The 144179-nt window shown below is 42.3% G+C and overlaps 6 protein-coding genes across 8 annotated transcripts; 3 read left to right on the top strand and 3 right to left on the bottom strand.

Moving 5' to 3' along the window:
• Positions 1–25204: 25204 nt before the first annotated feature.
• On the bottom strand, positions 25205–77199 carry tbcd (tubulin folding cofactor D). Its single transcript, XM_080723635.1, has 40 exons — positions 77142–77199; positions 76669–76898; positions 75702–75752; positions 74981–75078; positions 74752–74853; positions 73318–73464; positions 71965–72020; positions 69304–69436; positions 68355–68400; positions 67711–67843; positions 66650–66792; positions 66500–66560; positions 66211–66285; positions 65745–65839; positions 60267–60423; positions 52536–52593; positions 52412–52441; positions 51922–52007; positions 49842–49922; positions 49650–49723; positions 49399–49516; positions 48767–48827; positions 48620–48642; positions 48474–48505; positions 48268–48330; positions 47704–47780; positions 47528–47609; positions 47053–47171; positions 46407–46498; positions 44966–45106; positions 43074–43157; positions 42269–42427; positions 40410–40548; positions 32602–32723; positions 30978–31055; positions 30533–30619; positions 29791–29878; positions 27906–28015; positions 26412–26496; positions 25205–25420 (listed from the first exon to the last, which is right to left on the bottom strand). The coding sequence occupies exons 2-40, from the start codon at positions 76853–76855 to the stop codon at positions 25406–25408; spliced, it is 3588 nt and encodes a 1195-aa protein (XP_080579761.1). The 5' UTR covers positions 76856–76898; positions 77142–77199; the 3' UTR covers positions 25205–25405.
• On the top strand, positions 63319–65293 carry znf750 (zinc finger protein 750; the record flags this gene model as incomplete). The annotated part of the gene is made up of 2 exons (XM_080724651.1): positions 63319–64589; positions 64705–65293. 2 exons carry the CDS (start codon positions 63319–63321, stop codon positions 65291–65293), a joined length of 1860 nt encoding a protein of 619 aa, XP_080580777.1.
• A 5987-nt stretch (positions 77200–83186) lies between the features above and the next one.
• Positions 83187–86460, bottom strand: fn3krp (fructosamine 3 kinase related protein). Its single transcript, XM_080724011.1, has 6 exons — positions 86283–86460; positions 85806–85957; positions 85420–85511; positions 84979–85070; positions 84693–84815; positions 83187–84067 (listed from the first exon to the last, which is right to left on the bottom strand). The coding sequence occupies exons 1-6, from the start codon at positions 86421–86423 to the stop codon at positions 83729–83731; spliced, it is 939 nt and encodes a 312-aa protein (XP_080580137.1). The 5' UTR covers positions 86424–86460; the 3' UTR covers positions 83187–83728.
• Positions 86461–86952: 492 nt separating this feature from the next.
• On the top strand, positions 86953–89749 carry arl16 (ADP-ribosylation factor-like 16; the record flags this gene model as incomplete). Its single annotated transcript, XM_080723710.1, has 5 exons — positions 86953–87022; positions 87501–87547; positions 88398–88514; positions 89040–89155; positions 89584–89749. 5 exons carry the CDS (start codon positions 86953–86955, stop codon positions 89747–89749), a joined length of 516 nt encoding a protein of 171 aa, XP_080579836.1.
• Positions 89750–93507: 3758 nt separating this feature from the next.
• On the bottom strand, positions 93508–119232 carry epn3a (epsin 3a). Of its 3 annotated transcripts, none has more exons than XM_080725031.1 (10): positions 118975–119232; positions 114720–115472; positions 108760–108878; positions 108017–108103; positions 106967–107047; positions 105857–105943; positions 105607–105754; positions 102728–102823; positions 95104–95343; positions 93508–94617 (listed from the first exon to the last, which is right to left on the bottom strand). In XM_080725031.1, exons 2-10 carry the CDS (start codon positions 115303–115305, stop codon positions 94313–94315), a joined length of 1749 nt encoding a protein of 582 aa, XP_080581157.1. In that variant the 5' UTR covers positions 115306–115472; positions 118975–119232; the 3' UTR covers positions 93508–94312. The 3 variants fall into 3 exon arrangements, with proteins under 3 accessions (XP_080581157.1, XP_080581158.1, XP_080581159.1); XM_080725032.1 differs by having other exon boundaries at positions 108760–108854; XM_080725033.1 differs by lacking the exon at positions 108017–108103.
• Positions 119233–131958: 12726 nt separating this feature from the next.
• rasd2a (RASD family member 2a) lies at positions 131959–133314 on the top strand (the record flags this gene model as incomplete). The annotated part of the gene is made up of 2 exons (XM_080723341.1): positions 131959–132442; positions 132788–133314. 2 exons carry the CDS (start codon positions 131959–131961, stop codon positions 133312–133314), a joined length of 1011 nt encoding a protein of 336 aa, XP_080579467.1.
• Between the last annotated feature and the right edge of the window lie 10865 nt (positions 133315–144179).

Genomic DNA, 144179 nt, shown 5'->3' with positions numbered 1-144179 from the left:
GGCCCGCAAGGCTCAGAATATGCCTTGCAGTATGTGGCAGCTGCTTTCTATAGCTTTTCCAAGCCACACAGCTCTGGCCTAGCCCCAGCTTGTACCCCAGAGCGCCACGCATCCCCACACAAGCCCCTCAAAGGACCCTTCCCGACCTCCCAACTCCAAACAGCCATGGTACAGCCACCCCGAGACACCTTACTCCGACTGTTGGACTTGGCTCAGCACCATCACACCTCTCCCAGCCCCCCCCCACCAGAGAGCCCGGGGGGCCCCAGAACGCTCTTCTAGAACACCGTCTTCTTCTTCTTCTCTCCGCCCCCACCCTCGCAACGTTTGGCTCCCCTCCGCCCCCGGTTCCAGGGAACAGCCGTTAATCTGAGCGCGAACGCCGTCGAGCGTCTCCTTTTAATTATCAGAAGAACTCTGACTGACTGGCTTTCATAATGGATTCCAAATGCTTGAGCCGGGGTGGGAGTGGGTACAGGGGTGGAGGAGGTGGCTACGGAGGGAGCAGAGAAGACGGGAGGAGGAGGAGGAGGAGGGAGGAAAGAGATATGGCTCCATCTCAGGTTCTGACCCTTGGCTGCCCTCGTACACGTGTGCCTGCCACAGATTGAGTCCAGATTGACTGGCTCGGCTTTTAGAAGATGACTGAGTGACAGAGTTATCTGACAAACAAAATCGCAACGGAGCCCAGAGGAGTTATCTTTCCCACACAGGGCCTGTCTCTCGGGGCTGCTGATACCTTATATGCTCCACAGAGAGATCTTTAACTCTTTGCTCGTATTATTGATAGAGCAGCAGCGGCACCGCTCGCTCCCCTTTAGAGTGGGAATGCGCCATGGGACCAGTGGGCGGTGGGGGGGGGGGGCATTGAGTTGAATTTCACTGTCCCCAGCTAACACAAACACAAGCGTCCACTGACAGGGGCGTCACAAGGGGGGGGAAAAGTGGGACTGAGTTACTAGGGCCCAAGTTGGAGGGGCCTTAAATGTTATACTTTCGCTATTGAAAAATAGCATATACCTGTATAACGGTACAAGCTCACAGCGCGGCATCGAGTGAAGGGGTCCTTCACAAGAAAAGGTTTGAGCACCACTGACATAGAAAGGATTTAGGATTTGAAATATTCAAAGAGTTGCCCAAATTTCACGATTTAAAAAAAATCAAACCTCGGTTCGAAGTGGAGCGGTGAATCTGAGCAGCTATACCGTGTGTGTGTGTGTGTGTGTGTGTGTGTGTGTGTGTGTGTCTAGTCTGCACAATAGTGCCATAGAAGCTGTGTGTGTGTGTGCCTGCACAACAGCGCCCCTCCTTTAACTTGTGTGTTGTGTGTGGCCACTCAAGGTATTGCCAGGCTACAGACATAGCCAGCCACCCACATAGCCACCCACCCACAGACATACCTGTCTATTGGGAGCGCTTTCACCGCTCCAAAAATTGCAGACCTACAAGCTTGCAGCTGTGAGCTTGTATATCTGCAATGTTTCAATAGTTAAAGTACCCAGGGCCCAGAATTTGGTGTGACACCCCTGTCCACTGACCATACCCCAGCACAAGAACCCCCCCCCTCCCCATTTATCTTTATAGAAATAGTTGGTATGAGTTAGAACTGTAATCCTTCATGTTCTGTCCTCCTCTGTACTCCCAGGACGTACCAGAGGTCCTTGGACAGAGATAGAGATCTCATACAGCAAAAGGATTTAGGAGCCTGGCGAAAAATAATACAATCACACAAAACAAAACAACGGCTAATCATTATGAACTCCAAACAGATCCCCACTCGCACACACACACACACACAAGGACTATACACAGTACACACCAGGACCACCCCTGAGAGCTGACCCGGCCCTGCCCCCTAACACTCCGCGCTGGCACGCGTCCAGAGCAAACCCGGGCCTCCTCGCAAGGGAACAGCAGAAGGGCTGCGGCTCCGCGCTGCTCCTGGAGGCGCCGCGGGGGCGGCAGGCTGCCAGTGGTCAAGCCACAGCTAGTGGCCACTGGGGCCGGGTTGCCGGGAGGAAGGGTGTCGCGTTGACCCTGTCCTCACGCTGGCCAACGCCCGGGTTCAGGGCCTGGGGACCGGAGGTCGAGTGTAAACCCCCCCCCCCCCCCCCCCCCCGCGCAGCCGCGAGTGCACGAGCAGCTGGCTGAGTTATCGCGGATGAGCTCATTTTGGCCAGGATCCAGACAAGAGGAGGCCGAGCCAGAATCCTGAAGTCTGAGCTGTCCCCATGAAGTCATTCTCGGAGCCGCGGGACACCACAGAGAGCAGGCCCGGCAGCCACAACAGCAGCACAGCACAGACTCCTCTAAGAGACAGACATAGAGACGCACAAAGCCCGTCTTTTAGATTACAGGCCCAGACAAGAGAGGGCTCAGAGAGGCTGAGGTCCACCACCGGGCCACGGAGAGGGTAGGAAGAGCAAAGAGGAGAGTAAAGCAGTTAACTATGTTAAAGCATTAAGGTGAGGTCATTATACCCTGAACTCAACTGGCACTGTGTGACGCTGGCTGCCTACTTCAAGAATTCCTATTACTCGTGTCTCGTGCAACCGGATACCTTTAAGTCCAGGGAAGTACGTTGGCTTGTTCGTTTCATGTCTGAGAGGTACTCTACAGCAGTGGCGCCCAAACGTCTCAGGTCGAGGCCCAAAAGAGAAATTAGACGTTTCCCCGGGACCCAAACTAGTGAAAACAGAAGACCTACAAGCTCACAACGCGTTGCTTCGTGCCGCGTTGTGAGCCTTTAGATCTGCGATTTTCACTACTTCTTAAACATGTTTTTTCTAAATTATGGAATTTCTTTGATTTTATTTATCATCTATTCATGAAATGACTTACAAAATACCTAATAATAACAGCAAAAGTATTTTGTAATCATGAAAAATGAAATGATAATTAACAACAAAATGTAGGAAACATAAAAATTGGTCCACGACCCACAAGTGGGTCCCGACCCAATGTTTGGGAACCAGTACTCTACAGGGCTTCTTCTTCTTTCGTGTATCATCGTCCTTGATCATTGGTTGGCGACACTTTATTTCACAAGATTTATTGTTACTTAGGGGAGGCCATGGGGTGGCTGTCGTCTTCTCCCCCTTGCCGACGTCATCTAAAAACTACGGTTTCTGGGGCTGAACTGGAAGAACAAGCTTCTCGATTATGTATTGATCAAAGAAAGTAATCAATAGAATGATAGCAAAGAACCAAGAAGATAATCAATAGTTGGAGCCCCTAGAGCAGGGGTGGGCAAATTTGATGATGGCGAGGGCCACTATATTTCCACCTTCACTCCAGAGGGCCACATTGCATATTACTACTCCTACTTTGCCATTCACAAATAGCACAAATAGCAGATCTACAAGCGCAAAACCTTTGAGCTTGTAGATCTGCTATTTGTGCTTCTTTTGAATTGGAATCTTTTTCATTTTTCATAATTTTTTTAATTGGAATCCTGAAATGTAACATTTTGATTTAATTTCAAATGCATTTAGTTATTAACTTCATGAACTTAAATACAAATATGTTGGACATACAAAATACTAACATTTTAGTACTACTATACTAGTCATTAAGCTACTAATATAGACTAAAGTGGGTCATGTTTGCATGTTTTGAATTGTAACAGCTGAAATCAATAATATATCAGTATTCTGATATTAACCTGCGGGCCGCATTAAGTGAAGGTGGGGGCCCCCGGGCCACCTGTTGCACATGTATGCCCTAGAGCAGTGTTTCTCAAACTTTCACAGCATTTCAAGGTCTCCCCTTAACTCTGATCGTGTACAAAATGGAACAAAATCTGTCAGAGTCCCACAGAATCGCTGGAAATCCACTGAGAAACACTGACCTAGAGGAAAAGAGATTATAAGGACTAGGAGGGCGCTATGGGGGAACCAACCGGCAGCAGCAGATCCCCACGACTAATTTTAGTCTTATCGCGGCATTAATGACCACCAGACTACTATAAAAAAGAATACATCTTGCTGCAAGACCTTGACAACTCCGAGTGACGCTAAGTGGTGTGTTATTCTAAATAGGCCTCTCCTGCACTTTCATCAGGCAGATACCACGGGTGACGTTTCCCAGACGCCCCTCCAGGACTTCTCAGCAGGCCTCATGATATCGTTTTAACACAAACAGACCAGCTGGCCAACAACCCTCCCCCCCATCCCTCCTGGTCTAAGGCCTAATTTATGCTTCGTTGTACGACCGTGTCACAAAATAACTACGACTATAAATAATTTTCTACCTTAGAGTCCTTTGGTTGAATTGTGTTGAAAATCAGTTATTGCCGGCGAGCTGTCGTGTGACGACGAAAGCATAAATTAGGTTTAGCGCCGCGATAAGACAAGCATCTGTCTATCTGTCAACACGCTATAAGGCACATGCGTGCATCGGCTGCATCGCGCACGCACGGCTGGGCAGTGGTGGAAAAAGTACTCAATTTCTTTACTCTAGTAAAAGTAGCCTACTGTATCAATACTGCAATGTAGAAATGCTCAAGTAAAAGTCTGGAAAGTACAAAAAGTATTGTTATTAAAAGTACTGCAATTTCACAACTTTTCAAATGTAAAATGTATAATTTTTGGGGGGAAATAGAAGATCTACAAGCTGCTTGTAGATCGGCTATTTTCAAAACCTAAATGGCCAAAATGCTTGTAGATCGGCTATTTTCAAATGGCCATGGTATAAAATAGGGCTAAAGTGTTTATGGTGTGTTTTATAATATTATAATTTATATCTGCAAAGTAACAAGTAACTTCATTTTAAGATTTCAAATAATTGTAGTGGAGTAAAAGTACAATATTTGGATCCGAGAGGTAGTGGGGTAGAAGTAAAAGTATTGGAACAAACACCTCAGAATCGTACTCAAGTACAGTACTTAAGTCAATGTACTTACGTTCTTTCGCAAAGTAAAGCCCTGCTTCATCATACAAGGCCGTCGCACATAAGTAGTGAAAACAGCAGATCTACAAGCACACAACGCCTCGCGGTGTGCTTGTAGATCGGCTGTTTTCACTAGTTTAAATCATTTTTTAAATGATAAATGCAAAACGAACGGTTTTGGACATACAAAGGTTTTCACCCGGCAACGACGATTGTAGCGTTCCAGCCAGACACAGAGCAAGCTCAACTGATGAGTTCATATCCTTTATTTTCTCAACGTGAAAACTATAAAAACACCATAGAAAAAGGTCAATTAGAAAACATCACATTAATACATTTGTGTTCAGATCCTTTGCTAATTCATTATATTTCAGTGCATTTCAACAATTCATCATGAATCCAATAATTAAAATCATGTAAATCACCATGAAGTTAGAGCCATATAACCAAAAAGAGCCAACACCAGCATCAAGAAAACAAACAAAACAAAAGAAGAAACAATTGTATCAAAACATTTAGCGCTCTGCAAAATAAAACAAACAAATACCTTGTGGCCCTTTCCAGCTGGCGCTATTTCATTTGGTCCGTGCAGTGTGACACAAGCGATGCTGTCGGGGAACAGTATATTTGGTCATTAGACTTGCATTCATTTGTAGGCTATTATGCCCGGTTATTGGTGACAGATTAAGGACTCACTCTTGCTCCAGGTCAGTATCCTCATTCTCCTTCCTTCATTTGCAAACGCATTCGAGAATGCCGATGAGGTTAGTTTGTTTGATGTGGGACAGAGTTGCGGGCTGAAATGATGAGAGTTATACCCATTTAGAGACTTGTTCAAGTGCGTGTGTTTAAGAAAGGCGATTGTCGGCAACGTCAAAAGACTCACTTGTCCTCCAGGTTAAAGAAGTTCCCGTCCTCACATAGTATGACGTTATTTTATTTAAGTTGCAAGTTCGCCCCAAACATTTCCATTGTTTGGCCGAACCCCCGCAGCGTGGCTCGTCGTCGTGACTGTCAAACAATTCTCCTGCTGAAGCGCGCGTCCGTTTAGTGCTCGTTCCCAAGGGAGGAAACGCCACCGCTGAGCGAGAGAACCAGAACCCTTCAGACACAAGAGTTAGGTCAACCCCGGGGCAGTTACACTCCCACCTAAAATCACAGTGGTTTAAGGTAGGCACAGGTGATTTTAAAGGTATTAACGCTCCAGGGAGTGAGAGTCGTGACCTACAAGGCAGGTTCGCCGGCCTCCAACAAAAGGACCAGCTTCTGTACGGACCGTTCCAGTACTGATGGCTTGCATAGTCGCTCGCCCTTCTTGCCAAGCTTCCGGTCACCAAGATTGATTTTCACTCGCCGAACAAGTCCGTCACGGTCCGTAGTGGTGTCCACGACTCTGCCCAGCCGCCATTCGTTTCTGGGCAGGCCATCATCTTGCACCATCACCACATCTCCAACATGGAGATTTCTCCGTGGGGCGTGCCACCGCTGTCTGGTTGCGATATTGGCCATATATTCTTTGCGCCATCGACTCCAGAACTGTTCGGCAAGGTATTGAACATGCCGCCATCTTTTCCGGGCATACATGTCCTCTCGTACAAATGTACCAGGTGGAGGTAAGGCTTTGACGGACTTCATAGTCAGGAGATGATTAGGAGTAAGTGGTTCAAGGCTGTTTGGATCGTTTAGATTGTCGATGGTGAGAGGACGATTATTTATTATGTTCATAGCTTCATACAGGAAGGCTCGTAAAGAAGCATCATCCAATCTGCCTGAGGAGAGCTCGATAGTTGCCTGTAGGATGCTTCTCACAGTACGTATCTGACGTTCCCAGACTCCGCCAGCGTGACTTGTGTAAGGAGCGTTCATACTGAAGTCACATTGCTTCTCAGAAAGAAACACGGCCAGTCGCTCTTCATTGACTTCTTTGAGAGCTTCTTTGAGCTCATTTTTCGCACCGATGAAATTGCTCCCTTGATCAGACTTGATCTGACGAACCGCACCTCGTATGGCAATGAAACAGCGAAGACCACTGATAAAAGCGTCTGTTGTCATATCGTCAAGCATTTCTACATGAATTGCTCGGGAAGAGAAGCAAGTAAAGAGGAAACCATAACGCTTATTGACCTTCCGTCCTTGCTTCACAAGGAATGGACCAAAACAATCCATGCCACAGTAGGTAAAGGGCGGTGATGGGTTCACCCGTTCGGGAGGCAAGTCGGCCATTTTCTGCTCCTCCGTCGGCCTTCTGTGTCGTCTGCAGGAGACACACCGTTGGATGTATGATGTCACAGCTTTATTTATCCCCTGCATCCAAAAGCCCTGCGACCTCATCTCGTTTAGGGTGAAGCCCCTTCCCTGATGCTTGACTTCTTTATGACAATATGCAATTATCATCCTGGATAGCGGGTGGTTTCTTGGAATTATTGCGGGATGTTTCAGTGAATCTGAAATTGATGAGTTGCGCAATCTTCCTCCCACCTTGAGTATGCCATCTACATCAAGGAAGGCATTAAGATGATACAGTTTGTTGTGACATGGCAACAATGATCCCTTGCGTATGATCCTTAACTCCTCTTCATACGTCTCCTCCTGCAGCGCCCGGATGATGACCTGCTTCGCCTTCTCCCTTTCTGCTACCGTGGTGAGATCGGTGGATTTGTTCTTACTGCCGTATCTGATGATGCGAGCAATGGCTCTAGTAGCCTGTGACCAGGTGGATAATTTGCACAGGCGATCTATGATGCTTCGTTGCTTAGTTGCTTCAGTGTTTAACACCAGGGAGCTTCTCACTTCCGGATCGCCGGTGACCAGGTCAGGAGCATGATCTTCAGCTGCTCTAATCTCTCTCTCCCACAGAAAGAGTGGCCCTGTAAACCATCTGGAAGATGAGAGCTCGCCAGCAGTCAGACCTCTAGAGGCGAGGTCGGCAGGGTTTTCAGCAGTGGGGACATATTTCCATTGCCGCGGAGATGTGCTGAGATGGATCTGCTTATTATCTGGTAGGCAGGGTCTCTCCTTAAATGGGAGGGGCATTTCATAATGGCCATGATCGGTTTCATGTATGCCTTTGCTTATCACCTCAAGGAAAGCAATGTCATCTTGAGATACTCTCTTGTCATCCGCATCGCTGTCTTTAAAGTCATTCTCCAACATGCGGATGGCGTCAGCAGGGGTGACTGGGGGTAGCTCCCTAGCGGTGAGTCGATGACATAGACCCATGGGGTTTGAAGGATCGAGGGATGGGGAGGAGCACCCTACAATGGACCACCCCAGATCTGTCTTCACCGCATAAGGCTCATTAGGTTTTCCCAAAAGGACCCGCTTGGGAGCCATCGCTGCAGAGCAGTTGTAGCCTATTAGAAGGCCTGCTTCGCAGTCTAGAAGCGATGGCATTTCATTTGCTATCTCTGAGAGGTGACTCCAGTTCCTAGCCGTCTCGCAGGTTGGAATGTGAGATCGATTGGCAGGTATCCAGTCCTTTGTATAAGTCGGCGGGAGGTCTACATAAGTAGCAGAGTCATATGCCCGGACTCGAAGCCCCGAAATTCTCTCACTATTTACGAGTGTACTACTGCCGTTCATAGTGGTTAGTTTCAACTTTACAGGGTGCGTTTCTGCTTTTAGGGCCTGACTCACCCCCTTCTCGATAAATGTTGTGTCGCTCTGGGTATCCAGTAGTGCATAAATGAGCTTTTCTGTGTTTGGCTTGTTCTTTGTTGACACCCACACTGGTACTGCCATTGAAGTATTGAGTGATTGTTCTCCAGACACACTAAGTGATGTTGCTGCTGGTAGATGGTCAGTGTTGTCTTGCACTTGAGGGGCTTGTGACTCTGTGCCATAATTGAAATTATGAAGGCAGGTGGGGTGTTTCGCCTGACAAACGTCACAAGTATGGCGATAGCGACAACTCTTGGCGTAATGGCCAGCTTTCAGGCATGCATAGCATAGCCTATTCTCTTTGATGTAGTTCCGCCTTTCCCTTAGTGCCATTGCGATGAACTCTTGACAGCTCTGAAGCTGGTGGGTGCTGTCCTGGCAAAGCAAACAAGAGGCTCTTGTGCGAAGTTGCTGGCCACTACTCGTGGCTGTCTGAGTGCTGAGAACATGAGCGTTGTTTCCTCGGTTCTCTCTGGCGCCTTGCCTCTCACCACTTGGCTCAGAGGAACGGAGAGCATGAAATGATGTTATGGGGTTGCATGCAATGTCTGCTTCCTGTGCTATGAAGTCTGTAAAGACTTTGAGACTAGGGAATTCTTGGTCCCGATTCAAACTCTGAGTTACTTGTCGGTTCCACATTGCGGCCGTCCAGTCAGGTAACTTCTTTACAAGCCTCTGGTTCTCTTCACAGTCGTTTAGGATTTCCAGACCTTTGACGTGTGGGATTGCGTCGTGACAGGCATTTAGGAAGTCAGAGAATTCTCTGAGCCCTGCTGCGTCTCTGGGATGGATTTTGGGCCAATTTGCTAGTCTCTCCCTGAAAGCTCTCTGGATAACGAAGGGTTGACCATATCGCATATTGAGTCTATTCCATGCCTCCTGATATGCTTCTCCATCGCTCCTGTAGAAGGTGCCCTCAAGGACCCTGCGGGCTGGTCCGCCTACGTATCTCTTGAGATAAAATAACTTTTCTGCCGGGGATATTGCTCTGTGGCCGATCAGGGATGTGAAAGAGGCCTTCCATTCAATAAATGTAATGGGGTCCCCAGTGAAAATGAATGGCTCCGGCAGAGGGAGCCTATTCAAGGCCATGCTGTCTCGAAAGGCCTGTGTGAGGGCAGATACATCTGCCTCCTCACCACTGACTGACAACACATCCTCTCCCCTTTTTGCCTGATCGTAGGCCTTTGCCTTGGCACGGGCTATTTTGACATCCCTTTCAACTTGAAGCCGCTCCAGGTCCCTCTGATGTTTCCTTTGTTGTTCCTCCAGGTCCTGTATGCTTTCTTTTTTCCTCTGTTCCTCCATGTTTGCCTCAAACTCAGCTTCCTTTCCCGCTAGTTCCGCTGCTGCCTCTGCACGGCCAGCTGGCTCAGATGGTGCCTTAGAGCGGCGGCTGCTGCACTCTGACGATGCTTGAGATGGAGGACCAAATATTGAGTGAGTATTATCACACTTAAGCAGTTTACGAATATGCTGGTTTTCTTCTAGAGCATCCGTTTCCTCGTGTATCATCCTGTCGAAGGCTATTGTGAGTATGCCATTTGAAACAGATTCGCATGCATCTACTTTCCTTCTTATCTCGAGGTCTGGGGTAGTATATTTCCGTATATCGTTGTAAATGCGAAGAATGTCCTCCTTCATTTTGACCAAGGAGTTGGTCAAAGTTTCCAGTTCACTTTCGATCATACTGGTCTTTAGCTGGGTTTTTGCATTGCGTACAATTGGCTTCCATTTTTCATATGCATTGAGGAACGCCTGTGTCTTTTTCTCTGCCATTTCCTTTTGAAGTGCTAGCATTTTAGGTGTGGGTGCTGACTTGCGAGCAGACCGCCGAAGGGGTGAAGATTGAACATTTTCCTCCAGTGTATTGTCCTCCTGTGTATTTTGAAGGTCCTGTAAATCATTTTCCTTTGTTTTTAGTACTTTCTCCAGCTCTTGTTTTTTAGAGGGGTCCATTTCGGTCTGGAGGGTCTCTTTCAAGTCTTTTATTTCCTTTTCAAGTTCCGAACAAATGTTACCAACGTACCAAATGTTACCAGCGCTTACTTCTGGCATTGTCATTTTGATTTGAGATATTTAATCGCAACGAAGTGCAAGGTCCCACGCACAAATCAACCAATCGAATAACGGAACCTTAAATATTTGTGTTGAAAATAATCCCACATCGACTCATTTAGTCATGCAATAGAACCTTCAAACAGAGCAAAAGTACACATATCATTGACCTTTTAATCGTTTTTCCTAAACCCTTTGAAAGACACAGATTCACTCATGGCATTGGAATCATTCAATCATTTGAATAAACCTTTGAGGCGTAAATGTCCACATGCCGTTGGGCATAGAATGTTCAATTTGTGTTATTTGTGAATATGTTCATGTATTTGTGTGATTTGTATTCATGTGTGTGTGTGTGATCACCGGGTCTGTGCATCAGAGATAGTATGGCCCGGTTTAGTTGATGTCCCGGTCTTGTTGCAGAGCAGAGGGGAGGGCAGGTGCATCGGGAGGCGGGGTGAAGTTTTCACTGTAGCGTTCCAGCCAGACACAGAGCAAGCTCAACTGATGAGTTCATATCCTTTATTTTCTCAACGTGAAAACTATAAAAACACCATAGAAAAAGGTCAATTAGAAAACATCACATTAATACATTTGTGTTCAGATCCTTTGCTAATTCATTATATTTCAGTGCATTTCAACAATTCATCATGAATCCAATAATTAAAATCATGTAAATCACCATGAAGTTAGAGCCATATAACCAAAAAGAGCCAACACCAGCATCAAGAAAACAAACAAAACAAAAGAAGAAACAATTGTATCAAAACATTTAGCGCTCTGCAAAATAAAACAAACAAATACCTTGTGGCCCTTTCCAGCTGGCGCTATTTCATTTGGTCCGTGCAGTGTGACACAAGCGATGCTGTCGGGGAACAGTATATTTGGTCATTAGACTTGCATTCATTTGTAGGCTATTATGCCCGGTTATTGGTGACAGATTAAGGACTCACTCTTGCTCCAGGTCAGTATCCTCATTCTCCTTCCTTCATTTGCAAACGCATTCGAGAATGCCGATGAGGTTAGTTTGTTTGATGTGGGACAGAGTTGCGGGCTGAAATGATGAGAGTTATACCCATTTAGAGACTTGTTCAAGTGCGTGTGTTTAAGAAAGGCGATTGTCGGCAACGTCAAAAGACTCACTTGTCCTCCAGGTTAAAGAAGTTCCCGTCCTCACATAGTATGACGTTATTTTATTTAAGTTGCAAGTTCGCCCCAAACATTTCCATTGTTTGGCCGAACCCCCGCAGCGTGGCTCGTCGTCGTGACTGTCAAACAATTCTCCTGCTGAAGCGCGCGTCCGTTTAGTGCTCGTTCCCAAGGGAGGAAACGCCACCGCTGAGCGAGAGAACCAGAACCCTTCAGACACAAGAGTTAGGTCAACCCCGGGGCAGTTACAACGATATGTTACTTTACGCCACTGTTCATGACATGTAGGAGCAAAGCCAGCATCAGACAGATGCAGTTATCTGCCCCATGCAGCAAGCGCTCCTTATTACAGAGATAAGGGGCATAACCTTGATGCTTTTCCCTGAGTCCTTCCTCCTACAGTACCATGCACCACATTCCAGTGCTGTGAGGGATAAAGATACACAGTCTGTCCTTTTCTCTCTCTCACATGGCTACTACTACTACTTCCCCCCCTTGGGCCTTTCACATGGTAAACATGAGCATATACTGTATATACCCACACACACACACCGGCATGCATGAAACGATAAGCATTTTAATATGCTATTATACCACTGACTGTTTACCAAACAGTGGGTCGGACTTGGGACCGATATGTGGGTCTCGGATCCATTATTTTATGGGTGGCGGGTGAATACCCCTTTATTTTTTGGTTTCCGACATTTTGTTTTTATTTATTATTTCTAAATACCGGTAGGCCTATTTACAAATAAAAACAGTCAAAAGTTTATTTTTAATTTTTTATATCAATTAATTAGAGGGGAAAAAACACCTTTAGGAAGTGAAAATAGCAGATCTACAAGTTTTGTGTGAACTTCTAGATCGGCTATTTGGCTTATCAAATTTCACTTTTGGGGTTCGAGCGGAAAAAGTATGGGAACCACTGTGCTATACAAGTACAAGTAAATATTCTTCCAAAAACACAAACCCATAATCGTCAATGTCGGGCAGAAACCTCGTATATCCAAGTTTCAAAAGTGCAAGTCTTTCGTAAAGTAAAGCCCTGCTTCATCATAGAAGACTGTCTGCACTGCACTAGTGAAAATAGCCAATCTACAAGCACACAACGCCTCGCACAAAATGATAAATACAAAACGAAGGGTTTTCAGACATACAAGGTTTCCACCCGACAACGACGATATACAGTTGAGTATACCGTACAAATATATATATATACAGATACAGTATACGGACGTATACACAAATGTGAGGCCCTCTCTGTCATGTGAGTGGAGTCGGGGAGGTGCTGGGGCTGATAGTGGCGGTCAGACTCCTCCAGGACAGCAGTGATAAGGAGCAGAACCTAATTGGAGGCCATCTCCCCTTACAAGGCAAGCCACTACTCAAGGGAACACAAGCCACGGAAATCTTTTAATAGAAACAACTCCTTGAGAATCAATCAAAGTCTCTCCTCTTACAGCGGTGCGTCTTTGACCCTATAGGCCAGTGGTTCTCAAACATTTTCGAGTCAAGGAATGAATTGATGTGTATTTGGCCACGCACCCCCATTTGAATATATTTTGTGCCAGGAACTCCCACAAGAGATTTGTGCTAACCGCTCCTACCTGGCTTTGTCTGTTTGTACATATGTAGGTCCCATTGCTGGCCAAGCTTCAAGGGACGCTTAATGAAATTAACTCATAAAAAGCACCGCTCACTTCACACTGGGTGTGATCTTTCTTGCGCCAGCAGAGCGTGCAAGTAGGGTGATGAGGACTGTGTGTGGGTATGTAAATTATGTTGCTGGGCCCTTAGCCAATGAGGGAGCAGTGTTCTCTGTGACGTCACCACCAACCAACAAGTGCAACAGAGTGCCAACTTGCCCACATATGTACCCACATGCAGACAACCATCATCACCCTACTTGCGCGCTCTGCTGGTCGCACTTGTCGTTTTCTTCGGCCATATTTGGCTATGTGTGCACAAGGAGCACCCTGGAACACCCTCGCTCGGGCCCCCACTTTGAGAACGAACCGCTGTGCTTAGGTCACAAAACATGACATCATCGACATTACCAGGGGTCAGCACCAGAATCCGACCTCTTCAACTCAATTAGCCAAATAATCTATAAGCATCGCATCTCAGAGTGCCCCCGATATAAAAACACACTACCCATTAACCTGTGGTCTGTAAAAAAGCACACGACTTAGCAATTAACCCACATTCCCCGAGTCATCCAGCTGCCTCCATTCCCAAATGACTATAATTCCAAACAACAACGTGGTAATTTCCTCGGCAGAGAGCGCATGCCTCGTGCACGGCTGATTATGGCTTTGCTGGAAACTTATAAAGACTGTGGTTTCCTGGAGGGAGACCGCATCAGCTGTCATATTCATAATTATAGCATTTCTGCTATTTCTATCAATCGTGTAATTATTGTATCTCTGCTATTTCTATCAGTCATACAGTATAATTACCCTATTCAGTCCAGTTCTACCTAAACCTTTTCTTTTGCAATTTCGCCCTCTTTGTAGTAAAAAAGATAATCACAATTCTTAAGGCATACTGTATACCATTTGCTGTTTTTTTCTCCTTCAGAGCGTATTTTGAGCAGGACGCTTGCTTTGAGTGCTCAATGACATTGTTTACCCAGTGAGCAGACTGAAGCCCAAGTATACCTCGTCGAGTCGTCGTAGGACGGTGTCCTGTGTGGGAAATAGACGATCTATAGCGTCCGATGCAGATCAGCGATGATGATGATGATGATGATGTGACACCTTGGGAGCTAGTAGATCGGCTATTTTTGGTACGACACCGACGTACGTTAAGATACATACAGTTCATTCGTCAACTCCACAATCGTTATGTGGCTAATCAAGTTCACCCAAAAAAGTAATTATTTTATATCAATTACACAACTAAAAAAATCTCCATGAATTCAATGCTTCATGGGGTGTGTAATTTATAGAAAAGAAGTCAATGTTAGGCAAACTACTCCTTTAATGTGTTTGCATGGTGAAGGGTACCAGAGAGACCTAATAGTCAAGGCCAAGGTACTTTGGCTGCCCCGAGGACCTCCACTTCATAAATTGCGGTTAATTAGCGCCTAAGCTCCACTGTCAAATGTGTGCCTAATGAGCTGGAGGCAGGGGTGTCACAAGGGGTAGGAAAGACTGAGTTACTAGGGCCCAAGGTGGTGGAGGGGCCTTGATTATTTTATACTTTAGCTATTGAAAAATAGCAGATATACAAGCTCACAGCAAGCTTGTAGATCTGCTATTTTTGAAAAGTCGTGAAAATGTGTGCAAATCTTTGAATAAATGTATTTTTTGAGCGAACATTTGTAACTCAAATTTTGCTTCTGGGGGGTCCCTGGAACTCAATATTTTGAGATGGGGTTCCGTGGCCAAATACATACCATTTTGGGGGTCCTTCAAATGAAAAGGTTTGAGCTCCACTGACATAAAAACATAGGTTTTTCAAAAAGTATTCAAAGATTTTCATGATTTTTCAAAAATAGCAGATCTACAAGCTCGCAGCGCGGCACTCGGTGCCGCGCTGTGAGCTTGTATATCTGCTATTTTTCAATAGTTAAAGCACAGGGGCCCCGCGCAGTGAATCCTTGTACCCAGGGCCCAGAATTTGGTGCGACGCCTCTGGCTGGAGGTGCCACTTCTGCACCAGGTGTGGGAGGAGGCCTGTACACAGGATGTCGCAGCAGGGGAAACACCTGGGAATAATTAACTCTCTGGGCTGTCAGCGGCTAAGGTTCAGGGTGGTAAATGGTGCATTTATATAGTGCTTTATTCAAAACGCTTTACATAGATTGTACATTACTTTCACCCATTCACATACAGCGATGGCAGAGGAAACCGTGCAAAGCACCAACCTGCACACATGGGGAGCAATTAGGGGTTCAGTGTCTTGCTCAAACTTTGTTAGCGGACATTTTTTAACACATTTTCCCCCCGGTTTTTCAGACGGACAACAAACTTGAGCTGTTTGTGCCAGGACGTAGACCAGAAATTGAAGGCTGTGCTTCAATTTATTTAAGACATTTACATTTTTTAATGCGTTTTCCCATTGGGCTCTGACCGGACAAAGCCAGATGTAGGAGCTATAGCTCCTGTTCCAGGAGCACCGCTCAAAAAGACATGACGTGGCTTCCATGTGGATCTCTGCCGTCATGGTTGATGATGCCATATTGATGACATCACTCTTGCCCAAATATGGAGGGGCACACGTGTTGCTAAGCATGCATGGCAACCGATTGTGTTGTGAGTGAGGTCAGACCAAAGCTCTGCTCAGCATATATGAGGTGTGAAGACAATCCAGAGTCCAGACTTCCACTTCATTCCACAGAGACTAGAAGAACTTTGAGAGACAGAGAATACAGGGAGATAGAGAGGACAAATTGTCCGTCCCCATCACAGCAGCAGATTTAACCATGAACCGCAAGCCCTGGAAGGAGTGTGCTCCGGATCTTCCCAGACTGAGCTCTCCTGTTCCGAGCGTATCCACGATGACCTCAACTACAACACGCTGAATAATGGATGACTAATCTGCTCAGAGGCCAGTCAGCGAATAGTCAGCCCTGTAACCAGCCGGAAACAAGGACACACCGACCCACTGAAACCTCAAAGTCGTCAACGGTTTACGGAGATTTTAACTCAACCAACAGGATATGCGAAGAAACATCAGATGATTTACACAGGAACGAAAACTCACGTCTGCAAACAGTGTGACAAAAGTTTCAGAAGGCCAAGTCGTCTGAGGTCACACCAGCGTGTCCACACGGGAGAGAAACCTTTTCACTGTAAACACTGTGGCAAGAGTTTTGGTCAGTCAGAACATCTGAGGAGCCACCAGCGTATCCACACGGGAGAAAGACCTTTCCACTGTAAACTATGTGAAAAGAATTTCAATGACTCGCGTAATTTGAAGAGACATCTGTATTCCCACACTGGTGAAAAACCTGTCTACTGTCAACTGTGTGACAAGAGTTTCAGTAGGATAAGTAACCTGAAGGTACACCAGCGCATCCACACAGGAGAAAAACCATACTACTGTAAACTATGTGACAAGAGTTTCAATGAAGCAGGTAATTATAAGAGGCATCTGTTTTCCCACACAGGAGAAAAACCATACTACTGTAAACTATGTGACAAGAGTTTCAATGACGCAGGTAATTTTAGGAGGCATCTGTTTTCCCACACAGAACAAAACATACTACTGTAAACTATGTGACAAGAGTTTCAGTCAGTTAGGTAATCTGAGGAGACACCAGGCACGTGCACACATAGACATTCATTTTTTTATTTATTTTTTAAGATTTGTTTTGGGGCTATGCCTTTATTTGATAGGACAGTAGACTGACAGGAAATGGGGAGAGAGATGGGGAATGACATGCGGCAAAGGTCGTCCGGACGGGGAATCGAACCGGCGACACCAGCAGGCATCATAGCCTGGTATGTGCCTTGACCACTAGTGCCTCGTCAAAACTCTCCTGAACTTGAATACAGCATCTTATGTTGAAAGAATTGCCCTCTCTGTGTAGAAATACATGCCATTACGCCACATCTCCAGTATTGACGCGGCCAATGATGATGTCATCACCCGATTGAAAACTATGTTTTTTCAAGGGTTTTCCCATTCCCATTTATAGATAGAAGATAGATAGATATGCACGTGTCACAGGCTGAACAGATATTCAAGCCCACACCACTTATCGGTGCAAATGAAATGCATTGTGAGCTTGTAGAGAGCAGAGCTTGTAGATCTGCTATTTACCACCATACACTGACTGAATTATACATGGAGCTCAGTGGTACTGTTGGTGTGGCAGTCAATAACCATCAATCAATTTTTTTTAAATCTCCCCTCCAAATGAATGAAAAATCATTTCAATTTCATTCAAAATCAGTCTGCGGGCGACTGGTTGGGGCAGTGTAGTGGTCATACATTTATAAGGAGATGAAGTTAGCTGTAGAATCCGACCCCTGCTGACTTCACATGGGAGAAAAAGAAAGCGGTAGAAACAAAAACGAACACTCAGTCCATTCAGAGTGCAGTGCTCGCCAGACTAGAAGGTTTTTTTTTTAAAAAGTCGCGCATTTTCACCTCGCACTCGCTCAGAATATAATGATATGCAAAAATATTTGCTAATTGGATAGCCTGATCTAACTGTTTTGGGCGTGTCATTCCAACTTTAAAGAGAGGACAGAGGTCCCTCTGCGCCCCAGCTAAGGTGCCGGCTACACGGAGCTGGATATTTCTGAAGCTAGACATTTTTGTTGTGCTGTTGGGGCTTGCAGCCACACGAAGCTGGATATTTCGGCTGTGAAACTGGATATTTTTTAAACCGGATAAATAAGTGGAGAGATTGAAAAATATCCGATTCACTGGATCCGTGTAGACAGGGAACCCGGATATCTCTGAAGTCTTTACTGTGTGTGTGCTTGTTAGACCTAGATATCTTTGTCGTGTAGACCTAGATATTTTTCTATGTGGATATCTGAAAAACCGGGATATATGAAATATCCAGCTCTGTGTGTACCTAGATATTTTTCTATGTGGATATCTGAAAAACCGGGATATATGAAAAATCCAGCTCCGTGTAGCCATGGCCTAAGATCTGGTGCATTACTTCTGGCAATTGCGGTGGGTAGACATACTGACATTCCTGAGAAGCAGCGATTGTGTGGTGTTTGTGACATGGGAGTTGAGTTTCATTTTGTTTTTCACTGTCCATGGTACTATGATTTAAGAAAATGATTTATTTGAACCAGAAAAAAAAAAAAGTTTTGGATGCCTGAATGTTGAATGTCAGTCAAGTTGGCTGTTCACAAAGGAAACTTTCATTTTAGCTTAAGTGATATAAACCTCTTTATTGACCATTCTGTATAATGTAAATCAGGGGTCTTCAACAAGGGGTCTGGGACCCCTAGAGCAGTGATACTCAAACTCCGGCCCCTGGGCCACTTCCAGCCCGTAGGCCACTTCCGGCCCACGGCACAATTTTCACCCACCAGCTTAATTAATGTCCTCGAAGTCACGCATCCAACAAGCTTTAAACTGAGCAGATTTGACCTTCCATTCCAGAGATAATGGCCAAAACATCTTGAAAGTGGTCCGGGTTTTGCCGTTTTTTTTTTTTTTTTTTTACCAGTGGCTCTGCCTGACTAATTAGCATACCCAAAATGACATTGTAAGCCTAATGCAAATCAAATGAAAGAAATATGTACTATAGGCTTACTTAACAACTGCATCAGTAGCCATTTGGTAGTCTGGGTAATCTATTGTAAGTAGATTGATTTTATTTGATTTCCCTTAGCCATAACTTTCTATTTTCACAAGTTTATTCTCTGTAAAAAGCCATTTTTGTTGAATGTGGGCCAAGTCAAAAATAACATTGTGAATAAATAACAGATATCAACCCAGACAAATGTACAGTATTAGTTTGTTTTAGTGTTTGTGTGGAATATGCTAATTGCACAGACTTGATTTGATTACAAATTGTGTCATTGACAGAATATAAATGGAATTCCAAGCCATAAAATAATGCACATTGTACCTGTCTTAAGTTTATGTGGAAATAAAGCAAATAAAAGAGAGAAGTTGTCAAGTAATGTCATTTTATCAACTGGCCCGCGGCCCCTTGACATTTTTCTAATGTGGGCCACAGATTCAGTTTGATTATCCCTGCCCTAGAGGGTCCTCAGAGTTACTACAGGAGGTCCTCCAAATCTTCCAATCCTTTTTATATTAACAACTTGAACCCTAGTGTCCATATTCTGAGAACTGTAGAAAAAAATGGTATAGAGGGGGGAAATAGCAAACTAAGTACAGAGTGAAAGGTCAAGTTTATTAGGTAATGACTGTTCAAGTAGTTAAATATCTATAACACAAACTGACATGAATCCAGAATACACTGATGATTGTGCTGTCAAACAATGACACTATATGGAATCTATGCAAAGGTTGTGGGGGTCCCTGCTTCATCTCTCTCTCATCTAAGGGGTCCTTGGCCTGAAAATGTTGAAGACCTCTGTTTGACGTTTAAATGGACTGTTTTGCCACATTTCCCTGCAGGCTCCATACTTGAGACGACACATCATATAACCGTACTTTTACAGTCTAGGATCATAACCTAACAAAAAGGCTCACTCAAGTTTGTATGGGGCTTATTAAACAAATGTTTTCCTCCTTGTTTGTTTGCCACAGTCGAGCCATTGATTGTGAGGGCAGAAAATGACAATCCATGCCTCTGTTATCCCTGGAAATGATCTGTGGATCATGAGGCACACGAGAACCACAATCTGTCTCTTTCAGTAATAATGAGATGATGCAAGAGGAAAATAAGAATGAACTATAATCCAGACCACGAGCTTTGGAAGTACCCTGGAGCTGCTGCAGCGCGCGCAGTGAGTGTGTGCACTGTACTACAGCGTGGCTGTGTGTGTGTCCTTGTGTCAAAGTCACTAAAACATCTTCCTGACAGTAATTGGTAAATAAATTAGTCTTGTTCCATATTTCTTAAAAGGAGCACTTCATCCATTTTCAACTTTATCGTCATATAATCGGTCCTAACTAATGCTCATTATGAGATGGCACACGTCAATTTCCGTCAAACTCACTCTTGTGTCTCATTGGTGGGCTATGGTTCGACAGGACTGGCCAAACTGTCAAATATTAAGTAAGCAAGAGGCGAACATTGTGAAAATAGCCGATCTACATGCTCACAACGCCTCGTGTTGCGAGGCGTTGTGAGTATGTAGATCTGCTATTTTCACAATATTTATCTGTGGAACCGAGTCACATTAAATGTAATACCTACAATTCAAAGTGCTTGTCAGGGTGGGGGTCCCCAGTTCAAATATGTTTATTTTTGGGGTCACGGCCCAAAAAGGTTTGAGAACCCCTGGTATAGAGCATTAACAAATTCTTCCACCAGGGGCATAGACAACTCATTCTTATGACTTCCTATCTAGCCAAGCTTTATAAACTATATATTTTTGAAAGAGAAAACAATACAAATAAGCGAAAATTCGACTTTGGTGAACAACGTCGAATAGTGACTGATTCGAATATTTGGTGAATGCCCTAGAAGCCATTGTTCTTGGATAAAAACAATTACAATTAAAAGTTTCAACTTTGAAGTCTTGAAATGAACTACCATGTCAATAGTAGGCATGGCCCTCCTCTGAGACACAGAGCGAGTGGACAGAAAATGCTGCCATATTTTAATGAGCATGAGTGAGGACCAGTTATATGAAGAAATTGGGTGAAATTGTCGCCGGTTAAGTTCATTTCAGATATTCATTTTACAGGCCTACTTTCTATACAAGTGGTTCTCAGCCAGTCATCCAGGGACCACCAGTGGTCCTTGAGGAGGTTCCAGGTGGTCCCTGCAGCTAAACAATGGAAGAGTTGGTAACCATTTGATTCCATTATTTATTTATTTATTCATTCATTCATGAACATTACAACAGCGTTGAGTTCTTCACAAACACCATTACTCTGTCCGGCCTAATAATCATTAGGCTGAAATTGCTATTGGCATCACTTAATCCCATAATAACTATAAGAGTGGAAAGTGCACAAGGAGGTCTTTTCCTAATATTGCACCAATACTGAAGTTCATGAGCAGCAGCAGCCCCCCTCCCCTCCCCAGTCTTCTAAAAGGCCACCATTGTATGTGCGGCATTGCCATGGCTACTGCCGGCGAACTGTAAGCCTTTTAGAATTATTAGCATTCCTGGCTACGCTGTGTACTGTTGCAAAGCGGCTCGCTTTACCATCAATCCGCCTTGGGAGAAACACACCGTTTCTTTCAATAACAAAAACAGGAATTTCCATCTAGCTGGGAATTAATTAAAGTCGAATTACAGACTGCGGCCAGTATTGAAACAGCAGCACAGACCAAACTCAATAACTCCCGTGAGCGGCGACTGCCGAGGGGGCTGGTGAGATTCCACATCACTTCTCCCGAGGGTCGGCGGAGGCGCTAGCTCAGCAGTTACTAGGCAGGATAGGGACGTGACCGACGTTTTCACAATGGACAATGTGATCATTGACGTGTCCATTCATCTTGGTTTCAATGAATCCTTGCTTTCAAGGGTCTATCCCACATTATAAGCATCATCATAAAAACCTCCAGAGGTCATGGGCTAATGACATAGCCGAATGACATGAGTAGGCTGCAATTCTAAAACAAGTTAATAACAGAAATAGTTACAAAGTAAATTCTTTAATTTTTGCTTTATACCACAACAGCTATATTTCGTCCATGCCTTTACCCCTTATCCCTTAACTTCTTTGCCTTTTTAAAATACTTCAAATAGCAGATCTACATCGACACCGAGCTTGTAGAGCAGCTATTTGAACTATTCAAAAATGTTTTTCAAAATAGTAAAAAAAAAAAGGCAAATAAGTTTAGGGATAAGGCATGCCATGGACGCAAATAAGGCCCGGGGTCTCTTTGAGCATTTTGGTTCTGTATTTGTGACATGGGTACCTACACAGAGACCATTAATCAGTAGTATGCAGAGGATAAGCATGGCCACTATGCTGGTTTCACATTAAATGGCTACTAGTGCCTCAGGATGGCGCCACTGTTCTTTCTGCCGATATGCCAGGTAGGTACATTATTGCGACTGTCAGGTCGCAGTTACTGTCAAAACCTCCACCGTCTGTCTGTCTGTCAGTCAGTCAGTCAGTCAGTCTGTCCGTCACACGTCACTCTTTTGCCCTACTCATATCTCTGCCACCGTTGCCCCTATCCATGCCAAACTTTGCAGACACACTCCTTGGATGGCAAATCACAACATCCGCCCCTGATTTCTCACATGGCCCTCCTCAAGCGCCACCATCAGGACGATTTTTGCAAAACACATTTTTGGACACCGCTCCTACAGATTTTGCCCAAAAATCACGCAAAGTAGTACACAGTATCTCTAAAGTCGTGTCATCAACATGGATCTGTCCCATTTCCCACATTACCTCCTGATTGGCTACAATTGCCTTCTAAAGTTTGTGTATGCGACCTGACTCGCTTATCTCCCAATTAGGGAGTCTTACTGGTTACCATCACTCAATATGAATTCTTGCATGGCCAGCCCTCCGACCTCGACCCAGTCCACTCCGAACGGAGGTCTCTCATTTGAAACAGTGGACAGAATGTTAGAGCAGCTCACCCGCTGGGGGCGTGGCTGTACCGTGATTGTGAAATCGGCAAAATTGCAAAAGAAGTGCAGTGCACTATATAAACAAACTCTTCACAGTCAACAGCTTTTGTTGACGTAATATTATTTGCTGCAGTCACCATGTTTGTTTCACAGAGTGGTAGTTTAACGTGGACACTATGGATGTGCGCACCTGGGCGAGCCACTCCCCCGCTATGGGGAAGTGCCCCCTTCACTTCAACGTTCCCAAGGAGAACTCAAGCCTGGGATCCATGGTTAGCCTGTGAGACAGGGGTCTTCAACAGGGGGTCCGGGACCCCTAGGGGGTGGGGGGGTTAAGTGGTTAACTGTCTGCAAATACACGTTAACATGAATCCAACACAGCGCTACACAATGATAGTGTTGTCAAACAAGTCTGTGCAATCTATGAGAAAGTTTAATCTGCAACACAATTTTATACAATGTAGTGGGGGTAGTGGGGGTCCCTGCTTCATCTCTCTCTCTCAGCTTTTTTGCGGTAAATCAACAAATGTAGCAGTACCCCTGTTGCATTGCTCAGGGTAAATGCACAGGACAAATGCACAAATGTACTAATGTGATAAATACCCCAATAACAACTAAACCCTGATATGACATCATGGATTCTTTGCAGAATTTCAAACTGGAAAAAATAAACCATGTGGACATAGTGGCCAGATGATTATCAAAGCTTTGGCCGCACACAATTACATGATTTGATCAAATATACAAATGCAAAGCCCACAGGACAAAAATAACAGATTATTTTCCACGCCTTTTTTTTTGTTACATTTAAAGCAGAGTTTGGGAAGTTTACAACGGAAAGTCCCCTGAACTGAAAGTCCCCTAAATCTCATTTCCACAGGAAAAGCAAAAATCTCGTAGAATTAATCACATAAAAAAATGTAATGCAACAGAACAATGACTACTTGCCTCAGGGGTTTCTGCAATAATATGGTTAACCACCCAACCCCACCTTAAGGTCACAAACATGTAACAATTGGACCGTTGTTGGGAGTGAGAATCTGAGTCGGAACCGACTGAAATAATTTGGACCTCATTGGTATCTAATGAGAAGGTCTGGACCAATGGTGACACAATGGCCACTGTCCTCGATTCTACAGACTCCACTATCAGCCATGGGAATCCTCCAGCCTCTGGCACCTCCACTAACGCAAACAAAGTCGTTCTGCATGGGACCCAAGGGAAGCCAGGGCCCCAGGGACTGTGTTGTGCGGTTATGCCAAATCTCCTAAATGGCAACCACTTCCCTGGAGAACACTTTGGCTATAGTTTCTGGTTTCACCGATCTGTGTTGTTCTCGGTGCCAGTTACAGCCGAACCAAAAGGGTAGCAATCTCTGCAAATAATCTCTTCTTCCCCTGAGAGAAACATTTCATAAGACTTGCAAGCTGGCATTCATTTAAAAACTGCCTCACATACTGTAGTAAAATAAGGCAATTTAAGGCTTTAGAGTAGGAAGGAAGGATTTTGAGTCGCAATAATAAAACGGAGGGATTAACTTGAGGTTGTATGCATTTTAGGTCAGGTTGCAGTAGTAACATTGTACAGGTGTGATGAAAGATATCCAAATCTTGTAAAAGAAGACATTACTTTACAGGAAATAGAAAAAAGCGCCTGCGTTCCAATGGATCCAATGTAGTTACTGAATCACAAGTTCTCACTAATACTTTTCATTGGTTAAATATTTATAAAAACTACAGACTTGATGACTTTCAAACTGGTATCCCTATTTTGGGCACGTCAATGTAGGTGAACATGTAATTATAAATGTATTCTAAAAAATAGCCGATCTGCTGTACAAGCTCAGAACCTGTGAGCTTGTAGATCACCATCTTGCTACTATGGCGCGACACTGTCATATGATGAAGCATAAAATAGGGCATGCTTTTATGATAAATACGGAGTTACAATGTTTCTGCCCAACAGCAAGAATACCGGTATGGCATGTAATTCTGTATTGCATATAGTGTCACGTATACACAATGCATTCACGCATGTACAATACATGATATACAGTATACACCGTCTATCATGTACGTACGTACATACATGAATGCATTGTGTACAGTACAGTCTACTGTATGTAGGTCTTTAGTATTTTATGTGGGGTTGAGATAGTGTGTCCTTTGTATTGTGTTGAGGCAGAGAGAGCCTGAGAACAACAAGTACTGTATCCCATTGTGCTATAATACAGAATACAGATGACAATAAAGCTGAACTTAAATGATTTATTTGTCAGGACCATGAAAAAAATTATGTTAAATTGACAGATTGCAGTTTGATTCATCCCCAGTTTAATCGTGTTCCATGCTGTGTACAGTAATTAGGCAGACCAAGAGAGCCTCTGGGAAGGAAGGGCTGCAGTCACCTTCCAGTCCTGTGTTTCATCGTTGGTCCTCCTTCCGGATGAGACGACGCCGTGCTCATAACCAAAAGGTCCTCTAGCGGACAGCGCCCTGTTGATGAAAGAGAACTGATTAAAACCCATTTAGGCCTAGAATTATTGAATGCTTTAACCAGTGAAAAATAGCAGATATACAAGCTCACAGCGCGCGCTGCGAGCTTGTAGATCTGCTATTTTTGAAAAAGTCGTGAAAATGTGTGCAAATCTTTGAATAATATGTATTTACAAAGCGAACGTTTGTAACTCAAATTTTGCTTCTGGGTGGTCCCTGGAACTAGATATTTTGAGATGCGGGTCTGTGGCCAAATACATATCATTTTGGGGGTCCTCCAAATGAAAAGGTTTGAGAACCACTGACATAGTAGTCTCTCGAGAACAGACTAACTGAGCTCCAGGTAAGTGAAAAGGACCTTTTCTTTGATGATGGCTGGCCAGATTGCTGACATAGAAACATTCAAAAGACACTTATAGAAACGGGTTAAAATTCAAATTTTCACGATTTTTCAAAAATAGCAGATCTACAAGCTCGCAGCGCGGCACTTGGTGCCGCGCTGTGAGCTTGTATATCTGCTATTTTTCAATAGTTAAAGCATAAAATAATGATACACATTACACAATAATGTGTACCTGTTCTGTATGGGTTAAGGTTATCTGAATGTGGCAAGGAAATAAAGGTACATTGCTTTTTGCTATGTATAATTACAGGCAGAAATCCAATCAAACCCTTACTCTCCAAAATAGCTTGTTGAAAGAAACTCCTTTAGTTAACTTTCACTAACTTAACTCCCTCATTAAGCGCTAATTTTCTAGAAAAGTGAATCAGGGCTCAGAGTTCAGTAAGGGAGGCAAGCGCATGTGTCCAATAAGAAATATTGGACAAAACACAGAAGTTCACTTGTGTCCTTGTGCTGAACATAATTGGTACAATAGTTAGCTTAAGGTTCCGCAGAAATGCAATGCACTTTGTGTCATTAACAGTAAACAGTAAAAACAGAGGAAAATAAATAAATACAATAAAAATCGAATCGTTTAAACATTGTCACCTTGGCAATTACTTGGGGCCTGGTCACTCCCAGCCAATCACAGAGCTGATTCCGGTGTGTCCGTACCGTTGCAATGTCACTCTCCCTGCAGGAAACACCCAACATGACAACATAAGGCAGGGGTCTTCAAAAGGGGGTCCGGGAACCATAGGACAGGGGTTCCCAAACTTTTTTGTCTCAGGGCACCCCATAAATATTTGTTTTAATCCGAGGCACTATTATAATTTTCAGTCCCAGCACCTTATATTTATAGCATATCGTCATTGTCGGGTGGAAACCTTGTATGTCCAAAACCGTTCGTTTTGTATTTATCATCTATAAAATGTACTAAACTAGTGAAAACAGCAGATCTACAAGCACACAACGCCTCGCGATGCGAGGCGTTGTGTGCTTGTAGATCAGCTGTTTTCACTAGTTTTGTGCAACAGAGGTTTCTGCCTGACAGTAATGATATTTTAGTGATTATGTTGTGAGGAAAACGTTGAGATAACAGCCATTTTGGTTAGAACTGACTGAAAATAACTTTGTACTTCAGGTTTAAAATTATACTAAATATTTTTTCAAGTGTCCAAATAAATTCCAAATATTATCAAACGATCTCGCGGCACCCCTGGACTGCCGTCGCGGCACCCCAGGGTGCCCCATCACCCACTTTGAAAACCCCTGCCATAGGGGGTCCTCAGAGTTACTATAGGGGGTATTGCCAAATCTCTGTGTGATAAGAACTTTCTTTTTTCTCTTTTTACATTAAAGGAGTAGTTCACCCCCAAAATGCCTTTTTTTATATTGATTAGTCACGCCATGGAGACTAGAGTTAGAATTTTTTTTTGGTTTTTGTCACATTCCTAAGACAAAAATGTGATAACAATAAATTTACCCCCATTCATTACGGATGGTGACCCGTTTCGAAACGGGTCACCATCCGGAATCAATGGGGGTAAATTTACTCGAATCAAATTTTTGTCTTAGGAATGCGACAAAAAGCAAAAAATATTATTGAACTCTACTCTCCATGGCATGACTAATCAATAGAAAAAAAGTCATTTTGGGGGTGAACTACTCCTTTAAGCACTTGAACGCTGGCAACCCTACTCTGAGGGGAACATTAGCCGAAAATAGCAGATATAGGACGAGGCGTTGTGAACTTGTAGATCTGCTATTTTTCAGTGAAGAGGTTTGGTTTAGGGGGAAAAAAAGCAGGTCAAATACAAGTTCTGAAGGTTTAAGTGGTTCGAATGAAAACACAACACTACATGATAATGGTGCTGCCAAACACATCTATGAAATCTATGAACAAGTTTAATCTGCAACACATGTAGTGGGCGTCCCTGCATCAACTCTCTATCTCAGCTTCCTTGGCCTGAAAAGAATAGCGTTGAAGACCCTGACATAAGTGAAACGTCTTATTGTGTACAGTCCATACATAAATCTATATTTAATAATAGACAGCATTTAGTCAGGGAAGAAACGCTTTACAAAATTGTGACCACTGACCAATTAGTGTCACTCAGCAGTGTCATGGCATCATCCAACACCTCTGGGTCAATGACATCATCATAAGTGAGCATCATCTCGTACATCTGGCTGGCTGTGGTCTTCCTGATCTGCACACACAGAGAACACAGTCATTTAACTCCCAAGAGCAAGGGTCTTCAACACGGGCTCCTCAGAGTTCTGTAGTCTAGTCTAAATGTTCCTTTGTGACCCTAAATGATGATTAAAATAGAAGATATTCAATAGTTGCAGACCTATAGTCAAGTAAAAATAAAGCTGAGGTTGGAAAAAATTGTGTTATTTAGTTTTTCAACTGATTCTGACAGGAAATTAGGTCTACTAGCCAGGATAAAAAATCTACCATAATCTGCTCACTGCAAATACCCACAGTGGCCAAATCAAGTTGGGCTCCCATCGACTTTCTATACAGGAGGAAAATACCCAGAAAAAAAATCTGCTTTAAGTAGGATGTGAGTGGTCTAACTAGGGGTTTGTCATGATGCTGAATCCATTGCAAGCATTGGCCCCAGAAAACGCCCACAAAACTGATGAAAAGTGATGACTCATCACTTTTCATCACTAAACCATCATTTTCTGGGGCCATTTGTAGCCCAAGGAATGTTTTTTGTGCAAAACAAATGCTTGCAATGGATTCAGCATCATGACAAACCCCTAGTTAGACCCCTCACATCCTACTTAAAGCAGATTTTTTTTCTGGGTATTTTCCTCCTGTATAGAAAGTCGATGGGAGCCCAACTTGATTTGGCCACTGTGGGTATTTGCAGTGAGCAGATTATGGTAGATTTTTTTATCCTGGCTAGTAGACCTAATTTCCTGTCAGAATCAGTTGAGAAACTAAATAACACAATTTTTTCCAACCTGAGTGGATTTTTTTCCTAGAATTACTAGACTACTACTGTGAATTTTACTGTGACAGAAAAGAGACACATTATTGAAACAAGAGCACACTGAGATGTTCTGAGACAACATCATGGACCATTGCAGCATTTCTTTATTCTGGATAGCCTTTGATGTCTCCCCGTACTGCTAAACACCCCGACGGGCACATCTTTATGTAGAGAATCAACTATACAAAGCACTTTTCTTTTTGAAAAGGCAATTTTCTGTTTTGCATCAGAACAATAATTCCTCTGTTTCTTTATACAGACACCACAGAGCTGTCAAACAAGCCACGCATAAAAATCACCCGGCTAGATTCAGACAATCCACCTCGAAAATGTCAACACAAACGGTTTCAACTCGAGAGCTGTAGAGACGTATGGTACTGTGTGCAGGGGCGTCACAAGGGGTAGGAAAGTGGGACTGAGTTACTGGGGCCCAAGGTGGAGGGGCCCTTGTAACTTTATCTGTTGAGAAATAGCAGATATACAAGCTCACAGCGCGGCACCGAGTGCCGCGCTGCGAGCTTGTATATCTGCTATTTTTGAAAAGTTGTGAAAATGTGTGAAAATCTTTGAATATATGTATTTTTTAAGCAAACATTTCTAACTCAAATTTTGCTTCTGGGGGTCCCTGGAACTAAATATTTTGAGATCGGGGTCCGTGGCCAAATACATATCATCTTGGGGGTCCTTGACATAGGTTTCTTGCACACATTTTCATGCACACATTTTCACGATTTTTCAAAAATAGCAGATATACAAGCTCGCAGCGCGGCACTCGGTGCCGCGCTGTGAGCTTGTATATCTGCTATTTTTCAATAGTTAACATTCATGGGGGGCCCGCAGTGAATCCTTGTACCCAGGGCCCAGAAGTTGGTGTGACGCCCCTGACTGTGTGTGTGTGTGTGTGTGTGTGTGTGTGGAGCAGACTGTGGACCAGACTGTGTGGACAGATTGTTTCCAGCCCAGGATGGCAGACGTACCACAGGGAAAGGATGGCACAGCATCATCAGCAGCTGAAGCAGAACCTTCTTCCTCACCTCGCCCGGGAACTGGACCAGCCCGCAGAAACTGAGACACGAACGAGACAGCAGCAGAATCAATCAATGGCCGACCCCATATCCATCCACAGAACAGTGTTGCTCAAACTTTTACATTTCAAGGTCTCCCCTTAACTCTGAGAGTGTACACTGTTAAGAGTTACAGGCTTGTATGGGTCAATTTAGACCCCATAAAGGAACCCACAAAGTCCATAGAATCCATTTTGAGAACCACTGATCCAGCTCAGAAACAAAAAGAGAAATAATGGTGTTACCGTGTTAGGCCTGTCACGATCATTACATAATCGTCTGACCTAACTATTTGCATAATCGCATTTATTTTTGCATAATTGTTTCCATGTTGAAAAATGTTATCAGAAATAGCAGATCTACAAGCTTATTATTTCTGCTATTGTCTAGTATAAAACCATAAAAGAATTGCATAAAAAGTATAAAACTATTAAATATATGAGTAATTTCATTCTGCCCTGAGCAATTTTTGATTACGAAGCCTAAAAGGCAAAAATTACGTTTTTGTTGTGTTCTAATGCCAAAAATTAAATTGTTAATCACAATTATTTGTGTGATAATTAATGGTCAACTTAAATGTGTAATGGTGACAGCCCAATATGGTGTACAGAATACAGAGTACTGGTGTGTTTAAGATGATAGCAGAGACACTCACACGTCTATACAGGAGCGTAGCTTCTGAAAGTCCTTGGACTTCTTGAACTCCTTGCAGAGTGCCAGCAGCTCCACACAGAAGCGGTGACTTGGAGAAAACAAGAAGGCAAAGAGATGAGATTGCATGTGTGTATTCAGACATTATCACCCTATCAACGTTATGACATAGGCCAAAGTAATGCTTAAGTTATAATGTGTTGGTAAGATTACGTCACATGCCCAAAAATAGCCGATCTGGCGCACTGTAGGCATGTAGATCGTAGCCATCTTTGTGAAGCGACACACTGGCGTACGACAAACATCGTGTTCAAGTGTACAGAGAAGAGATATCTTTAGGAATTGGATTTGCCGGTGGTTCAGTTTCCATCCTGTGTACAGTTTTGAAACGATTTGATTCCAATCCGGATTGGACAAAATTCGGATTTGGGTCTGAACATAACACTCACTTCTCTTGGGTTGTGAAGATCTCAAAGCAGCTGTTAGCCAGCATCTGATCCAACATCTTCAGGACAGGAATGGACACCCTATGGAAGACGGGAGAAGGAAAAAAACACTACGTTGACTCACTTAGTTCATGGAGTAGACGTCTGCTCTGTTTATCTGTAGGCCTGTCACAATATTACATCATCGTCTAATCGCAATTATTTGACATAATCGCAACAATTTTGTCAAACATTTTCAAAAATAGTGTAAATAGCAGATCTACAAGCTCGCATTGCGATGATAAAGTTGTCAAATATTTAAGTCATGTCTTTGTATATTTAGGTTATGTGTCATATCTGCTATGTGCAACTTCAAAGCCTACAAGCCAAACAGAAATGTAATTGTCAACAACAAAAACAATTAAAGGTCCCCAAGGCAAAGAAAAAAACCTGGGGTGACAGGGCCTTCTCTGTAGCCGGCCCCACCCTCTGGAATGAACTCCCCAAGCGCATCAGAGATGCCCCCTCCCTCCCTGCCTTCAAAACTGCCTCTTTTGCACTATTTTCTTAATTATTTTTTCTAATAAAGTTGTTGCTTCCCCTCCCCCTAGCCCCCGTAGGCCCAAATGTAAAGCGTCTTTGAGTACTCAGAAAAGTGCTATATAAGTCCCAGATATTATTATTATTATTATTATTAAATTGTGATAGCCCTATTTATTTGCATGTTCACAAAGGCAACATGAGTACATATGACAGGAACCCCAGAAAACCGTCTGCAGAGACAGAATTCCAGAGGCCTTGTAAGGTCAGCATTGCTACCAGCCATTGTAAATGACATTCCATGACTAATTTTCGATATTGTGCGGTAGATATTCTATATGAAAACACGGTTCCCACTGGCACACACTGAAGTGGAAGTATAATGACCAGAACCCACTGCTATGCTTGGTTTTGGTAGGCAACAAAATGGTTTTGGTTAAAACTGTCAGTGAATCTTACTGCTAATCGCAGAGAACCTTGTTGTAAAAGCAATACGACACTCAAGGCCATGACATATTGTATTACTGTATCATGGTTGCGGGCGTTTAAAATTACCATACCAGTCTAATTTTGACTTCTTGCCATTAGTAGAGATAGCCCGTCCTGAACAAAATGTAGTGTGTGTGTGTGTGTGTGTGTGTGTGTGTTTTCTTTATGATCTTCTTTGGTATTGTGTTACTGTTTGTTTCAGGGATTGATATAATAGTTTGTCAGTCCCCTGTACGGTTGTTGGACGGTATTATTATTTATATATTTTTGTCCGACTAAGAATCTGACTGGCACCTCTGCAACTACCCCAGCAAACCACTACACCACACACACACACACACACACACACACACACACACACACACACACACACACACACACACACACACACACACACACACACACACACACACACACACACACACACACACACACACACACACACACACACACACACACACACACACACAGTAACTTATTTTACCACAGTGTATTGATTCCCCAAGCCCTAGTTCAACATTCAACGTTCCCACAGTCATGTTCTCCCCACAGTATTCAATAGAGTTTCACAGTTCCAAAGTGTCACTCAGGGTGATCAGCCAGTGTTGTGTGTGTGTACCTGTCAGTGCGGATGTTGTCTCTGAAGATGCTCAGCAGTGTGTCTCCAAACTGTCCCAGAGCAGCGGGGTCTTGCTGGATGCCTTTCAGATGGTCAAACAGAGACTGGGAGGAGAATCGCACCTAGGGATGGGACAATATGAAAATGTCATGTCACCATTATTGTGACCAAAGAAACAGCAATTTACGATATTATCACGCTAATCAAAATAACCCCAATCCATTATCCTGGGGCGGAACATTTTCCAAAAAATAGCAGATCTGCAAGCTCACAACGCGTCGCAATGTGTTGTGAGCTTGTAGATCGGCTATTTTTTGGCAGAAAGATTTGGTAGAGAGTGAAAATCCTTTTTTTTTGGAGCTGTGTGAAGCACAGGCTCCCTATACGTGGCTGTGTGGGTCTGTGTGTCTGTCTGTCTGTCTGTGTGTCTGTGTGTGTGTCTGTGTGTATGTAGCCTGAACTTCCTAAACTTCGGCACGCCACTAGTCCCACAGTTTTGCCACCACACACTCGCGCCATATGTCAAATCGACCGGCTTACTCGGGAATCGTGGGCTATTACTTTTCTAAGAGAAAGGTTCTATAGTTTAATTGATATTAATTTATTAGTGAATTAATTTTCCCCATTGACTTATAATGGGAATTGCAAAAACTCACATTCAATTATTTGTCTCTCGCAAACCATAGGGGCTAGAGTTTCAAGACTTGGAGAGGAGGTTCATAATGATTTCAAGGATTAAATAAAAAATAATTGTGTCATTTGGCCGCATGGTGGCGCCATAACACCCCACTTTACGTTTTGGCCTGTAACTCTTGAACCGTAGGTCGGAAAATTAAAAATATTTTTTCCCTGGATTCCTTGGGTCATGACGCATCTCCCCATATAGGCCACGCCCATTTGCGCCATGATAGATTTTCCGCCATCTTGAATTTTCTCCAAAACACACTTTTTGCTCCTTCTCCTCCATATTTTCTTCAAATGTCACAAAAATCGGTACACATGATCCACACACACACACACACACACACACACACACACACACACACACACACACACACACACACACACACACACACACACACACACACACACACACACACACACACACACACACACACACACACACAGCTCTTTTTCTTTTAAAGACTGTGTCAAGTACATTATTTTCAGGTCCGTTTGACCAATTAGAGGGTTTGAGTGATACCAGATATGCAGCTTGGCAAATAAAAGATAACGATTGTCGTCCCATCCCTAATCGCACCTGAAGATAATTGGGCCAGGAAAGCTTAACCACTTGAAAAAGCCGATCTACAAGCTCACAATCGTGCTGCGAAACGTTGTGAGCTCGTAGATCTGCCACTTCCAAAACAGTCGTGTGGTTAAAGGTTCAAAAGCAGCGGGCGCAACCTTAGAGGTTAGAGAAACAGATCTACGGACTGGAACACCTGTTGCTTTCATAATAAAGCACACTGGGACACACACACATTCATTGATAGTCAGTGGTGGAAAAAATACCCAGATTATTTTACTTAAAGGGATATTTCACTTTCAAAAAAACTTTTGGTCATAGTATCGTCTAATCAGGCTTTTATGAACATCCTGAACAGTTTTTAATTTGCTTGATTCAATATTTAGATATTTGATGTAAATGTTACCAGGCTCTCCAGGCCCAGAGCCTCTCCCCACACACACCCATTGTAACTTCAAACTTCATTTTAACCATGATAGATTCATTAAAAACACCCATCATTTTTTCTGGTGACTCATATTACCCTCCTAATACGTGAGCAGGCTGTGTTTTTTCAATAACCTTTTTCATTTATTTTTAATAATTAATTGTTGTATTATTATTTTTTTCATTTTCCCAAAGAATTATTAAAAATAAATGAAAAACGTTATCGAAAAAACACAGCCTGCTCACGTATTAGGAGGGCAGTATGAGTCAACAGAAAAAATAATGTGTGTTTTTAATGAATCTATCATGGTTAAAATGGAGTTTGAAGTTACAATGGGTGTGTATGTGGAGCGGCTCTGGATCAAGCCTCCTGATAACACTTACATCAAATATCTAAATATTGAATGAAGCATATTAAAAACTGTTCAGGGTGTTCATAAAAGCCTGATTAGATGATAACCATGACCAAAGGTTTTTTTGAAAGTGAAATATCCCTTTAAAGGACGACTTCAGCACTTTTCAACCCATCTTCATATAATTGGTCCTCACTAATGTTCATGATAAAATAGCTGGGTCTGTGTCACCTAGGAGGGCTGTGGGCAGTTCAGAAACCCCTCTGCCAGTGACATCATCGATGGGGAATCCAAGCTATTAGAAATTGTAGGTTTTCTCGGTATATGCACATACGCCATTTTGTTCTACTTCCGGGTGTCTTTCGACTTCCTTCACAGGTGTTACTGATGCACTAATGAAGGCTCTGTTCCATTCTGGTCAAACAGAGTCAGGGTGCTGCATGTTGGCTCACTGGAAACACTCTGCGACACCAGTGGGTCTCAAAGTGTTCCTGAGTGGGTTCCAAATGTCCCCATACAGGTGTGTAACTCTGAGAGTGTACAAATGGAAGCAAATGGACCCACAAGGGTCCATTTGATTCCATTTGTTGATTCAATTTCTACAGAGTTATGGGGGTCCTTGAAATTAAAGAACCACTGTACAATAAATCAAACAGAGCCTTAATTAGTATCATCAGCACGTGTGCTTCATTTTATGCTCTGTAAAGCACTTTGAGCTGCATTTCATGTCATGAAAGGTGCTATACAAATAAAGTTTTATTATTATTATTATTATTATTATTATTATCAGTAACACCTGTGAAGGAAGTCGAAAGACACCCGGAAGTAGAACAAAATGGCGTAAGTGCATATTGTAGTATATTGTAGTGGATTAAAAATGGCAATACTTGCCTCTGAGATGTAGTGGAGTAAAGTACTAAAAGTAAAGGTACTGAAATACTCGAATACATTTAAAAGTATCTAAAAATTGTACTGTCAGAACTTAAGTACAGTGATCTGTCACTGAAACTCAGATTATGTCATAACATGATGGGAAGAAGACAAAAACTGAGGATGTGGAACTGACATATTGGAGTTGTTGTGATTAAAGTTGAAGGTGGGAAGCAGGAATCAACACACAGCAAATTCACCAGTGATACTACTGTACATCTCTGATATCTCCCTTACGGCCATTTGATTCATTTACAAGTGAAGGAAAATTTTAGTATTTCAGCATGACTAGTGATGCATTTTGCATCATATGATGCAGCATGATGCATCATAGGGGTGCCACAATACTGAACCGAACCGAATGGCCCTGTAGCGAACAGCCCATACCGAATGAACCGAATTTCTTAATTTTTTGGGGTGTGGCCACATAAAACATAATTTTAACTCTTTCTGTACACTTTTTTGGAGAAAATCTTCCTCCTAGTAAAATCATATTAACTGATTATCATGTTTTAGGGGGGAAACAAATGATTGCACCCATCTTTAAAATTAACTGAACATTTTGGATTCTTTATTTTTTCATTTTCAATTTTACTGTACCGAAACCGTGAGCCAAAAACCGAGATACGAACCAAACCGTAGGCTGACTGAATCGTGGCACCCCTACATCATATGATGCAAAATGCATCACTAGTCATGCTGAAATACTAAAATATCTCAAAACACAGATTGAACACAAGAAATAACTCAGGATTGTGTTGATCGTGTCCCAAACAACAATAAAATAAGATCTGGTTGTCCCAGAGGTGAAGTGGGCCTTTAAGAAAAAGTATCAATACTGCAATATAGAAATACTCTCTTACAAGTAAAAGTCCGGAATTCAAAATGTACTTGAGTAAAAGTATGAAAAGTGTTGGCATCAAAATGTGCTTAAAGTACCAAAAGTAAAAGTACAAAATGTTTGAAAATAGCAGAAGTACAAGCTCACAATGGGTCGCGAGGCCCTTCCTTACAAACCGGAAAACGCAAAATCTCACAGAACACAATCAAGCAACGCTATTTTTATTTGGAATGAGGTTTATGTTTTACTACGACTAAAGGCATCAACCTGGTTGAATGATGAATTTGCGTAATACTCGCCAGCGATTTCTGTTAGCGTTTATTCTTTACACCGATGTGTAAAGAACTTAAGAATGGTCAATTCACCAGGGGTGGATACCGGTAGTTTCCTTTTCAAAGCCCTGTCCAAACCTATGAGTCTACTCTCGTCTCTGATGGTCTATCTGGGAAAGGCTAGGGGAGAATGAGAAAGAGGTGAAAACTAGAATAGAGCCAGATTTGACTCCTGGGGAATATATTTATAGGCTGTTGGCAGATGAGCTCAGCTTTGCAGATCTCACTGCAACCATTAAAGGCTTTAACCTTGTTTTTCTTTATTAGATCCACAAACACTAAAGTTTAAAAATAGTTAATCGGGCCACAAATCATCCTGCGTGGGCATGGACATGGGATATGCTTTCACAGGTTTGAGTCTCACTAAAGCAGTGGGTCGGGACCCCCCCAGGGGGGCGTCCCCAGATTATTAACTTAATGTGAAACATTATTTTCTCACTCAACAGTAAACAAACAACATAACGTTTTAAGTGTATAGAGGGTATCTGTTCATTTCTAAACTGACAATTTAAGGACTTCAGGGACGCGAGGCGTTGTGAGCATGTAGATCGTCTATTTTCACAATAGAATCACGTCATACAAAATGTAATGCCTCAACTCTTAGTGCTCGTCAGGGTGGGGGGGGGGGTCCCCAGTTAAAATATGATTATTTGGGGCCTGAAAAAGTTGAGAACCACTGCACTAAAGGAGGAGAGACCAGTGAGCGTCTCCCCGTTCGGGGCCTCCAGGCTGCGTGCTTGCAGAGTGATGGGATGGGAGCGCAGGGGTCAGGAGTGGGAAGCTGCTGACATGCTCTTTAGAAGTGCCCATTCATCAATGCAAGTCACCGTTTCAGATGGGAAACGCTGGCTTTCCCCCCCAATACCACCTCCAGATCCATTGGTTATGGATAAGCCCCCCGATCTTTGAAGTTTAACCCGCTGACGCCATACATTGTTTTTACAAAGTGGAGCGGAGATTAGGGTCAGAGTCACACAACCTGATGTTTGTGTGTGCTTTCAATAAATTCTGCGAAAGCAAAGCTGCTCTTGGACAGAGTTAAAGTATATTTATGTATGGAGCTTGGAATAGACTCTGGCTCCCCCTGTTGGTTCAAACCCCAAAACAACAACAGTAAGCCTGGATGGTTATCACTGTTTGTTGACCACTTGCACTTGTTCTAGTATCAAACGTTTTTGGTCACAGCAGAGGCAACGCAGAATGAACGAGTGGAAACAATGGGATTGATGGACCAGACATTTTTAGATGTCTTGCTTTGCCAGTGACCTCCTTGCGGGGCCGGATCTAGGCATAGGCAAGGGGGGGCAATGCCCCCCTAAATGCCCTGTCTGCCCCACCAAACATGATGGCATGCAAAAATCAAAAATCGGCCGGTATGATATCGTTTCTCTGTTGTTGGAAAAAAAAAAGTCAGTTCACTTTGCGTGGTGTCATGTGTGTCTGTCCACACGCTGGATTAATTAATGCATGTCCAGGTGAAGCCTGTTAAAGGTCGTTATAGTATCCTCCGATAGTTTCACAAAGTACATTAAGCAACAGAAATGTATTATGTAACATTTTAAGTCCCTTACAGAGGTGTTACAACCCAAAACAACAGGAACAGCCAGGGTCATGAGGTAATATTTTGCCCTTAAATATTTGAAAGGAAGGAATAGACTGAGTCAGACTACTGTGACACAAGGTAAATTTCTCACCTTGAAGACAATGAATGCAACCTTATTTATTTTAGCTTTTAAGACAATCGTTTTGCTTGTTAAAAAATATTTATTCAATAATATTATTATTAATAATATTTGAAATAAATGATCTCAATATGTATACCAATAATTTTAAAATAAAGGTTTTGCCTTAATCGTGCAGCTCTAACAGTGACACAGACAGAAGCAATGTGGCACAGCAATTATACAATATATACAGTAGTATGTATTTTTAACTTTAGGCCTTACAGTGAATGATCAGCTGGCATCAATATTATATCCATATCATATTAGACTGGATATTGACTGTGATTTTGGATATTGTACTTTTGTGATTGATTTGGCATTAGTGTTCTTCTAGCTTATTGGTACTCAAATTGAAGTATGTCTTGTAGGCCTACTTGGCCTGAAAAAAGGGTATTGGAGCAACCCTATTTTCTAGTTCATAGCTAAAGAAATCGGAAAATCGGTTTTGGCAGGTCAGACCTTCATAAAACCGGTGGATTGGTACCGGCCAAGAATTTTGCAATCAGTCCATCTCTACTAGAATATATAGAGACAGAGAGAGATAGGTGTAAGACCTGTTGTTTGTAATGCGTGTTATAGGTATAAGTGTGCCAAAATGCTTTGTTTTTTATGCATTTCGGGTGTTTTAGGGGGTTTGATCCCCCCATTTTTTTCCGCCCACGCCTCATGGCGTGGGCTGGAGGTGACCCCCCTATCATTTCTTGCTGCCCCACCTACTACTAGAGGCTAGATCCGGCCCTGCCTCCTTGCATACTGTTAACACATTACCTTTTCATAATATAATATTAAAGTTCACTATGCACCAAGTATTTCTATTCTTAAAGGAAATAAATTGTAATTATTATCTGTTTTTTTTCATCTGAGTGCGGTAAAAAAAATGCTATCCTTCGAGGCAATAAAATATGAACATCAATTAAACATAATTATAAATAAATCACTGCCGTATATGAAATCGGACCATTTCAGCCTCTTTTAAGATTGTATTTCAACTAAAACGAAAACATTTTTCAGGCCATAATTTATTGCTTTGAAACTCAAATAACAAAGACATTGATTCAATATCACAAGAGAAAGGAAAGCCAATTATATTATTATATTGCTTTGTACTGAGCCCCGCACTATCAGGCCCACCAGAGATCCTGTTTGGATTGGCATACCGCACTGTTCATTTCATTTCATTAACTAGGGTTCCCACACATTTCTACCAATGAATTTCCTAAACTTTTCCAGAATATTTAGCCCAACTTCCAGGACTATATAACAATAATTCAGTGCAATAACGAGTAGCTTACTCCTATGTGCATGCGGACCGTGCACGTGCCCACGTCAAAAGGTAAGAATATCGTGGCAGGGAACCCTCAAAGTCAATTTATGTTGGCAGTAAATGAGTACACAAAAAATAACCAAAAACAATGCATTGCTATTTTTTCCAGGACCTTCCAGGACCCTTGATCAATTCTAAAACCTTTCCAGTACTGGAAAATATTTTTCTAATTTCAAAATATTTCCAGGAATTTCATGACCGTGGAAACCCTGATTAACTAACACTGACGAAAAATATTTGTCGACTACCATTTTTCACTGATGAAAACTAAATAAAAACGAAGCTATGATGACTAAGACTAAATATATTGACAATTTCGCCAACGAATAAAAGCTAGACTAAGGACTAAAAGAAACGTCATTTTATGTTTGTTTGCCCTCTGAAAATAGCAGATCTACAAGCTCACAACGTGGCGTGTTATGAGCTTGTAGATCGGCTATTTTCATCACTGTGTAAAATCAGCCATTCCATGCCACCATGTAGACAGAATCATCTGTAGATTTAGTCGACTGAGATCTTACAATAATTAGTCGATCAAAGCTAGACTAAAACTTTTCAGATGACTAAAATAAATTTTATTCAAAATACTATGGCTAAAGCTAAATCAAACTAAACCCTGGCTGGCATACCGTGGACTCTGTGATCCCTCCCACGGACACGGTGAGGCCCAGCAGGGTGTGGTACTGGTACTGAGGCAGTCTCAGCAGCTGGGTGATGTGGGGGAAGGCTTGAGACGGAGCGTTCCAGTTCAGACTGACGGACGTCTCACTTGGAAAACAAAACAAAACAAACCCCATTTAATGACATTTCTATCACTGAGACGACAATTGCTATTGTCAAATCAACGTTAATTTAAAATCAGAGAGTGTACAAATAATGGTTCCATTTGTATCCACTCCTCTGATTTACATACCCATAAGGTTCCATTTGGTTCCTAACTATCATCTAGCTGACCCCCCTAACTAATAGGTTTCATGATGGATCACCTTCACCCCCTGCTGTTCAATTTCAAAAACATCTTGGGGACGTGTTTCAGCAGCATATTTACAACTTAAAGGAGTAGCTCACCCAAAGATTTACTTATTTTCTATCAATTACACACCCCATGAAGTCTTGAGTTGGAGTCTCCTACTGAGTACTGACCGATGACCCAGTCATCAAATTATTGGCTATGGAGTGCGACAAAAACTAAAGAATCTCCATGAATTCAAGGCTTCATGGTATGTGTAATTGATAAAAAATTGTATTTTTTGTGTGTATCTCCCTAGTTGTAAACTTGAATTAAATGAAACCTTCGGGTACTTATGTAGATATCCTGCAAATCTTGAGGGATTGGTTGTTGATGGTTGTTTTGTTTACACGACTTTGGTCCATTTATGTACCGAACCACACACTTTTTTTTTTAAGTTGATTGGTCAATATCTTCTTTTTTTTAAGATTTGTTTTTGGGTCTTTTTATGCCTTCATTTGATAGGATAGTAGACTGACAGGAAATGGGGAGAGAGAGACGGGGAGTGACACGCGGCAAAGGTCGTCCGGACCGGGAATCGAACCAGCGATGCCGCCAGGCTACACAAAGCCCATGTGGTATGCGCTCGGACCAGTAGGTGTAAAATAAGATAAAACAACGTTTATGTTGGTCTTGATAAGCTGGGTCTAATAATGATACACACACCCACACAAGTTGGTAGGGAGTTGTCAAAAATGTGTTTTCAAATAGCGAATTTAGTAGTTGAGGCAAATGTATGTCACATTCCTAAGCCAATCATTTAATGACCAGCAGTGGTTCCATATGGAGACACAAATAGTCTCCTCAAATTATTGTCTTTGGAATAAGACAAAAACTAAAAAATATCCATGAATTCAAGTTTCCATGCATGAGTAATCAATAGAAGAAAATGCCTTCAAATTATCGACCTTTAATTATAGCATTCCAAGACCGACTAGGGTCACAACCATCAATAATTGGTGAAATGTCTACCATTTACCATCTCAAGGAAAAGAGCTGCACAGAAATAGGGTTAAGAAACAAGGCACACAGTGAGCAGAATGACAGTCAACGTGGTTGTTTCAAGTTACCGAAAAAAATGAAAGCTTATTTGTGTTCCACCCGCAGGCCCCTTTTCACAGTCGCCTGCCAAAACTGATGACTTAAATGGCCGTTTTGAAAGGTACAACATTTAAAGCCAAACTTGGTTCAAAAACCTGACCAGTGAGCCAGGTGGCGCTGAGCCCACGGATGTATAAAGAAGGCTTAACCACTGACATGTGAATAATGGCAGACTGCCGATACCACACACCAAAGCCTCAGCTATACTTGCCAGTGCCAGTGTCGTGCTCAGTAAATAGCAGATCTACAAGCTCACAACGCATCACGAATGTGACTCGCCGTGAGCTTGTAGATCTGCCATTTACAGCTTGCAACGCCAGTGTGTGCAACTAAGTATGAATCAGACTTTCAAGGAGTGGCAGAGGGAGAGAGACTCACACAGGGAAAATGTTCATCAGCTCCTCTCGGTGGGGGATGTGAGGCACTGCAGGCTCTGTGCTGTGCAGGAGGCGCAGAAAGATTGTGCCAGCGTGGGCTCTGTAGCGGTCGATCTTTTCAGCCGCCTGCTGGGCCAGGCAGCACATCATACGCAGCACCCTGCAAACAGGATAGTATGGGATGAATGCATACATGGATTAAAGCAAAAAGACTTGATGGAAGATGCTTCAGAACATATTGCTAGTTTGACCACTTCAAAGGCTCTGATCTTAAAATAATGACAGAAAATAGCCTATCTACAACCTCTCAATGCAAATGGAATCCAAATGAGAACTTTAATCCATGTAAATATCATACATATCGTCGTTGTCGAGTGGAAACCTTGTATGTCCAAAACTCTTTGTCTTGCATTTATCATTTAAAAAATGATTTAAACTATTGAAAACAGACGATCTACAAGCACACAACGCCTCGCACCTTTGTGCGACAGCCTTGTATGATGTAGCAGGGCTTTACTTTGCGAATTTGAAACAAATTTGAAACTTGGAGATACAAGGTTTCTGCCCGACAGTGACGATATGAGTTAGAAGAAGTTACAAGGAGCGATAAGAGCCTAGTTGCTTGTATCTCGTTACCGTTAAATCAAGACTCCCTGAGGCAATGAACAAAGAACAAGTCAGAGATTGCTCAACGCTAGTATTATTGTGCACCACCAGTGGTGCTTTGATTGACGAGCTTAAAAAAAAAAGGCGTGACACTGGTTGAAAAAGTCACAGTTAGACTGAAATTCAGCCTCTTTACTCACAGGTCTGGAGAGAGCAGCTCTGGAGCAGTGTTGACCACCAACATGGTGACATCCAAGAGACTGGACATGGCTGCCTCTCTCACCCTGTGGGCACACAGAGACAAGAGAGAGTGAGTGAGTGAGGGGGCATCCTGGTGAGTCTGCACACTAAGACAGTGGTTCTCAAACTGTGATTTTGGGGGGTCCCCAGATGATTAACTTAATGTGCAAAAGTTTTTTCTCACTCAACACTAAACAAACCAACAAAGTTTAAATGTATAGAGGGTATCTGCAAATTTCTAAAGTGATAATTTAAGGACTTTTTTAATGCCTCTAAAATGTCAAATTAAACATTGGCCAAATTGTCAAACATTAGAGGCAGAAATTGTGAAAATAGCTGATCTACAAACGTTACCCCCAGAATAGAGATGGGGTTCAAGCAGTTAAAGGTCAGATCAGTTACGATCAATCTGTCCTAATGTGGAAACAGATATTCTCATTGTTACATATTTTTATCCTTACGTACCATAATAAAATGTAAGGTTAAAATAAAAATGTACAACGTCATTCTGGGGTGCCGTGGATGAAAACGTTAGTTACAGGAGTGCGATATGGTTTGCGATATTGCCATAGGCATCAACCATATTCGGTAAGTACAGTACCAACGTCCCTGGTTTGAGCACTCTGTACCCTAACGTCTCCATATCGTTCTCCCCTGACAACTCCTAAACATAAAGCAATAGATAACGCAGGGATTCAAATAGTCAAATGTGCTGCGTCGTGGCTGCAGGGCACAATTTGTTTATGTGAAATGCTAATCAGGGCATTCGTTCAAACACTGTTGAGCAACGCTCTCCAACTGAACAGGTGGAAACAGGTGCATGTGCTGCTACGATCAATGGAGCAGTGAGTTTATTGGCTTGGTGGAAGAACATGTTTTAAGGTGAACGGCAACAGAGAACGCCTAGGGGGACGTGAGCGGTATGTGCCCTTACAGCATGATGTGTGCATGGATCCAACCTGGGAAGCGAAGCCTGCTTTATACTTTGTCCTACACCGGTGTGTCGTACGCCAAAAATAACAGACGTGACACCTTGTGAGCTTGTAGATCTGCTATTTTTGGCATAGGAGAGAGAGAGAGAAGAAGAAGGGAGAGCCTGACGGACAGCGTAGACGAACAGGAAGCGAAGAAGTGATTATTAAAGACAGAAGGGAAAAGCAGCCCATCCCAGAATGGAGGCTGAGACGACAAGTGACAAGCCTGGTGACATTCCTATGAGCAGGTAAGCATGGCCCCGGGGCCACCCTAGAGACAGGTGTGACATGTGTCCCCATGACCCTGGGTGGAGGGACGGACAGACAAAGTGGATTCAGCCTGGCGGGACATACCTTTTCCTCAAAGCATTAAGACAAATGTTGGTGAGTGATTGTTTATTGGTGAGTGTGTGTGAGTGTGTGTGTGTGTGTGTGTGTGTGTGTGTGTGTGTGTGTGTGTGTGTGTGTGTGTGTGTGTGTGTGCGTGCGTGCGTGTGTTAGGGCAATAGTGATTTTTAGTATTCAAATTATTCGACCTCAAAGTATTCGAATAGTCGAATATTCGACAGGACTTGCCAAACTGTCAAATATTAAGTAAGCAAGAGGCGAACATTGTGAAAATAGCTGATCTACATGCTCACAACGCCTCGCGTTTTGTGAGCTATATATAAAACTATATATAAAAAAAAAAAAGAAAAAAAATAAAAAAAAATAAGAAAGAAGCGAATATTCGACTTCGGTGAACATCATCGAATAGTGACTTTGATATTCGAATATTCGAATATTTGGTGAATGCCCTAGTGTGTGTGTGTGTGTGTGTGTGTGTGTGTGTGTGTGTGTGTGTGTGTGTGTGTGTTTTATGGTCAGAGATGACTCACCAGGCCCCCACGTCCCCTCTACTGTCTATGGTGTAGTCGTCCATGCCGTCCAGCAGGGCTCCGTACACGCCTGCTACATTCTCCTCACAGACAACAGAGTCTGAGGGCCCACTGGCCTGCACACCTGCTGTCAAGCACACTCTGAGAGATAGAGAGAGAGAGAGAGAGAGAGAGAGAGAGAGAAACAGACATACAGACAGAGACAGAGAAAATAAGTATTTGGATAATATTCGATAAAATCACAACATGTCCGCAGTATTAAGGCTGGGCAATATATCGAAAATGTATCGATATCGAGGTATCGACATGCAACGTATACATATCGACGAAGACGGCTTGAAATGAGGTATTGGTGTATATATGTCATTAATTAACAGACACACTATGCATGCAAAAGAGCAGTCCACCAGGTGTGGTTATTTCAATAAAACCTACCTAACCCTTCTATGTGTACTGTGCAGTGTGCATGCATGGATATGCTATTCATTATCTGGGTTAGGCAGGCAGTGGGCCTAAAGCAGAAGAACATTAAAAACTATACAATGCAATTGTTTTTACTAATATCGTGAGTAATATCGATATTGAGGTATTCAACAACCTTATCGAATATCAAAGGTTTTCCTAATATCGCCCAGGCTTACGCGGTATCATTGTGTGCATTATAATATCACATAAAACTATATTTTAGGAATACACAACAGTCATTTTAACCCATTAAGACGCAAGGCAGATTCTACAAATACCTTCTAAAAATCAGTAGTTCTCACACTTTCAAGATTGTTCAAAAATGATCAAAAATAGCAGACGTACAAGCTCGCAGCATGCTGTGAGCTTGCACGTCTGCACGTCTTGCACGTCTTGCAAGATGCTTTCTTGGTTTTAATAGGGTTAAGCCAAGCCTTCTGAAAGAACGCTGAAAAAGGTGCGATGTCAGACGGCATGTGAGCCGAGGCAAAATGAGGATTTCTCGTTAAAGAAGCGGAGACAAAGAGAGTGACGGAAGCGTGGTGGACAGACGTGTCAGTCAGGTCCTGCAGGTATGGGCAGGTCGTGGCTGTTTATTTTAGCCTGACGAGCAGCACCTGAATTGAGCGTATAAGCCACCAGACACACAAGATGTGGGTGGGCAGAGGCATGGGAACTGCAGAGGACTGTGTGAGACAGACAGGCCAGAGCACAACACAGGGACTCTATAGAGCAGGGGTTTTCAAAGTGTGTGACGGGGCACCCTGGGGTGCCATGGTGACGGCAGTACAGGGGTGCCTCCGAATAATTTGATGATATTTGGAATTCAGCAATATCACTACATCGATGTCACTTCACAATGTGGAGACCTGATTTGCACTGTAGAGGAGTTATTTTTCCATCTACAGCCAACTCTTCACCAAAAATAGCAGATCTACAAGCTCACAAAACGACGCACACAAAACGTGACACTCACTGAGCCATGGCTCTGATGGCATCTCTCCTGGCCTCGGTGAAGCTCACTTCCTTCTGCCTAACTTTAGATGCCTGCTGAAGCCCCTCCAGGATCTAAAAAAAAACATGAACACACACACAGACACATAGGCCTTTCACAATTATTACATAATCATCTAATCGCAATTATTTGACATAATCGCGATTATTTTTCATAATCATCATAATCGTTTCCATGTTGAAAAATGTTCATACATATTCTTTTTAAGTAAAAAAATAATGGAATTAGCAGATCTTCAAGCTCACAACGCGTCGCATTGATGCATTGTGAGCTTGTAGATTGGCTATTTCCACTATGAATGTTCTTTTTTAAGTATAAAGTTGTCAAATATGTCAGTAATTTATTTGTATATTTAGGTTATGTGTCATATCTACCATGTGCAACTTCAAAGCCTAAAAGCCCAACAGAAATGTAATTGTCAATGACAAAAACACAATTAAATCGTTAATCACAATTATTTGAGTGACAATTAATCATCATGTAAAATGTCATAATCGTGACAGCCCTACAGACACACACCTACTGTATCGTATACCTACAGTATATACTGTACTGAGCAGTGAAGACGGGTATACTTGAATAGCTGGTACAGACACTGTAAACACACCTGCTGCAGTTTGCCAACGATCATGAATCTTGGCAAACAGCCCAGAGCCAGGGCCGAGCCGCAGCGAGTCAGCACCACTGGACTGCGCAGCCCCTCAATGTACTGGGACACCAGGACCTCTGCACAAAAACGCACACACACACACGCACAGACACACACACAGATTCCAGCAAAGATAATATTATGTAAAAACACAACTACATCCTCAGCGTTCATTCATCGATTTTTATCTCAAGAGTATTATGCAAACTCAAAGGAAATATTCACACATCCACTTTGTTCAGATGCAGGTGCATTGGATAGTGACAACTGAAGCAATCATGAAATAAGTATTTCATCAACAAAAGCAGCATCAATTTTCTTATTCAAATTGATGTTTCGCTCCCAGTCTGGACCTTCATCCAGAATGTCTTAACTCGGAGTATACAAATATGGACCCTTAAAAACCCTTAACGTTCTCAGAATTCGTACTCACCCTGCATTTTGGGGTCAGCTGGGCCAGCCTCTGTCTGATAGTACTGGTCACACAGCGCGGCCAGGGCCGCCACCGCTGCATCCTAACAAAAGACAGGAAGATAAAAGCGTTTATAAACAGAAAGATCACAGTGGACAGGGATGAAGTGTGGGGCAGATATGCTGTTATTCACATACCGTGATGGCATCCCTCGCTCCACTGGACACAAGGTGAAGGCTCTTCAGAGTGTCGTCAACCAGCCACTGCCAGCCGGCTGAAAGCCACAGTCAGTCAAGCATTACACGCCAGCACCAGCACCCATGCAATACAGTATACAGACCAGTCATTCTGATTCTCAAATACTTTCAAGTCAAGGACCCGTAAAAAGGTATGTGTATTAGGCTGCAGAACCTCCCCATCTGAAAGATTTTGTGCCAGGAAGTGCAGGAACCCCCACAAGAGATGATTTGTCAACATTTTTCAGTTTTCCAAAAATAGCGGATCTACAAGCTCACAACGTGTCACATCGCAATGCGTTCTTTGGCATGCCACATCGCAATACTTTGTGAGCATGTAGATAGGCTATTTTTAAAACAGCCAAAAGATGTAATGGGTTCATGTGTTTAAACTGTTCTTCGTTTTGCTGGGGATCCCCTGGAACCCCCTCAAGGAAACCCTAGGGGTTGCTGAGAGCCCACATTTGAGAACCAGTGCCACAAACATCTCTCAATTAAACAGGAAAGTAATAAAAGACAACTTACTGATGACAGGGTCGTCCTTGAAGGGCATTTTGGAGAGGGACATCTTTTCTATGAGAGTACATACTGTTGGGAGAAACAAAAGTCCATCTTAACTTAAGGCATTAGTAAAGACTGCAGCTGACATCAGGTCCTTAAAACCTTTCTTCTTTTAGAATTAGAACCCATTAACAGTGTCTATAGCTTGATCTGAAGATATAATTACGTACCTGCTGGCCTCATCAGCTCACCATACAATCCCCTAAAGCAGAGAAAAGGCATTTGAATTAAGATAATAAGTACAGTCAAAAGCCTCTATTGTGTATAGATTCTTTAACGCCTTAAGAAGATTAAAAAATATATGCATTTGGATTACCTGTATTGCTTGCGGTCAAAAACCTGTTGGGAGAGGAAATGAAAAGCGTTGTCAGAGATGAGAAGACATAACATTTTCAACATGAAAATCTCCTGTCTTCTGAAAATCTCAGTGAGATACAGTATGTTTTCTCAAAGGAACACTGACCTTCTGGTGAATGCTTTTTAAGCCATCCACACACTCTGAAGAGATGTAGTCCACCACGGATCTACAAAGAGACCACGTGATTAGTTACGTTTGGAGCCAACAGACATGCTCAGTTTTTGAGCGGTGCAAACCGCTCCTACGTTTCACTTTGTGCGTATTAGCGTGGGTAAGGACAGGTAAGGACTAGTACAGATAAAGTAACTGACGCCACGGACAGAACGGCTCATACAAGGAGATATGCACTTGTGTCGTGTTTGCACCACTCACTTCACACTGGTGAGATTTTTATGACATTTATGATGACATGCCCAGAATTGGGACACAAATATATCAATTAATTAACCAATATTTCACACTTAATTGTCCTTATTTTCATGCATGATGTAGACACGGTAGATAAAGCAGTAGATAACAATCTACAAGAGAAATCTGTCCAATCAGCCCATGTGACAAGATGCAACACCAGGATATGCTATGCTAAGATAAATGTCTCCACTTCTGTTCCTGGCTGCACTTTGAACCTACTAGTCTGTACAGCGTGTCGTAGTGTGCACCCTGTAGGAACATACGTCAAATCTATGACGCCCTAGGCTAGCTTTGCAACTTTACGACTCGTGGTGCTGAGAGGTTACCTGTTGTTCTGTGTTCCCAGCTTGTGCAAGGCGTGGGTGATCTCAGCACATGCCAAGATAGCTCCGTGGCGACTATGGAGGTCAATACCCATCGCCACGGGCAACAATTGGGGCAGAACTGAAGCAGAGAGAGAGAGAGAGAGACATACCTCAAATAATTACAGGTCTTAAGTCCAATGGTAAAATGTCTTCTTTCTTTTCCTTAGGCATTCTCTTATTGCCTGGGGAACAGGTACGGCGACATTGTTTACCTGTCGCTGCCATATAATCGGGCGCTTGAGGCGTCAGGTTGTGGAGAGCTTTGGTCGCAAGCTCTCTGATGACTCTGAAAACCAAATGAAAAACAATATTACCCCATCATAATCACCATACAGGGCAATGCTGTGACAATACTTCATTTTATTCGTTTTTTTGTTTGGACAGGGATAAAAAGGAGTCCTTACGGATCCCAATGGTTGATCTTCATGGCTACCAGGTGTTCTATCATTGGCTTGGTGTACTCTGGGAAACTGGCTACGTAGACACTGTCGCAATGGAACAAAGACATCTTTGGTTAAAAACCTTGTAATACTTACATAAGTTCTTTTAAAGAGTTGCTTGATTGTTAATAACACTAGTTGACAAGAGATAAACATGGACGTAAGCTGTTCCCTAATAACACAATTATACAATGTCGAGGCGTATACAGATTCGGATAGGATACAGATTCACAGCAAACAGGTGACAAAAATAATAATAAAAAAAACTTTATTTGTATAGCATCTTTCATGACCTGAATAAAGAGCAGAAATGAAGCACAAGTGCTTAACAGAAAAAGTGCACACCATTACAATAAAGCAAAAAAGAAGTAAAAACAAACCATTAAAAAAACATTTAAAACATCAGTAGGGACTCCTTAAAAACATTTTGCGGACATGAATAACAGCACAGGGATTTAAAAGTTCAGCTAAAAGCAAAAACGGAGGTTGCAAGTCTCATCCCGCCTCTCTAATTGTTCTCTTTTAACGATGAATCTGAAAGTATTAATGCATAGGTTAAGGAATATTATGTCTTGGTTTGAGTTTATTTGACAAAGTATAGCTCTATGACCACTCATGCCCAGGGGCTAGCATCTTCTTCCATTTTCAGCTGGGGAATGTTTGCTCAGATGGCAGCGGAGGTGACGATTCTAAAGCAGGGTGTGGGCTGTGTATTGTTGTATAGTGACATTTCGCTGCACACAGTTCATATCTTAAATGGCAGACATACATGCTGACAGGCATATGTCTCGAGTACAAAAGAAGGCTGTACCACATATTTTACATACAAACCACTTGTCGTCAGCCACTGCATACGTACATATAGACAGGTAAAAGGTGCATGTGTCAATGCTTTAGGGAAGAAGTGCTGGACATTTGTTTAGTACATTTTTGTCTCCAATATTGGTGCGGTAAAGATTACCCATTGATCATGTTCTTGCTTACAGTAGATGAACTATACACAAAATATACAGTACCTGTATGATGTCCATATCCCAGGAGGTATTAACTAGGGGTGTAACGATACATTTTAACAGCGATACGATACGCATCACGATACATGGTTAACGATACATCTACGATATTGGTTCATTCATGGCGATACGATACAATTCAATTCAATGATTTAAAATCGATATAGTAACTATTTAGCAAAGAAATTAAATCTGTGTCAAATGTGTAAAAAATCTATTATGGAAGTAAATGCTGTGATTATCTAGCAAATACATGGACATTATATTTCAACACATATGGACAAACCCACCTTGACGTGAACACAGAGATTACACACATTTATCGATAGACCAAGAGTAGCTATATGGAATGGAAAAGTAATTAGACCACTATTTTTCCTTTTCCCTCTTAAAATGTCCATACAATCAATTATTTGCATTGCAAAATGATTCGATAACGATTACCACATTTTAAAACGATACGATACGAAGCCAAAACGGTACGATACTTTGCTTTTGTAAACGATATAGTAGATCATTGCAAATTAAAATCGATTTTTCGATTAAGTTACTATATTGTTACACCCCTAGTATTAACATTTTGACTGCAAAATCCTATGTTATTTACCAGATTTTTGATGAAGGTTTTTCCTTTCACGCAGAGAAGAAAAAATACAGCTGCGATGATCTGTGTGTAAGCTATGGTCCATAGAAAACCGGTTGTTTGACCATACAAGCGATTTGGGAAAAAGAAGTGGAGATATATCCATGTTTCTGCAGCAAGGTTGTATACAAAGCAATAAAAAACGGATATCTGCGGAATACTATTTCTGCTAGGAATCATGGGTAATTGAGTTTTCCCGCTCACTCGTGGCAGGGTCGGTTACCATGGTCTGTGGACGGCACTCCATAAAATGCTTCTAGCTGCATTGTTGGCAGACCAAATTTTTAACAGTTTAATGGTTGACGTTAAAAGTGGTTAACAACACGTTTGTGACTGATATAACATGAAGGCTTTGATGGAAAGGCCTCCAAAAGGATTCGTCTCTTACCTGATGGTCAGGTAGCAGTTGTTAAGGTTTCCAACAGCATAGTAATCTGCAGCTGTTAAAATGTCAATACCATGAGGAAATGTGCCCTATGGGAGAAGAAGATGTTGAACCAAACAGACCAGTGGATATGACAGGAATTTACAGTGTGAGAACGGCCCTAATCATTAGTGGCGAGCAGAGGATGACATGATGGGGGAAATGAGTTATTTAGTTAACTTAAGATAGAGCTCAGATCAAAGGATTTACAAGGATTTACATTATGGCTCCACTTACGTAAATGTCTGCCAGTTTTAACCGTTTGACTAAGTGCCCTGTGGCCAAGAGCAGGTTGATCGGCCCACTTTGTAAGGCCGTCATTCTGCTTACAAGACTTTCACTGCACTAAAAACGAGTTCCGACAAGATCTGGATGTTTCATAGCCTGAAATCACAGTAATTCTGTGAGTTGTTTAAAAACGATAATTTAATACTTTGTCACTGTGGTCACAAACCTGTCTTCCGACATTCTCCTGGAAAGCAGCCTGGAACAGAAACAGACAAATAAAGTCAGGTTCTGTCGTATCTTTTGGCTGTTGCGGATTTTGGAAGGCGACGTCGACGCACGTAGGCACTTACCGAGGCGGCTCTCCTGCAGTTGACGTTTCGATCGAACACGGCAGTGATGAGCAGAGCACTGCAGAAAGAAACACAGAACAGGACACAACAGAATAAAATGATATAAATGGTGTTGCCCCTGAGATATATCAAATGAACTTTAACCCTCTAGTCTTAGTGAAACGGACACGAGTTGCTGCAGTTGGACCGCTTTATTAAGTCTAGATCTTTTTGCTAGCATTATAAGAATAGGGATGCTGGGGTTATTAAGTTCACGTCTCAGTCTGTGATCCATAATACACTTATAATGGAAATAATGCAAATTAATCTTCCACAAAGATGAAGGACTGTCAAAGTTTTATTTAAGCAGTGATGTCATTACATGCGCATCCCGCATCAAAAATTCATTCAAGTCGCCCAGGGACTCATTCATGTCATGGTCCTGGGGTCCCGGGGATGAGCCTCCATTGGAGTCCATGTTAAAATAATTTACCGGGTCGCGGTAAAAGAAAAACATTTTAAAATTCCACAGACACCACCATTGTTCATGGGTGAAAGCATCCTACTTTACCCTACGTTAACACAAATAAAATCCACGTAGAAAGTCTTAAACAGGCGATAGAAACGTCAATGTTTTGATTCCACCGACGTCCAACGCCATTTTGCGCGCCCAAATTCATTAGGGGCACATGTTTTAGTAGTTTTAGTAGTTCTAAGTTCAAACATTAGCCAAAATGTAAAATAAATATAAGAAATAGGCAAACATTTTGAAAATAGCCGATCTACAAGCTCACAGCGCTCGAAAACATTGTATTGAGGACTCATAAAACTTTTCTGGGACCCATTTGAATGACCACCTGTGGGTCCCGGGACCCATTACATTGAAAACCTAGTAACATCACTGTTTAAGAGAACATGATCAAGACAGAACAGACTTGCTTGCTAAACCAGTCCTCTCTCCATGCCCTCACAGGAGCCACAAGGCCCCTCTGGGCTCAAGCCTCCCTGGGTGTCAACACCTCTTTATACCTCGAGATGCTGTTCTATAGAAGGATATGTGACCGTACAATATATAGCAATGCTGGCTGGTTGAGTATGTATGTTGTATGAATACAAGTAGATGCATAAAGAAATGATTAAATATCTATTACACTGCTTTTTAAAAGCTGCCATTTTGGGCCGAATCCCAGAACAGGGATCCTGGGGTTCTGGTTAAGTGCACGTCTCAGTCTGTGATTCTTAGTACCCTGTCTGACTGTGACTGACTGTGATGGTGTTTATGGGTAGTCGACACAGTACACACTAAGCATGTATAATTAGCTCATATTTCAGGACTAAATCATTGTCTTGGAGGTTGGAACTGGCCTTGTGTGCCATGTGAAAGGTTCCCAGAACAGCATGTTAACTTGGTCCACTGCCAGTAATAAGCTGACACAGGTACTCGATGATTAAGTATGAATCCTCCGGCGGCACTGAAAGTGGGCAGGTGAGATTATGCCATGGCTCTAAAAGCCCTGTTTAATGTATTGCTTCTGAGTCTTTCATGGAGCGATCATGGGTCTGTGAACCTTAGTTGCTGAAGAAATACCCAGCAAACGATTTAAATATACTTATTTGCTGTCTGAGACAAACTGCCGCAAGATCTGTTTGCTCTCTCAGCTCTGTTCCCCGAAGTCCCTCGTCTGCTAACATTAAAACCTAGGCCTGGAGGTGGACACAGGAGCATCACTTAGTATCTGAGGCCTGGAGGTGTGAAAATAAATAAAATAAACATGATTATATTGTGGGACAACGCCCTGAGGACATCCTGAACCCAGTGTGGGGATCCTACAGCAAATAACAAAGTCGAACGTGCACCCGGACGCGTTGTAAATGTCTGTCACAAAAGTTGCACTTTATTTTAAAATGCCACATTAAAAATGGTAGTGTGGATGTCATCAACGCTGTGAGGGATACGCAGCAGGACTCAGCTTGTCTGAGCTTCACTGGCAAACGGCGACCGAAACCTACAGCAACAGGCGAAACCTGGCAGTGCTGTAGGCAAGGGAATGGGAGGGTGCGTTTTGGGACGGCTGATGATAATGATAATGTGAGTGGGGGGGGGGGGGGGGGGGTTCAAACCGACACTGCAAAGCTGGTCTGCACAGTCGGAGGCCGCAGGTCCACACATGCAGATGTGGGGGGGAAAAGGTAGCATTGAGGAGGTTAACCGTTGCTTTTAGTACAAAATAATAGTGCACGGTACCAGGTTCATGTTACCCCTATCTTATAGCCGCTCTACTCATTGACTGTCACTCTTTGAACTGATTTTAAGATTCTACTGATTACATTGAATGCTTGGCTACAATACATCTCCTACATCAGGGTTCCCCAATTAGTTTTCCCCAAGGGCCGAATTATGTCTAGGGTACCAAGCCGAGGGCCACAACATTGCAGGGGGGCGACGGTGGCGTTCCGGCTACTCCAGCGACAGTTTTCGTCGTTGTCGGGTGAAAATCTTGTATGTCCAAAACCGTTCGTTTTGAATTTATCATTTTAAAAATGATTTAAACTAGTGAAAACAGCCGATCTACAAGCACACAACGCCTCGCGGTGCGAGGCGTTGTGTGCTTGTAGATCTGCTGTTTTCACTACTTTTGTGCGACGGCTTTGTGTGATTTGCTAAAGAACGTACAAATTTGGAGATACGAGATTTCCACCCGACAATGACGATATACTAGTGTTGTTGCTGCTCTTATACCACCATTATTACTGGGGTTGGTGTGGGTCAGACAGTAGCACCCCGCGGGCCGCAAATGGCCCGCGGGCCGCCTATTGGGGAACCCTGTCCTACATCCTAGCTGCTAAACTCCAAGGCCCTGGACGTTTCCTCTTCAGGCCCCCGGAGGCCGTAACACACCCTGCCTGGGAAACATAGGCAGGCAGAATCACTATCATCTTTCAAATTGCATTTTTAAATATTTTAGACTAAATATCTCCAGCAGGGTTTTTCCAACGTGGACGCTGCAGAATACTTTGACTTTTGAAACGTACCAATATCACTTATACAATTAATTTATCAGCTTAGTTATCCTCAAATGTTTTTTGTATTTTTGCCATGCATTAGCCATACCATAAAGGCTTTTACATTTTTCCACAAGAGTGCCATTACATTTTGTCACCCATTTGTACCAAAGAGCACGTTGTTGGGAATTTTTACTTTGCCAAATAGATAAGCTCCTTTCTCTCTCTCTTTTACAAAGTTAATTTCAAACTTGTGTTCTAAACCAAAATGGATATTCTCTAAAACTTTCCAAGACATATCTCGGAGTGAAAAATCGACACATATATGTACCCCTCCCCCTAAGTATATACAGGTAATGATCTCTTCCTACCATCAGCTGTCAGCAGATGTCAGAATCTATAGATGAGAAGGAAATATATACTACAGGTTTCTTAAGAAAACAAATGACATAACACCCATTCAGCAACTGACATTGGAGGCAAAACAGTGAGGAACAGCAAAACAGACAAAAGTGAGGCTTATCAATTGAAGGTTGAACTGGAGTAGCGCCAGCTAACAACAAAGTACCGAAAACCAGTAATGGAGTCAAAGTATACCGTAGATACTCCTAGTCAAATATTACTCAACTACAAGTGAAAGCAGCAAAATAGCCCCACAGCATGTCTGAAGAATTACCCAAATAATCCTTTTATAGCATTCACAGAGCCATAATCGCTATCCATGAAAGACTGAGAAGCAATACATTAAACAGGGCTTTTAGAGCCATGGCATACTCTCACATGCCCACTAAACCCATATTTTGTTGACTGGGTCGCCCAGAGGTCTATATTGATCCCCCTCTCTCTACACTAAATCTCATTGCCAAATTAGCGGATCTACACACTCAGCGCATCACAACACAACATGTCAAGTTTGTATATCTGCTATTTTTGCCAAGTTTTGCCACCTATTGTGGCATTCCCAGAAAAAGGTATATGAAAGTTAGTGACTTTCATTTGCACCGTAACATTCTAGTTATCAAGTTATTACACAAAACCGCAAAACTATTTCTACCACGAGCAGCTATCCTAGTTAGTTGACAGGGTTTTGAGAAGAGCAAATGTGTACAATAGCTGTAGGGCACATAGGCAAGTTCTGCTTTTGACTAGGCAGCAGACCTAGAATTTCATCATTTTATGGGCAAGGCCACTTGGTCTTTTGTGTTACAAATCTTTTGAGGGCACGAAGGCCAAATGCTAGGGCAGCACGTCCACAGAAATAATACTTTTAGGGAGGATTTCATTTTTTAATGCATATTACTATTAGTATTAGTGAAATAAATAAACGATAAACCTGTTTATTATACAATATAAGTATTGCCATTTAAAAATCAAAAGTCCATAAATGCTCAACCCTGGACTAATCGGAGTCACTGGACTCATTTGAAGATGGGATAGGGAGTAATAAGAATTCAGCGAAAGACCTATTGACAGGAAAGAGGCAGAAGAGAAAACAGTGAAATCAACAGACACTGGGGCAAGATCTACTGTACTGTACAATATTGTAGATCTGCTATTTTGAAAATACCAGGTTTAAAGTGATTAAACCACAGAATGCACTCAGCAGCAGACATGATTTAGTGCCGACAGTTGAAAGGGTTCCAACATGGGTAAAGCAAGGACAAGTAGCACAGAAAAACTGGTTTCAGGCTGTACATGTAGATAACTGCTTACAGTACATGCAAGCTCTACAGCTTGTATGCAAATCAGCATCCACTCAGAGGACATAACTACCTATCTAGTCTAGCATTTCTTTAATACTCGGATAGCGGGCTTTGGACTTAAAGGGGTATATGGATAGTAGATTTTAGATTCCCTGAAAGCACACATTTCTGGTTCTGGTGGTGACTGATATTGTCCTTCTAATGTGTGAGGGGGCTGTGTTCTTTCCCCCAATTACTATTTTTGGAGCTGTGTGAAGCACAGGCTCCCTATACGTGGCTGTGTGGGTCTGTGTGTGTGTGTGTCTGTCTGTCTGTCTGTCTGTGTGTCTGTCTGTCTGTGTGTATGTAGCCTGAACTTCCTAAACTTCGGCACGCCACTAGTCCCACAGTTTTGCCACCACACACTCGCGCCATATGTCAAATCGACCGCCTTACTCGGGAATCGTGGGCTATTACTTTTCTAAGAGAAAGGTTCTATAGTTTAATTGATATTAATTTATTAGTGAATTAATTTTCCCCATTGACTTATAATGGGAATCGCAAAAACTCACATTCAATTATTTGTCTCTCGCAAACCATAGGGGCTAGAGTTTCAAGACTTGGAGAGGAGGTTCATAATGATTTCAAGGATTAAATAAAAAATAATTGTGTCATTTGGCCGCATGGTGGCGCCATAACACCCCACTTTACGTTTTGGCCTGTAACTCTTCAACCGTAGGTCGGAAAATTAAAAATATTTTTTCCCTGGATTCCTTGGGTCATGACGCATCTCCCCATATAGGCCACGCCCATTTGCGCCATGATAGATTTTCCGCCATCTTGAATTTTCTCCAAAACACACTTTTTGCTCCTTTTCCTACATATTTTCTTCAAATGTCACAAAAATCGGTACACATGATCCACACACACACACACACACACACACACACACACACACACACACACAGCTCCACTTCACACGGGTGTGATTTTTTTATTTTATTAACACATTGACCGCCATTTTAACATACCTCCGTACTCCCACCTGCCATTCGTCTCCATAGACTTCCATGTAATTGGGTGTGCACGGATCATGCACACCCATGCCTAGATAATGCACCACGTGTGTCCACATTGCTCACAGCTTTCAAACAAAAAAATCCGAATGGAAATCCGTTCAGGCATTCATGAGATAACAGCCACTATGTTTAACAAAGATGGCTGCCAAAATGGCTGCCATGCTTGAAAGATGGGGTTGCTATGGGGGTTAAACATGCAATTTCGCGATTGCTATCATGCCTACTCCATTTTTGGGGGTCAAAAAAAAAATTTTTTTTTTTTAATTCTCTGGACTATCGGGCCTGGCGGGGAAAGACATTGGAATAATCTCGGGACTATCGGGCCTGGCAGGGAATGAGTTAAACACTTTCATTTGGAAAAAAAAAAAAAAAAAAGCAATTGAAAAAACACAGCCCCTCATGTATTAGAAGGACAATATCAGTAACCAGAACCAAGGTTGGGTGTTTTCATGCCAGATAAAATGGATATAAAAAATAAATAAATATTGAAAGCAACTTAAAAGCTGTCTTGAGTGCACATGTTTTTTAAAGTGGAAATAGCCCTTTAAGGTCACTTCATGAGTTGCTTCTCAAGGTGAACATCATCTGATGTAAGATTTCAATAATTATAATATGACACTGCTAATCACAGTATTCTGATACTCTAGTGAGATTTTACGATGCACAAGGCAAGCTGTTAGTAACATTTGTCAAGACAGCAAGCAAGGCCTTGTATTCAGTCTCTTCTATTCTATTAGACCAGTGTTTGCCTACTCCGGTCCTCAGGACCCCTGATACTGCTAGAGTAGTATCCCCCCTTCCCCCACAAACACACACTTTGTATGGCAGGTACACCCATGCATTCACTCTGATACTCACATCATGAACTCTATGCGTCTCATGCACCCAACTGCACCACACTCATACTAAAAAGGACCACAATGGAAACAAGCTGTAAGCTTTTTTGCATTGTCCTGTTGATTATGGTGGGTCAGATGTTTGTTACAGATGTATGTACTATGTACACTGTACAGTATGTGACATTTATTTCATGATCAATAAAGACATCAATCAATCAAAACTAGGTCTAACTAGTCCTTGAGTAGACCGCTAGAATTAAAGGATGTCCAGTGATGTTACTAGGTTTTCAATGTAATGGGTCCCGGGACCCACAGGTGGTCATTCAAATGGGTCCCAGAAAAGTTTTATGAGTCCTCAATACAATGTTTTCGAGCGCTGTGAGCTTGTAGATCGTCTATTTTCAAAATGTTTGCCTATTTCTTATATTTATTTTACAATTTGGCTAATGTTTGAACTTAGAACTACTAAAACTACTAAAACATGTGCCCCTAACGAATTCGGGCACGCAAAATGGCGTCGGAAGTCGGTTGTTTGCCTATTTCTTAAATTTATTTTACAATTTGGCTAATGTTTGAACTTAGAACTACTAAAACTACTAAAACATGTGCCCCTAATGAATTTGGGCGCGCAAAATGGCGTCGGAAGTCGGTGGAATCAAAACATTGATGTTTCTATCGCCTGTTTAAGACTTTCTACGTGGATTTTATTTGTGTTAACGTAGGGTAAAGTAGGATGCTTTCACCCATGAACAATGGTGGTGTCTGTGGAATTTTAAAATGTTTTTCTTTTACCGCGACCCGGTAAATTATTTTAACATGGACTCCAATGGAGGCGCATCCCCGGGACCCCAGGACCATGACATGAATGAGTCCCTGGGCGACTTGAATGAGTTTTTGATGCGGGATGCGCACGTAATGACATCACTGGATGGCAGGTGCATGTAATTAATGTCCAGGTAGAATGGAAAAACAGAAATAGCAGCAGTGCCAACAAGGACCAGGGTTTGGGAGCCACTGTATTAGAATATCAACCGTGCCCTAAACCCTAAGGCAACATTTATCTGTGCTTTATCGGACCACTTAACTTTGTGGTCAATGTGGGAAATATTTGATGGTTTGATAGAGTGCAGGCAGTAATAGTGCCTTTACCTGGCAATCTGGTTGACAAAAGGCTTGAGCTCTGGAGGTTCATAGGCCCTGGCGAAGGCCCAGCACACGTAGCAGGCAGCATCACGCACATTGGAGCCGACACTACACGCACCCCTCTTCTCATCATAGGTCAGGGCCTTCAGTACCACTGGAACGACTGCAAACAAGAACAAGAAGAGAGGGATGAGCGGTTTAGTCTCAAGATACAGGATGTACTGTAGTCCGTCATGTCAACAACACAAGAAAGAGATAAATCGGAAGCCATAGTGTATATTGTCCGATGACAGCATAAATTTTACTACGGTGGTGAATATCGTTATCACAAGAGTTTAAGGAATGACCAAAAAGCTTTGTGGTACTGACAGTATCAGTGAAAAGAAAGCTGGAAATGAATAACATCAGCAAACAAGTACTGTCTTTACTTGGACTTTTTTTTCCCCCTCACCTACAAGCTCACAAGGCATCGCATTTGTAGATCAGCTATTTTTGGCTTATGTCCCTCTCAGAATATGCAAGTGCAAGGGTGCAAGTGGTTGACAAAAGTGCCAATTTAAGTGAGTTTTAAGAATATTTTGATTGTCGCGATGATATCATTAATCACAATGATTTCGGCCACAATAATCATAACATGAGACGACCTTTTCATATCATCTCATCCCTAGTTAATGTGCCATTATTATAACATTACATTAGACATTATTGTCCCACAGAGGGAAGTTATTTTCCACAGCTCTGAGCTTGTTCAACAGCTAAACATTCAACAGGGAAGGAAACACAAGGGAGGGTGTCAAAAGTGACACCATATTTGATTTCAAATCAACAGGTTATTTCCTGTAAAAAGCAAAAGGGAAATTAGCCCACCTCGATCCCACACAGTAAAAATCAGTTAATTTGTCAATCTGAGAGTGTCCAAATGAAACCAAATGGACCCTTAAGGGTGCATTTGGTTACATTTGTCCACTCTCCGAATTAAATGAACAATTTGTCATTTTAGAGGTATTAAAAAGTCCTTAAATTGTCACTTTAGAAATGTGCAGATACCCTCTATACACTTAAACTTTATGTTGGTTTGTTTACTGTTGAGTGAGAAAACAACATTGCACATGAAGTTAACCATCTGGGGACCCCCCCCCCCCCCCCCCGACCCACAGGTTGAGAACCACTGTCTTAAAATGCATGTGGGCATTTCCACGAAAGCAATGAGAGATGGAACATGAAGGGAAGGGGAAGGGAGCTCTTTGCCCATCATGTAAATCGTGGCTTGGGGCTTGACTAATATCAGGTACATCGATGTTGCCTGAGGGCTCTGCTGGTTAGGGCTGAGGCTCCGCCTCCCGGAGAGCCAACACCTCACAGAGAGAAACTCACCACACAACTAAACGTCAACCCGGCGGAGCCAGCACACACTCGGGACCCGTAGCGCTCCGCTTACAGAGCGTTTATATCTAGACGCCGCCGATCCTGGCGAGGAGTGAGGAGGTCTTTCGCAGAACGCTCGAGATTTTCACACGCAGAGCAGGTAAGATTTGTAATTTATTTATTTATAAACGGCCCTTTACTCTCGATCGTTAAGAGGAGTACATTTCAGAGAGCAATATTGGACTTTACAGAAACGGAGACTGGTTGCTTATTTCTTTGGTCTTCTGTCAGAGCTTTTTGCCTGGCTGTCACTGGTTCATGAGGGTTGCAGGTGTAGGCAGGGACCAAGCCATGCACCTGTTACCTGTGGGTTTTAATTATCTGCTTGGTGTGCTGTGTTTACAGACAAGACGCTTAAGCAGTGCTGAGCGCGCCTTCAAGCTGCAGATTCAAGAAATGTAATTTTTTTAATTTATTTTCTCTCCCTACACTATAGGAAAAAGGAAGGAAATTAGTGAATTAATGTTCAAATTTTGCCAAAAATGGGCCCTGCCAACAGTGCCATCTACCACATAAACACCTATCACTCAAAAAGGTCTAAACTGACATGATATTTTGCAGTAAGCAGACATTAAACAAAAGGCTTCCCCAAATTAATGTATTTTCTTAAGAAGGGTGTGGTCCTGCATGCTACTACACCTGGACAGAAACTTGAGTGGCAACTTCTTGCGACAGCGCTATCAACAAGCAGGTTCCTCCAGACAGCACCCAACAACGCCTAACTCGCAGCCTCAGGTTAGACGCTTCTTTTGAAAGAGGAACCCGAGGGGTTTCGCATGCCAACAGCATGTGAAACAGCGTTTTGTTTAAAAAAAAAAAAAAGGCTGGCATCTGTTGTCACTCGTCCTGGTCATTGCAACACGCATGGCTACCCTGCGCCATACTCTCCAACGTTGGTTGGTGAGCTCATCAGGTGATGAATGGGAGCTGAGTGCATCCCGCAGGTGTAGTCATGGGAAGCAGGTGGCTGTTGGTTCCCACGCTGAGAGCGCGGAGTTTAGTAGAGTACAGAGAGGGAGCGAGTTTCTACATGCCCTGCAGGGTGAATTCAGTTTATATCGCTGTAATCCATATTATATTGGTATTGGTATAGATGAGTGGAATATGATGATGACAGACTGTCTTGACCAACAGAAGAGCTGACAAGCAGAGGTGCTGATGGTAATGTAGGTCGTCACAAATTAACCTCGACGCAACACTATAGGACACAATGTCCATGCAAACATGTAGGTGTTTTGCATAGAGTTCATCAATTTTCATATTTGTATATTTCCCTATGTTTGCTGCCCGACACAGGTTGAAGTAACAGTTGGTAGAATAAGTTAGCCTGAGGGTGCAGTGTTTTATACGGCTAGGGATTTTTTTTCTGCCTGAGCAACTGAGGACACACACATGGAAAAAGGAAACTGCCTATACAAGTCACTCTCCATCTGAACCAGTCCAGCAACTCTATTAGGCCAAATCTACTGGGTGAGAAAGAAGAGTTAAGCACTCACAATGGGTTGCTTTGTTAGTCATAATCCAGCTGATAATTCTCCCAGTATGTGAAAAGAGTTGGGGAAAAACTATTCGCTACACTACATCTAATGCTATTTTCTTTGTGTCCTTACAGTGAAAGTGTGCACGGGGAGAGATGGACACCATTCAGGAACGCAAGCCCAAAAGGCCCCACTACATTCCCCGACCACCGGGCAAACCCTTCAAGTACCAGTGCTTCCAGTGTCCCTTCACCTGCAACGAGAAGTCCCATCTTTTCAACCACATGAAATACAACTTGTGTAAAAACTCCATCTCCCTGGTGTCACAGAAGGGAGGGCAAACAGCCAGACCGACCAAGCCATCGTCAAAGGCCGTCCCTTCACCTCCGGCAGTTCAGACAGTTAGTCCTGACAAAGCGGGGGTTGTGGGGGAGAGCGAAACTGACGAAGAGAAGCACGGGGACGACGAGACAGAGGAAGTAGATGTTGGTTGTGACAGCCCTGTCAGGAAGGACGGGCAGAGTGTGACTAAACCAAGTCCAGGTACAGAGAGAGAGAAAGGGGAGTCAATCAAAGAAACCAAGTCCTTGCCACGCCCATCCGCCTTCTCACCTGTCACACCCAACCGAGATGGCTCTGAGGTCCTCCAGTCACCTCCGCACCCATCCAACGATCCGCCAGCCATTGTTCCACCACTATTCAACAACCCCACCTTCCCATGGGGGCCACTGTCACCATCCATGCCCTTAAAACCTTTCCCCGCTCCCATGGTTCCGGAGTACTCTCCATATCTCCTGCCAGAGCGCAGCCTCCACCCTCTCTACGCGCCGTACTACCTCCCAGGAAATCACCATGTGAACGGGCCGACCCCTCCCTCCTTCCGGCCAGAGCTTGTAGAGCTTCAGAGGCCAGTAGTACCACAGCCCATCGGCCCAGCTCACACCTCCCTGTTCCCCCAGTATCCGTACAGATACTGTCCTTCCCTTCACCCCGGGCCCCCTCTGCATTACGGCCTGTATCGACCACCTGAGCTGCCCATCCCAGGATCCAGGTACCTTACTTTAGATTTCTATGGCCCGGCACTCGGCACAAAAGAATATGACTTATACACGCAGCACCTGCGTCCACACAATGACCCCCATAACAGACCTACTGAGCAGGAGAGCAACCAGGCTCAGACTGGAGACAAAGCCACTAGGCAGAGTCCTATGGCAGGTTGCTCGGCTTCAGGGTCTCCTGACAGACCAAGCCAGTCGAACATCATTCAGAGGGACACGGAGACACTGCACTACACCACCCTGGGGGAAACGCAAGCCATCGGCCAACCAGGAAACACAGCTACAGCCAGGGAAACCCCAGCTGACTTGAGCAGAGAGGACTCTGCACATGGCCTGCTGCAGTTAAGAACGCTACATGTAGACAGAGGGTAAGCACATTACATTATTGATTACTGATGAATGTTGATGATAAATTAATTAACAACTTAAATTAGTTAACAGCAAATTGACAATAGCTGACCATCCTCATTTCTACCTTCTCAGGTCAACAGAGAAGAGCAGCCAAGCGTCTAGTTCTGCTCGAGAAGAATGCCACGAGTCTTCGTCCGATCGAGACGACGGAGAGAACACGGAAGAACTGGCTCCGCTCAACCTCTCTACAAGGGACCAGGAGAAGGAAATCATTTCATCTGACACGGGGAAACATAACATGGAGGTGGAACTGCCTATGAACCTCAGCCTCAGAGACCAACACAGCAACCCGGACCAACACTCCACCCATGGCCCACCCGGAGCTCTTCAACAAAGGCTACACAGCCAGTCAGATGAGGAGCCATGTGACCACCAGAGACAGAGCGCAGCCCTGGCTCTGTGCCAGCTGGCCAGAGCCAGCTCTGCCAGTAGCCCCTCCTGCAGCCTCAACACAGTAGACAGTACTTCAGGCAACTCCACGGAGGCCGAGAGCCCAAGTCTGCTCCACAAAGAGAGAGCCAAGGCTGGGCAAAACACTAAAGCGACAGGGGTAAAAAGAGAGAGCGGTGGCCAGGCTTTGCCCGACTGCCAGAAACCAGCTAAGAGAGCGAAGGCGAAAGACTCAGGCCGGGTGCTGCGGAGGAGGCCTCGCTGTTCCTAAAACAACACTGACTATAAAAACTCTGAACTGTTTGAATAATCGGTTACGTGGACTCAACTACCTTTAACCTTCACTAATGTATGCCTCATTGTAAAAATATTAACTTATGGGACAGCAATGATCAAATGTTTTCTAAGCACTGAACAATTTCACTATTCTGTGGTATAGCCACAAGGTTACTCACAACCTAAATGCACTGACTGGTTGTAGCCATGTATGTAAATTCAATCTCTTGCTTGGTTAGATAAGGTGATAGGCATTGTATATAAATCTTAGCATAACTAATTTACATGGTTCATTTGATAATGTACAACGTTTTCTATGGGGGTTGTGGTGACATGTAACATTTCCACCATACTGAACTGAAGAAAAACATAAACAAACCACTCTTCAAGATGATATGTGCCTGTCTTATGATGGCTACTTCACTGCTAATTCTGTTGACACCTACCATCTCTGAGTCTGGAGGGCAGCAGCAGGCCTCTTCTACCCAGCTCTGCCAGTGCCAGGCAACCACCGTGCCAAGCATTGTCTGTTTCCTGGAAGCTGAGAACATACAGTATATGATGACATGTCTGAACACTTTTCTTCTGTTTTACAATCCGGTTTACAAATCAAATCTATAACAAACTAAGCCAAATTAGATTCCTAGAAGAAACAAAAAAAAACATGTATGAATGTGATGGCAATTGACAAGTGTGATGAGTAAACTATGATTTAAACCATATAGACCTGAGGCCGATTTTAAAAACGCCTTCAAATTAAATCCTAACCTAAGCTTTCAGAAAGCAAAAATATATATGTTTTGCTATATACATCTATAATGACACAGATGCTTACCCGGTTTTAAAAGTATTACAACGTATAGGCTTTGCCGGTCTTTAGTTTCACATACACGATTGAAATCATGGTCTTACCTGAAGCAGTCCAGTACTGACCCAACCACCTCATCTGCCAGCTCCTTGGGAAGCCGCCCAGTTACCCTGCCAACGCTGAGGATTGTAAGACACACAGAGACCGCACATGTAGTCTTTCAAAACTGGTGCTGTTGTTGAAAAAATATATAACAACTTAACTCTCTAAACATGTTCCACTGCAACGTGATGTCATGCCACCAAACGTTTCAAATTAAATCGTCATTCATTCATTGTAATATTTCTACAACTGAATGGTGTGGTGAGTGAGTGTACAGTGTACTGATGTTACCCCTTCGCTGCAGACCAGCGGACAATGGTTTCCTTGTCTTTAAGTCCCACCAGCAGTTGCTCTGTGAAAATAGCGTGCACACAAAATGTCAGCGTCTGACCACAGAGATGTGATGAAGCAAGCGGAGCAGAGGCAGAGAGAGAGACTGACCAATGACGTTCTCCACTTCCTCCGGAATGTCATAGTCCTCTTCCTGATCCCGCATCTCCACATCTGGAGTCACAGCTTCAGCGTTTGTAGTGGCTTCGGACACGGCCAGGTTGGCTGCAAGTGAGCGATTTCCTCTCTGGTACCTTAAAACACAACGTGCACACACAGCAAAGTTAGAAAGACGTTTTGGTTAATTTGCTAAATTTGTATCCTATATTAAAATGTGCTACTGGGAGGGCCGGGCGGCTGGCGGACCACGGCACTCTGACTCAGACATAACCATAAACAAACCCGATGCACCCATACTGTATATATGTCACTATGACTCAGACATAACCGTAAACAATCCAGATATGCCCATATAAAGTAGGCATCAAAAGGGACACAGGTAGACAGACAGATACAGAGATCTCCATATATGGGCACAAAAGGGAGAGAAACAGTCAGGTACTGCATAGCGGCCCAACTCCAGATGTGAGGGCCACGTAGCGGTGCAAACCTCTAGTCTAAATTTTGTTGACAATTTGGGTAAATAATGGGAAAGATGTAATTACTTTAAAAACACTGAGGGAGGCGCAATAACGTAGTAACATTAGTGTAGTTTCAGACTGGTTTCTGTAGCTGCTGATCAGAGAGACTCAAAGTTAATTGAGAGCGGCTTTATAATTAAGAAAAATATGTTGAATTTCACTCACCCAAACATACAGTACGTCAGTAATCCATCACTTGTCTACTTTCAACATGCTAGAACATGCTACAACTAAACTTTTGGCACAGTTCAAAACTTCCACTCACTTCTTTTTTTCAGAGACCATAAGATGAAACAGGACGTTTTCATTAAAAACTGGGATTTCTTTAACTCGATTTTGGATGGATTCATCGATTAAAGTTACTGAATGATTTTACCCAATCAGCTGATGTGATCTAACATCAGTGTTGGGTGAAATAATGGATGAATGAATAACCCAAATTCATATTTCCACATTATTTCAACCTAACCAGTTGCAAAACTCTCCATTATTCCCATCACTATGACATTATGGCCTACACAAGTGACTGACCTCCACTTGGCCAGGCGTGGCTTGAGGAAGGTGAGGCCCAGTCTCTGGATCAGTTTAACCCCCAGCTTCCTCAGCATGGCCTGGCTGCTCTCCGACAGACGCTTCTGTTCCAGACACTGTAGGACTGTAGGTGCTGCGGAACCAATACAAATACAACATTATGTACACTAAGACTCCCTAATCGGGAGATAACACCGTAACATCAACAACAGGTCCAAGCATGTGTAATGCCCAGGATTCGAACATGTACTCACAGGCTGCAACTGCGACAGTTCAACCCAGTCCAACTCATGTGGTCAGAAACATACACAATGTGAAAGAAAGTCTCATGCAGTCTACATAAACATAAATATCAGTCATTATGGAGAATCTGCTTTCTGCTAACCATTTCATTCTTTAAGAGCATACCAATCCATTTAAGAATGTGTAGTACATACTGTTGGTCTTGCTTTCAATACCTCAATAAATGTACAGTATGCTTCAATTTTGCAAAGGCGTTTATGGCATAAAGCAGGTTTACAGGAATTGTTGAAGTGAAATGGATTGATCTATTACTATTCTCTTACACCATTATCATAAGTATTATCATATGTTTATTCAGAAAGAAAAATGATGGATTATTTTACTGCATAAAGGATTTTTACCATACTGTAGGAAGTCATCCCGTTTTCCATGTTTGAAAAGCTGAGCCTAGGGAAAACAAACACACCAACCAGATCATTTCCCCATACTGGAGGACACCATGTACAACCCAAACACCCGAAAGCTACACTGCGTGTGGTGATTAAACAAGTGCTCACATAAGCAATTTATTGCTTTATCGTTCTGCAATTAAACATCACACTTCACATTAGGCCACAGTATAAGTATAGAACAATATTTTCTTATTCCTTTGAATCATTTTTGAAACTCCTGAGAACAGCGTTTGCAAGTATAACCCCTGCAGGCTTGCTGTGTGAACAAACAGATCCAGTTTTGAACGCCCCGAGCGCCAGTTTGACTCCACAGACGTGACGCACAAACGGACGGTTTCGAAACATGCATTGCCACTTTCAATGCCAATAATGCCTCCTAGTGCTTGCTTCAGGGATGAATTCAATTAAAATAATTGATGCAGTAAGTGATTTAACGTGGCTTCATTACTAGAATAACTTGCTATAAGTGTAGAAATAATGCCCTGGAAATAAAATAAAATTGGTTGGAAACGGGGATTACACAGGAACTAAACTCCTTTCTCATATGGATAAAGCTCAATTTATATTCCGGTGTACGATAGAGTCACTCACTGAGAACAGCTGATCTACAAGCTCTCAAAGCAAAGAATCACGCATTGTGAGCTTGCCATTTCATGTATACATTTAAATCAGGCCTAAGGAGCAGTAAGTCACTTGGTTTAAAATGCACGCAACAGGTGCATCATACACCTGCCAAAACCACCATTAGCTAATAACATACCATTCGTGTTAGTTCTTGTAAACTACCCTCTGCAAATTATAGCGTGCAGTACACACAGAAACCACCGACAAATCCACATTCACAGTCGCTATAAACTCTCCACCACACACAGTGGGAGTGAGCTCAGGAGGTGTTTACCAGAGACTTGAGGGCACCATCCAGCACCATGATGCCAGACACTGACTGGTCATCCGTCTGGGATATGGTGGTGAGACACCAGTCCAAGAAGTCTCCCAGGCGCTTCAGTTTGACATCGGGGCGTGTCACGAACCTGCACAGGCAAGCATTAACGATGACACATCAGTGGTGGTAAATGTGCTCACACGTCTTACTTAAATAAAAGTAGCAATACTGCGTTGTAGAAATACTCAGTTAAGTAAAAGTCCAGAATTCAAAGTTTACTTGAGTGCAAGTACGAAAGTATTGGATGTCAGAGAACAATGTTCACTCTGAGGTATTCTGGAATGTTGAGGCAAAAAGGCAAAATGCATATTTGTATTCTGTGTATCGTGACGCGTTGAGCTTGTACATTGGCTATTTTCAAATAGCCAAAGTTTACATAGGGCTGATGTGGCTAATGTATGTTTTGTAATAATAATCCAAATCTACAAATAACTATTAACTAAAGTTTTCCAATATTTGTAGTGGAGTAAAAAGTACAATATTTCCCTCTGAGATGTAGTTGAGTAAAAATAAAAGTACACAAAATTTGAAAGACTCCTGTAAAGTAAAAGTACCAAAGAATTGTACTTGAGTAAATGTTCTTAGTTACTTTCCACCACTGATGACATATCAGTGGTGGAAAAAGTAAGAAATGTGACATCAGGGGAGTCATCTTAAGACACGTGGTTGCCCTCCACTGGTTTGTAAATGAATTACAACGTATCATTTGTGGGGGTTCCTCCTATGAAGTATCATTAACCATTAAAACATACATTTTGTTGACCGGAGTCCTGCACGGGTCAATACAAACTTTAAACAACTTTAACCCTGTAGTGTGTACTGTATCCATGTGCTATTTTCAAGAAACTACTATACAGACAGATACAATATAAAGATTATAATTTTGAAAAGCTTCTGGGGGTCCCCACTCCCTGGCACAAAACCCTTCCAGGTCCTTGACATGAAAACATTTGAGAATCACTGGTTTAGTTAATTACTGTAGGTGAGGGTTGAGCAGCAACAAGCTTTGCGTGTTACTGAGGGACTTTGGATGTGAATGAAGTGTTCGATTGTCAAAGATAATAACAATACCAGAGTTAGATCATACAAAGGCTATTTGATAAATATTACACATTCAACACCAATGACAAAAAGCAGTAGTAGAGCATTGTTCCTCATTCATGGTTAAAAAACATTGAAAGACAAAAGGCTGAATTATACTTCTGTGTTGAGATATCTCATTATGCAGAGTGATTTATACTTCTGTGGCCACCTGCATCTGTTGACCGTCTTATCGCAAAACTAGATACAGTAGCAGGGTTGTGCATTAATTCTGGAAAACCTCTATATAATCATGTTTGCATTCTCTTTCTCTCACATAATTTTACAGTAGTGATACAAAGCAGTACGGTGGTGAAAAACTTGTCTGCAAAAAAAATAACTTTTCCAGATTCATTTGTCTACTATTATTTGTTTAGCATTACAGAGAAGATTACATCGAGACTTTGTACATGCCATGATCTGTTAAAGCACTGAAAGAGGTGGAATGTGCAGTGCTTGTTTGCCAAATGTGAATGATTGTTGATTATTTAATAATACATCACTTGCTTTGCTAATCTAAGTCCACTCACATTGCTGCCATCGTTCTCCCACACAGAGAGATTAGCAAAGCGACTCAAGCTGACCAATCACAGTTGACTCCCCACTGTGTCGACCACATTGCCCCTACGTCGAAGTATTGGACCTGTGCCAAAATTCAGCCTAAAATGTAATGTATAGTAATGCTGTAGTAGAACAGTGTCGCTTGAAAAAGAGAACTGGGCTGCCTGACGATTTCCCCCCCTCGTCGACCCTCCCCTCCCTCCCTCCTGGCCTTTGCACCAAACGATTGAGGTCATGTCACACCTATTCTATGTCAAAGATTTACCATTTGGCCGTCTCACACTTCACCACTAGTTACAAAACAAACAGTATACGATGGGTGCTACACTTCTTCATTGGAATTAAGACACTCACACAAGTTATTAAGACCTAAAAATTATTAAGAAAGTATAATATGCTGCATATAACTCTTGTTTGTTCTTGTCCTTTCTCATCATTTGTTTTCTACAGTATGAGTATATGTTTTCCTCTCTAAAGGAACATGTGTAAATAATAAATAAAGTGATGGGGAAAAACTAAGTGATGGGGAAAGGTCTGAGGAAGAGCTGAGGCTCAAAACGTTACCCACGTAAACTTACACTGTGGGAGCATAAAATTGGTGTGCGGACTCTTATTTACTTATACTGTTCATCAGTGCAGCACCTAGCCTATATGGCTTTAGATGTGTGTGCCTTTTTGAAAAAAGAGGATGTAACAAAAAAGATAAGGTGCTGCCTGAAGTCGAGTTAATGAGCTGACATTATGAACTTCCTTGCCTTGAAGATGGCGACGTGGATTCCCCCAAGGACAAGTGCTGAGTGCAAGTGTACAAGGGCTTATTCTTCAGGAATTGGAACACACCCAAGACAGCTAACGTGTTGCCATGCATGCCGTTGTACATAGATCAGCACTTTTTGACAAGCGACACCTTTGTGTGATAGAGTATAAATTCAGCCTTAAGTCTACTTTACTATCAGTGTGTGCCCATGTACTTACTTTGATACCAATACAGATGCAGCATCTCTGGATTTATCACTGACAGTTAGATAGGACTGTAAACCAACAAAATGCATGTTAATCCACCATCATAATGTAGTTGTATGTACATAAGAGCTGAGACATAATTATATGAGACTAGATATCATTGATATATAGTATTTTGGATATACAGTAATATCATGATAAGGCATAAGTGTTGTATTTTACTGGGTTTAACCACTTATGTCTAATTTCATACTTTCAATATTTTCACATCAACTTTCATATATTTTTGCAATATTATTATCTGGGTAAATAAAGAAGGCACTGGAACGACTCTTTGGATTGGAGCCTTTTTCTTATTGATAAAAGAAAAAGGCTTCAATCATCCGAGTTCCTCCAGTGTACTGTATGTATCTGGTCCTGAGATTCACCGGATCAGCCTGATCTAGGCTCGAAGATCAGCTCCCTTTATTCCATTATCATCGAGGTAGTTGGTTTAAAGTATTACAGGTCATTACGTGTAGTGGCTCTGGGCCACATCTAAATGATGCCATGAACAATGTACTTAGCCTATTGATCTTCTCGACTAAAGCGGGCAGCCCATCTAGCTTTAAAAACAACAGAAAGTTCTCCATAGACAACCATTTTATGAAATAGCGTTTTCACTTTGATCAATTAATGTTTTATTAGTTAACACCCCGCCTATTCATTATAGAATATGAATTTCTGACTAATCAATTACAATGTTTGCATTGTGGTCATCTGATGTAATTTCGACTAGATAGAAAATCTTGGAGGTGTTAGAAGTGTCAGAAGTGTAAAAAAAAAGTGTCATATTTTTTCTCCGCAATCACATATTGTGTTATGTATGCAGCCCGCGTTAGGCTATGATCAGGGCTATTGTGTCTGAGCACGACAGAATCATTATGATGACGTGTTAAGTAAATGACTGAATGCGGAATAAATTATTTATTGATAAGATTGCCCGGCAAATGCCGTCATTAGCAGACATGCTCTTTACAAAAACAAACAAATGCAAATATTCCCAAGGCGCAGACAACATACCAGGCATTAAAGCTATATCCAACCCTGGGACAGAATTAAATCAATCACTTAAACCCTGTATACTTTGTTGACTGGTGTCCCTCAGGAGGCTATACTTGGCTCCCTCCGTTTTTCCCCCTCTACGCCAAATCTAATCACCAAAAATAGCTGACCAACAAGCTCACAACATGTCCCACTGTGACGTATTGTGAGCTGGGAGATCTGCTATTTACACCTTGTGTTTTCCTATTAGAACATGCCCAAAATAGGGTTCATGTGGTTAAAGAAAACCACCCATAGGACAACATATTAATCAGAGGTTACCTTGGCAAGAGAGAGGATGCGATCCATGGTGGGCTCTCTGGTCTGGCCAGCATCTGAGCTCAGATGGCCGTCCAGACGTGAAAGATCAAAGGGGATGAGGCAGGTCATGGAGAGCCACAGCAGCAGCATGTAGCGGGTTTCCCAGATCTGTGGAGAGCCGACAGTGATGATGAGATATATTACATTGTTAAAAAAAACTCATGACATATGAGTGTGTTTGTGTATGATCAAAGTGAAAAGAAATCATATAATGAGAATCATATAATGAGACCACATGTCCACAAGAGTCCACAAGAAACTTCTTCAAGGCAATAAACATCATATAACGCCATACGGATAGCGATATACAACTAATCATGCCCCCATACATTAGCCACTTCCACACGTACTTATTATAATATTCTGGACTGGCCTGATTAACAGCACTATGCACTTTACAATTATACAACGGTGTCTGGAAGAATTCTTTAAGCTAACGTGTCAAATCTTCGATTTGTATATGTAAAATGATTACAGGCGACACTGGCCAGTACAACAGGGTTCATTGTAAGCTTGAGGAAGGTAGTGCAAACACATCCGTGGCCCAGGTGCAAAACAAGCAAAAGTATCTGTGGTAAAGACAGACTACCTTTCCCACTTTGCCATATTTATCATCACTTCCTTTGTCACAGCCACATGGTCAACAAACATTTGAATGCCACAATGCTAGCTTGTGTATTCAGAGTTTAACATCTTGACCTTATTTGCATTTACATATTTCATTCTAATTATCTTCGTTATTCATTTCGATGACAAATAACGCTCAGAAAATTGTTTGGTTTAAAACATGCATTTATTTGGGTAACAGATCATCATTGATAACTAAGTCTCACTTTGGTCCTCTAAAAGAGTCACACTTGTGTACAAGGCTCAATTTATAATGAGGAGCAGGGTGATTGGAGTGTACCAATTGGCAGGGGTGTTTGAATTGGGGTTAAAGCTTTTATTATCCATTTTATTATCCATTTAAGTTACTTAAATATGCAGAATACTTACTTTATGGTTGATGAAAATGCTTTATTATAGGCATTGTTTTTCTATTTATTCTACTTTACATTTTTGAACATTTTGAAATCTACCTTGCAAGAAGAGAAATAAATCTCCATTTTTGAAACGCTGGTTTGTCTTGTTCTGTGCACCTGGCCCTCATCAAAACAAACGTATTTACAGTATCACACAAGAGAATAAGAGTCTGCACACTGGTGATGCTGAAAAAGCTCAGCTGTATTTTGATTGCGTCGTCATCAATGTTTCGATTAGATCTTCATCAGGACATACTGTATACATGATATACAGTATATCCTGATGAAGATCTGATCGAAACGTTGACAACACAATACAAATACAACAGAGCTTTTTCAGCATCAGAGTGATCATTTTTCATTGTAAGCTTACCTCAGTTTCTTTAGGATCCTGCCTGGACAGCAGGTCCAGAACTGGCTGCACATCAGCAACCTCATGAGGTAAGAGCTGCATGAAGATTTTATAACCCCTCACCTGCTCAGAAAACAAATGCAAGAAACAGTCTAGTTTAGAGAGGTTCGTTCATTCATCCACTGTAACAACCATATTACACAGAGTGCAACCTGGACAGTTGAAGAGAGTAGTGCAGCTTTTGGCTGACCTTCGAGATAATGTAGAGACATTTGAAGCTCAGATGAACCAGCATAGGTGGAGACTTCTCGCTTCTTACCAAGTCCAACAACATGTTCAACATCCACTCTATTGGAAAATTGGGGGGAAAAACAAAGAGCTCCAACCAAGGCTATGTAAGAGGAATGGTCAGATACTTCACATTCTAAGCTTTCTTTCTCCCCACTGGGAAGCAAACTGGAGCCGAAGGTTAGCTAGAAGGCATTTAATGAGAGCTCGAGATGCTTATAAACAAAAAATAGCAACGCACTATTGCAACCTTTACAAAATAAACAAGTCAAGAAAACAACATTATGATATGTCTTCTTTTAATGAATACCAGATCGAACTCCCAAATGTCCCAGATTTAGTTAACCTTTTAATTTCCTGAACCATTTATTTGAGGTCGCACTCGTTTTTATTCATACACTTGTCCACCCGGCTCCAATTGATGTCAATGCAATCCATCAACCTTTTTACCTCTTGTCAGCTTCCCAAAGTGGAGGAAGGAGACATTAGAATGTGCACTGTGATCTCATCTCTTCTTCAATATACTGACAGTAGACCTGGGCTTCAGGCAGGAAACATGACACCAAAGATCATGCAGATATGACGACATGATAGCGACACCTGTGTGTGTGTGTGTGTGTGTGTGTGTGTGTGTGTGTGTGTGTGTGTGTGTGTGTGTGTGTGTGTGTGTGTGTGTGTTTTACCTAGATGTGGGTCCAGAAGATGCGGTTGCTCCTGGTATCGATCCATGATGACTGGACAGAAGAAGTGCTTTTTAGAGTGAGGTAACTAGCCAACAATTTAATTAATTGAATAGACAGGACACAGCCACAATGTTATCCTTTTAACAATTACTGGAAAATCGTTAACCTCTGTACCAATTGCAAACTGCAAATCAAGTATTCAATCAATCAAAAAGCACTATTGAATGGGTACAGGTACATACGTAGTACGAATGTAACCAATGGGTTTAAAGCAGTAGCTCACTCCCCAAAAATGACACATTTTCTATCAATTACACATCCCACGAGGCCTTGAATTCATGTAGATTTGTTTTGTTTTTATGGCATTCCTAAGCCAATAATTTGATGACCGGCCGGAGTCACCTACTGTACCTCCTGGTGTCATCAAATTATTGGCTAAGGAATTTTGACTAAACCAAAAAACAATCTCCATGAATTCAAGGCTTCATGGGGTGTGTAACTGATATTAGAAAATTACGTTATTTTTTGGGGGGTGACAATTCCTTAATAGACAGGCCTACATGCACATGTAACCAAATGGTATGGATCCACTTGGTTAAATGTGTACTCTCTACTGCAGTGGTTCTAAAAGTGGACTTCAGGGACTCTCTAGGTTCCTTTAGTGGGGTCTAAATTGACCCGTCCCATACAAGTATTTAACTCTGACAGTGTACAAATGGAACCAAATTGTACACTGTCAAGAGTTAAGGGAAGACTACTATAGTTTCACACAATGTCAGTGAATGATTATTATCATCTCACCAAGGAACTTCTCTGCCCCTTACAAGTCTGTAACTACACATGGTACACTTGAAACCAAATGGACCCTGAGTTAAGGGAAGACCTTGGCATTTTAAAGTTTGAGAACCACTGCTCTACTGTGTATACTGTATAGTTTCACACAGTGCAGTGATTATCATCATCTCACCCAGGAACTTCTCGGCCGCAGCCTCTCTGGTGGTGATGTTCCCGTACACCTCCGGCAGGCTGGAGAGCAGAGCCCGGGCCTCGGCGCTCTCCCTGAACTCCCCCAGGAGGCAGGCTTTGGCAACCACGTCTGCTTCACCTCCTCCTCCTTCTTCACCGCCGCCATTCTCCGCCTCCATCAGTGCCATGTTGTCGTTTGAGTTTTAACAACCAAGCACGTCTAATTTCAGTCTGAAATGTAGCAGTGAACCGGTCTTTAATGTCCAGTCTAGGTCCAGCTGACTCCCTGCTAGCGAATGGTACTGTTGCTATGACAGACAGCTAACGCAGAGGAACTGCTGGGGTGTCTGGCTTTGTTGGTGGAGGAATGAATAGTTGTATGTAGTCTGCGTCACGTCAGTTACATTTATAAAATAGTTACATTTAATAACACTTAAAAACAGACGTACGCGTATAAAAACTACAACAACGTACCCGGTATCCACAACTGCGCAGCTATTATTTTCTGTGCTCACTGTTCATAACATCACGCTGGTTACCGCCCCGCTACGGCTACAGTGAGCGAGAAGGGTCATAATCTCAGCGGTGGTAAAAGTTGAGTACTCTTATCAATACTGCAATGTAGAAATACTCTGTTACAATTCCAGAACTCAGAACTCTAGATTGGCTATTTTCAAATGGACGAAATGTATATTATTATAGGGCTGAAGTGGGTAATGTATATTTGTAGATTGTAGTCATAATCAAAATCCCAAAATGAGCTATTAACTAAAGTTTTCAAATAATTGTAGTGGAGTAAAAGTACAATATTTGTCTCTGACATGTAGTGGAGTGGAGTAATGAAACTTGTAAATACTCCAGTAAAGTATCAAAAAAAAAAGTAATCTCGTTGTTCTTCTCGCCCGATCCACCTAGTGACGAAAAAGAAGAAGGATTTCTGAGGGGACTCAAATTATTTTCTTACTGGTCTGTGCATAAGGTACTCTTTTTCCATAGCATAAATTGATTAGCAATGGCTAACAAAGCCCTCTAGTCTACAAACCACTACCCAGAGGCAGAGCTGACCATATCTAAACATAATGCATTTCATTTCTTGCCAATACATTAGCCTTACATTAATCCTCTCCTGTAGTAGCTTCTGCTTTGATGACGTCTATTGCTACAGGACGTCATCAAAGCAGAAGCTACTACAGGAGAGGATTAATGTAAGGCTACCAATACATTATCATTAACTTTTCCACCAAATATTATATAGGGAAAAAATCTTGTGTAATTTACCAAGTGCGCAAGCGTTTAGCGCCCTCTGCTGTTGACAATGGAAGTAACGTTTTTTGTAGGAAATGTAAAAATAAATACATAATAATAATAATAAATGTATTTATTCGCGATAAATTGTTCTGCGACAACCACGTTTCGGGAAACATTGTTTTACTCGGTTTTACTACCTGCGGCTGGAGAGAGTTTTGTTGTTTACAAACGAAATTGCGTCAGCGCGTCGCAGCAGCATGACGTCGCCGCGCATGCGAGCAGCGGACCAATGGGAACACAGGGCGTTCTTCAAATAGCTGTTCAGGTCGCGGTGTTCGTTAGTGCGCTTCAGACTCTTGCTAGAATCAGACGTGCATTATATCAGCTCTGCCAGAGACACCGATACGAAGGACTGACTGCTTCATTAAGTTGTTTTCATCGTTGCTTCACTTGCTTGTCTTATATATTTTGTTATTTCATTACAACTTTTACTTTCTACAACTTGTAGCCTACTTTCTACTGCTGTCACAGCAGAAAACGCGTGCCGCGTTCCGCTCGTACGTGCTTTTGGACTTTTTATTTTTTGGACAGTATGGTTCTCAGGACCCCTGAGAACCAACGGCTGCTCTCCCCGGAGCTCACCCCGAGGCGGCCGCTCCGGCCTCAGCGTCGCCTGGGGGAAGACGTTCGTCGACGGTTGGTCTTTGAAAAACCAACGCGTGAGTTCCCTGAGCGGCGGTGGCGCCCGGAGCTCACCCCGAGGCGGCCGCTCCGGCCTCAGCGTCGCCTGGGGGAAGACGTTCGTCGACGGTTGGTCTTTGAAAAACCAACGCGTGAGTTCCCTGAGCGGCGGTGGCGCCCGGAGCTCACCCCGAGGCGGCCGCTCCGGCCTCAGCGTCGCCTGGGGGAAGACGTTCGTCGACGTTTGGTCTTTGAGGAACCACCGCGTGAGTTCCCTGTGCGGCGGTGGCGCCGCTGCGGCGCCTCTCTGAAAGCCTGGTGGGCGAGGTTATGCTGCGCCCAGGGAACTTACGCGACGGTACGTCAAAACTGAACATTTTGAATTTCAGCGGCGGTTGGATTTTTGACATTTTGGGATTTGACGCTAAAGGAATTTTGACATTTTTGAAATTTGAACATTCAACATTAAGTGAAATCCGGTCCGGTAGAAACTACATTTTTTGGTCCATATTACAGACAGTAATATGGACCCCCCCCCCCCCCAACTTTATTTTGCTTTATTTATTTTCTTTAAAAAAAAAAAAAAAAAGCCTAACGGCAACCAAAAAGTGTGTGTGTGTGTGTGTGTGTGTGTGTGTGTGTGTGTGTGTGTGTGTGTGTGTGTGTGTGTGTGTGTGTGTGTGTGTGTGTGTGTGTGTGTGTGTGTGTGTGTGTGTGTGTGTGTGTGTGTGTGTGTGTGTGTGTGTGTGTGTGTGTGTGTGTGTGTGTGTGTGTCAGATCTCCCATGCTCCTTGCACCCCTTCCTCTCTTCTACTCTACTCCTGTCTCCTCTTCACTTTGATTGTGTTAATGTATTGATCTATCAACTTGCTTATTGTTTTGATGTATTACCTTACTTATTTTATGTCGCTCTGGATTAAGAGCGTTTCTGGTTTGCCATCTATATTATTATTATTTCTATATTATACTGCTATATATATATTATCTAAACATTCTTATATTCTGCCACTATATACTATTTAACATTAATGTTATACCATATTATATACCTCCTCTCCCTGTTTCCACTTCCCCTTTCCCCTGCGCCACGATGATGTGACTAGCGAAAAAAGCCAGCGGACCAGACCGCAGTGGCGCATCGCTGCTGAGAGGCGCTTTTATCCCAAAAAACATGTCGGGTCATCCCAGTGACCCAATGAGCTGACTGCTCAAAGGGTAGGGGTCAGACGACAATCCCTAGTCCTCCATATTGGGGGTTGGGCATGAGGTTAACAACGTTATCCCTTAAAACAAACGTGTTACAGAAGCCGTCAACCAAAATCTAAATCAAATCTTCCCATTCAAGGAGATGCCAGCCACAGCATTCCCTCCTTGGAAGCCTTGGAGCATGAAATGGAATATCCTGGTCCCAAAAGAAGAAACCATCAAACCATCATTGAATGAATGTAAGTATATTATTATTTAAACTACTATTATTTAAAATGTCATGTGACTCATTATGCCAATGCTTCCTTAGTATTGTTGATCTATTCAGAACATAGCTCTGCTGTGAAGATGTGTGAGCTACAAGCCACTGGCATCAAAGGTGCTTGCAATGAAAGTCATGTCCAACCTTATATAGATCAGCTGGCTCTAATACATGCTTACATTCTTGAATTTCTTGCTTGCTGTACTTCTTGAATCGTTTTGTCATACACTCTACTGTGATATTTACGTGAAGATGCTTTGTCGGTTTCTACAGAAGGAATCGCTGCACTGAGGGAGGAAGGTCAGCAGAAGAGTCAAGATGATGGAGGGGATTGAGGGAGAGACATCAACCCTTTGAAACAGTCGTAACCATAGAGGTGGAGCTGAGACCTGAACATATCTCACAAGCCTCAACAGTAAATATATTTAATTTCTATTCTTTTTGCAGTAGAGGTCCCATGGTAATGGATCCCATAACCATGGATCCCATAACCGTGGCATTGTTAGTGTCTTGCTCAACATATTGATTAAAATCCATGCAGCTACAGCATGTAGACTAGACTATAGGATGGTAAAATAGTCAAATTACTAGGGCTGTTACGATTATGACATTTTACTTGATACATTTTCACTCAAATAATTGCAATTAACGATTAATTGTGTTTCCATTGTTGACAATTACATTCCTATTTGGCTTGTAGGCTTTGAAGTTGCACGTGGCAGATATGACACATAACCTAAATATATAAAGAAATTGAAAAATAACATTTATATTGGAAACAGCAGATCTACAAGCTTGTAGATCTGCTGTTTCCAATATAAATACATTTCCACTATTTTTGAAACATGTTTGAAAATATTAAAATGTTTCAACATGTAAACGATTGACAAATAATTTGCAATTATGTCAAATAATTGCAATTAGACAATTATGTAATAATTGTGACAGCCCTACAAATTACCCTTCTTGTGTTGTTAATAGTTAGACAGATTGTGCTGCATTGTTTTTGCCTTTCACACAATCCCCCAATCCACACTCATGTCCTCATCTCCCCATCCATCTACCCACTTAACCATACTCTTTCATTCCCTCTGTTTATTCTCTCTGTCTGTTGTGCTCCAATCTCCAGGCTCCTGAGTATTCTCGGTTCTCTCAAGGTGATGGAGAGATCCTGAGGTTTCTGTCTCCATCTGGATGAAGTGTCTTGCAGCTACACATGCCAGACAAGAAGTCAGCATCATCATCACACACTGATTACACACTTTGTAGAGTCTTGCTAGCAGACAGTGGTCATCATCTCACACGTGTAACCCAGGTGTCATGTCAGCCAGTTATTGCACTGTATGTTCCTGCCGGCACTTGAAACCGTGCTGTTTATCTCAAAAATGGTATACTGAGTAACACAGAATATCCACCGCGTTATTTTAAAGTTTAAACTGTATTCACACAATACTGTACATGCAACTAAAGACATGGTTTCTCAAAGCAAACCAGGCTGTGGTAGGAGTACTTCCACTCGTGGTTACGGGGTTCAACTCCCTGCATGGCCCTGCTTACTGTCACCTTTGTCTTGTATGGTTAAATTAAATGTCAAATTATCCAGAATTTAAAAAAAAAGCGTAAATAAGCTGTGTTCATAATTACCACAAAAAAATGTAATACAGAGAATTAAGTCACAAACACAGTACACGTATAACTCAAAATATCTTTATTATTTTCCACCCAGGTATGTTTAACTGATCAATAACTATCGTGTTGTTCATAGTGCAATAATATAGCATATTCGAATAATAATATATCTTCCATTAGGAGGAATCAAACTCTGGTCTCCAAATCGCCAACCAAGACGAGTGTAAAATTCTGATGTGTGGGTGAAAAGGATGGCAAAACTACCCGGCAACAAAGACCCAGCATTCTTTCATTGGCTGTCCGTCAGTTCCAACTATCACCAGCTGGCCGAAGCCCAGAGGACAGCAATTATGTCTGTCCTCTAGGCCTAAAAGCGTGGTCTTGGAATGGAACAGCTGATTTCTTTATACAACAGTTTTCTCTTGATGATGATCGGTTTATAGAATGGTTTATTTAACCTTAAAAAAGTAGTCATTATTGTGCTGTAAATAATGCATTTTGCAAGGAAGCTGAACTAGTGGCATCACCCACACTCCTCCACCACCTTAATATCCTGTTGTGTGTTTGCTCCCTCCAGATGCTGAATACCCATATCAGGACCAGTGATGTGTCAGGACTCCACGCTAAGCTGGACAGGAAGAAAGAGTGCATTTTATTTAGCTTGCAGTAAGACATCTTTTATTTTTGGTTGTCCAGAGCTGCTTATTCAGGCATCAGTCATCTCAAAACTGTAACTCGCTCATTTTTGGCCTTCCGGCATGCTCACTTAAGCCCCTCCAAATGATCCAAATGATAGTTACTTCCTGCACAGAGTATAAAACACTGATGTTGGCATACAAGGCAACCAAAGTTAAGCCCTACAACCCCTCCTGCTAATGCAGATCAGCTAACGCAGGAAAGCTGTCAGAACCTTCCCTAAAACAACCGGGACAAAGCTCCACACATCAGACTCTTCTCCTTGCTCACAAACAGTGGAACAAACCCCTCGCTGCAGTCAGAACTGCAGACATGCTCCCAAATGCTCACCCACTAGCACTTGACTGTCCCTGTACCCCTTCATGCCACTGTCTGCCTCGAATGATTCAAGCGATATACTGAGACTTGGCTACCATCCAGACATATCTTGGTCATTCGTTCCCATGTTTTTGTTACTTACTGTAAGCTTGTTTTTCTTGACAATGTTAAGAATGTAATTTAGATGGCAGGTTATTTAAACAGATGCTAGGTTCATTGTTCACCTATTTACCTAGTATTCCTTGTACAGATTCTTTTTGATAGCATATTGTTTAGACTAAACAAACTGTTACTGTTATTTTGTTCAGAATAAACCTGTCACTAGTTCTACATCCCATGCTCCAAGTAAGATCTGAAACAAATTTGGATATTTGTTTTATTTGGATAACCAGTGGCAATCAAAGGCAAGCAATTGATCAATCAATCTGCCTGAATGGATGTATTGTTCAATTATACAGATCAATAAAAACAATGTGCAAGCTGTCTATGAAAATTAGACTATAATAATAATAACCATGTTAACAAAAGGTAATAAACTTGTTGCAGTATCGTCAAGTTCAGTTTCATACATAGTCAACCAGCAGACTAAAATAAAGAAACTTAAATATTAAATAATATTTAATTCCAATAAATAATTATATTTTACAATTTAGGCAGGGAAATGGGTATGCCATGTCTGTGTGTTAAGAAATGGAATGATTTCTGACTACCTTTTTTCAGTGCTGGAATATCTTCAAAACATACAGTAACTGACATCAGAATATGCTCAGCCTCTAAGCATTTAGCAGTTATGTTTATATTAGTTAAGAAAGTGGTTTGTGTTACTATTTGACACGAGTTTAAGACTAAAGCTTTTGGATATTGGAGGTTTAAAGACATGATATGCTCAACCTCTAAGCATTTAGCAGTGATGTTTATATTAGTTAAGAAAGTGGTTTCTGTTACTATTTGACACGAGTTTAAGACTAAAGCTTTTGGATGTTAGAGGTTTAAAGCTGTATTAGAATCGGTACATGCACACTCATTTCACAAGGTCCTTCATAATCCTTATGGATGAGCCTCTGTAGCCTCCTCCAAAGTGGTTCCAGTGATTCAGGTAGTGGAAGAGCTGGTAAAGCTGATTTCTCTGCGCAAATCCCGGTGCCTTGGGAATCTTGTCATGGTAGGCGGAGTAGAAGGAGCTGTTGAAGCCGCCGAACATCCCTGCGATGGCCAGCTCGTACTCTGAATGGCCGTAGAACGAAGCCGGGTCAAAGATGACGGGGCCCTCTGAGCACTCTGCCACGTTGCCTCCCCACAGGTCTCCGTGAAGCAGGGCAGGGACCACCTCCACGTCTGCAAACATCTGAGGGATCTTGAGCTGTAAACGGCAGGTAAAGACAAGAGACAGGAGAGCATGTGACTAGAATTGTCAGCTTATCTGTATTACTAAAGAGATGTACTGTGTGTACAGTACAACAGTAGTACTCTACATATCCAGATATGTGACATCACAATGATGACTCGGCCAGCCAGATTAATAGTTTATGTCCTGCTTCTTAACTGTGCTGTATCAAGATGCTCTGACATTTCAGCTTCTCGCCCATCAGGGCGTCTTACTGGTAGAATGTAAGTGAGTGTATTAACATTTTAGAGATACTTGGTACTCGTACTTTGAGTATTCCCATTTCATGCTACTTTATACTTCTACTCGACTACATTACAGAGGGAATACTGTTCTTTTATTTTGATTATGATATATTTTTATAGATTATAATATACTGCTGGGTAGCGTAAAGTGGAGCTCATTTTGATAACTTTTATATTAAAATGAGCTCCACCTTTACCAGTGGCAACATTAAAAGTGATTAATTAACACATTAACGATCAATAATGATCGTACAATTACATGATATATATGCTTTTACTTGAGTCAACGAGCTGAGTACTACTTCGACCACTGATGTACATTATTCATAATGTTGTGAGGGAGGATGTTTTGTTACCTGCAGCCGAGTCCATAACTCCCGGGCTTCTCTGTCCCCATAAGACTTCTCCACTAGGTTTAGCTGATGCTCCAGCCTATTTCTGGAGTAAAATGTCACCCAGTCATCCTGCCACTCATTATCCTGGAAAGATGCAAAAAGAGTTCATTTGATAGCCACATCAGAAGTTTACTGTGTAAAAGAAGTGGGTGAACTTTGTTTTAGTGCAATCTACATCATCCGTTGTCGTCAGGAGAAACCAAAAACAAAATCAGCTTTAGACAGACATCACAATACCATCATTTACCTGTGGTATGGATCCACAGCATGTAGGTACATGGAAGCCAAATTTTTCAATGGTGGCCAGACTGGCCACCTCAGACTGCTCAGCTCCGTTTCCTGCATGCATATTAAGTATACATTAAGCATGAACTCAGCTGCCCGCTTGCTCACCTCCAGTACACACTCCAGAAACCACATTACGCCAGTCCTCCGTGACCTCCACTTCCCCACACCCATCAAACAACGAATCCACTTCAACACTTCCACTTCATTTAAATCTGAGGTATTATTATTTTACATAATATGTATTTATATATTATATAAAACAAATGAAACAGACTAACCAGGATAACATGTAAAGTATGTTATGTTATTTAGTCTCGTCTGAGTCACCAAAGAATCTCTTCCATTTTACAGTTACCTACAGTGGCTGGTATTAAGTGAAATCATTATTGAGTTGAATTACCTACTGTCTGTTGCTCTTCAATTTGTTTGTCAAGCTGTCTCTTGTTGTGAAGATGCAGATTTGCCATCTGCTCTCCAAGCACCTTTGAATACCTGTAGAAGTGTTTGAAGATGGGAAACCTATCAAATATATTCCCCTCAACAATCCACCCCACTTGATGCCACACATTAACTTAACATAATATACATTCAGACAGTAGACTACTGTAAACTGTACATAAGGAGACACATATAAAGCTCTAGTAAATGACTGTATGCATCTATGTAGGAGTAATAGTGAGTAGTGAGTACCTATATCATATGTAATGTCAGGTTAATAAACAAACGTTAATATACAGTATTATGTTCAAAACAGTGGGTTGCGCTATATTATGAAAGAGATCTTACTTGGTGAGGCCTTTCATGTCCACATGTTCCATCACAAAAACAGATCCTCCCGTATCAAGCTCAATCACCTTCACAGGCTTAGGAACCTTTATGGTTTCTGTCTTTATGATGGCCTCCAAGCTGGCCATTTCCCCATCAAACATCTCTTTGGCCTGAATAAAAGAAATAAAAGTGGGAAAATTTGCATAAATCTGTTGATAATTAAGATATTAAAGTGTATCATATATTTTGTTTGTTACAAGGTCTGTTTCGGCTCTCAACATTTTGATTTCCCATAAGCTTGAATACTAAATTAATATAATAAGTGTAATAGTAACAGTTGTAACTGTACATTGTACAGTTTACAATAACTAACAGTAGTAGCCTTGGATCAACAGTCTTGATCCCAGGCTAAATGAGTAGGTGTGATGAGACTCGAGAGGGACACAAAATGAAGTGACATTAAATTAAATAGAGATTATAAACATTGAAATTAACCTGACTCTTGTGGTTAATCTTCACAAACACTGTTCCATTGTCAGTGCTATAGCTGTGCCCTTCGCTGATGCATCCACTCCCAGAATAGCCAGTTGCCTTCAGCGTGGAGGTCCCCAGCTCCTTCTTGATCTTAGCTTCCATGGTCCATATGATGTGGTACACGTTATCTAGGAACCGGTGTAGAATGTTCCCGACACTGTGCTCCTACTGTAGGACAGTAGGACTCTCCAGTTAATTGAATACACAGACAGGACCTCAGTGGAAATAAACCCTTGGGTTTTGGGGGGGTTATCCTTTTAACACCTTATGTATAGATCTGTAGCACTGTACCTCTTTTGCAAACTGTAGAATTCAAACAATCAAAAACCACCCTATTACACGAGGATGGGAGTGAGTAGCTACCCTACGTTATGGTTGGTTATGGCGAGTTGTGTTTTGGTTCCGGGTTGGTGATGTGTGTCACTGAGGTATTAACCAATCGACAATGAGCAACTGGATGATTCGTTTATTTTTGTCCTATCACTGTTCCGGTGGACGGTCACATGAGTGTCTCGTTGCCATGGTACCAGACAGGCTGCTATACTAGCTCTCGTTGCTAGCTCATTATTAGCTCGATTGCTGTGATCTGCTGTTTGATTTAGCACATGTTTTGTTTTGGAAAAGCAATGAGATGTGTCTGTTGCTTGGAGCGACCGGTGTTGGAAAAACTCTATTGTTAAAGCGTCTACATAATATCCTTTATGCGGTCTGACTGTGTGGCCTTTTGAAATCTACAATGATTGCAGTGTGGAATACTTCTGTATTTCATCTGCCTGCCATTTTAATGCTAGTAATGCTTTTTGATCAACTTTGATATATTATATTATGACTGTTTACTGTTAGCCTAGGCGAAGACTGCACAGTGTGTGTCACTCTTTTAATATTATTGTATTCAGTGGTGGAATTTTGTAAAAGTCCTGAATTAAAAATATACTTAAAAAGTACAACAGTGTTGGTATCAAAACTTCAAAAGTAAAAGTACTCATATGCAGAATGTCCCATTCCACAAGTTTTCAAATATATAAAATGTATAACAATCTTATGAAAATAGCAGATCTACAAGCTCACAATTTGTGAGCTTGAGTGTAAGGCAGTACAAACTTAATCTGAAATTGTGTATGAAGATCAGTATATAACAATGTGTCATTCTCCTTAATGCGTGGTGTGTAGAGCTCACAGGTGATGGGTCAGCTGAACTGGGAGAACCGCCTGTTACTCTGCCTACAGTGAGTAAAGAGAAGTGGTGTTCTACAGCAAATAAATCATGGGAGGAACCTTTCCTTTCTTATTTTCATTGTCATATTGCATATTCTTTTTCTCAACTTGACTGGTCAAATCCTTTGAATAAAATGTCATTTAGTTTTAGTCATATTTTAGTAATCTGAAATGTTAAAGCTTTAGTCTAGTTTTAGTCTACGAAATCTACAGTTGAGAAATGTATGTTGGCGTCATGGGTGGCTGATTTTACACTTGGTTACATGCTGAAAATAGTAGATCTACAATCTACGCTGTGAGCTTGTAGATCATGCAGATTTGCTATTTTGTCGACTACCTATAACCATATTGACAATTTCGTCAACAAATAAAAACTAGACTAAAATGTTAGGGAGGGACTAGTAGAGAGGAAAACCAGTAGAACTATTAAAGACAAGTAATTTTATGTTTGGTATGTTGTGCTCGGGTGTTGCACTCTGAAAATTGCAAATCTGAATGATCTACAAGCTCACAGCGTAGATTGTAGATCTACATTACGATGCCATCAAGCCCTGCCAAAATACATTTCTCAACTGTAGATTTTGTAGACTAAAACTAGACATTTTAGTCTAGTTTTTATTTGTCGATGAAATTGTCAATATAGTTATAGGTAGTCGACAATTTTTTTTGAAAACGAGATGGTTAATCTCAAGGGGTTATTCCTAATAAAGAATTTCAATAATCATTTTTCATCATAGTTTAAGCCGACGCAATTAACACTGCTCTCTTCTAACATAGGTGGGCACCAACCTAACAGATAATATCTCTCTTCTAACATAGGTGGGCACCAACCTAACAGATAATATCTCTCTTCTAACATAGGTGGGCACCAACCTAACAGACGTAACACTGAAGAAGAAGAGGGTGACGGTCAGAGAGCTAGGAGGCTGCATGGGCCCCATCTGGCCCAGTTACTTCAACGACTGCTCCTGTGTCATCGTACGTTCTTATAGCATAGGCTACGTTTCTTTATTGTCAGTCGTTCTCAATCCTTTTCATGTCAAGGACCCCCAAAAGTATATGTATTTATTTGGCCACCAACTCCGATCTGAAAATATTTTGTTCCAGGGACCCTCAGAAGCAAAGATTTGAGTTAAAAACGTTTGCTTTAAGGGGGCGCCTGCTGGCCTATTGGTCAAGGCGCATACCACATACTAAGCTATGATGCCTGCTGGTGTCGCCGGTTTGATTCCCGATCCGGACGACCTTTGCCACATGTCATTCCCCATCTCTCTCCCCATTTCCTGTCAGTCTACTATCCTATCAAATAAAGGCATAAAACAAATCTTTAAAAAAAAAAGCGTTTGCAAGATTTGCTGTGAGTTTGTATCTTCAATTTATTTAATTGCCTACCGGTAGCCAACCAATGTGTTATTATGTATAGTTAAAATCTAAAATGTGAGTGCTGACATGATTGATTAACCGATAAATATACGTACTGTACATGTATGTTTTTTCACATAGTTCATGGTGGACTCAGCCAACATATCGCAGGTGTCTTCCTCCTGCATCCAGCTGCTGTCTGTTCTCTCCGCTGAGCCTCTGCAGACTGCCTCCGTTCTTGTTTTATTCAATAAAAGGTGAAGCTAACACAACACATATTAACACTGACATTTAATGGGCTCAAACTATTTAATTTCAAGGACCACCATAACTCGTGAGAGTGTACAAACAGAACGGTACTCTGTATTGACCGATTCGCAAATTATGGGCATCGTATCGGGAAGGAACCACTGATATATAGCAAACATATCGTTGTTGCCGGGTGGAAACCGTGTATGTCCAAAACCGTTTGTTTTGTATTTATCATTTAAAAAATGATTTGAAATAGGGAAAATGGCTGAAAAAAGCCATTTTCACTTGTTTTGTACGAGACAGTCTTGTATGATGAAGCAGGGCTTTACTTTACGAAAAAAAAACATACAAATTTGAAACTTGGAGATACAAGGTTTCTGCTCGACAGTGACGATATGTTCAGGCTCTTTTTTTTCTCCCCACCCTTTCCCAGGGATCTGCCTTGCACGATGAGTTTGGTAGAGATGAAGTCATTGTTCAGAATGGACGACATCGTTGCATCTGCCACGCAGCCAATCACAACGCTGGAACTCAGTGCACGTTCTGGTCAGGGACTTCAGGAGGTGCTGGCCTGGCTCGATGCTGCCGTGACCAAGTGAACTCACCATCCTCCTCCCCTTGCACTTAAAGCAGCAGTGCGTGCAACAGTACTGCGCTCAGCTGCGTGTATGTACGTATGTACATCGGTGTCTGCCTGTGTTTAAGCCCGTAGCCCAATCAGGGACCAGCATTTCTGTCAACCTCATCATTAACAGTCAATGAGGGAGTAGCATTCCTGGAGATGCCAGTGGTGATGTCACTTGCATCGCCAGTGGCATCGCCAGTGGTGATGCCAGTGGTACTTGTGCACAAGACTCAAGTTGGCACCTTGACAGAGTGCAGTTCTAGTTTATTCTGCATTTGAGCCGCCTGGAAACTCCTCAATGACCACTGGTGGCCCCCGGACCACTGACATAAACCCTCACAGGACTTTGATTGATGTGCTGTATACTGTACAAACCAAGTTGGCAAAGAGAGGTCATCATCATACCCTATAAACAAAGACTATTTTCACACAATTTGATATTATAAATACTTTATATGTTTAGGGATGGACTCACTAAGACCTCTGGTAAAAAAAAAAGAAAGAAAGAAAAGAACTTGATTGTGGACTTGAATGAAAATGTGTGGCACAAAATGAATTTCAACCTGTTGAAGATGAAGTCATGAATGAATGTGTTGTAACCTAGTATCATAGGAAACTGGAATAATGATATTACAGGCCATTGTAATAATCGACTATCTGCATTCCTAGTACATTTTCTGGTTTAAATAATTGAGTTATCAAAGCTTTGACATTGAATCCCAGTGGTGCAAAGCAATTTAAGACATCTTGAACTTGTAAGTAGTACAATCTTACGGACCATTATTAATAGAAACTAGCCATGTTGAATTACTAGTTTCCTGTTTATTCGTCGTCACTAGTTTTATTGTAGTTGTTGTATTGTTACCAGATGTATATCAACTAATACTGTTTCAAAGACTGATCAGTTTGAAAAAAAAAAAAATTAAATGATTGTTCTCGCCTGGCTAATCAAATTATGGTATTAATTTATGTTAAAGCCTGTCCAAACTAAGTCATATTTAATAGTGAAAATATGCACTGTAACTTTGTATTTCAATATCGCTAGTCACAACTTGGTCATTGGAATATTAAAGTCAAGATTGAATTAGGATTCATAAAATCAACGTAGATTTAACATATGCATAATTATATAAGATTCAATAAAGGGTTGTTTAATGTACAGGAGTTTAGTAATAGTTGTATACCGTGTATTAAAATTGCTTCTACAACAGTAGTATTTGTATAAATTACAAATGTATAAATAGTTACATGCATGTAAAAAATAGAAATCTGAATAGTGAAGTTAAGTATTGGAAAAGTGTTAGTATCTCACTAGAAAGTCAATAAAATGCACAATTGTATATTAGTAGACGTGATCATCTACCAATAGGCCTATGCAAATACTTTTAAGCATTTATCATGCATTATACTGTCGATATATTCACACTGCATTACACATGCATAATGCATTATAAGGGTTTTTATAAGCCTTCATAAATACCTCATGAACTCAACTTGTGTTGAACTACTTCCAATTTATAAGACATGTCAGTTATCACAATTGCTCATGATTATAACCAATGTTTTAGCATGAAACATTATTAAGTCTATGAACATCATTGTACTTTCTTTAATCCTAATGGATTGCGCATGGTTTTATTTATCTTAATGTGTTTATGGGTAGGTATGACTATTTTGTCAAGTAGGCCCTAAAGTCCGGGGCCGACCGAACGATTTTCCCGGGGGGTCATCCCGAAATCTGATCGGGATGAATCGGCTCCGGGATCTGATGTCTTTTATATCTATAAAATACATACAATCTAACACATTCTTACGGTGTGGGTCTGGCAAAAGCTATGAGAGGGTCTTATCTCTCTTTCTGTAATGTATGTTTGTCCGGAGCTAGTCTGGCAAACTGCTGGAGAGATCAGTGCTGAATCATTTATGAAAACTACTTTCATTTGAAATGGAAGTCAAAGGGGATCGTCATACCACTGGTGACGAATGACATCAATATGACGTCAGTCATCCTCTCCATATTTGGGCATTATTGTGCTCAGACAGACATACACATGGAGATTTGAGGTAGTGTCCATTCCTGCCGACTAAAACTGAGGAAAAATGTCTGTCGACTACCTTTTTTCATTGACAAAAACTAAAATAAATACTAAGCTATGATGACTAAAACTAAGACTGAATATATTGACAATTTCGCTTGTAGATCAGCTATGGAACTGAATGCAAGAGTAAAATCAGTCATTGCGACACCATCAATGCCTGCCAAAATAACATTTTGTCGACAAAAGATTTATATTAAATTTAGTTGACTAAAACTAGACTAAAACTAAAACTTTTCCGATGACTAAAATATGACAAATTAAATTGTTTCAAAAGACTATGATTAAACTAAATAAAATTAATTTATCAAAATGGACACTGGCTGACATCATAGACATCAACCATTTGCATCGTTTCTGACATGCATGGTGCTCGAGTAGGCTGGTGCCCTGTTTGGTTATACTTGAAGCATTAATTACCATTTATAACGTCCTAAAACCTTAACAAAATAATTGTTATACCTACTTATAAACGTTAAACAGAAAATTACACCCTTACTTTACATAAAGGTGTTATGGCATATCATAACCGCACTACATCCATTATGGCTACAGAAAGAACCATGATGTTCTTCTTTCGATAAGAACGTAATAATCTTTCGTGCAAAATAGACAGAATGATTATGATTAAAGGGATATTCCACTTTCAAAAAAACTTTTGGTCATTTTATCGTCTAATCAGGCTTTTATGAACACCCTGAACAGATTTTAATTTGCTTCATTCAGTATTTAGATATTTGATGTACATGTTACCAGGCCCTCCTCCTCCAGGACCTTTCCCCATACACACCCATTGTAACTTCAAACTCCATTTTAACCATGATAGATTCATTAAAAACACCCATTATTATTTTTTTCTGGTGACTCATAATACCATCCTAATACGTGAACAGGCCGTGTTTTTTCAACAACTTTTTCAATTATCTTTAATTTCTTTTTATTCCAAATAATTTAAAACAGTTATAGAAAAAACATGGCCTGCTCATGTATTAGGATTAGGATGGTATTATGAGTCACCAGAAAAAGATAATAGGTGTTTTTAATGAATCTATCATGGTTAAAATAGAGTTTGAAGTTACAATGGGTGAGTATGGGGTATTATAGTTAAACTTATAATGCCTTGTTATGACTGTTGTTATAAGACATCATGAGTCATTTTTGAGGCTTACTTTATGCTGCTTTATTATATAATATTATGAAGTTATCTATAATTCATTATGCATTCAGGACTCATAGAAAGTGTTACCGAAAATACAAATGCCTATGTTTTATTTACTAAGAATAAATGGCTGGTGCTATTATGAGTGTGGACTGTGGAGTGGTGACTGCTGCAATGAATTGATGACCACCAGGGGGCATTAAATCCATAAAAATTAAAATGTCTAGAGTATGTGATTAAAATGACACCTTCAAACTTGTGCTTCTTTGATGAATGAATCAGTGAATGAAGTTCATGAAATGCAAGTAAAGAAAAAAAAGGGGGGGGGGGGGTGGAATGAACTGAAGAATAGCAAATGCAGTTGTGTTTAAAGTCTAACCTTGTATTTCATAAGAATCAGTGTTTCACAAGCAAATGAGAAATGAAAAATCATTATTTCCTTCCGATTTTCAACTGTTACCTTGCTCATTAGTGAATTCCGAAGCAATCATCACATAAAAACATGTAATTATTTCATTCAGTTAACCCCAGTAAATCATTCCACTACAATACGATTAAACCATACCCTCTTCTCAATCTGTACCAAACTCTTTAGTTCAGTGAAGCAAACTTAACTGGATGGGCAGGTTGGTGGATCTTCTGAAACAACCCTCTCCTCCCTGGGGCCATAATAATGCGTGAGAGGACCGGTGCAAGCAGCAGAGAACAGCCTATCTCAGGAGCATTGTGGACTAACTGAGGCAGCGGGCACATAATCTGGCATTCAACAATCAGTGCTAGATCAACAGCGACAGTGCTAAGCCAGCCATATAAAGCAGCGGAGTAGGGTCGAGTGTCATGAGGTTGAAAAGCAGTAACTTGTATACTTGTCCGGTAATTATGGCAAACATATGCTACGGCATCAAAATATCAGACTGCGGGCATACATAGGTTTGTGTCTGGATTCACTTGACATCAGGCTGTGGCCTTGAGGAGCTCCTCTACGTGACACTAAACCTTGTCTGATACAAAAGCACTTTCATCCTCCATTAAAAAAAAATGAGGAACCAGGCAGGCTGTTACAGAGCAGAGGCAACTTGCAGCACTCTAAGGGTTACAGTATTAGAGCCATGATATATAAAAACGAACAAGGTTTTTCATGTTGAGTCCTGGGGGGATTTTCCAGTTCTGTCTTGAGGCTAGACTGATATTTCAAGAGTACGTATAACCTGTCCCCCCCTCCCCCCATTCCCCTCTATACACACACTGTGATGAGATAAGGTCCAGTTTCTTTTTTTTTTCCTCATAGGAAAGGGTTTTGACTGTGCTGATCAACCTGTGATCCCAGAGTGCTGGCTGAAGAGAGGGGCAGCAGCGGGTGAGGGAGGGCCCCTGGCATGTCCAGACCAGGCTGGGTGGGGTGTGTGAGGGACATGGGGAGACTGGAGGGCTGGTGCTGGCTCACTGGCAGCGGCAGGGACGCGCTGTACGGGAGAGATGTGGCAGGGGGCACGGGAGAACCGGAGCCGATAGACATCTGATTCAGAGTCAGTTTGGGCTGTTCGGTCTGGAACGGATTGGTGGCCGAAGCCGAAGGAGCACTCAGACCTGAAGAAGGAAAACAACAAGAAGAGATTATCAGGTCTGCTTTAATTAAGACCTAAGGCCGATTCTATGAATGCCCTCTAAATCAGTAGTTTTCACAATTTTAAAGAAGTCATGACAAAAAAAAAATGTGTGTTGCTTTTTTCATGTTTCCTGACATCAATTACACCCAAAAAAAATTACATTCAACATTCAGTGGTCTATAATCTGTAGTTCTTGGAATAATTAGGCTCAGAAAAGTGGGTTAATTTGCCTCTGGACCTACGCATCATCATCATATGTATGTCCGCCCGTCCGTATGTCCATCCCGCAGAGCTTGTCATTGGCCAGAGCTTTGCGTGCCGCTTAATGAAATGACGCTCACTTTACACTGGGTGTGATTTTTTTTTTTTAATAGCCAGCGCCAAATTCTAAAATGAAACAGGTGCTTTCCCCGTTTTAATGGGTTAGGCTACCACACATGTGTTGGGATTTGAAGTATGGGCCTACCTGACGATAGAAAAGGGTTCTTGTTCTTAGCTGGAGAGTTGGCAGGGATCAGGGTGTCCAGGTTGACCAGGTTGGCCGCCGTGGGCCCCAGGAAGGCCTCGGGGGTCCGACAGGAACGAGGGCTGGGGGCGGCCAGGCTCTCCCCGAGACGAGACAGGTCGAAGAGCTCAGGGCTGCCGCCGCCCCTCCAGTTCCCATTCACGTGCCCTCCGTCCATGGCTTCATCGAACAGATCCCCATCTAACAGTGACAGAAGAGAGGTCAGAATTTGAAGTCCCATGTAAACTGAACCTCATTAGCCACAAAAGCCCTATATACAGTATATACTCTGTTGTAGGATGAATAGCAAAAATAGAGTGAATACAAGCTTATATATCTGCTTTTTGCGTTGATGCTCCCGTTTCATGGAACACTCTACAATGCATGCTAAAATGTATGCTCCAATATCCTATGGTCAATTTAATAACATGCTCTTAAATCTGCCTATCTCAGTATGCAGGGGTTAAAGCCAAAAGAAATCCTAAGACTGAAATTTATTTTCAGACCATTTCCCAATATGTGACTTTTGAAACGTGGATGCGCGTACCATACTCCAATATTTGGTGTGTTTCCCTAAAGTTTTAAACTGCCTTCACTGAATGTGTATGTGCCAATCCATGCTTCATTTTATAGAAGTATCTTCTGAAGTTCTGTTGTATTCTATGGCCAAGGCAAATACTCATGTCTTGAAATTATAACATTTTAGTTGTGGGCTCGCCTATAAGGCGAGCACACTTTAGATGTTGTCATTATTGTGGGCTCGCTGAAGGCGAGTCCAGCTTGTTATACCCCAGTTTATATTTATTTATTTATTTCTAACTTCCAAGGTTCCGTACCCTTTCTTCGTCCGCTTTCAACTCCCTCACACTTTGTGCTACAAACTTCGTTCCAACTTCAACATGTTCAGCTTTCTACAGTGATGTGTGCTTATATTTTTCTTTTCAAAATATTTCATATTTTTGGAAATATTTAACTTTTAAACTTTAATTTTTCCTCCTTATAATGGGAGTCTATGCAAAAAAGTGCCCACTTTTCTGGTGCAAATTCTTTGTGCTCTTATAACTCTTTCATACTTTCACATAAAAACTTCGTTCCAACTTTGAAATGTTCAGCGAGGTTTGAAGTTTCATCGTTGTTTTCGAAATTATTTAAAAGTTTATACTGTTTGAAATATTTAACTTTATTCATAAATCTTTCATCGCATAGAGAATGAATGGGATCTGACTTTCAAATTTTCACTTTTTCACAAAACTTTATAGCCTCATTACTCTGGCATACTTTTACGTAGGAACGCGATTCAAACTTGAAAAACGCTCACACGCCTTTGGACTTCTTCATGGTTCAAACGGTATTCGAAAACGTCATACTGTTCTTCCACAATCGCAGTCCAAAGGTAGAGTGGTTTGGGGTATTTGGGGGGTCTTTTTGGCGGGAAAACCATTCCTAGAGTGTGGCTAGAGTGGAGGAGATTTTTTCTTAAAGTAATGAAGTTCTCTGAACGAATCGTCCTCACGGCCAGAATATTTAAAATGTATGCATGTTTTTTGGCACGTTTGTAGCCACGCTCGTCGTGTTTCGTAAAGTGCAACTAAAATAAAACAGAGACTTACAGAATTTCATCTATGGCCCTCTGAGTGCCGGGTCGCGCCTCAGACGCCCCATTCACCTCAAGTCATTTTTTTTCTGGTTTTCGGAATTTTTTTATTTTCCCCCAAACATTTCTAGCTTGCTCTCATGCGCACATTATTGATCCTTTTAACATCAGAATCGCAATGTTCGTAGGGCCACTCACCGAGCCACTCCCCGAGCAAAGACTATGTGTTTTCAACTTTTCGTGTTTCCAGGAGAGCGATCAGTTCGTACACTTGCGCTCCCTATTCAAACCAATGGATATGGCCCATATCTTGAACAAACAGTTCTACAGCTCAGAAGCAAAGGTGCTCCTTATTAACTTTAATTACAGTGCTGAGTCAGTGGTCTCACATGATTTACAAGCTCACAATAAGTTGCACTGTGTAACTTTGTGAGCTTGTAGATCGGCTATTTATCTGGTTCTCAAAGTGTGGTCCAGGGAACACATGGACGCACGGTCGCACGCACGCATGTATGCACACATACACATGCATACTCACACGCACACACACACACACACACACACACACACACACACACACACACACAGTCACTTCCACATGATTGGTAGATCTAATTCTAAAACCAGTCCCATCCCAATGATTTTTAGATCTAATTCCATCGGCAGTTCCAAACCATAATTTGTAGCTCTAAATCCATCACCTGTCACATCCACATGATTTGTAGATCTAATTCTAAAACCAGTCCCATCCCCATGATTTTTAAATCTAATTCCATCGGCAGTTCCATACCATAATTTGTAGCTCTAAATCCATCACCTGTCACATCCACATGATTTGTAGATCTAATTCTAAAACCAGTCACATCCACATGATTTGTAGATCTAATTCTAAAACCAGTCCCATACCCATGATTTGTAGATTTAATTCCATCGGCAGTTCCATACCATAATTTTTAGCTCTAAATCCATCACCTGTCACATCCACATGATTTGTAGATCTAATTCTAAAACCAGTCCCATCCCCATGATTTGTAGATCTAATTTGTAGATCTAATTCCATCGGCAGTTCCATACCATAATTTGTAGCTCATCCACATGATTTATAGATCTAATTCTAAAACCAGTCACATCCACATGATTTGTAGATCTAATTCTAAAACCAGTCCCATCCCCATGATTTGTAGATCTAATTCAATCGGCAGTTCCATACCATAATTTGTAGCTCTAAATCCATCACGTCTCATCCAAATGATTTGTAGATCTAATTCTAGAACCAGTCCCATCCCCATGATTTGTAGATCTAAAAACTTGTAGATCTAAAAACTTTTTTTTCAAAAAACTTTTTAAATTTTTTTTATCAATTTTTTTTTTCAAAAAATATCTTTTTCAAAAAACTTTTTTTCAAAAAACTTTTTTTCAAAAAACTTTTTTTCAAAAAACTTTTTTTTTCAAAAAACTTTTTTTTTCAAAGTTTTTTTTTCAAACATTTTTTTTTCAAAAATTTTTTTTTTTCAGAATAATTTTTTTTTCAAAAAACTTTTTTTTTTCAAAAAACTTTTTTTTTTCAAAAAACTTTTTTTTTTCAAAAAACTTTTTTTTTTCAAAAAACTTTTTTTTTTCAAAAAACTTTTTTTTTTCAAAAAACTTTTTTTTCAAAAAACTTTTTTTTCAAAAAACTTTTTTTTCAAAAAACTTTTTTTTTCAAAAAACTTTTTTTTTTCAAAAAACTTTTTTTTCAAAAAACTTTTTTTTTCAAAAAACTTTTTTTTTCAAAAAACTTTTTTTTTCAAAAAACTTTTTTTTTCAAAAAACTTTTTTTTTCAAAAAACTTTTTTTTTCAAAAAACTTTTTTTTACACCCTTGCGCTTAAATGCATTTTCTACTATTACTTCATAACAGTTTCGAGCGAGCCCACGCAGTTTCTGCAGGAACTGCTTTTCTAGTTATTTCTATACTATACTATACTAGTCATATCAAGTTCTCCTCAAAACTTCGGTTCCTTTCTACTCCTACATACTTAGTGAGAAAATGAAAATAAAAACATCAATGTGTTCAGCTTACAGTGGCGAAGTGTGCTATTATTTTTTACAGCAATCGGCCAAATGGTGGCGCTGTAGGAAGCCTTCGAAAGTGCGAACTTTGAACAGGTACAGCTCATGCTGTGTTTGAGGTCCAGCCATGAAACCTGTATACACTTATGCGTCTCCTCATGCCGAACAACTTTTACCCTCTAACTTTTGACCTCTGACCTTTAGGTCTCCCACAATTTGGAATTATATGAAAAACAGTAAAAATCTATCTCCTCCTGGGTTTTTTTCGATACGCGCACGAAACTTTTTTCACATGAACTTTGGACCAATACGGTCAGATTTATCTCGGCGGATTTCTTTTAAAGTGAAATATCATTTTTTAATAATTCAATAAATATTGCGGTTTTATGCAAATTATTCTTCTGCCTCTAAATCATGCATGCAAAGTTACACGTTCATGGCATTTGGCAAAGATGTGGAGGGTTAGTCAAAGTATCACTGAAACCAATTTTATTCCAATCGGCCAAAGGGGGGCGCTATACGAAGCGTTTGAAAATTCAAACTTCAAACGGGCATAAGTCATGACTCGTTTCGTTTGAAGACATGCAACTTGTTACACGTGTGCTTTGACTCAAGCGGAAGACATCTGTGTCGTTGTTAAGTAAGCTCCGCCCTTCAATTTTCCGCCATTTTGAGCAGCGTAAACCCGCTTTTATTCTGGAACTTTCGCTCCATGTGCACAAAACTTTTTTTACGTGAACTTTGGACCGATATCTAAAGATCTGTCAGATCGGATTTCTTTAAAATTGAAACATGCTTTTTTAAATAAATTCAATGAATATTGCAGTTTTATGCAAATTATTCTTCTGCCTCTAAATCATACATGCAAAGTAACATGTTCATGGCATTTGGCAAAGATGTAGAGTGTTAGTCCAAATATCACTAAAACCAATCTTACCCCAATTGGCCAAAGGGGGGCGCTATATCATTTTGAGCAGTTTGTGAAACGCTTAAACCCGTTAGGATTTTTTTTCGCAATTTGCATGAAACATTCTACACACAATCTAAGGACCTTTATCTAATATGCCTATGAAGTGCACACACACAAAAAATATAATAATAATTATAAATATAGCTGCAAGCAGCGATAAAGTGGCCAAGGCCAAAAACACCTCAAATCAGGAACACAGCCTGCAATGTGCGTGAAATCTTGCAAGCACATTCCCAATAGGTCAAGGAACAGATACCACCCTTCTCACATTGGCCTGTTATAGCGCCACCAGCGGGTCAACTTTTGCACAACACATTTTTGGAACAAAATGGACCAATCTTTGACGTCAGTAACGTCAAAGAGAGCACTGCCTGCGATCTTGACATTTTGTACTTTTATAGCCATTGTTTTCCGGCTTGAAGCGAGCCCACAATTGTTTCGAAGGAACAATATTTTCTAGTTTATCTATCAGTCATATCATACTGTAGACGGGAACTTCGGTTCCTTTCTACTCCTACATACTTAGTGAGAAAATGAAAATAAAAACATCAATGTGTTCAGTTTACAGTGGCGAAGTGTGCTATTATTTTCTATAGCAATCGGCCAAATGGTGGCGCTGTAGGAAGCCTTCGAAAGTGCGAACTTTGAACAGGTATAGCTCATGCTGTGTTTGAGTTACAGTCATGAAACCTGTATACACGTATGCGTCTCCTCATGCCGAACAACTTTTACCCTCTAACTTTTGACCTCTGACCTTTAGGTCTCCCACAATTCGGAATTATATGAAAAACAGTAAAAATCTATCTCCTCCTGGGTTTTTTTCGATACGCGCACAAAACTTTTTTCACATAAACGTTGGACCAATACGGTCAAACTAATCTCGGCGGATTTCTTTTAAAGTGAAATATAATTTTTTAATAATTCTATCAATATTGCGGTTTTATGCAAATTATTCTTCTGCCTCTAAATCATACATGCAAAGTTACACGTTCATGGCATTTGGCAAAGATGTGGAGGGTTAGTCAAAGTATCACTGAAACCAATTTTATTCCAATCGGCCAAAGGGGGGCGCTATACGAAGCGTTTGAAAATTCAAACTTCAAACGGGCATAAGTCATGACTCGTTTCGTTTGAAGACATGCAACTTGTTACACGCGTGCTTTGACTCAAGCGGAAGACATCTGTGTCGTTGTTAAGTAAGCTCCGCCCTTTGATTTTCCGCCATTTTGAGCAGTTTGTAAAACGCGTAAACCCGCTTTTATTCTGGAATTTTCGCTCCACGTGCACAAAACTTTTTTTACATGAACTTTGGACCGATATCTAAAGATCTGTCAGATCGGATTTCTTTAAAATTGAAACATGCTTTTTAAAATAAATTCAATGAATATTGCAGTTTTATGCAAATTATTCTTCTGCCTCTAAATCATACATGCAAAGTAACATGTTCATGGCATTTGGCAAAGATGTAGAGTGTTAGTCCAAATATCACTAAAACCAATCTTACCCCAATTGGCCAAAGGGGGGCGCTATATCATTTTGAGCAGTTTGTGAAACACTTAAACCCGTTAGGATTTTTTTTTGCAATTTGCATGAAACATTCTACACACAATCTAAGGACCTTTATCTAATATGCCTATGAAGTGCACACACACAAAAAAAATAATAATAATGAATATAGCTGCAAGCAGCGATAAAGTGGCCAAAGCCAAAAACACCTCAAATCATGAACACAGCCTGCAATGTGCGTGAAATCTTGCAAGCACATTCCCAATAGGTCAAGGAACAGATACCACCCTTCTTACATTGGCCTGTTATAGCGCCACCAGCGGGTCAACTTTTGCACAACACATTTTTGGAACAAAATGGACCAATCTTTGACGTCAGTAACGTCAAAGAGAGCACTGCCTGCGATCTTGACATTTTGTACTTTTATAGCCATTGTTTTCTTTTTTTCTCTTAAATTTTTATCCCACGATTTTTGTAACCCATTTTTTCACCCGGTGCCAATTGCCTAAGCTGTGATCCTGGGCTCTACTCTCCCTCTGCCAACCTGGGGAGGGCCCCGAACTGAGCTCATGCTTCCTTCAATGCATGAGGAGTGAGCAGGCCGCTTCTTATCACCTGACATGGGGAGCTTCCCCGGTTGGACGTAGCACGTGGAAGGAACACGTTATTCCAACCAGTTCCATTCCCCTCCATCAGGCGCCCCGGCTGGCCAGGGGGAGGCTTTTATAGAGACCAGGATTACTGCATGTTTTTGTGAGGGTATCTACCCTAGGAGACACGGGGAGAACATGCAAACTCCACACAGAAAGGCCCTTTTGCCAACCCCACCTAGGGTGTGGGCACTGATGACGCGGAGGAGGGAACACGCCCCCAGCACCCACAGTGTCCCCCGGCGGGAATCGAACCCAGGACCTTCTAGCTGTGAGGCGACAGCACTACTGACTGCGCCACCGTGCCCCAAGCCATTGTTTTCTGGCTTGAAGCGAGCCCACAATTGTTTCGAAGGAACAATATTTTTCTAGTTATAGTTTATTATTTTGCAGATCTGCACTGATCTCAGAAATAGTTACTATGGAATCCTCAAGACTGAAATCAGTCCCCAGGACTGAGAACTTTAACCCCTGCAGTATGCAATTGTTTTTAACTTACTATTACTAATTCTCTATTATGTTTCTTTTTTTTTCTTGTTGTAAATGGTGCATTGTTGTTGTTGTATATTTGTATATGTCTTAATTGTTGATCTTTGTGTGTGTAATCTCGTCAGCATTGCAAATGAGGGTGAACCTCAATCTCTTTTCGAGAATAAATAAAGGTTTCAATCAAGATCAGCCATTTTAGCCATTTCTGAACCTTTGGGGAAGAAAATAAAAGAATATTTTTGAAAGCCTTAGAAAATATTCACCTATAATGACATGGCCAAAATAGGGTTAACGTGCGTTAAGACGGTCAGAAACATGTATTCACCTGAGGGGCTCCCGGCTCGGGGAGAAGGTGCCCTAGCAGCACCCAGAGGTGCAGCTCTTTCTCCTGGGGCAGAGAACGGATCGACCCCCGAAGCAGCTGCAAAGACATGCCATGAAGCAATGCTGTGTTATCATCTTATCAACATATTTCATCTGTACACTGTCAATTCTAAGCACGCCAGAGTACATGCTTAGGCGCAAAACCCACTGGAAGCACCACATCGGCGCGGCGTCTCGCATGGGTCAGCTGTTCTCACTTGCAGCGTTTCTGCTGCGGCAGAAATGGGTATATTGTGTATACAGGAAATATATTTCCACACTGCATTGCCTTTGTTGAGAGCCATTCATTATCAGCATGGTTCGTTTGATTTCATTTTTGTTTAGTTTAGAGAGAAAATGCTTAAAAAGCGACAATGTGAACGGTTGAGAATATCTATAAATACAGGCTTGAGTGGGCCATCGATCGACTAGATGGCCATGTAATCTGTTTAAATCAGTTTAAGTTCAAATTGGTCCCGCAATCTCAGAGCTGATGGCCTGCAAGTGACACATAATCACTGTCGGGCAGAAACCTTGTATCTCCAAGTTTCAAATTTGTAGGTTTTTTCGTAAAGTAAAGCCCTGTTTCATCATACAAGACTGTCGCATGAAACTAGTGAAAATAGCAGATCTACAAGCACACCTGATCTGCTGTTTTCACTATTTTAAATCGTTTTTAAAATAACAAAAAAGGGAAGGTTTTGGACATACAAGGTTTCCACCCGACAACGACGATACAGGCTCTAATGCAGCCTGATAGCGAGCAGCGGGTTAAATTCCCGAGCACGACGACCTTTGTGTTCGTGTCACTCCCCGTCTCTCTCCCTGCTTCCTGTCATTCTACACTGCACTATCCAAAATAAAGACAGAAAAGCCCCAATGTAATTAAAGTAATTTACATTATCGGTGGCACACTGTAACCCAAAACTCTTTCTGAATCCAATGTGTGCTCTGTCAGCCGCAGTTACCTGAGACAATGTCATTCACTTTTTATGAAATAAATCAGAATGACAATAAAATGATCAGATAAGCGGTGCTGTTTAGGCCTACTCCACATGATAAAACTGTTTCTGACATGCACAAACAAAGGAACAGAATATACAGCAATATTACTACAGTTATGCTATCATGCATTGAAGATGGCTAGTCCAGGGTGAAGTTGACCACAAGTGGCATATTAAAACATTGACGTTTCTGTGGTCACCATGGGCAGGCAGAGGTGGAGCTTTGCGTTCCAAAATATGGGTGCAAGCTTTATGTTTGCCACTGCCTTTTATTGAGGTTTTTGATTTGAGGTTTTATCTTGTGCAGCACTGTAACGTTATTCTTGTATTCTCTTTTTTATTTTAGCTTACGCTTGTCCTCCATTCTCTTACCTCTTACCTCTCTAACTACTAACTTTGTCTCAATGTTTTTTTTTGTGTATCACACATTGAATTGTGCTAAACAAATAAACTTGCCTTGCTTTGCCTTTACCCATCCATAATAGTTTAGTTAGACTTTCTAACTATTTTAAGCAAAATGAAACAGTATGAAATATATATATATATTTCAAATGTCGTGGTCTCACATAAATAATCTATGAATCAACAATGCATAGCAAATATGCAATGGAAAATAATCATCAAGATGTTACTTTTGCTTGTCTATCTATGACATATTCTGTTGATATGGGCATTGAAACAATTGAGAAATAATGTAATAAAACTACATTTAAATAATGCAGACATTAATGTCAATATGACGATTTGTCTATTTTGCTGCTTTTCGTGAGAAATAAATGTCAAAACTTGAGATTGCCATGTAATCTAGACTGCATCACACGCATCACAGAGCCATGCTGCAAACTCGAGCCTCGAGAGGAAAAGCAAGCTATTCCGTGACGGACACGCGCTGCATGCAGTGTGTTTTGGCCCTCACAGGCACCTATCTTAGTGGGGGAGGCCCACGCACAGCCTGTGGCGTTGAACTTAGGTACATTGTTCCGCGGGGAATCCCACAGGTGGGGTGGAGACTGTGTTCTCTCTCCCATGGTGGGGCGGTGCCATCCAGGGTGACCTTATCCTTGCGGTGTAGGAGTGGCCTTCTCCTTTGATAACAGTACGGTGAATTAAGGCTGTGGTTCTCAACCTTTTCAGGCCGCGACCCCCAAAATAATCATATTTTAACTGGGGACCCCCCCCCCCCACCCTGACGAGCACTAAGAGTTGAGGCATTACATTTTGTATAACACGGTTCTATTGTGAAAATAGCAGGTCTACATGCTCACAATGCCTTGCAAGACGAGGCGTTGTGAGCATGTAGATTGGCTATTTTCACAATTTCTGCCTCTAATATTTGACAATTTGTCATTTAAGAGGTATTAAAAAGTCCTAAAATTGTCACTTTAGAAATGTGCAGATACCCTCTATAGTCTATACACTTTAACTTTACGTTGGTTTGTTTACTGTTGAGAGAGAAAACAATGTTGCACGTTAAGCTAATCATCTGGGGACCCCCCCAAAACAATTTGGGGGTCCAAAACAATTTAGAGGTAACGACCCACAGGTTGAGAACCACTGAATTAAGGAAGCGGTGGCTTCCATACATTTGCATTCAAGGAATGCAACAACGCATGTGCTTTCACAATGCATGTGGGCGGTTGGTACTTGTGTTAATGAATAACCAATACTAAACGCATTGCGCCATCGATTCATGCGGCGTATTGACAATACAGTATGACTGGTGTTCACAGGCCCATATGGAGACCCCATATGGGCCTGTCATCAATGATTCAGTACACTGAGGTCAATATGCTGCGGGCCAGTCGGGCATACTGTTGTAAGATAGCTCGTGGCTCACCGAGCGAGTCCCAGGGGTCTGAGCTGGCCAAGTGAGCAGAAGCCTGAGGCCGGACATGGACGTCACTCCCTGACATGTCCCAGGGGTTGTCACTGCGGGGAGCTTCTGCGGGTACTGCAAAAACATCTACCAGGTCCATGAAGGCAGTCTGACCACAGGAACAAGAATATGTGTTTTTTAAACGTTTATATCCCCCAATAAAATGCTGAAGAAAATGTAATGAAAGAGCTTGCTGGTAAACAGAACATACCCCGATGCCTTTGGTCTCCATCTCTCGTCTGCTCTCTTCGATAGCTTTTTGGAGCGAAGACTCGTCTCCCTGGCGACTCTGTTGCTCCTGGCAGTGGACACAGACACATGGACGCCAGTGGGCATGACAGTACTTTGGGCAGGTTGTCATAGACATTATATTTATGAGTCAGGGAGAGGGCACATGCACAAAAGCTGTCCCACCCAGTGGTGGAAGAAGTACTCACGAGTTTTATTAAAAATATCAATACTATAATATCGAAATACCCTGTTACAAGTACAAGTCTGGTATTAAAAATTGACTTAAAGTATCAAAAGGAAAAGTACTCGTAGGATAAAAAGGAAAAGTACTTATTATGCATGAAATGTCCGGGGGCCCAGGCCAGCTAAATCTACAACGTAACTAGTAGGCTAACTAAAGTTTACATATAATTGTAGTGGAGTAAAAGTACAAAATTTGCCTCTGAGATATAGTGGAGTAGAAGTAAAATAATGGGGAATTGGAAGTACTGAAGAAAACTTTTACAGAAGTACAGTGCTTGAGTCAATGTACTTAGTTACTTTACACCACCCAACACCAGACCAAGAGAATGAATGTGTGCAGAGTCAGACTAGTGAGGGAACCAGGTCATTTCCTGGCCAAACAGGGATGGAACAGTGAAGCTCTTACTGAGCTACTTTATTGTGGTGCACTGGCAGAGTGAGATGGAGAAATGCAAAGAGGAGGAGAGGTGAAAGAGGGAACATAAATGCCAAGATTCTTGAGAAGAGAACATGTAAATTGTTGTTGAAAAAGACATCAAGCCATAGGCTATTTTTAACACCATAGTAGCTGTCTATCAGTGTCGGTCTGGTGCCAGTGCCAGTCTGTAGTAATCTGTATCTGTTTGGTGGAGAGAGCTACCTTTATGGCCTATTTATACTGTTTGGTGGAGAGCTACCTTTATGGCAGATCTACAAAGTCACAACACGTTGCACTGCAACACGTTGTGAGCTTACAGATCAGCTATTTTCAGTGCACGATACTTGGCATAATCTGTAAACACTGCTACATGTTCAGGCAAACCAGGCTTACAATACAACCCTCATTGACCCCAGGGGGCGACGTTACCTGCTGGTGCTCCTCCTTGCTGAGGCTCAGAGCTATCTGGAGCTGCACCTCCTCATCCATATCAGGGGGGCGTGCCACCGGCTGTGAGGACAATGATCAGTGAAGGAAATTGCAAAACATCAACATTGGACTTAAAGGGGGTGTAAGTGATATATTTTTGTTAAGATATGTTTCAAATTGCTCTATATTTCCGATATAAATCATTGCCATAGTTCCATATTTTCAGGTCGAGGACATACAGTACAGGACATATGAGGAATAGGTTAAATAAAAGTTTAAATAAGTGGTGAAACAAAGAAATGAGCAGACATAATGGTACACTATAAAATTGGCGCTGAGAAAGTATCTTTGTGGGGTTCTCTCTCCTGACTGCATAAGATTGTTATCCCGACCTGAAAATATATTTTCTATTTGCTAAAGAGCTGGAGAGATGGAGAGACCCCTGTTACTGGAATTATTAATATTATTATTATTATTAGAAATTATATAGGCAATGTTTAGAATAGATTTACGTTTTTAACAAGCAAAAAAGTGTTATCTTAACAAAATATAAATTACAGGTACATCCCCTTTATAAAACTGCATTGCTTTAATAACCATACTGTATTATATTCCATGCAGGCCACACTAGATTTCCCCACACAACCAATAAGAGCAAAGGGGTCTCTGTCCCTTTGCCCTGACAGAATGGTTTGGCCGTCACACCAGAAGAGGTCAGCGAGGCTAAGGTTGAGCTTAGCAAATGGTAGGTCTAAGACACGACACAGTCAGAGTGCTATTGGTTAGTGGAACAGAAGCATGTAACGGTATCCAATTAGTCTCTAATTATTAGAGGAGAAAGACGCGTGCCACTTTGCTGTTCAGGGGTGAGGGAGGCCACAGATCAGATGGAATCTGCTGGAGAGAGAGTGTGTGAGTAGTAGCATGCAGCAGGTTTCTCTGAAGGAAATTAACAAAGTGAGCCTTTGGGGTCGAGCAACGGGAGATGCGCTACAACAGGGTCAGTGGGTGCAAGGCAGGGGACAATCCCTGGCTCAGGCATCCGTGTACCTTCTGGGCCTCCTCCTTGCTGAGGCTCATAGCGATCTGGAGCTGGGTCTGCTCGTCAATATCCACCGGGAGAGTGGGCGGCGGCGGCTAGGTTCAAGTGGGTAAAAGGGTAAAATCATCTTTGACTTTAAACGCCTGATTAGATGATCTTATAACTTCAAAGACATACAACACAATTAATCAATGTATTTATTCGCCGGGTGATTAGAACAGAGAAAAGAAATATAACCCAATTTCGTGATAATGAAAAACTGACGATTTGCTTTGATTACAATGGAAAAGTGGGAAATCTCTCATGCACAATATTCCCTTTAACACAAAATCTGTGCAGAGGACAGTGGCTGCCCTTTGCGAGAGACACCAGGGCTGGCAGCGGATCAATGCACATATCCTGCCCTGGCCTCTCATTAATTCCTCGCACCGATTGGCCAGAGCTCCATTACTGACCACATTGGAGAGACAGAGTTGATGATGGTGCTTTCTGTTTAGGATTCTGGGAAATGGAGGCCCCTTAGAGGATAGGAGTACAGAGGGATGTTCCACCTCCATATGGGGATACTGTCTGTTTACAGCATTCCTGCACAGTCAGCAGGCCTAAAGGGCCTCTTACAAAACTGTAAGGTCCCCTACACAGTAAGGATCGGAGGTTTGTGCTTTACGTGTCTGGTCACCGCGTTTGCTTGTGTGTGATGTGCGCGCGCGTGCGTGCGTGTCTCCATGTGTGTTATGGCGAGGAAAGGTACCTTTTCAGTCTCTTCACGGCTCATGGCCAAGGCCAGCTGTAGTTGGAGTTCCTCCTCGCCGCTGGTCTGCGGCCGAGCCTGCTCCAAGTCCGGAGCTGCACGAGGGGAAGAAGACGAGGCTGAATGACAGAGGAACAGGAGAGGAAAGCGGCGTTCAAGGGGAGTGTTGAGAGAAGCACACTGACACATGGAAGTTGACGGGGGGGATACACAGTTTGGTTTGGACTTGTTTCTTTTAGATCAAGGCGTAAGAAAGAGCTGCCACTGGTTTTGCATGTTAATTCTGTTGTCTCGGGGCCTGTGCTGGCATTGCTTTCCACGGCCTGTCTAACTGTGCCTGCAACCGAACAATGGTGTGCCTGTGTGAGGAATTGGGGTGGCGAAGGGAGAGAGAGAGAGAGAGAGAGAGAGAGAGGAGAGAGAGAGAGAGAGAGAGAGGGAAAGGGGGTTGGAGTGGGGCCCACGTTATTACCCCCACATCCTTTAGGGGGCTTCCAGGAGGACGGAGTAACGTCCAGATTGCGGGGAGGGTAAACTGGCGGGGGTACCAGTCTGGGTGCCAGGCTGTGGGTCAGGGCTAATGGGGCTAAAAAAGTGCAGCAGGCCACACGTTGGCACAGCCGGGTCTCTGAACCCAATCACTTCCGCTGCGTTGCCCCTCAATGTCCCCCTGCCTGGGCTGGAATGCTCGCTGGTGATTAGATGCTGCCCACCTCCTGACCTCCACCCACCCTGTCCATCAGCACCCCGTCAAACCTTCAGCCACAGGCTGACTGGCTGGAACCTGCACAAGGCCACCACCAGAAACTATGCATAACAGGGGTGTCGCACCAAATTCTGGGCCTTGGGTACTTTAACTATTGAAAGATAGTAGATATACAAGCTCACAGCGAGCTTGTAGATCTGCTATTTGTTTTAAATCATGAACATTTGTGCCTTTGTGTCTTTGAATATTTAAAATCCTAAGGTTTTTTGAAAAACCTATGTTTTATGTCAGTGGTGCTCAAACTTTTTCATATGAAGGACCCCCAAAATTATATGTATTTGGCCAAGGACCCCCATCTCAAAGAAGCAAAATTTGAGTTACACATGTTCGCTTAAAAAAGTACATATATTCAAAGATTTGCACAAATGTTCACGACTTTTAAAAAATAGCAGATCTACAAGCTCGCAGCCGCGCTGTGAGCTTGTAGATCTGCTATTTTTCCATAGCTAAAGTATAAAATAATTAAGGCCCCTCCTCCTTGGGCCCTAGTAACGCAGTCCCACTCCTAGTAACGCAGTCCCACTCAACTTGTTGTGAACTTGTAGATTTGATATATTCGCTATTTGGCAAAAGTATATACGGTTTAAGTGTTTAAGAAGCAGAGTTACTGTGCAGTAATGCATAATGTAACACTTGTGCCTAGGTGTGCAAAGTACTTCTTGTACTTTGCACACGCAGACAAAACAGCGCATATGCACAGCAGGCACCAATTTTCCAAGTAATTGCAAACCCACGTTACATCTGTGATGAAAGTCAATATTGAGGTGCTGTAGAGTGTTTCTGTGGGAACAAACACAGGCTCCACTGTTTCAAGGGAACAGCAGCAGCTTGCTTGGGTGCCTGCCAACCAGGCATTTAGACAGAGTGATTTTAATTACAAGTTGAAATGAGAGAGAGAGTGAAATCATAATGGTGGTCCCGGCATCTGAGAATTCACTGAACACGACTTTGACACTTTGTCCGGTGAAAACAACCTCTCAAAGCGTAACAACATTTCGTCGTTGTCGGGTGGAAACCTTGTATGTCCAAAAGCGTTCGTTTTGTATTTATCATTTAAAAGACGAACTAAACTAGTGAAAATAGACGATCTACAAGCACACAACGCCTCGCACCGCGAGGCGTTGTGTGCTTGTAGATCTGCTGTTTTCACTACTTTTGTGCGACGGCCTTGTATGATGAAGCAGGGCTTTGCTTTGCAAAAGAATGTACAAATTTGAAACTTGGAGATACAAGGTTTCTGCCCGACAGTGACGATTTGCTATAATGCATTCTCGTCAGGTGGACCTATCAGATTTCCTTTCGGTTTCCTGAGATGCTCTTTTCGTTAAGCTACCGGTAACACTGAAACAGCAGAACTTCTCTTTTTTGCAGGGGGGGGAACTATGTGCGGAACTTAAATCAAGTGGAAAATTCTCTGGAGCGAAACAGCAACTGGGATGGGATTTTGGAAGAGTCTGTGGTGAAAGAGAGTCTGATATTATCTATGGGCACGTGACGTCTCACTCTCTACCCACCATGAAACTCTGGGAAGCTCAAGCAGGCCACAGAGACCATAAGTAGGCCTATAACATGTGGGGAGACAAGTGACTAGTGCTTTTCTGAAACCACAGCCCAAATGCTGACGACCGACTGTTAACCACTTAAACATTAAACCGCAAACATTTTCTAAATTATTTCGAAAATATCGTTGTAGATTGGCTATTTTTGGAGAAAAAAAACTTTTATTTTAGAATTTTCGCCTATAATGGACATCCGAAATTTGGGACACCAGGGTTAAAGTGGTTAAAAACAAAGCACACACAACACTACATCCTCTGCACAGCCCCACATAAATTCTAAATTAGCATGACATCGTGGTACATTAGCACAGCAACAGGGATGTGTTGAGAATGTTAGAGAGTCAGGGGCTGAGACAAAAAGACTGACTCAACAACAACAGCTGTCTATCGGGACAGTGGCTCCACGCTTGCTCCGACGTCACCAGTCCATATACGGAAGAACAGAATTGTATTCTTAGACACTGTTTAGTAGCTATTCTTGTCACACTGTCTTGTCTAAAGGAGAGACTGCCCAGAGAACGGGAGCGACACTAGCATGCGTGTTGTCTCAGAGCTCTTGATCTTGTTGTTAATAAATATATTGTATTCATTGTCACTCTACCTTGTGGAAATTCAATTTCTATATTATATACAATATATGATCTGAACATTTCTATAACAAGAGAGGGCAATTCTTTCAACATAAGATGCTGCATTCAAGTTTCAAGAGAGTTTGGACGAGGTAATTCTCTTGAATGCTGCCTTCAGGTATGGCATGGAAAGAGGGCATTGGCATTTCTTTCCCCTTAGTAAAAACTGCATTCATGGTCTGGAGAGGGCACTTTTTACAGACAGATATAAGGGCAGGGGCATAGGCCCCCTTTGATGTCTATGTGTGCACGTGCCTGCACAGCAATACACGCTGATCTCACTACTTAAAAAAAGAAAAAGAAATGCTTCTGACAGCTGGCCCACTATATCCCCAGTGCACTGCCATGCTCTGCTGTTGTCAGATGATAGGAGAAAAACAAATCCTATTCAATTAACCACCAAGAGATCCCAAACAATTTTAAGTTACTGAACATTTTCCCACACCGTGCAAAGAAAAGTTCCAAGTCTTCCAACTAGCAAAGGATTATGTAAACCGCCAGACAATTATAATGTCGACCAGAGTACAGTATAAATCATCATATACTGTATGTCACGTAAAAATAAATCTGGCCTAACCACATGCCACAGCTGCAGCACAACAGTACTCGTACAACAAGTGCGACCATGGCGGTGGCCACTCTTTTTTCACGTGAGCTGTGTGTGTGTGTGTGTGTGTGTGTGTGTGTGTGTGTGTGTGTGTGTGGTGTGTGTGTGTGTATGTGGTGTGTGTGTGTGTGTGTGTGTGTGTGTGTGTGTGTGTGTGTGTGTGTGTTTGTTATGTGTGACAGGCAGAAAAAAGGGCCTCCCCACCCATTGTCATACCAGTTTAGCTGATGTGACAATAAGCAAGGGGAATGGGTGGAATGCTCACACATGTCCCCACCGCCAGAACAGGACAGCAACTAACAAACACTTTCTGGCTGTCTGTTTAGGACCGCGGAAGGACAACGAGGAGAAGCGAATCACCGGGGGACTTTATCGAGGTCCTGATGTCCAGCTGCCGAGAGGACAATAGCACCTGCTTCAATGGGGAACTGGGGCTGACGTTTGTCGCTGGCTGGTGGCTGCTGCCTGCCCTGTACCACACAGAACGCAGCTGCAGAGAGCGGAAATATACCGCTATTTTTACTGCTGCGCGGTAAACACTTTCTATTTCATATAAAAGTCACGTGGCAATAAGTACATTTAGTTGTTCAAACAGGGCCCTGCGCCACGCAGATATGAGAAAGAATTCCTACTGGTTGCATAAGCTCTTGAGAGGCGAGTGTCAGAAAACACAATACAAAGAGTTCATGCCGTCTTCTTCACCGTAAAACATTCTCAAATGCCAAGAACAAGTGATGAATTCAAAGCTTGAATGCTGTTAAATCTGATTACAGTACATTCCTCTCAGGTGATGAGGCCGTGTACTGAAAGAGACATTCTTACTTTGCACGGGTAGGTCTATCATGATACTCTATGAGCCACATAAGGAATGGAAACTTGATTTGTCCAATAATGTCCAAGAATGGGTAAGTGAGCCTCCCTGAAGAAGGCTGGACGGCAATTTTTTAATCATGAAAACAGGTATTTTATCTTTTTCACTTAACCACTTATAGTACCTACAGAAAATTGGAACGCCAGAGTGCTTGGTTTCTGTCAATTCTGTCATTCCTTCAATGTGTTGAGTTTCTTCTACCCTGTACAAGAATCCTGTCAATTTAACACTCAAAAGTCAATTCAAAAGTGGGACCCTTATGGGTTTATTGCGACCGTAGGTCGCAGTTACTTGCACACTATCCAAACCTCCACCGGCTGTCCCTCCGTCACTCCCTCCGTCACTCCCTCCGTCACTCCCTCTGTCACACGTCACACGTCACACTTTTGCCCTGCTCATATCTCTGCAACCGTTGCCCCGATCCATGCCAGATTTTGCACACACACTCCTTGCCTGCCAAACTACAACCTCCAAGGACCCCCGGAGTTTCGGGGACCCCCAGGTCCCTGGGGGACCCCCAGGTGTAAAAAATTACCAAATGTGCAAAAATGACCAAATGACCACCCCAACGGGGCTGCTCACGGGGCATTCCCGGGGACCACCCACTCCTGGTGCTCCAGAACGGATGCAAAAGTGGTGGCGCCCCCAGTGGAGGACCCCCTGCCACTGCAGCTCACATAAAATGCCGTAACTCGGGCTAGGAGCGACCGGGAGAGCCGGGGCCGGTACCTATTCGTCCGCCTTGGCGGCGAGGAGACCCCACCCCTCATTTCTCACATGGCCCTCTAGCGCCACCATGAGGCCGATTCAGATTTTGCCCTAAAATCACCAAAATCCCCTACACTCATGTCAACAACATGGATCAGGAAGATTTTGGAAAAACACATTTTTGCTCTATTTATGGAGATAAGCGACCAACGGTCGCTTATCTCCCGATTAGGGAGTCTTACTGGTTTGTACATTCTGCGACACAATTTGAATGCCACATTTATAACTAGTGCATAACGCATACATACAGTACTGTATGAATGTTCCCAAATAAAACCTAATTTATACTTGGTTGCATGCTGGTGTTGTATGCTTTAAAATGCAAATATACGGCCTGTCCACCCTAGGCTGCAATCCCAGCCTGACAGCATGCTGTGAGTTCGAATCCCGATCACAGCGACCTTTGCTGCGTGTCACTCCCCATCTCTCTCCCCATTTCAGTCTACTGTCCTATCTATAAAGGCATAAAAGACCCCCCCCCCCCCCCCAAAAAAAAAAAAGAAAATAGCAGATATATACTCAACAATAGTTCAATAGTTTAAGTACCCAAGGCCTAGAATTTGGTGCAACACCCCTGTGCATAGTTTCTGGTGGTGGCCTTGTGCAGGTTCCAGCCAGTCAGCCTGTGGCTGAAGGTTTGATGGGCTGCTGATGGACAGAGTGGGTGGAGGTCAGGAGCTTGTAGATCTGCTATTTACTGATCACGACAACGACACGCAACAAAGTATAAATGAGGCTCAACGGGTGTTGTAATACTCACACTGGAAGGAGGACCCCGGGGACCCTCTAGATCGGCTGAACTCGTCCCCGTAGAGGGCCGCCATGGTGGGCTGGCTCGTGCGGCGCCCCGGGTACGGAGGTGGCATGGCCGATCCAGCTCCCAACATGCGCTCCTTGGTCTTCAGTGCCTGCGTCCTCTCCTGTTTCAACCGCTCCTCGTCCCTTATCAACGTGACCAGCTGCTTGGCCTTCTCCCGCACGTTGACGCCCTGGTCGCGTCCGTCCCGGTCCGTGTATTGGAAGTCCCGCAGCGTCTGGATGGTGTAGATGTTCTCCCGGCACTGCTGGGCCACGCGCTCGGACCCCGTCTTGATCAGGTAGTCCAACAGGGTCAGCGCCTTGTAGACGTGGCGCCAGTTCTTGCCGTGGTCGTTCAGCCGCTTCCAGATCATGCCCATGACCTCGGTGAAGGCCACCACATTGAAGGTCAGGTCGGCGATCTCCGACATGAGCGAGCTGGGCGGGCCCCAGGGGTCGTTGGAGGTGGCCTCCCGTACCTTGATCTCGGCCTCCGTGTAGTTGTTGACCATGTTCTTCACCTGGCGTCGTAGCGATGAGGTCTGCATGGTGGCAGTGGTAGCAGGACCGGTGACAGACGTTCGGGGGACAGCAGGCCAGCCTACTGTATTGTCCTAGAGAGGGAGGAGGCCTGACGCTCAGTTCGGTGGATTCAAGTAGCAACGTCGTCCTCCTCTAGAAATCTTCAGTGGCGTCCATGAGTATAATAGTCCTACTGGAAAATAACATTATACCAATTAGATGCACAGGGAGTATCATTCAGATCTAGCACTGATATATCCATATTATATTGATATTGTGAGGCTATTACTGAGGATGTTCTTTATACCGGTATATCATTTGTATAAATATTTTGTGAAAGCACCAACAGCAATCCCCACAATATTGACAAATCAAGGTGTGGTCGAGAATATTGTGATAGCAGGGTGAAAAGTGGCCAAGGGCACAGTCACACCACACTTTAAATCTACCTATGAGAGAAGATTCTGCTAATGCTTTTCAAAAGGATTTTTTTTTTTTTTTGACATTTTCGGATCTCTGCAACAAAATAAATAATAATAAAATGAAATAAACGCTCTGTTCCAATTGAAAAGCATTGGCAGAATCCGCCCTCATAGATAGTATTAATTAGAACGGTTACACATTATTGTGTATCATTATTTTATGCTTTAACTATTGAAAAATAGCAAATATACAAGCTCACAGCGCGGCACCAAGTGCCGCGCTGCGAGCTTGTAGATCTGCTATTTTTGAAAAATCGTGAAAATTTGAATTTTGACCCGATTCTTTAAGTGTCTTTTGAATCCTTCTAAGGTTTTTTGAAAAACCCTATGTTTCTGTGTCAGCAACCTGGCCAGCCATCGTCAAAGAAAAGGTCCTTTTCACTTAACTGGAGCTCAGTTAGTCTGTTCTTGATTGGTTAAAGCATTCAATAATTCTAGGCTTAAATGGGTTAAACGTTGGTGTGACCATGCCCTTAGCCAGCTGGGGGTGAAAAATTATACTCCTAGTGAGTGTCTGTGAGGAGGTTTTAAAATATATATTCAACAACATAATATTATTCAAAAACAACATTTCCATATCGCCCCAGCCTATTCTGAACCCTGTTATTTATAGACCCTTCTAGGGACTACAGTGAACTTTTACCCTGCTAAACAAACACCACGGAGGCTCTTCCTAGAGGTACCACGGAGACCTTTGGTATGTTATCTGTATAACATGCTGCTGGGTAAATACAACTCAACTGTCAGCCTTCTGTCCATTCAGGAGTGGAGCGTGGAGGGACAGAGAGGGGGGAACCCACTCAGCACCTCCCCGCTAATGTGAAACACTACACCTGTGGGCTCAGTTTTTTCCTTAACCTAAGTGAACTTGGCAGTGGCACCGTGAAATCTATTTGAGTTGATCACGGTGGATCCTCCCAAAGTAAGCAATAATCACCGGCCATGTTGTCAGCTTTTTTTCCTCCATGGCACACCAGAACAGCGGTTTTGTCTCACGGCAACACAAATATTATTAGTTGGAGAATGGGTGTGATCGCAGAAATATTAGCTACAAGCCAAATTCCCTGTGTAAAAATCTGTCCAACGTTTTCTCCTTTGAGAGATATTGTTACAAAAAGGGAGGAGCCCCCAAGTTCTCATCTTCAGTGACCTAACTGCATCACCAAAGCAGAAGTATGACCTCAGACCAGCAAAACTCCACTTGAGTAATCAGTTTAACCACATCAACCCTATAGCGCGGCCCTATGCTGGGGGCGCTCATATCGTAAAAATAGCAGATCTATATTGTGTTGTGACGCGTTGTGAGCTTGTAGATCAGCTATTTTTTGGCAAAGAGATTTCGTGTAGAGGGAGAAAATGAGGGGGCCGTGGATAGAGCCCTGGGGGACCCCCAGTCAATGAAGTATACAGGGTTTAAGTGGTGACCTAATTGCATGTCTGCATACACATATGCATTATGTAATTACTACCATCTGACATCATATTGTTTATTTATATATAGTTTTTTGTATTCACCAATTCAACACAGTTTCCACATTGTATTCTATCCAGCGGTGAGCATTAACCTGGACTTTGAATCAGGAATGCGGGGAAACTTTCCACTCATAACTCAACGGTACCTATTTAACAAATCATTTATATGCATGGACATGCAGGATCGATCCCTTTATGGGAGAAAGTGTTGTCCCAAGTTATGCGTTTCCCAAATGGTTGGGAAAGATTAGCATCTACCTGCTTTAACCCATTAAGACCTGAGGGCGATTCTACAAATGCCTTCTAAACAGTGGTTCTCAAACGTTTTTTTGCGCCATGGTCCCCCAAAATGATATGTATTTGACCCCCACACATCTGAAAATGTTTTGTGCTAGGGACCTCCAGAAGAGAAGATTTGTGTTAAAAAAGAATAATAATAAATAAAAAGCTTTTAGTGAAAAGGTGACCACATCAAGTGTAAGGCAGCTATACATCTAATGATACTATAATATTAGATAGCAAACTGTATAGGCTACTGTAATAGGACTGTAAATAGACAAGTGGAAGGGGGTGGCTCAGCTGACAACTTGCAGGCTCTATCTCAAGTGGTCAGTGGTCACTGTGCAAGTTTCTGCCCACCACTCAGTATCTCCTTGTGGCAGTCAACCAAAAACCCTGGATTCCTGGAATTCCCACTCGGGCCGAAGAAGGAAATAACAATAAAAAACATTGTTTGTTTAAAAATCCATAATATCCCTGGCACTGATTGGTTTATTGGTGTGTGAGTGTGTGTGTGTGTGTGTGTGTGTGTGGGGAGGGCAGGGTCAGGGTTGAATTCATAGGTTACTCATATGAACTGACATGGGAAGTTGGAGAGTGGGACAAATCTCTGCCTCGGGCCAGATTTCGGTTCCAACTTGGATGCTTCCACTGACATATGTTTAGCTTCACAGCTTTGTGATACAAATATCACCTTGTTATGGACTATGCTTTGGCTTGTAAACATTATGTTTTCTCATACCAATAAAGCTCATTTGAAATGAAACATGAGTGCAGGTCTCCTTCAGATATTTAAAACAACAACCTCACACAGTTAAAGTGACATATTAGACAGTAGCCTAGCATTCTGGCTCTCTTCTGGCGTTGTGTAACACACCTTACATTAGGATATATTCTCATTAAGAAAGAATGGGAGCCATGACCTTGACATGACATATAGCCTAGATATTATAAGACTGAATGGTAAAAGTAGATTGATACTTGACATGTGTGGATAATCTTTTAAAGGCATCCACTGGTTAAAGTGTAATTGTAGAAAACATTTGAGTTATAAATGTGTGGCTAATAGCCTATATATGTTGTACATTTGCCTATGTGCTAGACTTGTACATTAAGGATTTTTAGTCAGCCCTTCCGATAGGGCGTTTTAACGATGAGCCACTGATGATGATGGCACCTTTTGCAACTTTATTTTTGGAGAGATATGACTTTAACTAGGACGCATCGAGCCCCCATCCCTCACATTGCGTCAAATGGGATGATCGGCTGAGGTGAGCCCAGGCAAAACAGAGCAGAGCACAGCACAGCCGTGACTCAGCTATAGCTTACAATCTATAAGTTTATACATTGAAACATGCGTGCGATCCTACAAAACAACCCAGAATTCAAAAACATAAACAAACTGTAAAAAAAAAAAAAAAAAAAAAAAGCACGTAATGGTTATTATCACGTTCCCCTTACCTCTCTCTCTGGCATTGAACCGCGCGTCAAAAAGGTCCCAACTTGGGATCAGTTTCGGTAAAAGAGGGAACGCCTCCCGTCGACATCTTCGGAATCCGAGGGTTTCGAATGGAAAAGGGAAAAAAACACTATAATATTCGAATCATAGAAAGTGAAACAACAAGCATCTACCGAGAGCTGCCTGCTACAAACATGGACCGATATGTTTCCCCATTTATTGCGTGCTGGTGGCTGGTGGTGACGTCTTTTTTTGCTATACCGGCCGGGCGTCCGACGTGAAAACTTTGTTGCTTGTGTGTGCATATGACAAAACACAGCACAGCACGGCCCGGCAGGCTTGCAGATCACTCACTGGCACAACCCCCTAAAAACCCAGTAGGCCTAGAATGGAATGGAACGGGAACGGCAGGGAGGGAGGGGGAGGGAGGGAGGGGTGCAGCTCGGTGCTTGCAGAGTCAGATTTAACCCATTCATTGCTGAAGTAGAAATGCCTGCCCCCTCACCCCCCTGTTCACCACTAGCTGGTTCCCAAACAGTGGTTCGGGACCTATTGGTGGGTCGCAGACACATTTTTATTTGTCCCTACATGTTGTTTTTAATTGTTATTATTTCAAAACATTCCCATAAAAAGCGATAACTTTCATTAATTATTTTAAATAAATTCAATCATTTTTTCAGTAATTATATATATATATATATATATATATATATATATATATATATATATATATATAGGCCTATATATATATATATATAAATGGAAATTCCATAAATTAGAAAACAAATCTTTAAGAATGAGTGAAAATAGCCGATCTACACGCTTCGTGACACGCTGTGAGCTTGTACATCTGCTATTTTCACTAGTTTGGGTCCCGGGCAAATGTCTAATTTGTCTTTTTGGTGACAGGCTAAAAGGTTTGGGAACCACTAGTTGTTGGGCATTCATTATTTAGCCTACATTTGGTTCCATTTGTACACTCTCAGGGTTACAAATGAGATGGATAAATGAATAGGCCTATGGACATTTTGATTGTGTATTATTGGCTGGCTTGGCTGGAGAAAGTGATGGATGGATGGATGGATAGTACACACACATATACATATACAAATCAAATGGTATCAGGTGTTTCTTCAGATGGCATTTAGGTTACAGACAGTAGACGGCCTAGATACACTTTATGAAAATGTGTGTTCACGTTTTGTGCAACGACATGCTTTTAACTGAATAATATAGGCTATGCCAATCCTAGCCCTTGCCTCTTGATATGATAGCAGTGGCAATAAATGAGACATGCAAAATCCCATGGCAAAAAAAAAGAATAGAAACAACATTCCTGAGGGATTCCTCAAAGCACTCATTTCCGTTTTAGCACTAGCAGCAGCCTCATTGTTCAATCTCTGCTATATGTGTTGCCCTTTACTTATTCATGGCCACTAATGGCACACTTTGTGATGTCACGTTCTTATACATTATACAAAGCCCCTGAATACTTTCTTACTTTCTGTAGCTGGGAAGGATTTAAGCTCACACACTAAAGAGTATCGGTTGGGGTCCATGTTTTATTGCACACAACACCCCCCACACACAGGAAATACCTGACACTTTACAAATGAAGAGTGGAAACTGAACACATAAATGTACCAGTACACATATACATGTAAATATATGCGTATAAACATGTGATTTACACATAAATATAATATAGTATAATTATATTGTATAATGCTATTTAGAAGTAGGTCCCATGCACACCTTAAAGTGTGCTGTAGCGTTGACTACGTGTGCAATTGTTTACCTTAGTTAGTGCTTGTTATGAATTATATTGTTATTGCTGCTACAATTTTGAGAAACTAAAACCAACGTGGATTTACTCTTGTGTACTAATGAGATGTAACAAAAACAATCTTGAATCTTATGCATACTATAATGTAGGCCTTCATTATTATAAACTATGTAAATTATGTAGGATTGGACACAGATATAAAACAGGTAAGTCATAGACTTGAAAAAAGCATTCCTTGTTGACTTAACTTAAGGGAACAGTGGATCTTGTGACAGCTTCAATAAGCAGGATTTTCAGGAAATACCAGCTCCACCTTGAAGCCACAAAGACACCACAATAGAGCAGAGTAAAGAAACCATATAACATTATCTGGCAACAAGGGGAGGAGGCGGAGGAGGTGGCATTACAAAAGAGCAGGGGTCAGCATTTCAGAAAAGGTTCGATGGTTCAAATAAGTTCGCCCTATGTTTCGCCTGTACACTTGTTGCAACTTGCAACTGCTATTCATCTTTAATAAAAACTCAGTCAAAACAATGGTTGGTTCAGTTGAATTCAAAGCCATTAATCTCGTCCTATAGGCATCCTCCTCTGTCTTATTTCTTCTGAAAACAGACTCCTGGACATTCTTTGTTTCCAAACAAAGGCTGGGTGATGTCATTGCAGGGGGACATGCTGGCATGGTCTTGGAGGAGGGAGAAAAAAGAAGGGGGTGGGGGAGAAACTGATAATAATACCAGCCTACTACTGCATGGCTGTGTGACATCATGGGGTAGAGGTGATCACATTCCTGCTGGGATACATAGCAGTGTAAGATCTGTATACCTGAGTTGTCATTGTCAATTTGTGCCCAGTCTACCCACATAACAAAGCCTTCTCTCATACTGGAAATGGTATGTTTATGCTGCCCTCAAGTGTTTTTGTTTGGTCAGTTCATCCTGCCAACATTATGTATTCAATATCCTAGTTAAATAAAATAAAATAAAAACATTTGATGTAATGTTTCCGTTTGACATGATTACCACCTTCTAATTGTATCTTTACTGGTATTTGAAGAGTCACTAGTGGTCCCATATACTGACGTTGTTTAATAGGCTACATTATTTCTAGTAAGTGAGTGACTCTACACACTGATTCATCATGAGCTGTCAATGAAAACAAGATTGGGTCTAATGATGGGTGGCTCCTACATGGATCTCAGACTATCTCAGCCAGTAATTTGAGTTCCCAGACGTTGTCACATAAAAAAGGGAGGGGCGAGAAACAGCCAGCCAGTGACGTCAGTCATCTATGGAACTCTCTGACATTTGACTAATTTGGGCAAGGTCTCATCCCAACTGCCATGCAGTGACTTCCATTATGACATTTAAATCAAATATATAGCCTATATATTTAAAAAAGCAATTGTGGAAATGTGGAATGGAAATTTTGGAGTTCATCTGTCCAGTGGTTTGCAAGATTAGCCCCAGACAGACAGACAGACAGACAGACACAGTAGAGTTCCAACTACTATAGTGCAGTACCCATTGTCAATGTGCTTAATGCAGTGTCTTGAGATAACAATAGCTTTTGACACCGTATAAAGTATTTTGGGAAACAATGATCTATTCATAGGTAACAAAGTGACCCAGAAACAACACATTCATTATTCTTTCAATAAAATGTTCCCTGGCTTGGACACAAAATGTTCCAATTTCTTAAAGCAATAATGATGGGGTGACTCTGTCATACTATTGTTTTACACTGCTTATCTAAAGGTAAATCCACCATAAAATATAATTCACATACAGTTCCTTTCGGGTAGTAAGCTCCTATCTCCACATTTGAACTTGTTGTGGGGGACTTTATTTTCAGTAAATTAATTCCCTACTTCGGCATACAAAAATGTCACACAAAAGTAGTGAAAATAGCAGATCTTCAAGCTCAAAACGTGTCGCATCTGCGTTGTGAGCTTGCAAATCTGCTATTTCTGCCATTTCCATTTAGAAAGAATTACAATAAAAAAGGAACGTTTTGGACATGGGTTCCACCCACAGCAACAGTATTTTATTTCTAATTGTGCAGCTCAGTTTTAATTTGTGAATTTGAAGAGTAGAGTATGTTAATACGATATAACTTGATATATACAATTGGGGTGGTTGTATTTCGGCTGCCTGCTCTTCAGCCCTTGTCAAAGGTAGGGATGGATGGAGCTCGAAACACAAGCCTGATACCAGTATCAATAAGCTTTCGATAAGGTAAGGTCAGGTGACAGGTCTTACCAGGTCAGGTAAGATAAGGTGCTCATTATCGATAAAAATGAACAAGCTCCATCCCTAGTCAAAGGTCATGTCCCACCTAGAGTTCCTAGACACATGCAGGATCTGACAAGAATTTTGACTTGATGGTCAAGATTCAATTTATCCCCTGAACAAGCATTACAGTACCTCAATGGTAATTTCAGCAGGAAACAGGTTTTCAAATCAAGAGACACGACTGGAATGATGTCATACAGCTGATTCCATAGTCAATGAATAATAGAACATGGCCCATACCCATGGTGATTGTACTGGGATATTGAGCTCTATTGGATGTGATATCTCAAAGAAAATGTCTGAGAGTCCAGAGACACAGTCAATGAAACCACTCCAAAAAGGTAGTTCCCTGATTACATCATCAAACCAATCAAGCTTTGCCATTGCTGTATTGCAACTCATAATATACATGTTATGTTATAGTATTTACAAACTACAAATACCAGTACCAGAACCCGAAAGGACGAGGTCTCGCACATGGGCGCATGCACACATCTGCCTGATGGGTGACAGCAGACTGCTGGGCGAGTGCTTGCGCTTTGGCATGGGATCAACTTTGAACAAAAAAATCTGGAAGTGTTCCTGAATAGTCTTTAGTTGTCAATGCTAACAATATTGTCTCCATGGCAATAGGTTTTCCCCTGCTCAACAGCACACTTGTCCTTGGATAGAGAAATTGAAATGCTTCAGCATTGTAGGCAACCATTATGTAACTCGGTATTTTTTGTCACAGCTATATCTCTTTCATGAATTCCTAGTCCTATACTGATATCCGAGAGAGAGCAGACTGACTTAATCATTTTCTATCATGGGAGATATAATGTTCTTCATTTCACATGCTTCACGCATGTGTTGAAAGAAGGCCACATTCCATAGCAGTGAGGAAAGTACTGTCAGGTTTCACCAGCAACAGTTTGGTGTACATAGAACGGCTGTTACAACTATGTTTGGAGTGGGCATTTTGGTTTATATTGTATGACATCTAAACCAGGGTTCTTCAATGTTTTTGAGCCCAAGGGCCCCCTATCTGAGAGAGAGCTGAAGCAGAGACCCCCATATTATTACAAAAATGTGTTGCAGCTTTAACCAGATTTCATAGATAGTTTAGACTCACTTGTTTCAATTCATGTTAATGTGTAGTTTCAGACATTAAAGGAGCTATAGTCAACTTTTTCTTGAAAAACGGATGCTAAAATAAAAATAATGTTTCGAAAATATTTTATAAAAAAATAAGCTTCATATATGTGTTTCAATTAAAAAATGACCACAAAAAGCGTAAAATAATGATAAAATAATCATTTTGGCCCTTTGTTTACATTTACAGGGCCCGTACTTTGTTTACATCCTAGTCTGTAGACTAGGATGTACACCTACAATGAAAAAGTTGACTATAGCTCCTTTAACCACTTAAACAGTCAATAATTAGTAAACTTGACCTTTCACTCTGTACTTGGTCTGCTTATTTCCCTGCTCTTTGCCGAAATATATCTTCGCCTTAGAATAGGGATGCTAGGGTTAATGTGAAGAAAGTCATCCTGCTATCACACAAAGATTTTGCGGCCCCCCTGAAGTAACTCTGAGGACCCCGTAGCCAGTAGGGGTCCCAGACCTCCCGGTTGAAGATCCCTGATCTAAACATCCAGCCATTCAATTCTTACAACTGTAAAAAAAAAAAAAAAAAAAAAAAGTATAATTCTTAATCTTCACACAAAAAAGGTATGTCCCAACAAACAAAGATTTTATGCCAGTGGTTCTCAACCTTTTCAGGTCGCGGCCCCCCAAATAATCATATTTTGAACTGGGGACCCCCCACCCTGCACAAGCACTTGGAATTGTAGAAGTTGGCATTACATTTAGTTTGACTTGATCTACGCAAGGCGTTGTGAGAATGCAAATCTGCGATTTTCACAATTTCTGCCTGTAATATTTAACAATTTGACCAATGTTAGGCCTACTAAAAAGGTCTTTAAATTCCTTAAATTGTCACTTTAGAAATGTGCAGATACCCTGCACAACACTTATACTGTATGTTGTACTGTTTACTGTCGAGTGAGAAAACAATGTGAACATTTAGCTAAACATCTGGGGACCGACCCCCCCAAATAATTTGGCGACCCCTCTGGGGGTGCGTTGGTATTAAACATTTAAACATCATCATTGTACCTGGTGGTGCAATATATGACTCCATTATTACGCATATAGTGAATCAGAGCATGGGGCGTTCAGGTTTAGTGCAAGTCGTGATGATCGCTGTAAAGCACAGAGATGCTTGTCATGCAACAATAACATATTGCAATGCTGGCTTCATGGGGGGGTTGGGGTTAGGTTTTAATTTAGGAAACATCATCAGTAGTGTTCCTCCAGGTCTTGGGGTTTCGGCCATTACACTATACATCCTCGCCAAAGGTGGCCAGCTCAGGGTGATCAGCCCTGAACTCGCGTCAATCCCGATTAGTCAATCCCTCTGTTGTTATCACCTCTGTGTTTGCTTCCTCCACAACAGTGGTAATGATGTACTGCAAGCTATGGTTTGCGTCCAGTTGCTCTACTTCATTCAACCTACCGGAATCAATGGGGTTACATTCACATTTATTATAATCAACATATTGGCTTAGGAATGTGACACACTACTCCTTTAATCTGCAAAATACATTTCAACCCAAATACATTTATATAGTACAATTTACAATTTAGTATACAAAAATGCTAAATTAATCCAGAGCGATTTGCAGCAAGGAAAACACAAGGTAATCAATGGAAATGGAAATCTAGGGTCATAGGTAAACCAAGAACCTATGTCTAAACAGTAATATATATATTTTTTTTTAAATAGGCCTATAATCTGTATGTTGAAAGTATTCACACCATAGGATGCCAGGTCTATGACCTGGCATATATGTGATCTGTCTACACACTATTGTCTCAATGGCAGCATTGTAAAGAGAACATTGTGCACATATCTCTCATCCTGCGTGTCCATGACAACAGAGTGAACATTAAGTATCAGGTCACGGAATCCATCTAATCATCCAGAGGGGAAACACGGTGTTCCCGCATGCCCACTCACTAAACAAAAATAGCAAAGGCTCAGCCGCATTAAGGTTTTGTTCAAAAACATCCAGGCAAATGTATTTGTAGGCAGTGCATTTCAACAAGGCAATTACAGGCAATTACCTATTCAGTACACAGAGCTAAAACACACACACACACACACACACACACACACACACACACACACACACACACACACACACACACACACACACACACACATACACACATACACACACACACACACACACACACACACACACACACACACACACACACACAATATAAAAGGAGAACATTTGAAGGGAAAAGGGGAAAAACGTAAAATACAAATAAAGATTGCACTAGAGGAAGCTATTATGTGTCTCTGCATAGTACAATTCTTTTAGATTGAATGCTTCTGTGGAAAGTCCAAAAAATTATTATTATTTATTATATTTTTTGCTGTGATCTAAAATAACAGACCTGCTACAACTCTCAACAACTCTATCCATGCTTAGTTTTGATTCTAACAACAGATCTGTCCCAGATGACCTGAGAGCAGCTATATATCCATACACGGACAAATGTGTCCGTGTCCGTGTCTTGGCCTTGTAGATTTTGTTTTGACATAACATCATGTTTTGATCATAAGACCCAATAATTGAATGTCATGGTTTTCTTCAGATTTAGGCTACTAGTCTGTGACACTATAGTCTAGTAGGCTACAGTGATTCTCAAATTCCTTTAATTTCAAGGACCCCCATATAGCAGGGCAGATAAATGCATTTTTGCACTAAAATACTTCAGAAGTGGAAAGAAACCTAAAACTTTTCACAAGTACTCCTTAGGGGTTGTTCCTATGATAAAACACATTAGACACTGAAAAATCAAAATGGCTGCCATGTTTCCAAGATGGCTGCCTCTGAACAGTACGCCAGCCAGTTAATGTCCGATTTTCATAATATTAGAGTTGTTTTGTAGGTTTTAAAACATCCTGAGTTCATTTATTACACTTTTAAAGCAGCCAGAATAACCTTTCTGACTTTTGGTTGGGGTCTTTCCTCACCTGGGACCCCCCAAACAGACCCCTGAGCCTATCTCAGTAATCGCATTGCTCCTGCTCCAGAGCAATGTTAAATTAGATACATAACTGAAGCATTAAAGTTGTTGTAACTGGGCTCTGAAAGCAAAAATTAGTAGTAGCAAATACCCAGGGGCAGGCGCGGACCGCTCATTAAGGCGAAAAGGCCGTCGCCTTACATTTATTCTGTAGAAAATGTTAAATATAGCCCCCAAAGCACCCCCAAGCACCCAAAAAGCCCTGCTAATTTAAAGAATGTTTCTCAACCCCCCATGCCCACTAGCTGGGGAAGGCAGCCAGCCAGTTCATTGGGATGTAAATTGAATTCTGCTCGCCTTTTCCTCGCCTTTTGTTCCTGCGCGTCTTTTGTTATAATGGTGTTACAGGGCAGGGGAGGGGATTTTGGGCCATTATCACCTCTACCTGGCTGAAAGGTGGGCTACTGTATAAAACAGGCTCTCAGACTAGCCTTGATTCATTACTGACTGAACTCCAACATGAGACAACCAGCTAAGAAGAAGTTCACCCAGAAGACGCTCCAGTTCACCGCCGCCAGCAAAAGCAAGCCGCCTTCTGAAGACCTCCCTGCCGCCGCTTTGGAGCCGCCTTCGCCGCCTTCCGAAGACCTGCCTGCCGCCGCACGCAACTCACCGACAGCAGGGGCCGAGGCGGCCTGCTTCCCGGACACAGAACCAGGCTCAAGCGGCAGCAACTCACCGACAGCAGTGGGGAATACACTGCATGCTTTTATGACAGGCTGCAGCCGACATGCTACTTTTATTGACCTTCAGAAAGAGAAATATCCACACAAGATACCCCTTGAACTTGAACGTGGTTGTGACACAAGGTGGAGTTCAAGAGCTAATGCTGTTACTAAAGTGCAAAAACTTTATGACGTTATACTAGACCTTTTGAGTAATTATGTCACGAATCTAGGTCCATCATGTGAAGAAGCAAATGCATTGTTAACTAGGATACAAACAAGGAAGTTTGTTTTCCTTCTCGTTCTCTTTAAAAACCTGTTTTCTATTTCTGATGCAGCAACCAATGGCCTGCAGTCTAAAAAGACTACTGTACCAGACGCCATAGATTTAATTGATGGTCTCAAAAGACAGCTGTCAGCGATTAGGTGTGATGAAAATAGCTTGAAAGGATATAAAAGCATCCTGACCGAAACAAATGCTTTATGTGCCATAGGCCTATGTGGCATATTGTTTGCCTTGTTTGTAATGCTGTGCTTTTTGAGAATAAAAATCCATACATTGAATATACCTGAATAGTGTTTTTATTTATTTATTCGCTTTAACGTAGGCCTATTTAAAATGTAAAATGTGTTTTTTATGGGCGCCCCCCCCCCTCCCCTGGGGGGTGGGCTTCTCGATGGGGGGGGGGCACCTTGTTGGCATTTCGGCTGGCATTTCGCCTATCCTGACCCTCATTCCTGGGTACGCCCCTGCCCAGGGGTCTTCCACAGGGGGTCTGGGACCCCTAGGGGGTCCTCAGAGTTACTACAGGGGGCCTGCCGAATCTTGATGGGGAAGTTCTTTTCTTTTTTTTAACTGTTTTAATTAGTATTCTCAGTATTATTTATTACATGTTTGTGTTAGACAGACAGGTTCACAGGTGTTACTGCAGGGATTGCAAGAATTAAGGTATTGCAACTTCTCACTTTGGGCGCGCAGTCTAACATGTCCATTTATTGCGCTGCACTCACACTGACAACACAACACACACACACCTCCTTGTTATCGTCACCCCAAAACCCACACCCTATCCTCTTAAAGAGCTCACGGTCAATTGTACCCAAAGAAATTCACTACTATACATGTCCTCCCTAATAGTGTTGACAGTTTCCACTATAGCATTTGCAGAGAGGAGAGTGCAAGGCAGGTTATTGTTTGAGCAGCTGCACCGTCCCTTGTAACCTGCTTTGCAGCCACATTTGATGAGCTCAAGTACTGCCTTTGCAGCAGGGAGGGCAAGAAACCTGACTGGACATACCCTCCACTCTCTGAATTCCATCTATTTTTTTCAATTGATGGAAGCTCAGGGCAATTTGTCAGGTATGACAAAGTAGGCATCATAATAGGATACCTTCATCAAGGGACATGATTTTGAGGAAGTGCAAACACATGAAGAGGCTGATACCCCGATTCCTTATCAAGTCCTTGCCTCCGGTACAAAAAAAGGAAATTTATATATTCGAGTGAGTTCAAGTTATTGGATCTTACAAATGTCAAGGGTTCCTTTGCGTACATAGTTTTTCAGGTGCTGACTGGGGAAGAACATTTGTTGGAATCACCAAAAAGACATGGGTCAATGCCTACTTGATGATGATGATGATGATGACCAAGCCATTAACCGCTTCAAGGACTTTGGCAAGGTCATTGGCCATTCCTCCTGAGCTTATAAATGGTGAGCTTCCATCAACATTGCAGTCGGAACATTTTGCATGCCATGTTTACAGTTCAAAAGGTCCAACAACCCTGGGATTACTCAGATGGGAACTATTTCTGTCAAAGAACTTGGAGGGTGAGATGCTACCTCCAACTCGTGCTGCACTGCTACCACATTACCTCCGCGCCAACTCTGTCACAATGCAGGATAAATCATACCTGACCATACCATACCCTGTGCTTCCACCAATCGAGGAAAATAGATGGAATTCAGAGAGTGGAGGGTATATTACAGTCAGGTTTCTTGCTCTCCCTGCTCCAAAGACAGTACTTGAGCTCATCAAAGCTGATCAAATAACCTGCCTTTCACTCTATGCTATGGTGGAGACTGTGTCAACACTATTAGGTTGGACATTGAAGATGATGATGATGAAGACAAATATATTCTGCATGTCTGAAATTACTGTATTGTAGTGAATCTCTTTGGGCGTAATTGACCATGGGCTCTAATAAGGTGAGGGTTTTGGGGTGACAATAACAAAGAGGTGTGTGTGTGTGTGTGTGTGTGTGTGTGTGTGTGTGTGTGTGTGTGTGTGTGTGTGTGTGTGTGTGTGGGTGTGTGTGTGTGGTCAGTGTGAGTGCAGTGCAATAAATGGAAATGTTGTTCTGCGCCCAAAGTGAAAAGTTGCAATACCTTCATTATTGCAATCCCTGCAGTAACAGCTGTCAACCATAACTGTTTAACACAAAAAAACATAAATAATACTGAGAATACTAATAAACCATCAAAGTACAATATATAAAACCAGGATACATAAAAACATTCGAAGTTTAATTTTTTTTTTTAGATTTGGCAGGCCCCCTGTAGTAGCTCTGAGGATCCCCCCAGGGGTCCCGGACCCCCCGTGGAAGACCTCTGTTATTTGCTACAAGTCATTTTTTATTTCAGAGCATATTTCAGATCTAATTTAACATTGTTCTGGAGCAGGAGCAGAGCGATTACTGAAATAGGCTCAGGGGTCTGTCTGGGGGGTCCCAGGTGAGGAAAGACCCCAACCAAAAGTCAGAAAGGTTATTCTGGCTGCTTTAAAAGTGTAATAAATGAACTCAGGATGTTTTAAAACCTACAAAACAACTTTAATATTATGAAAATTCGATATTAACTGGCTGGCGTCCTGTAAAAAATATCCGAAACGGCGGCCATCTTTAAAACTGGCGGCCATTTTGAAAATTAAGTGTCTAATGTGATTTTTCTAAAGAATGACCTAAGAGGTACACTATGTAAAATTTTGGTGCTTCTTTCCAGAACTGAAGTATTGTTCTCCTTAACTGCCCCGCTAATAACTCAGAGTTAAAAGAAATACTGTATATTTTGACAAAAATGTCCACCACAATAGTATATGAGAGGTCTGGATGGTTCATGATATCAAACAAGATTTACCATCCATAGCTTTCTAAATAAGCAGTAGTAGCCTACATTTGAAATAAAAGCTTTAACATAAAGCCAGTAAAGATAAGAACTGCTTAATACCAAGAAAAAAGTGGAGCATATCATTCTAAGAACTGTAATGATATGCTCCACTTTTCTTAAGATGAATCAATTGGAGATTTGGAGTCATCTGATGGATTATTTTATTTTGTTGACAGTTACACTAGTCAAGTAAGTCTACAGAAGATGAACCCATGGGAAGGTTCTAATTCCTGCAGAAAAATAATGATTCTTAAGGTGATTTATTTGTTAAAATTCTGGTCTGACCACACCAACCAAGGTTTTTGGCTTTAGTTGTGGATTTGAACATAAAAAATAGCTAATTTTATTCTAATACTTTTCTTAATAATTATGTCTTTCTCTGCTTGGTTTTCACCGTCTCATTACATACAACACTTTGGGCAAAATGAATGCCATTATTATGTATTAGGCCTATTATTATTATTATTGTTATCATTATTATTAGTAGTAGTATAGGCCCATTAGGGGTCCGGGCCCCCCAGGGGTCCTTTGGTCCTTGGCCAAATACGTATCAATTTGGGGCTCCTTGACATGAAAAGGTTTGATTGATTTAGGCTATTTGCATAAAGGCAATTGAAACTCAACCCCTTCTGTGAACCCCCATCTACCTAGTAAGGTGTTAATGGAGCTATTGAAACTCATGATTGAATCATGTGTGTTTTGAGTGGATTTCATATGGGCAGTGCTATAAAAGGAGCGTGTTCTGTCAGTGGTGCATATGACGCTGCGCTTGACGCTGGTTGGTACTCCTCCATATAGCTCGACGCGCTCCTTCGGTGCACATCAGACAGTAATGCTGCTACACACAGTGTCAGTGTCATGCCATTCAGGGAACCGAGCGGACACATTCAATCCCCGCCGCATGCCTGGTCATATTGAGAAGAAAATCATGGAGATTAACTCAGCTGCAAAGCTGTACCTTTCCGTGGTTGATGATGATGGTGATGGCATCCGCGAAACATTCGGCTCCAGCGGGCATCTCCAAGTGCGCATGGCATCGCCGGCGGGTGCCAAGACAATTCCACTCGCAAAACACAGCCGTTTCCACCGTAAAATGACTCTCAGTCCCATCCGGCGTCTCCAGTGCAGAGACCGCGCGCAGCACCTGTCAGACAACGGCGTCAAAGCGGCATTGGGTCTGATTAAACCGCGGAACTGTCGGCGCATCGTTGCGCTCGGCGCGCCGAGGGTGGGCAAGACCAACATCCTCCAGCGGTTCCTGGGCGAGGAGTTTAAAGAGCACTACGAAGCGACCACCGAGGACTTCCACACCAAGCTGTACCACATACGCGGACAGGACTACCAGGTTGATATTCTGGACGCCGCGGGGGAGAGAAACTATCCCGCTAAACGGAGGCTGTCAATATTGACAGGTAATTAAAGGACAAGCATTTGATTTAGACTAGCTATTTTATAACTTTTTCATGTAAGCTACTTTGATTAAGCCATGCTTTCTAATTATTCTGTCCTAGGGACATGACATATTAAATTGTGTAAATGTCAGTTGTATGCAAAACATAGATTTATAGTGGTGATTATGTTGAAACATTGTTATCGAATATTTACTAATTATTTCAATTTAGGCTAATTGAGATGTAGTGAAATCAAATGACTGCATGGGGACACCCTGGATCCACTAGGGTCCCCGGACCCCACAACACTGTGTTAGGCATTGATTGAAGTGAATACAATGTAACACGTCTTGTCTCTTTTTCCAGGTGACATCTTTCTGCTGGTGTTCAGTGTGGACAACAGGGAGTCGTTCAGTGAGGTCTGCGAGTTGCTCAAGGAGATCAAAACGGCCAAGTCAAAGTTGATGAAGCTAAAGGACACTGCAGTTAGAGTTCCAGTCGTGGTCTGTGGGAACAAAGTGGACTTGACCATGGCCAGAGTTGTCAGCCGGTTCGAAATTGACTCACTCCTCGGTGAAGAGGTTGCATTCTTTGAAACCTCTGCCAAGGATGGCACCGGACTATCATGTGTATTTAGTGCCCTCGCCAAACAAGGGCGGCTGCCTATCGAGACCAGCCCGTCAGAGCACCAGAACATCTCCATCCACACGTATCAGTTGTTGTGCACTAATAGCCAGCGAGAATGGAGACCGAGACAGCTCAGCGGTCCTTTGGCCACTATGTACCCACTGGCACGCCGCCCAAGCTTCCGCAGCGACTTGGAGCAGGTCAAAAACCGGGGAGGTGGACCAAACGTGAAACCTAACAAACACGAGAAGTGTCACATTCAATGAACTGTGTCGCTTTTCAATAAACCCCATTGTAGTAGTATGCTACAATATTGAATTATGTAAGAGTTATACTCTGTAGTTGCACTAGCTCAACAAATGCACTAGAAGTTTGTGTATTGTATGGCTGTTTTTGCTTTAAAATCAATAAAAGGTTGTCCTTATCTGTGTTGGACTGGTGGGTTTTTCAAATAAGTCTCTAGGCAAAAATGTATGCAGGCCTATTCAAAGGGCAGATAATAACCATTTATGGTCAGACTGGATGTGGTGGGTGAAGATGTATAGGTAGGAGCCCATACAGCCATGTGTAGAAACCATGGAATTTAAAGAGCCAACACACTTGAAAATACAGCACTTTTATCAGTAACATTAGGCTCTAGTCATGCATCATCCTGATATGTCAGATGAAACGAGCAAATTAAATCCATAAGGAAATTAATAAATCATAGGCCTATAGAGGGGATGTGTAGAAAATAACAAAAGATGAATTAAATCAGCACCAGTCTGCACAGACTGCACCTATAGAGAGCAATGTGGGACCTGCATTATTTTTCACCTACACATTTTCCAGTAGTTTCATTATACCAGAAGTGCACGTGTTACTTCTTTCTTTCTCATATCATGCCATGCAATGTCAGTCAACCACCAAGGTTCAAGGTTGTACTTTATTGTTACATCTTTTGTACAGGTACATAAGAGTAAAACTTATTTTTGTTCGGCTTCCTTCAGACAATGCAGTGGTATATATGTACCGGTATATAAAAAAAAACAGCATAACAACAAAAAAAAACAACACATCTAAGATAAAAATATAAGTAATAATGGCTTAGGAAAGAAAGAGTGCAAAAGGCAAAAGAGCAAAGAGAATGTAAAAAGCATCCTCAGCTGTACATGTGCATAAAGTTTGGTATATTGTGTAAAAAACATCACAAGGATGCAACTGGGACGTATCATCAGTGATGTAGCCTGGGGTCGACGGGTGTTTCGGGTCTCGCAACATCATACACCCTCGCCCAGGTGACCCAGCCGGGGTTGATCAAGTCCCGACTTACGTCCCAGTAGCTATCCACGATCAGTCCTATTAGGGAAAGACAGGGTCACTCAATGTGCTGCACCGGAACTACTCTGCCGGGATTGGGGGTACCATTCTGGCGCGTGGAAGAACTAGGCTCTATGGGTTGACTCCTGGCCGGGCTCCTCCTACGTCTCACCAGGTCCACTCCTGCTCTCACCAGGTTCAGAACCTGTGCGTTGCACCAGACCCCAATCCAAACATTCCATTCAGCTGCTGCAGTTGAATGGCCCTCCTAAAGGCCTCACCGTGGATTTGTTGGGCTTCTTCCTCACGGAAGACACAGGCTGGGGCGCTAACCCAACCTGCTCCCGGGTGCCGTCTAAATTCCGGCCGTCAACCGAGTCTCCGGTGGTCACCAAACTATTCCTGGTTGTCACATAGTCTATTCCTATGAGCCACTATAAATAGAACTAATAGTGTAAAAAACATCACAAGGATGCAACTGGGACGTATCATCAGTGATGTAGCCTGGGGTCGACGGGTGTTTCGGGTCTCGCAACATCATACACCCTCGCCCAGGTGACCCAGCCGGGGTTGATCAAGTCCCGACTTACGTCCCAGTAGCTATCCACGATCAGTCCTATTAGGGAAAGACAGGGTCACTCAATGTGCTGCACCGGAACTACTCTGCCGGGATTGGGGGTACCATTCTGGCGCGTGGAAGAACTAGGCAATGGATACACCAGAAGTGATTTCAAACAAAATACTCTTACTTGTGATTTTACTATGAGAACAAATAAACTCTTGAATACTGAATCTGGGAGCAAAGACACATCAAAGTCTCTTTGCTCCCTATTTACTCAAATACTTTAAATGTTGAAGTCTTGGAGCAAAGACGGAGCAAATAGAATTTGAAGTCTCTTACATGAAGCACATTGCATCAAAGACATCCAGAGGCTTAAACGCTTTGCTTTTGCCAGGAAAAGGTAGTGCTCCATCGCGTTTTCTGTGGACACTGCGCCTACTGCGAGATTTGTCAACTGGGCAAGGCAGTTTTTTCTCTTGGTCTGTCGGCATTCGGCAACATGGTTTCTCTGTCGTCTCTGGGTGACCTGGGTTTCCAGGTCCACCAGTAGGGTTGGTAACATACTGTCCAGTAAGGCCAGTCCCCTCCAGGAGCAGCGCAGACCCCTAAAAGCAAAAGGAAAATCAGGTCAGAGACTCAAAAACAAAAATCAGAACTCTTCTCCTTCTGTGGTGAAAATCTATGACACAAAAATCAACCATTATAAAATGCTGCCCATATAAAGTACCTATCATCAAGAACTAGTAGTCTGCTTGCGAGCAGTTCTTGCACATCCACGGACGTACCAAAGATTTCATGAAGATCCAGGTCAGAGCTGAATAGCTGACAAAGCTACAAACAATATGCCAGTGCAAAGCATATATTATATTTACATTCATAATAATATTTGCTCAACAGCACACTGGTCCTTGGATAGAGAAATTGAAATGCTTCAGCCTTGTAGGCAACCATTATTGCGACCGTAGGTCGCATTTACTACCAAAACCTCCACCGGCTGGGGCGCCCGGTGGCCTACTGGTCTAAGCGCATACCATATAGGCATTGATGCCTGGCGGCGTCGCCGGTTCGATTCCCAATCCGGACGACCTTTGTCGCATGTCTCTCCCCATCTCTCCCCCAATTTCCTGTCAGTCTACTGTCCTATCAATAAAGGCATAAAAGCCCAAAAACAAATCTTAAAAAAAAAAAAAAACCTCCACCGGCTGTCTGTCCGTCAGTCAGTGAGTCACACGTCACACGTCACACTTTTGCCCTGCTCATATCTCCACAACCGTTGCCCCCATCCATGCCAAATTTTGCACACACACTCCTTACCTGCCAAACTACAACCTCCAAGGACCCCCGGAGCTCCAGGGACCCCCAGGTCCCTGGGGGACCCCCAGGTGTAAAAAATGACCAAATGTGCAAAAATGACCAAATGACCACCCCAACGGGGCTGCTCACGGGGAATTCCTGGGGACCACCCACTCCTGGTGCTCCAGAATGGATGCAAAAGTGGTGGCGCCCCCAGTGGAGGACCCCCTCCACTGCAGCTCACATAAAATGCCGTAACTCGGGCTAGGAGCGTCCGGGAGAGCCGGGGCCGGTACCTATTCGTCCGCCAAGGCAACACGGAGACCCCACCCCTCATTTCTCACATGGCCCTCTTCTAGCGCCACCTTCAGGCCGATTTTTAAAACACATTTTTGGACACTGCTCCTACAGTTTTTGCCCTAAAATCACGCAAATCGCTACACAGTATGTCTACACTCATCCCATCAACATGAATCTGTCCCATATAGCGCCACCTTCAGGCCGATTTTTAAAAACACATTTTTGGACACTGCTCCTACAGATTTTGCCCTAAAATCACGAAAATCACTACACAGCATGTCTACACTCATGTCATCAACATGGATCAGGAAGATTTTGGAAAAACAACTTTTTGCCCTATTTGTGGAGATAAGCCGAGTAGGGAGTCTTACTGGTGTAACTCAGTATTTTTTGTCACAGCTATATCTCTTTCACAAATATAAGATATATTTATGATACATAATTGTATGATTCATGTATGAGGCTCATATGACCATATAAGGTATATTATGAATTACTGTCTGAACTTACAGTATGGTCATTGTTACCCTGAGACTGTTGTACTCTGTATTCTTGTTATGATCTGTGAACCAATCAATGATTCCCACGGTGATATTGTACTTCATATGTCTAAACCTCCATTTTGGGAAAGATTGATTAGAATGCTGCCACTAGGATGGTAGCTCACTGTTTTGTCCTCCTTGTGTTATTGATATAGTCCTTTTGGCTGTCTCTGAGTCTTATTTGGTTATGGATTTATAGATCCATATTTAAGTTATTTATTTAATCTAACAGTCGCGACCCCCAAAATAATCATATTTTGAACTGGGGACCCCCAGTACCCTGCACAAGCACTTGGAATTGTAGAAGTTGGCATTACATTTAGTTTGACTTGATCTAGGCAAGGCATTCTGAGCATGTAAATCTGCTATTTTCACAATTTCTGGCTCTAATATTTGACCAATGTTTGACAAGAGGTAGGCCTACTAAAAAGTTCTTTAAAGTTCTTAAATTGTCACTTTAGAAATGTGCAGATACCCGGCACAACACTTATACTGTATGTTGTACTGTTTACTGTTGAGTGAGACAACAATGTGAACATTTAGCTAAACATCTGGGGACCCCCCAAAATAATTACCACAAGTTGAGAACCATTGTTTTATGCTGTCGGTGCATTAGTAATAAACATTTAAAAGTCATCATTGTACCTGGTGGTGCAATATATGACTCCGTCATTACGCCTGGTGAATCAGAGCATGAGGCATCTCTTCGGGTTTTACACAGCAGCCCATAAACAGAGTGAAAGTCGTGATGATCGCTGTAAAGGACAGAGATGCTTGTCATGCAACAATAACATATTGTAATGGCGGCTTCATGACAACAAAAAGAAACACCAAGTGAAGGGTTATGTCAGTCGATACTGGGCTTATAAATGTTACTTGAAATGTTAAATGTCCGAAATGTGTTAAAATGCAATGATGTATAATACTTGATGATTGCGACCGTAGGTCGCATTTACTATCAAACCCTGCACAAAGTGTAAGTCAGTCAGTCAGTCAGTCCGTCAGTCTGTCTGTCAGTCTGTCTGTCACACCTCACACGTCACACTTTTTCCCTGCTTATATCTCCGCAACCGTTGCCCCGATCCATGCCAAATTTTGCACACACGTTCCTTGGCTGCCAAACTACAACCTCCAAGGACCCCCGGAGCCCCTGGGGGACCCCCAGATGTAAAAAATTACCAAATGCGCAAACATGACCAAATGACCACCCCAACGGGGCTGCTCACGGGGAATTCCCGGGGACCACCGACTCCTGGTGCTCCAGAACGGATGCAAAAGTGGTGGCGCCCCCAGTGGAGGACCCCCTACACTGCAGCTCACATAAAATGCCGTAACTCCGGCTAGGAGCGACCGGGACAGCCGGGGCCGGTACCTATTCGTCCGCCTTGCCGGCGCGGAGACCCCACCCCTCATTTCTCACATGGCCCTCTTCTAGCGCCACCATGAGGCCGATTCTTGCAAAAGACATTTTTGGACACTGCTCCTACAATTTTCGCCCTAAAATCACGCAAATCGGTACACAGTATGTCTACACTCATCCCATCAACATGAATCTGTCCCATATAGCGCCACCTCCAGGCCGATTTTTAAAAACACATTTTTGGACACTGCTCCTACAGATTTTGCCCTAAAATCACGAAAATCACTACACAGTATGTCTACACTCATGTCATCAACATGGATCAGGAAGATTTTGGCAAAACACATTTTTGCCCTATTTGTGGAGATAAGTGACCTACGGTCGCTTATCTCCCGATTAGGGAGCCTTACTGGTAATACTTGATGTATAAATTACAGGTCTTGGATGAAAAACATTTTTTTCTATTGATTATTCATCCCATGGAGACTTGAATTAGTGGATATTTTTTAGTTTTTGTCACATTTCTAAGCCAATAAAGCCCCTAAGCCAATAAAGCCCCCAATGATTCCGACAGGGGACCCAAAGACACTTTGAGTCCCCTACCGGAATCAATGGGGGTACATTTATTATAATCAAAATATTGGCTTACAATAAATGCTACAAGTCTCTGTGAGCGTGCGTGCGTGGATGTAATCCGCGTATCTCGAGAACCGTTCGTCCCACCGGCTTCAGATTCGGCACGCGCGTTCCCCGCCATGGCGCGGAGTGCAGTGCACGGCCTCGACCCGACCCGATACGCGATTTTCTGGAACCGGTGCAAAACGTTCGGAATCTCCGTATGCGTAGCTGATTCTTGACATCAGGCTGTTCCGGAGGAACCGGCACAAGGGCTGACTCATTGTTACATCACTTCATAAAAGGCTCTGACATCACGTACGCCACAATGTGTATGTAATGTATGTATGTAATCCCGTATCTCGAGAACCTTTCGTCCTACCGGCTTCAAATTCGGCACGCACATTCCTCACCGCAGCAGGTAGTGCAGTGCCCGGCCTCGACCCGACCCGATACGCGGTTTTCCAGAAACCGGCACGAAAGATTCGGAATCTCCGTATGCGGAGCTGATGTCTGACATCAGTGTTTTCCGGAACTGGCACTGTGTCTGCAGAGATCTCCATATGGGCATAAAATGGACACAGGCAAACAGATGGTCAAATGGGTCCTATGACAACAGGCACAAGCGGAACCGGCACAAGCGCTGACTCATTGTGACATCACTTCTGCTGACTTTCACTTTGCACTCTAGGTCAAGTATGCAGAGCTGATGTCTGACATCAGGGTTTTCCGGAACCGGCACAGAAGGCTCTGACATCATGTACGCCACATGAGTCAACACAGACTTCGGCACACGCGTTCCCCGCCGCAGCGACCATACGCTGTTCCCCAGAACCGCCGCGAAGTTTTCGGAAACTCTGTATACGGAGCTGATGTCTGACACCTCCAGGCCGATTTTTAAAAACACATTTTTGGACACTGCTCCTACAGATTTTGCCCTAAAATCACGAAAATCACTACACAGTATGTCTACACTCATGTCATCAACATGGATCAGGAAGATTTTGGCAAAACACATTTTTGCCCTATTTGTGGAGATAAGTGACCTACGGTCGCTTATCTCCCGATTAGGGAGCCTTACTGGTAATACTTGATGTATAAATTACAGGTCTTGGATGAAAAACATTTTTTTCTATTGATTATTCATCCCATGGAGACTTGAATTAGTGGATATTTTTTAGTTTTTGTCACATTTCTAAGCCAATAAAGCCCCTAAGCCAATAAAGCCCCCAATGATTCCGACAGGGGACCCAAAGACACTTTGAGTCCCCTACCGGAATCAATGGGGGTACATTTATTATAATCAAAATATTGGCTTACAATAAATGCTACAAGTCTCTGTGAGCGTGCGTGCGTGGATGTAATCCGCGTATCTCGAGAACCGTTCGTCCCACCGGCTTCAGATTCGGCACGCGCGTTCCCCGCCATGGCGCGGAGTGCAGTGCACGGCCTCGACCCGACCCGATACGCGATTTTCTGGAACCGGTGCAAAACGTTCGGAATCTCCGTATGCGTAGCTGATTCTTGACATCAGGCTGTTCCGGAGGAACCGGCACAAGGGCTGACTCATTGTTACATCACTTCATAAAAGGCTCTGACATCACGTACGCCACAATGTGTATGTAATGTATGTATGTAATCCCGTATCTCGAGAACCTTTCGTCCTACCGGCTTCAAATTCGGCACGCACATTCCTCACCGCAGCAGGTAGTGCAGTGCCCGGCCTCGACCCGACCCGATACGCGGTTTTCCAGAAACCGGCACGAAAGATTCGGAATCTCCGTATGCGGAGCTGATGTCTGACATCAGTGTTTTCCGGAACTGGCACTGTGTCTGCAGAGATCTCCATATGGGCATAAAATGGACACAGGCAAACAGATGGTCAAAATGGGTCCTATGACAACAGGCACAAGCGGAACCGGCACAAGCGCTGACTCATTGTGACATCACTTCTGCTGACTTTCACTTTGCACTCTAGGTCAAGTATGCAGAGCTGATGTCTGACATCAGGGTTTTCCGGAACCGGCACAGAAGGCTCTGACATCATGTACGCCACATGAGTCAACACAGACTTCGGCACACGCGTTCCCCGCCGCAGCGACCATACGCTGTTCCCCAGAACCGCCGCGAAGTTTTCGGAAACTCTGTATACGGAGCTGATGTCTGACATCAGATCTCCATATACGGGCATAAAATGGACGCAGACAGAAAGATGGTCAAAACACATCCTATGACAACAGGTATAATGGAGTTTGCATTAAAGGGTGGGGCATTCATTCCCTCTTTACATCGTTCCCGAGTAGGCCGGTTCTCGACTAGAGAACCGGTATCTGTGATCTGTATACCCTATTGTCTCAATGGCAGCATTGTAAAGAGAACATTGTGCACATATCTCACATCCTGAGTGTCCATGGCAACAGAGTGAACATTAAGTATCAGGTCACGGAATCCATCTAATCATCCAGAGGGGAAACACGGTATTCCTGCATGCCCACTCACTAAACAAAAATTGGTTGTATCAGGTTTTGTTCAAAAACATCTATTCTAGGCAAATGTATTTGTATGGCAGCACATTTCAACAAGGCAATTATAGGCAATTATAGAGCAAAAAAAACACACAAAATAAAAGGAGGACATTTGAAGGAAAAAAGGGAAAATAAAACAGAAAAATAAAAGAGTAAAGATTGCATTAGAGGAAGCTATTATGTGTCTCTGCATAGCACCTTTTTTTTTTAGATTGAATGCTTTTTTTGCTGTGATCTAAAGAACAGACATGCTACAACTCTCTCCATGTTTACATAAAACTGATCTATCCCAGCTGACATCAATATGGTCATCAATATATCCATACATAGACAAATATGTCCGTGGCAAGACTTGGCCTTGTCTGTGGACATTTGTGGATTTAGTTTTTAGATATAACATCATGTTTTGATCATAAGACCCAATTATTAATTGTCAGTTTCCAGGTTTTCTTCAGAATATGTCTGATTGGCTACAGTGATTCTCAAATTATTTTAATTTCAAGGATCCCCATAACTCTATGAGTTAAAGGACAACTTTAGTTTTTTACAACAAAGGTTCATATTTTAGAATATAAAAGATGAGAGTTAAAATTATTTCATTTACTTTCTATTGTTTTATTCATATTTTTTATCCCACGATTTTGCAACCCATTTTTCACCCAGTGCCAATAGACCGGTTTCTTGTTTACAAACATTGAGACTAAATGCACAGCTGAATGTATCATGTAATCAATTCCCACCAATCCCCAAACCTGTTGTTTTGGGGAGCGCTGCATGGTTTCTATTTATTGGCTAATTTTGGTACCGACCCATCAGTGTGACGTGGACCAGAAACCCGTCTATTGCCTATGTAATCCTGGGCTCTGCTCTCCCTCTGCCGCGCCTGGGGAGACAACGGACTGACCTCATGCTTCCTTCAATACTACTTTCTATTGTTTTAGAGATTCTTATTTCAGTGGTTGGGGGCATGCGTACAAGTGGCTAAATATGTCATTTTACACAGAATAAGCCCATGCATTCCCAAGATACCACGCAACCGTACGCATGCCCCCATTTTAGCACGGTAAACGCAATAAAACAATAGAACGAAGCAAATGAAAACATTTTAACACTCACTTTTTCTTTTCTCTAATTACAATCTAAAATATTAAACATTGTCGCAAAAAAATAAAGTTGTCCTTTAATACTGTATATTTTGGACAAAAATGCCCATCACAATAATATGAGAGGTCTGGATGCTTCATGATATCGAACAAGATTTTGTCCCTAAACCATCCATAGATAATCAACAGTAGTACCTTTGAAATAAATGCTTTGACATACATGGAGCCAGTAAAGATAAGAACTGCTTACTAATACCAAGAAAAAAGTGGAGCATATCAGACATGCTCCACTTTTCTTTTCTTAAGGAGGAGCAGCAGATTTAATTCTGAATCAACTGGAGTCATCTGACGGATTGTTTAATTGTTTACAGTAGTTACAGTAGTCAAGTCTACAGTTTACTGAAGATGAACATATGGGAAGGTTTTAAAGTCCACACCAACCAAGGTTTTTGGCTTTAGTTGTGGATTTGAACATAAAATTAGCTAAATTCTAGTATTTTTCTCAATATGTCTTTCTCTGCTTATGGTTTTCACTGCATGTCTCTTTGGGCAATATGAATGCCATTAGGATATAGACCTATTAGTTATTATTATTGTTATTATTAGTATTAGGCACATTAGGGGTCCAGGGCCCCCGGTCCTTTGGTCCGTGGCCCTATGGGGGTCCTTGACAAGAAAAGGTTTCTATTTGCATAAAGCCTGGCAACTGAAACCCAGCCCCTTCTGTGAACCCCCTCATCTACATTGGTATCAATGGAGCTACTGAAACCCATTATTGGATCTCTGTGTTTTGAGTGAATTTCATAGGGAAAAGCTATAAAAGGAGCGTGTTCTGTATGTGGTGCATCTGGTCACTCACTGGTGTATGACGCTGCGCTTGACGTTTGTTGGTATACTCCATAGCTCGACGCGCTCCTTCGGTGCACATCAGACAGTCATGCTGCTACACACAGGGAACCGAGCGGACACATTCAGTCCCCGCCGCATGCCTGGTCATATTGAGAAGAAGACCATGGAGATTAACTCAGCTGAAAAGGTTGATGATGGTGATGGCATCCTCGAAACATTTGGCCCCAGCGGGCATCTCCAATTGCGCATGGCATCAATGCTGCTACACACAGTGTCATGCCATTCAGGGCACCGAGCGGACACATTCAATCCTCGCCGCATGCCTGGTCATATTGAGAAGAAGATCATGGAGATTAAAGCTGGTTGCACACTGCTGCGTTTTTGGGAAAGTCCCGAAAGCGCGAAGCCCGAAAGCGCGAAGTGGTGAAATGTCTCCTACCGCACCGTTAGCGCGAAGTGGGGAAACGACACTGCAAGCGGCGCGAAGGCCAGCGGACCTTGGTCCTGCTCTTCGCCCCCGAGCGCCGCAGGCGCGAGTGGCCGCGAAGAGCGGGCCAGGGCCGCGCGGCCGGCGGAGCGCCGCGCGAGTTACGAAGCCGTGGTGAATGCAATCGTTATGGCCTGGGCAAGCGCACGATAAACGCCCTGTCCAGAAGACGTTCGCCAGATCGCTACGGTATCGG

Source organism: Nannobrachium achirus (assembly GCF_963921795.1).
Source record: "Nannobrachium achirus genome assembly, chromosome: 4".
Classification (NCBI taxonomy): domain Eukaryota; kingdom Metazoa; phylum Chordata; class Actinopteri; order Myctophiformes; family Myctophidae; genus Nannobrachium; species Nannobrachium achirus.
The sequence above is the reverse complement of the archived record's forward strand: the minus strand, read 5'-3'. Positions and strand labels throughout refer to the sequence as shown.

What these genes read in the sequence shown, in the direction of transcription:
- tbcd (XM_080723635.1), bottom strand. Translation starts at nt 76,855, where the DNA reads ATGGCACTGATGGAGGCGGAGAATGGCGGCGGTGAAGAAGGAGGAGGA. An exon ending in GGAAGTGGAGAACGTCATTG is followed by an intron (nt 66,561 to 66,649) that starts GTCAGTCTCTCT and finishes CTATTTTCACAG; the next exon opens with AGCAACTGCTGGTGGGACTT. An exon ending in TGTGCCATCCTTTCCCTGTG is followed by an intron (nt 28,016 to 29,790) that starts GTACGTCTGCCA and finishes CTGTGTGTGCAG; the next exon opens with ATCAGGAAGACCACAGCCAG.
- fn3krp (XM_080724011.1), bottom strand. Translation starts at nt 86,423, where the DNA reads ATGGAAGCTAAGATCAAGAAGGAGCTGGGGACCTCCACGCTGAAGGCA. An exon ending in TGAAGAGCAACAGACAGTAG is followed by an intron (nt 85,071 to 85,419) that starts GTAATTCAACTC and finishes ATATGCATGCAG; the next exon opens with GAAACGGAGCTGAGCAGTCT. An exon ending in GCTGTGGATCCATACCACAG is followed by an intron (nt 84,816 to 84,978) that starts GTAAATGATGGT and finishes GCATCTTTCCAG; the next exon opens with GATAATGAGTGGCAGGATGA.
- epn3a (XM_080725031.1), bottom strand. Translation starts at nt 115,305, where the DNA reads ATGCAGACCTCATCGCTACGACGCCAGGTGAAGAACATGGTCAACAAC. An exon ending in GCCGTGAAGAGACTGAAAAG is followed by an intron (nt 108,104 to 108,759) that starts GTACCTTTCCTC and finishes ACTTGAACCTAG; the next exon opens with CCGCCGCCGCCCACTCTCCC. An exon ending in CCGAGCCGGGAGCCCCTCAG is followed by an intron (nt 95,344 to 102,727) that starts GTGAATACATGT and finishes TGTCACTGTTAG; the next exon opens with ATGGGGATCTGTTCGATGAA.